General features: G+C 30.1%; 3 protein-coding genes and 2 pseudogenes across 3 annotated transcripts; 2 read left to right on the top strand and 3 right to left on the bottom strand.

Moving 5' to 3' along the window:
- Positions 1–9,130: 9,130 nt before the first annotated feature.
- LOC117922142 lies at positions 9,131–24,653 on the top strand. The gene is made up of 8 exons (XM_034840174.1): positions 9,131–9,397; positions 18,876–18,953; positions 19,807–19,874; positions 19,973–20,113; positions 20,801–20,842; positions 22,808–22,944; positions 23,807–23,917; positions 24,033–24,653. Exons 2-8 carry the CDS (start codon positions 18,877–18,879, stop codon positions 24,123–24,125), a joined length of 669 nt encoding a protein of 222 aa, XP_034696065.1. The 5' UTR covers positions 9,131–9,397; position 18,876; the 3' UTR covers positions 24,126–24,653.
- A 3,417-nt stretch (positions 24,654–28,070) lies between these two features.
- On the top strand, positions 28,071–31,078 carry LOC117922141 (glycerol kinase-like). The gene is made up of 4 exons (XM_034840173.1): positions 28,071–28,288; positions 28,384–28,605; positions 29,080–30,046; positions 30,695–31,078. Exons 1-4 carry the CDS (start codon positions 28,155–28,157, stop codon positions 30,938–30,940), a joined length of 1,569 nt encoding a protein of 522 aa, XP_034696064.1. The 5' UTR covers positions 28,071–28,154; the 3' UTR covers positions 30,941–31,078.
- A 1,759-nt stretch (positions 31,079–32,837) lies between these two features.
- LOC117921759 lies at positions 32,838–36,324 on the bottom strand (annotated as a pseudogene).
- Positions 36,325–37,827: 1,503 nt separating this feature from the next.
- Positions 37,828–133,023, bottom strand: LOC117921758 (receptor like protein 21-like). Its single transcript, XM_034839719.1, has 11 exons — positions 132,614–133,023; positions 131,428–131,583; positions 131,251–131,325; positions 128,054–128,209; positions 127,900–127,965; positions 122,209–122,364; positions 122,046–122,120; positions 108,271–108,417; positions 41,367–41,513; positions 38,808–40,145; positions 37,828–38,775 (listed from the first exon to the last, which is right to left on the bottom strand). The coding sequence occupies exons 1-11, from the start codon at positions 133,020–133,022 to the stop codon at positions 37,937–37,939; spliced, it is 3,564 nt and encodes a 1,187-aa protein (XP_034695610.1). The 5' UTR covers position 133,023; the 3' UTR covers positions 37,828–37,936.
- LOC117922456 lies at positions 101,248–104,796 on the bottom strand (annotated as a pseudogene).
- Positions 133,024–137,666: the final 4,643 nt, after the last annotated feature.

Here is a 137,666-nt window from a genome sequence, read left to right as displayed (position 1 = left end):
AGTTTAGTAATAATTTTAAAAAATATTTTTAATCTTTTTAATATTTTCAAATATTAAAAATATTAATAGTATTTTTTTAAAATCATTACCAAATAAGTTCTTATTTTATTACATCATTAATCAAATATAGAATATGATATAACATTCGAGTTCCTTATCTTATTCCATATTCGATGTCATAACCAATCATGACCTTAATATTTAATATTAATATGATTTAAATAAAATTAAAATCACAAAAATAAGGATAAAAGTAAAACTCCTCGTTAAAAAAAAATGGTCAAAACTTTCCACGGACGTGATGAGGGGCAAAGATGATCCATTAGATAATTGATAGTGTACGAGCGGGGGGGAGTAGAGAAGAAATACCCAAAAATTGGTCACACAGATTGGCTAGTAGTTAGAGGATATTTTGGAGGTTTTTCGAACGGCTTCTGAGGCTCCTGACGTCGCTGCCTTGTATTGGATGGTGTGCAGAGTCGTCTCTATGGATAATACCCTTCTTTTTTTATTTATTCATTTATTAAAAAAACTTGTGGTTTTTACTTACTTTTCGGTAACCACTCGCGCGGTCGCACCTCACGAGCCAACATCTCGACTCAAAACAGACCAAGATTTGTGGACATATCTCATAAAAATGGTCAATTTTAAACCGCAGAAGACAGTGTCATATAACCAAGGCTTAGTGGTATGGGGAAGCTCCAATACATGTGATATAGGGGGGCAAAAGTTTGTTGCTTCTTCATGAAGAGTGGATATGAGAGTGAGTGGAGGGAGGGGAGAAGAAGACAGGTGGGCATGAGCAGGGCAGTGGGCAGTGGGTATTTTGTTTGCTTTATACTGAAGAAGAAAGCAACATGGTGGTCCATGGAGGTGGAGGTTGAGACTCGCCTCTCAAGGCTCTGCGCCATACAGGACCCCACTTTTCCTCAATATATTCCAAGGATCCAGTTGTCCAATCCTCTTTCATATCTTCCCGAGAAATGTCCACCAAACACTATGTGATAAACTGATAATGCGTTGCTTCTACCAAAATGTATGTGTCTGTTTTTTTTTTGGTTTAAAATTAATGATAGGGTTTCTTTGTTTATTTTTATGGGTCTGGTTTGGGTCATTTATTTGATTTTCACTCTACCCACAATAGTAAAAATTTAATTTTTACCAAAAAGATATTTCTTTATTATTTTTGTAAAGTATTTTTAATGAAAGCGTTTTCTTCAAATATGTTTTTTTGAAAAGTTACCCATAAAATATTTCCTCAAAAAACATTATTAGTATTTTCCAATTCAGATGAAATAACCAGAAGAAAACATGATATAGACTAAAAAAAAAATAGAATTTCTAAAATAACCAAATTAAAATCATAAAATTCTAATGTAAAATCGTTCCATTAGACTTTTAAAAGGGAAAAGTTGGATTTGATTCATTGATATGAAAATATATAAAAAAAAATAATCCAAAAATTTTTACATTATTATTTATTATATTTATTTATTTAAAAATAGTTTAAAATATATCGTATTTTTTAATAAATCATCCAATTATTCTTAAAAATATATTTTTACTTGTTATGTCATTGTATAAATTTTTTTCTAGAAAAATCAAACAAGAAGTTTGAATTTCTGGATTTTTTTTTTAAGGATAAAATCAAACAAAAAAAAAAGGTTTTAAATGAAGGGTTAAATGATTGATTTTAAATAATTTGAAAAACAATATTGTACCATCCCTGGTGAAAGTTGGCCTTCTCCTTTATGCCAGACAGCTTTGCATATGAAAAGGAAAGGTCACACCATTTCAGTCCTTTATATGCTAAACAACTACTCAACAAGCATGCCCTGTTAGAGATGGGTATCCTTTTCACATACATAAGAGCCCCTTACATTCATGAACTAAATGACAATGTTTCAAAGGTCCTTCCATATCTACTAGGTTAGGGTTTCTAAGTTGGGAAATTTTAAATTCTTTTTCAACTCTCTAGTCTAAGGTTTGGTGGAGGGGTCCTTATAACTTTTCTAAAATCTTTCCAAGCATGGTTGGATCCACATAGTCGGTTTATACTTGAATCAAAACAAAACTGATTTTTTATCGATGAAAAAATTAAAATAAATCAAATTAATTTAAGGTTGGTTCAAATTGAGTTAGATTATCAAGTTGATATTAATTTGTTTGTCTAAAAGTCAATTTGTTAGAAAAAAAAATTAAATTGAGTTTGCATTTCAAAAAATATTTAAAGATTTTACTCATGAATATATTTAAAAATTAATTTTATTATAGTCTAATAATGATGAATTACTTTTAATAAAGAATACATAAAATATATAATAATAATGGAATTTATTACATATTTTACGCATTGTCCCCTCATATTCAAAATCGAACACATTGCTTTCCAAACTTCTTAAATAACAACATTTTTCACACTTTTTGTTGGATGGAAATATCACGTATTATGGCACTTAACCGAATAAGTAATGATAGATTTGTAAATTCAATCACCCAAAAATCCTAAATAAAGCCATCAGTAAAGCCCTCCCTTGTTCTTCATTTGAAACCCTAACCCTACAAACCCTACAAGCCCTAAAAGGCCTAAAAGCCTCAAATACCTAATGCAAACATTGAAGGGCTAAGGGTTTGATTTAAATGGTAAATTTCTTTTTTCTTACAATGTTTTGCTTCAGTTTTTTCTTATATGACTAAGAAAATATAAAGGAAAACGATGTTTTTCCCTCTATATTTCCTCCTCGTTTAATTGATTTCCTTTTCTCCCCGCATTTTGACAATGGCAATTGTATTTTCTTTTTCATTTTCACATGGGTATTGATTCTTAGGAGTGTTGGAAATTTTAGGTCCGTTTCTAAGTTGAAACCAATGAAGTAGTAAAAAAATGAATGAAGTAGCGAAGAACGAAGAATAGGGAGAGCTTTGGACTTGTCAGTGATTAAATTTACAAATATCATTACTATTGAAGCACACAGCACATGATATTTCCGTCTATTGAAATTAACATTGTCCCACAAGAAATGTAGAGTGCTAATAAGTTTAGAATGCAATATGTTTGATTTTGAATTTAAGGACAATGTGCAAAATATGCGATAGATTATGTTGAGAGGTAAGGTATATTAAACCCTAATAATAAATGTTGAAACCTAATTAAACATTTAACCATTATAAATCATAATAAATAAAATTTTAAAAATATTATATTGATTCGATCTTTATTGATTACGAAATAAGAAAATTCAAAATTCAAAATTAAATTGATAAAGTTGGTTTTCAAAATTCTTATACTGAATTGACTTTTATAATTGTTGAAAATCGGATTAATTTAATTAGTTTTAGTTGGATTGGTTTAATAAAAAATATATAAATTTAAAATTTTAAGAGTTCTTTTCAACCAAAAAATAAATAACCTTTTGATATGGTTGGATAGAATTTTCAAATTGAAATATTACACTTTTTCTGAAAAAATATATAAGGAAAAAAAAAATTATTCACTTAAATTTTTTAAAAATTAAAATAAAAATAATTATAGAATATAGTCTTCATACACAAAATCAACCCACGTGGTAAAAATTTCTTTCTACCAAGGCAGAAAATTTCAAACATCTTCTAGAGACCGAGAATCTTATAAAGACCTCAAAATTTTTAAATACGCACCCGTAAAGCTCCACGTGTCCCACAACTCTCTGTGTCAATTGAATGGAGGATCGATTCTGTGAGGCATCTAATTATCAGTTTCTGCCACGTGTGACTAGGTTTCTGCTACGTGTACCTTAATCATCACGATATGGCATCATGAAATAATTCAGCAGTGTAGATGTCGTTTTAGTATTAATGCGTGAACATTAAAATATCAAATCCTAGTAATCAACATCATGTCTTGTCAAGATTCTAATCTCAGCCAACTACCCATACCATGATAGTGAAATTTAGTGGCAAAAATCAATTAGTTTAGAAAGCTATGGTGCTTTCTTGTCAATCATCCCATCTAGGGTTGGAATTGTCTCCTAACGCTTTGGGGTATTTCTGTATTTGGTACGCAATGACATAAATAGAAATGGAGAAGTTGATTTATTGGTCTCCTTCCCTTCTATTTCAAATATGATTTTTGAAAAATCATTTTTATTATAAAACAATTTTATTTTTATTTTTTTTATATCCATATATTAATTAATTTTGGTAATATTATTTCTAATTACCTAAAAATATTTTTATAAATATTATCTATGGGCATACCTTAATCATAAATATAAAAAAGAGTATCATCCGTATTACTTATTTGAAATATACAAACTCTTGGTATAATTTGAATGCGTTAAACTGACCTAATCCAATTCCAACCTAATATATGAGTGAGTTTGAACGATTATTTCCAATACTCGGGTTTGTGTTAAGTTTTTTCAATTTGAACTCAAATTGGGTTAAATTTGAATCATTCGAGTTTAACTCAAACTTGATTTAATGTTTTATAATATTTATAATATATATTATTATATAATAATATTTTATTTTATTTTATATATATTTTTTAAAATATCAAATTATATTATATCATATACTTTTTCAAAATTTTAGAAAATATATAAAATTTATGTTTTTTTAGTTATCTTGAACTTTTGAGTGATTTACTATTTAAATTTTATATAAAAATATAGAAAAAAGTTTTTTTTTAAATATTATAAATGAATTTTAAATTATGTGACCTTCGATTAATTCAAATTCAACCTGATTAACCTAGATATAACTCAACTAACCTGAACTTAAAGAAATGAGTTTGGTTTTGCCTTGAGTTGAGTGCCTCGAATTATAAGTCGAGTTAAATTGAATTCAAGTTGATTGTTTCTTAGAGTGCGTTTGACAATAATTTTAGGAAATATTTATATTATTTATAATACTTGAAAATTTTTATTTTTTAAGTATTAGAATTATTATAAATACTTTCTAAAATTACTGTCAAACACATTCTTAGTTTTGGTGAGGTTAAGATTAATGATTATCTCAATCATTATTGAAAGTGTTTTTAGTAGAATACATTGCAACTTATTTTTCTACATTGTAATTTTCCTACACAATTGATTTTCTAACACTACAAATAATTTTTTAGATTTTTAAAAATGTTTTCTAAATGTTATTAAACACTTAAAAGTACATTTGATAATGATTTATTAAGCGTTTTTAATTAAAAAATGTTATTAAAAATATATTAGATATTTGATAAAATTTAAGAAGCGCTTTCAAAAATTTTTTTTAAATATTTTTAGAATAAAAAATACTCTTTAAAATCACTATCTAATGAACTCTAAATTACCTTCTGTCCCTCCTAAATTTTCTTTCAATACTTTTTCCTCGGGTAAGAAAATATGATAAATTAATTTTTTTTTTTTTTTTTTTTTTGTGAACATTAAGGAGATTGCAATGAGACAAGGTTATAATTAGACGCAATTATAGTGGCAAATATGCATTATTGTTATGTAATCATTCCCTACAAAAATAATGGAAAATTAGACATTATACCAGAGATTATTGAAGACAAGTTCTTTGTTTTTCTTCTCAACGAGAATGATTGTAACTCAGAAAAATGGAGCATCACGAAAAATGGATTTTTGTTTGGATACTATACCTGATACTTTTCCTGCGGCCTACATTTTGCAGCTACGGAAATCAGCCCCCAGCTGGAAATTCACTTTCAAGGATTTTGGACCGAACACGACCCTATCATTGTTGATTTTTTCCTTATCATAAATATATGTCCACCTCTTCATCATCAATCATCCATTAAAAAAAACCGAAAAATCTGGATAAAATAATAATAATTGAACAATCATGAAAAGACACAGCATGAAGGTTCACAACTGACTTAATTTTTTTTCTTTTTTCGTACCATAATATTAGTGCTTTTAAGTTCAATTATTTTATTATTTGTCTTTAGCATGTAAATTTTCAGTCCGTTGAAATTAAAATAAACAAATAAATAATTGAATGATTTTTAAGTTCAATTATTTTATTATTTGTCTTTAGCATGTAAATTTTTAGTCCGTTGAAATTAAAATAAACAAATAAATAATTAAATGAGAAAAGGGATCCATGGGATCCTCACGATTTTAAAGCGCATTAATATAATTATGGAAAATCCATACTTATATAACGTTATAAACTTTCTCTCTTATCCGATGTGGGACATCACAAACACTCTTTCTAATAAGATATAATATTATGATATCTCACATTATATATAAGAGAAAGTTATTAAAGTTACGTATGTATGAATTCCTTTTAATCTTATAGATACATTTTAAAACAGTAAGAACTCTTTTGGATTTAAAGTGGATAATATTTATATGATACGACATTAATTATTTTCGGCCGAATGCAAGTATTAAAATCCGAGATGGTAATATTTTTTGTTTTTTAAGAGGTAAAGAAGTATATATTTTTTTGGGAGAATTATGTTTTAGGGGTAGATGGCCTCCCAAATTAACAAAAGATCCATATAACTCTTCAAATTGAGTTGAAGGATATGAAATAGTAATGGATAAATATACCATTTAAGAATACATATAAAATATTTTATAAAATTAAGTTAAATAATTTTTTTTCAATAATTTTTTTTTCAAAAATACTAAATTAAATAAAAGTGGTTTTCAAAAATATTAAATTAAATAAAACTATTTTAAGAAAATATTAAATTAAATTATTTTTTAAATATTAAATTAAATAAATTTATTTTAAAAAAATATTAAATTAAATAAAAGTATTTTTAAAAAATATTAAATTACATAAAAGTATTTTTTAAAAATATTAAATTAAATCAAAAATATTTTTAAAAATATTAAATTAAATAAAAGCATTTTTCAAAAATATTAATTTTTTTTCTCAAAATCAACAAATGGCGTTTTTGAAAATACTGAAGGATAATATCCTTCAACTCAATTTCCATACTTTCATTGAGTCTTGGGCTTAATTTAAAGAGTTACATGAACCTTTTGTTAATTTGGGGGTCCATCTACCCCTAAAACATAATTCTCCCTTATTTTTTTTTCTCTAAGTTATGGTTAGATCGGGTGATTGGACATAGCAACTAAGCAAGGATGGTGCCCAATTTTGAAAGAGAACCACTCATTAAGCATCAACCACTCAGCATCTGCCTAAAATCCGGGTATCCGATGGGCATTTGGGTATATTCCAAAAGATTATGCCGGGAATGTTGTGATATCCCATAAGTGGAAAAACCTTTTCTTCTAGAATATAATATTATATGCGTATCAGCTTTTCTTCCCCAAATGTTTTGACATTAGAGAAGCATTACAAATAATATTAGAATTACTATTTATATGAAATTATTATATTCGTATGAGAGAACGTGTTGTTACAATTCAAATATTAAAGTTTAAAGTTGTTTTTTTTAAATAATTTTAAAATTGAAAATTTTTATAAAAATTGTTTTAAAGAAAATAATTTTAATATAATTTAGATATACTCTAGAAAAAAATAATTTGTATACAAATCTTAAAATTAAAATTTATTTTTTTAAAAGATAATTTCATAATTTAGTTATTACGACCTTCTCCTAACTGTGTAGATATTGTTCGCTTTAAACCCAAATGGACCGTCATAGTTTTAAAACGCTACAGAGTTATGAAGAGTTCATACTTATATAGCGTTAGGAACTTTATTCTCTATCTGATGTGGGATGTCACAAACACCCCTCCATGCAGATACAACATCCTTGTTGTGACACAATGTCCTTATTGTGTTCCACAGGATTGCGAGACTAAATAGACAAACACCCTTATGGGGCCAAACAAACCCCATACCAACCATATAGATATTATATGCTTTTGGCTTAAGGAGACCCTCACGGTTTTAGAATGCGTCTACAAGGTTACGAGGAGTCCATACTTATATTGTATTTTGAAATGTGTAAAAATATTATTTTTATCTTTACATATGAATCAAATATATGTTTTGTATGGAAAATATATTTGAGTCTTTTATTTATTTATAAAAAATGAAAAATTGAGGAGATATAATGTTTTGTTTTGTAGGTTTGAATTAATGAAATAAAGTGTTTGACTCTAGATTATATAACCCTAGTCAACATGTTATAATTGTTGATATTTTCTGGTAAACAAATTTGAAACTAATTACTTAATTGTGAAATCTCACCTAATTGAGTACCATTTGTTATATGATAATAAGAGTAAAGATATTTTGAATGTATTCGATTTGGTTTTAATGAAAAATTATTTTGAAATAGATATGATAAAGTTTTGTTGAAAATTTTGAATGTATTAATATTTTGAACTCAAAAGTTTTTATGAAAATAAATATATATTATATTTCCTATTTGTAAGCATAATTAAAAATATTTGATCCATGAAACTATATTAATGTTTCTTATTGGGCTTTGAGCTCATTTCCCTTTGTTGATAATATTTCAGGTAACCTCAGTTTGAACAAGAAGTGACCGTTATAAGGGAAATTTGGCTTTATTAAGACATTTGTTTAAACTTTCTTTATTTTGAACATTATTTAGATGTTAAAACTTAATTCTCATTTGAATTATTTTGAGTTTGAAGTTATTTGGACAATAACACTTTGATTGATGTATTAGTTTTTTTTTTTTTTTTTTAATTGATACTTGGAGATTTTAGAATTTTATCATACTACTCTGAATAAGAATTTGGTAATTGGTAAATTTTCAGTTACAATATAAATGTTTGTATCATTTCCATTTTAAGCCTTTGGGCTTGATGTGTGAAATAACTGTCATGCCTTTGGAATGGGTTTTGGGCCGTGACATTAGTACTCCAATTGAAGTTGGATTTGATTCCTCCTCATTATAATTATTATAATAGATTCGAAAAATTCAAAAATATTTTTTCACAAATACCCTTATTCAATTAACTAATCACAAATCTATCCTTACTCAACTAAACAATCCAATGCAGTGTGGCTCAATTCAAATGACTCTGTAACCTAACAATTCATCAGACCATCTAGGCCTAAGAATTAAAACCCAACAACCAATCAAAAGGTACTCATCTGGCCCAAAAATATCCTAAGCCCAATAAACCCAAAATAAGTATACTATCATCTTCATATCAGAGGTACCATCGTCGGGGAGAAGCTGGGCAAAACTTGCGTCTCTCTGTTTTACAGGCTGGCCACACCAGTCCAGTCATGGCGGCAGCTCTCATGAACACGAGTTCCTTCCACCTCTTGACAAGGTTTCTCAATTCACGAGTTCAGACTTCCTTGCTAAGCAGAGATGGGTAAAAACCCTAGGTTACATAGAGGTCCAAGTTTCCCATCTGCTCTCTCAAACAAGCAAGTTCCATCTACCGATTCAGTCTACTTCGATTTCAGATACGTTCCAATCAATCTTCGACTTCAGGTACATCTGCCGATTCAGTCTTTTTTTTTTTTTTTGGGCAAAAAAGAAAGAAATTTGGGAGAATTGTTGATTGTTTTCCATTTGAGATCTAAATTGTTGTGGAATTTCCTAAATTGTTGTGACTATGTTGCTTATGTTGTGGAATTTTCTAAATTATTGTAGCTTCCAGCAAAAGAAATCGATATATTTTGTTTTTTCTTAATATTTCTCAAATCGTAATGACATCTTTATTGTTTGATTTTTGGATATATCAATTTGCAATTTCCATGTTATTGATTGTTTCATATTGCAATTTACCTAAAATGTTGATTTTTTTTTTTTTTTGAATGATTTCTCCATTATTCTTCTCTGTCACTTCCTTCATGTTACCATAAAATTTCTTTCCATTTATCATGAGCAAACATTTTTTGCCACGAAGTATGTATTTGGACGGATTCAGAACTTGGGAAATGGCGAAAAACAAATGCTTGTTAAATCCGACACGAAGGTTTTAAGATGGAGGAATTCTATGAGTAGGAAATTAGGAGTAACATTGAGGAATACCCGCATTTGAAAAAACATGGAACAGCTCCAGTGAATATTAATAAAGGAATTACTTTTGGGTGGGTGTTCATTGGTATAAAAGGTGAAAATGAGTTTAGATCATCATAGTGAGAAGTTGCTGTACATGTGTTAACAAATTCTATGTAGCCTATATACACTGTACTAATAGAATGGTATGCAGTCCTTAGCCCCAATTAAATGCAACAAACTCTTCTTGTGATAGTTTTGATTAATGTTTATTTTCCTCCGCTCAAACGTAAATTCCTGAACAAATTAGATAGTGCCATTGAGTGAATGAACATAGTAAAACTAAATTGATCATCGAATTGAAATGGTGACTGGTCCATTCTTTTTTGGTCATTCTGTTGGTTGAGTCTTTGGTTCTGAATATAAAATTTTAACTTGAGTTTGAAAGTTAGTTGGGCCATCCATGCAAATCCGTTTGTTGATTTTGGATTTAATTTCCCATATTTCTTTCACCTATCTAATGCATCTCAAGACCAAAGGTATCATCATTATGTTGTTAGTTAGCAACAATACATATTTCTGCTCATGGCCTTGTTTTTTTTGTCATTTTTGGTAAAAAATAACTTAATTTTGTCCTTCACCTAATTATTGATACCTATTAGAAAAGGTCACCATTTTAACATATACTTAATCAATTTGAATTAAACAGATGGTTGAAAAGTAAGAAAATGTTAACAAACCGATATTCTTTAAGTATTTTCAGTTGGGTTCCTTTAACAATCATGGAGGTTGAGAAAAGGTCATCATTAGAAAGCTAAGACTCTTAAAGGAACCCAACTTCCCATGATTGTCTTTTTCTCAACCTCCAATAATTGTACTGAAATATAAATATCTAAAATAGTAGAACTTTGTTCAATCAGTTGCGACAGGGATAGGAAAACCATTAAGGAAAGTAGAGGGACATGCTTTTAGCCAACTTTATCAAACTAATTTACAAAAAAGAAAAAAATTGAATAAATAAATCCTAATTGACAAATAGGTAGATATATTGTAAGACATCTAGCAAAAGAAGTGCAATTATGATACGTGACTTTCTGATAGTAAAAGAGAATGAGCACCATTTACAGCATGGATGGCATCCCTTTGAATGTCCTTTACCTCTTTCCACTATCTTTATTGCAATACACCTGTATATATTGCTGGAGGTTATGCAAAAGATTTTGAATCCACATAGACCAACTTTGGTCCATCCCCTATTTTTCCCATTATACCAAGCAATTTTGAGTGTTGTCCATAGTCAGCTGGAAATTGCTAAAATTCATCCACTGCAGTTTAGGTATATGAAAATAATTTATCAATTTGCTCATGTTTGATAAAATGTACAAGTGTCATAAGTGAAACTGAATCCCAAGGGAGGGAAAAAGGGTCTTTGAAAATGTTGTGCTTCTTTTGCATTAGTGTCCAGAAGTTGGATTCGACCTTCATGATTTGTGGAAATTAGAATATATTGGTTCATATTTGTTCTTTTCCTGCAAGGTTATATATATATATATACACCATACCTCTGACTCTGCAAAGAGTGATCTGCAGCATACCTTAAATATCTCCTAGACTCAAGATATGACCTTTGGAGCCAATAGGAGCACCCTCCAGTCTCTACTGGAGCTTATTGATGGCTATATCTATATAATGATGGATAATATTACTATTCGAATCTTCAAGCATGTACTTTTGTAGCCATTTGATGTGAGAAGTTATAGGTCAATTGATAGTTTTTATATGAATTTTTATTATTATTATCCCCCTCTTCTTACTAACGCCCACTCCAATCACTTTTCATTAAACCTGATTTCTCAAAAGAATTTGTGGCATTAGTTGATTCTAGTGCTGATATAAACTACGTACAAGAAGGATTAATTCCTACTGTATACTTTGAAAAGACTTTTCAAGGTGCTGTAAGTGCAAATACTAAACCTTTACAAATAGATTATAAAATTTCAAATGTTCATATTTGCAATAAAAATGTTTGTTTCAAGACTTCTCTTTACTCGTCAATGAGATGAATAAGGAGATAATCTTAGGAACCCCCTTTCTTGCTCGACTCTATCCTTTTAGAGTAGATGAAGAAGGTCTCAAAACTGTTTACAAAGACCAAGAGATTTGTTTCAAATTTATTAGTTCTTTAAGAATGAAAGAATTGAATGTACTTGAGAATGAGGTAAACTTAATTCAAAAGAAAAAACAACAAATCAAATTTATAAGTAAAGAAATTCATTATAAAAGAATTGAAGAAAATCTTTTACAAAAAGATATACAAACAAGAATTGAAAAGATTAAAAGGCAAATTGAAACAAATTTACGTTCTTCTGTTCCCAATGCTTTTTGGAATAGAATGCAACATAAAGTTTCCTTGCCCTATGTTGATGGATTTGATGAAATTCAAATTCCTACTAAGGTAAGACCAATTCAAATGAATGCTCAATTACTTGAGTATTGTAAACAAGAGATAAAAGATTTACTTGATAAAAATCTTATTAGAAAGAGTCACTCTCCTTGGAGTTGTGCCGTTTTCTATGTCCAAAACCCTCGAAAATTGAAAGAGGTGCCCCGAGACTTGTTATTAATCACAAGACTTTAAATATGGTTCTCAAATGGGTAAGGTATCCTATACCTAACAAGAGAAACCTTATAGGACACCTTCATAAGGCTTCAATTTTCTCAAAATTTGACTTGAAGTCTGGATTTTGACAAATTCAACTTCATGAACATGATAAGTATAAAACTGCTTTCATTGTTCCATCTGGGCATTATGAATGAAATGTGATGCCTTTTGGTTTGAAAAATGCTCCTTCAGAATTTCAAAATATAATGAATGATATCTTTAATCCCTATACTAACTTCTCCTTAGTATATATTGATGATATTCTTATATTTTTAAATTATATTGAACAACACTTCAAACACTTGGAAACTTTTCAAAAAATTGTTAGGGAAAACGGTTTAGTGGTCTTTGCCCCTAAAATAAAACTTTTTCAAACCAGGATTAGATTTCTAGGATTTGAAATCTACCAGGGTACAATCAAGCCAATCCAAAGGTCAATAGAATTTTCTAGCAAATTTCTTGATGAAATTAATGACAAAACTCAACTTCAAAGGTTCTTAGGAAGTCTAAAATATGTGTTAAGACTTTTATCCAATCCTTAAAACTATAATCAAACCTTTGTTTGCTAGGCTTAAACAAAATCCAAAGCCTTGGACACAAGAATATACAAATATAGTCAAACTTGTCAAAGAATAGGTTAAGAGTCTTCCTTGCTTAGGAATCCTTAACCCTTCAACCTTCCCTATTATAGAGACAGACGCCTTTAATATAGGATATGGTGGTATACTCAAACAAGATTTTCAAAATCAAATCTCCATTGTCCGCTTTCATTCCGGAATATGGGGTGGCCCCCAGGAAAATTATTCAACCATCAAAAAAGAAATTTTAGCAGTTGCTTTATGCATTCAAAAATTTCAAGAAGATGTTTTTAATAAAAAATTTCTTCTTCGTGTTGAATGCAAAAGTGCAAAAGAAATTCTTCAAAAAGATGTTCAAAATATTGTTTCAAAACAGATCTTTGCTATATGACAAGCGATCTTGTCAGTTTTTGATTTTGAAATTGAATTTATCAAAGGTGATTCGAACTCTTTTCCTGATTTTTTATCACGTGAGTTTTTACAGGGAAAACGAGCTCTCAAAAGCCCAAATCTAGTCCAAAAACCACAAAAGCGTCTTATGCAATGCCTCCAGTTAAACAGGAAAAGTCCAACACTCAAACCCAAAATAGATTCCAAGTTCTTGGAACTACTCCTTCAAACCAGCCCAAACCAACTTTTTCCCAAATGACCTCTTCAAGTCAAAATCAACAATATGTGGCTAAGGCCCATGTAATGAAGGTACAAGTTCTTGAACCTTTTCATCTTTCAAACTTTGGAAAACCAGAAATTTCAAAAATCTTTCCTCAAGGAAAATATTTTCTTCAAAACAACTTAGAGAAAACTCGAAAATTTTATGAGTTTATCCTGGTTGATACAGATTCTGTAGAAATTTCTGATATTCAAAATCAAACTTCTACATATATTTGTTATTCAAAAATGCAAGATTTGCAAAGTTCTTTCTCAAAAAATCGTAGGGTCAGTCTCTTGATACTCACAAAATGTTTTCTCAAAACTTTAGGTCAAAGGTGTATGATTATAATTCAGAGATTGAAACACTCTTTTATTCTTACCTTATGGGCTGAGGCTAAGTTGTTCATAGACGATTGCCCTCTAACTATAGCTAATTTTATTGATTGGTTAGGGTCTAAGTAGGCTTGTGGCAATTGGTTTTCTTTTTTGTCTTTTGGCCTTTGATGGCGGGTGTATAGGTTTGTATACTTAGAGTCGCTATATTAGCGGTTTTGAAGCCCATCGTTTAAGGCCACCGAATTGAAGAGTGGTTTGATGAGTCAACAGACAGTAACACATGTCTTCATTAACATCCCATAAAAAGGCAGAGGATGCAGTATCATCGTTAGAACCAGAATTAGAGAATTGAGACAAAGTCTCCGAAGCTTTCTTCTTAAGTAATTTGAGATGGTTTTTGAACTCTTTATCAGAAGAAAAAGAAGTTCGAGAAAGAAGAATAACATTAGGAGGAATTGGGATTGAAACCTTTGAAGATGAAGGTTTTGAAGGAGAATTTTTTGAAGATATCCATTGACGGATATGTGGAATTTCCTGAGTGGTCGAATGAGAGAAATTTGACCACTATTTGACTTTGAATTCTCTTGCCAAATGCGTGGGAAATGGTGCAGGAATCATATGTGAGAGAACGAAGTCCCAATAGAGAATCTAGGGAATTTGAAATTTTAAAAGGAAATATAATACTTGGGAATAGGAAGTCAGAACCAAATGATTACCATGTTCAGAAAAGTATTTGTATCCTTCAAGAATCTGAGGACATAAAATATCTTTAATGACGCCAAAAAATAGCCACCATTCTTGAAACCAATTTGGAAAATCAGTTTTATTTTTTATTTCATCACTTCAATGAAAAAACCAAGAGTGATCAAATGGGCGAAAGAAAAAGGTATAGTACCAAGCGTCAATATAATCATTATAATACGGTATTATAATCTTTTATTAAAAAAAATTATATTCTATTATTTATACCTACTTTGTACATTTGGTTGTAAAGTTTTAGAGTGTTTTTAAAAGTATTTATATCTAAAGTGTTTTTAATGGAAGTGTGTTGTTTGAAAGTGTTTTCATACAAATTAATTATTAAGTGTTTCACCATGAAATACTATAAGTGATTTTAAAATTTTTTAAGTGTTTCTTAAAATTTATCAAACACTTAAGTTTTTTTAAAAAATATTTTTTAGGTTAAAAATGCTTTTAAAATTATTGTCAAACAGAATCTTAATTTCTTAAAATACGATATCAATAAATAATTATTTATTTATTTTCTTATAACTAGATCCAACTTGTGTAAAATATTCCTTAACCAATTATTTATTTATTTTTGCCTATCCACTTTTTCTATTTTTTCATATTAAATAAAATTTAATTGAATTCAAGCCCATCCTCTCCTTGAAAAGAATGGTAAAGGAAGATCAGAAAAAAAGAAAATATCAATAACAAATTTATAATCCCTTTTCACAAATATTTGGGCCCAATGGTATCTAACACAGATTCAAGCCCATAATTCTAAACATTACTGGGCCCATTAGATTGGATGAGCCCATGTATATATGATGCAATAAAAATAGTATTTTCTCATATTTAACAAGGTAATATAAATAATAATGCAAAGGACATTTTCTACACATTGTAAGTCCCATTAAAAACTCCTAGCATTGGATTCCATTCCATGCAACCATCTAACACCCATATCTTATTAATACTTTTTAAGAAATATTTGGTCAAAATGATATTTTTGGATCAAAATATAATAAAGACCGAGAAGATTGACTCGAGAACAAGAACATCATTATATAATTTAAATCTAACCATTAATCAAGAAGTGGTAGAAATGAATACAAAAGATTTTATTAAAAATGAATCCTAATGATTAATTGAATGAGATTCCAATCAAAAAAAAAAAAAAAAGATTAATTGAATGAGATGACGAAATTTTATCAATTTTACAATGTCTACCCTTTAAAAAAATATATGCATAAAAAACATTATCTATCTTTTAAAAAAATGTATACATAAAAAACAATGAAATGGGAAAGGAAAAATAGAAAAAATAAAAAATAAAAGCCTTGAAAAAGTGGAGGTTACATTCTGAATTTGGAATTATTTTATTTTATTTTAATATTTTTTAACCAAATATTCCTGGAGAAAAGAAATTAGTTTGCAGTGGACTGCTACGTTAGCTCTCCTCCTTGCACTCCGTTATAAGTTATAATACAGCTCCTTAACATAGACCCAACGTTATGGGATCATCACCACGAGTTGCCCTGTTTGGGAACTAGAATCTGGTGAACCCTGTACGAATACCGATTAACAAACCCTAGTTTCCTAATGTTTGGATACACGTAAAGGTAATCATTGTTACCATTTGCGAGCACCCGAGCTAAACTCAATGGATTCCCAACCCCTCACTCCCCCGCGTCGGTCCATCAACTGCACGCTTTCTCACCTTCTCCTGCTTCTGCGCTTAACTCGCATTGACAGTGTATGTGCCTCTGTATAATCTTTTTTCTCTCCGCCATTCCATTATGCATATATGTAGGTAATTTGTTTTTGAGGAAAATCGGTGATTGTTTGCATTAGTCAAGGAGATTTCATTGTTGAAGAGTTTATTTTGCTGTTTCTGTACTGGGATATTCTGGGTATTTGGTATTTTCTTCGCATTTTGATTCTTTTTTTTGGCTCTTAATGTTGTAATATGGTGTAAATTTGTAGTTCTTTTAGTTGCTCCTTTGTTTGGTTGCTGAGAACAGGGAAGAAAATTGGATTTTGAATTTTGGGTATTTCATATGATGGGTGCTGAGAGAACTTGAAGTTGAGCTAACTGGGTCTGGTGCAAGTATTTGGCTTAGGTGAGTTGAGTTGGATTTTCTGTTTGTGGAAATAGATGACAATGGTTGTAGGCAATATTTTATGGTATCACTTAACTGTCAAGTTACCCTTGGGAAATGGGCATCTGGTTGCTTATTAAAGTTTGTTCAATCGGTTTTCATGAAGTTCCTGTTTGAGAAACCAAAAACTAGGAAGCTGATTCCACATCTGGTTGTGATCAGCATTGTACTGTTCATGAGAAATTTGAACTCTAGCAAGGTTTTATTCTGCATTATACTTGGTTCATGCTGGCAAGAACAGCTGATTTAAATTATGCTTGCGAATGTCAACTCATAAAAGGGCAATGCTAGTTAGTTTCACTGCTCATTCTGTTTCATCCTCGAGAGATTACTGTGGTTTTGAGGGTAATTGGTTACATTCCTAATTGTTGACTTGTAAATCATATGGTTTTATCATATTTTATCTCATTCATTTTTTTCCCATAGATTGGGAAATAGATGTAAAAGATGTGTGTAAATATATGAAACACCTAAATGTTGCAAGAATGAAGTATAAAATAATATAAAACTAATTTCATCAAAGTTGCATGTGGTAAAAGAGGCAAATATATGGCCTGTTTTAGCATATGCATCAAAACACTACAATCTTGAGGAGATCAACTTAATAGGATATGATATTTTCATATTTGAATTAATCAAGAAATCAAAATAATAAGTCTATTAATACATACTATTGTTCCGAATGTTCCAAGTTTCAACAATCCCAAGACCAAAATACTATGAACATCAAAAAGAAACTATAGGCATGCGCATTTGCAACTACATATTTGTATGACCATATAGATATATTGGTCAAAAGGGGGAAGATCAACTATTATTACAAACATTCTCTCAACTCTTCTAGTATACTTCATGCTCTTATTTGTCATTCAAGAGAGATTTTCTACAAGAAGATCACCTAGAAGGGAAGAAGATTCATTTGGTGAGTTGGTTGACAGTGTGCTTGAATAAAAAGGTTGGAGGACTAGGCATTATAAAGCTTGCTACTTTAAATAAAGTCTTGTTAGGTAAACGGTTGTGGAGATTTGTTAATGAGAAAGACAGGTTGTGGAGGAAGGTCGTCAAAAGAAAGTTTGGAGAGATAGAAGGGGGCTGGGTTGCTCAAGAGGTAAGGGGGTGGAATTAAATGCGTTGCGAGGAGATCAATCTTCAAACCACCATTTTTGTTGGAAATAGTCAGAGGACAAAGTTTTAGTTGGATAGGTGGGTCAAAAAGCATTCCTTGGAAAGAGCATTTCTTCTTTCTATAGTCTTGCTTCAGCCAAATTTGCAAGAGTGGAGGAATTTTGCTGATTAAGGGGGGTCAGAGTCACTGGAATCTTTATTTTAAAAAGCATTTTTAGGAATAGGGGCCTGGAGGCAGTTGATAGGCTTTTGAGGAGTACCATTCTGTAAATTTGATTGAGGGAAGTGAACATACCTTCTTGTGAAGGAAGGGGAAGAAGAGAGATTTCAAGTGAAACGTCCTGTGTACTTTGGTGTGCCTTTTTGGCGCTTTATTAGTATTGTTTGCATTTACCTATCAAAAAAAGAAAAAAAGAAGAGATTCCAAGCGAACTCTTCCTACAATTTAATGTGCTTAGGAAATCATTCTCTTTTTCCCTGAAAGAGGAGGTGTGGGGTTTATGTGCCCCTTTGAGAGCTTGTTTCTTTGCTTGGGAAGTAGGGTGGAAGAAAATTTTAACAATAGACCAAATAATGACAAGGGGACTTTTGTCCTGGAAGCCTTTTATAGAGGGTAAATATGGGGAAGTTGAAAGGAGGTGGTGTTCTAGGGAAGCTATTGATAGATATGGGGTTAGGCTTTAGATGCTTCATCTCAATGTTGCTTTTTTCATTCAAATGTTTTGCAGAATGGAAGATGAAGAATGCAATTTGCTAATAGAACCAAGGCAGAGGATTGGGCAGAAATTTTCAGATTTTATGACAAGGTAATATATTTTTTTGAATCTAAAAACATGTGTAGAGCTCTGCTACTATTTGATAATTGTTTGAGGTTGCCTTTGATTTATGATTATTGATATAAGATATTGGGTTGGCAATTTTGTCTTCTAAAGAAGGGTTTGTCCAAAAATATTTATTGTTTCTGCTTAGAAGATCCATATAGGAGGATAATTGAACATATATCAAATCTACTCTGCCAACTTGCTTTATGCACTGCCACACCTCTAAACAACCACCTGATGGGTTTAAATGCTACCCTTAAAGAAAAAATTGCTCCATGCTTGAAGCTATGTGGCATGGTAATAGCCATGATTGTAACATTTGTTGCAAATATCAGGAATTGGAGAAAGCAAATAATTGCTCATGCTTGAGCCTTTGGCATGATATAGCATGATTGAACACTTCTTTTTTTGATAGACAATACTATGATTGAACACATTATTGTGAATATGAAAAATAAAAATATAAATAAAAAATGAAATGCATCTGAGTTTGCATCTAAATGAACCCCCAGTATGCACAATGTTGGCTCATATGAGGTAACTGACACGGGTTCATTTCAACATGCCATGTAAAAGTTATAGAAGATGTTCCTTTTTTTTTTCCTTTTAAAAATTTCATTTAAAAAGCCTAGTTTCATGTCTTTATACCCTATTTCAAGTTTCAATTTGTAATATGGCTTATACAACAACAATTATAGCTAACATACTTGGTAACCATAAAAAAGAAAAAGAAAAAAAAAACGAAAAAAAAAAAAAAACAAATAAGCTTACTTGGTATTTTCATTGAAATAGATGTTCAACTTTATTGTTATTTGCTATAATGGTGCTACCATTGCAGGGTTGCAGAGTTTGAGGAGTTGGCGGCTATGGGAAGTAGGCTACTTATTGGCTTTCAGCAAGGGCTGGGTGAGTGTTTGAACATATTTTATCATTTGCTTTAAGTGTTGGCATGTGGTTCTTTGCCTTATTCTTATTAACACAGCTTTTCCAATTTTCTTGTGCAGAGTTTCTTCGACGTCCTCCATTAAACAAGACATCAGAATTGGTTGAGAAAATCATTAAATCCAATGAAACTAAAAGGGTTAAATCATATGTTGAAGCGGGATGTATCAACTCTCATGACGGAACACAAAACATAAGCAAGTGTAAGTGCAGTTTGTCAATCTATTATTCTGAATTCTTGATCAAATAGTTTCTAAGCATTAGAGATCTGCCATTTGTGGGAGTTTTTCTTAAGTTCCTAGAAATATTTGGATCAAAGAATAATCTCCCTCTCTCTCTCTCTTTATATATATATATATTACCAAATTCCTTTCCACATGTGTGCTAGATGCGACAGCTTCTTCTTTTGTTTTCTAGAAATACTTCCATCACATTAAGCATTTATTCTTCTTGTGATACAGTACAGGGTTGATGTTCTTAGTCCCCTGTTAAACTGTTTTAACTGTGATACTGGTAATAATAACTTCTAGTCAGTATATCACCTGCTTTAACCAACATTCTTCTATGCTTTTATTCTAAATATAAGGCAATTGACAACTAAAATGATATTTCCCTTTTGATTATTCCATAGGGTTTGTTGGTTTTGAACTTTCTCTCCCACAAGTTACCACTATAAATTTTATGCTGCACATGGTCTATATTTAATCAGTATAGTATCCAAGAAAACACATGGATTCTTTTCTTGCTTGCTGTGTTATTTTTTTTTAATGGATTTTAGTTATGCATTATTTTGCACCCAAACTTTTCCATTTTGCTTTCCCTACAAGTTGTTGGTTTGACTTCAATGTGTGTGTGTGTATTTGTTTTTTTTTCTTAATGTGTCTACACAGTACATACATGCCAACTTGGACTGCAGGACCATTTAAGTAAAGGTGACATCCTTCTCCACTTTTCCTGTTATTTGCTGATAGTTTTCTTGATAAATCAAATTGGAACTTATCAGAAGGGTAATGAAACAGTGGAACTTAAGTAAAGGTGCCTGTAATGCATTTAGTGTTATATCAGGAATTTCATATTTTCTGAAACAATGGGCATCCTCCTTGAGTGGCATTTGTATATTTACAAACACTTTTGGCACTGTATGGTCTGTCATGCATATTTTGATAATTTATGTGCTAAGATTTCGTTCTTATTTTTTTTTTTTTTTAAAAAAAAAGTGCTAAGATTTCATGCTTCATATATTCTTGCCAACTAGTACATGATTTTCCCCCTTATTTTCAGGAATGTTCAAAAGTATATATATAAAAAAAGAATTCCGATACTCTGCTATTAAGCATTCAGTCAGTCAACAGGGCATTGGAAAAGGAAGGGTCTCTCAGACACATGCACACCTTTACAATATGGGGGATGAAATGCAAGTTTAATCTTTGGTGTGTTGGAAAACTAGGGTTCTCAAAACCTTGGTACTACCTACGGGAGAGCAACCAATTCCGATCACCAATTCAAAATAAGAAGCAATTAAGCAAATCAAACACAAGGCCTTTCTGGAAAACCCCCTTTGGAAACTGGTTGGGGGTAAAACCATGGCTTAAAGGGCCACAGGGAATCTTCACCTAATTGAAATATAAGTTACTTGATCAGTGAGCCTCACAATCTACCCAAGGAACTTACTCTTATTTGCACTAGTATCCTTTACGCATTCTCTGTGGCATGATTGTTGATCTAGGAAGATCCACTTCTAATCTTTCTCTAAACATTAGCGTTTTCGCCCCCTTGATCATTTGAGAAGTTCAACTTTCTCAGAAAAGATGAGGACAGACACTTGTGAATGAAATCAGGTGAAAGATTAGGTTTATTTAACGTAAGATGTGATCTTGAGAAATGTTTTAAAAACTGAGGAGTGAAGAGTAAAAAGATCTCACAGTGAAAAATATGGCTCTCTTTACCAGGGTATTCTCTATGACTAATCTAAAAAAAATCTTAGAACCTCAGTTAGGGTAAAGGTTTTAAAAAGATCTTGGGCTTGCCTAATAAAAACTAAATTTTTAAATAAAATTGCTTAAGGACTGACCAGTTGACGTCAAATCCAAGTGCACATCTGCTTAAGGACCATGGGTGGCTCTTAGGAACTGATTGATTGTCCTGAGAAACAAAATGTAGTGATTGATTGTCTGAAATCTACTCTTTCCCATTTTTCAAATTAAAAAACATGTTCAAATGCAGTTTTTGCAGACCAAAAATTGTTTGATGTTGAAATATATCATTGAGTGAAAATCCCAATCTCGCTCCACTTAACATTACCATGAAAGCTACATAAACAAGAATGTAAAATATTGTGTTCACGTATCCAACTTAATCTTTGGGAAGTATGTGAGAATTGAACTTAATGACACAGACTGGAAGCCAACAAACTGTGAACTCTGACAGGGTATGTATCTCATATAGCAATAGCTAAGTATTGGAGCAATTTCTTGGTGTAGGTTGCATATATTACCCATTGACACAGGATACGTGAATTGCACTTCATATTCTGTTTTACATAACATTTTATGAGAAAATAAAATATATAAAGCATGCTAGTGATAAAAAGGGCAATGTTGTAGGTTATGTTAATTCTTGATTAAATCTGGTTGGGTAGAACAGTTCGTAGTTTTCCTTTTGGGGAAGATAATGATTGGATGCAACTGTTGGTTTCTTTATGCAAGTTTCTTACCTCTTTGTGTTTGGGCTTTGGGTTGTGCATGAAAATCTTCTGGGCATGTCTATTAATACAATGTAATATCTAAATCTACCTTGTTATATTTATGTTGTTGGAGGATATTTTGCTTGGCAACTTTCTGGAACTGCTTCTTTCTCATCATTGAAAGTGTTTATTTGATTTACTTTCTGTTTTCCAGCCAAATGCATACTCAGTGAAATAGAATGCCTGATAGATGATGTAGTTGGAGGAATGCAAACTACAAATGAAAATCTATCAGACTTGCAGGATAGGTATTTTGACAAGTGGGATCAACAAGAACCTGCTTATGACAAGGTGGTGGCTCCTTTATGTTATCTGAATTTTCTGTGTGGATACATGCACATCTGTTTTCCCTTAGTAACTTAGATATAATGGCATTTGTGTCAAAAATTTCAAAGCATTTTGATTTTGACCTTTTCTCAAAATTTATGTACTTAGTTGTTTGTTTTTCAGAATTGATTGTTATTCTAACTCAAGGGAAAAGTTAAATGCAGTGTTTGATGTAATTGGGTCTAGTTTCAACAATGATTCTTCAACATACATACATACATACATATATAATATATATATATATATATATATATATGGGAAAACTCTGAATTACCTTCAACAAATTAAAGGCTCAATAGTTTTCTTTCCTTTGCTTCCCCTGCTTGTTTCAAGTTACCTTGGTTTCATCTCATGATTCTTATATATTTACATATATATGATATGGGGAAACTCTAGATTACCCACAACAAATTAAAGGCTCAATAGTTTCCTTTCGTCTGCTTCCCCTGCTTTTTTCAAGTTACCTTGGTTTCATCTCATGATTCTTAAGTTTCCAATTTCAAGTCAAGATTCAACTCAGCTTCTATTGGAATTGTTTTTGGTTAGAGTCCCAAATTCTTGGCTGAATCTCCATACACAACTTTTATCCTTTATCTCCTATTTGGCCATCTGAATTAGTTGTTAAATTCTGTATTCCCTGCTGGGTTTGAAGTAATGGCTAAGATATTTTTGTCTGAATGCTCAACTAATTCCACCCAGGATCTCATCCCACATTCAAATTTGTTCAAGATAGGTAATTTTAACCATGCTTGGTTCTTGGTTTCTATTTGTGTATGCAATGATAGTTTAAACTCCAGACTGCTTATGAAAATTCTTCTTTCTTCAGGGAGAAATAGCATCAACTCATGCTTCTCATCTTAAAAAGCATGAAGCAACTGATTATGCTGCCATGATGGGTATAATTTTCAGTATGGTGAAGCAAGATTATGTAATGCAGGTAATGAGCTTCCCGCCGTTTCATATTTCTGATCGGAAATAACATTACGTTATGTTCATTGACTATGATGTTAGTTCTCATATGATCCTTGAATATTGTCATGACTTTGTTGCAGGAAAGGATTGTTTCTTCTCTGAATCTTAAATCATCAACAGGTGAATTGGAGAGCTATTGCCTGAGTGGTCTTTGCGCCTTTCATAAACGATGAAATCATGCACCAAGCCTGGAAGCTTCTTCCCTGATTGTCACAGGTTTTTATTCAATTGTTAACACATCTTTAACAGTTAAAGTTTTAGTTTATGAATAGTTATTTATATTAAATTAGTAAATAATAATTTATTTCATAACTTTAAAATATATAACTTTTGAAATTTTATTTTAAAACATGAGTTATGTTCTATAGACTATAAACTAATAGAAATTGATAGTAACTTATGGGAACTTGAATTGTCTGTGGGCTTGGCGTGGGTTAGGAATTTATCAACCCAATGTTGGGTTAAGTTCTCTATGGGTTGAACATATAGAGAGGTAGGTTTCATATAGATTGACCTTCTAATATGTCTCACTCATCCAAATTGTACCCACTAGGGTAGCCCAATTGGTTTGGACAACAATTGAGATGTGTGGGCCTAGTAAACATTAAGATGTGTTGTCCTAGTAATGATACATAGTTCTGAATTTGAATCCTGTCATTGATGGTACCTTGAATTTACCCCGGTTGTTGCAGAGGGTCAGTTTTAAAATCTCACCCAAATTGTATCCCTAATTTCATAATGATTTTTTTTTTTTTTTTAAATCATTTAGTATGAGAGATCTTTTGTCATTGTATTATATGATAAGAGGTGATTGAATATAATAAAAGATGATCCCTGTTTATCAAATACAAAATTATTTTAGTATCCGCTCATCACTACAACAAGCATTTAAAAAAAAGGTGAACATATTTAACTTTAAATCATTTTTAAGTGTTGATCCACTCACATATTTTAAAATTATAAAAAAATATTTTAGAGTTATCTATAATTTATAAAACCTACTTTGTTTTTAAAATCTTGATATTTCATATCTTTTTATGTGGAGAAAGGGATGACAATGGAGTGAACTTTTTTAAGTATTCGTCTTGCCTCTAATGGCTTGGGTTTGAAATTTAAATAAATGGGCTTAGGATGGGTTTGAGAATTTTTTTTTTTTTAAATTTGGGTGAGTTTTGATGGGTTCGGGTATTGTTTTGTCTACTTTCGATTCAATTATATATAAATTTATTTTAAAAATAAATTAAATTAAATTTTATTTTTCTATTTTTAATAATAATTAAAAAAAATATTTTTCAATAAATAAGTTATAAAAATTGTAATATTTTAGTTATTTATATAATATATTTATTTTAATATAATTTGCATGTCCCACCCGCTTAATTTATTTAATGGTGGATATGAGAATTATTTTTAATAAACGGGATGGAATCCGCCCCATTGTCATCCTTATGATACATAAGCATTTTTGGATCTTTTCAAAAGAGTTCCTTGTTTTAGGTAATCAACCAAGGACAAAATGTTTGTTCCATATTTTTGAACATACACAAGACCGATACCAAAAAGAGTTGACGTTTTAAATTTTAAGACAATGAGTCCAACCAAACTCCACGTCATACACGTGAAGCACTTAAATAAAACAAGAAGCAGATTTGAATTCTCCTTTCTCCCCACATTCGGGATTTGGAATCATAGGTACATGGGGTTGTTGACCACCCTCCTACCTATATTTTTTTTCTTCAACTATTTTGAATATAATTTATCATCAAGAGCTACTTTTCCGGTGAAGATACCATTAAATCAATTGGTGTCACCAAAAGGGTACCATTAATAAAAAAATATCATTAATCATATATAACTCGGGTTTTATTAAATTGTACATACAATCAATTGATTAACACGTATGTCATGTATTGCTCGAATTTTATTATTTTATACTAAAGTTTATTTTTATATTTGATGTCGGCTTTTATACTTTAATATCATTTATTTGTATAAATCAATTTTTATTTTATTTTAATTTCATTTATTTGTATAAATCAATTCGAACCGTTTTTTTCCTTTTAAATATGATTTTTAATCTAACTTATCTTAATTTATCCTCATTTTTCATATCCATGACACGTGTTTAAAACAAAATTTTAATACTAATATGTATTAAATTTTAAAGGAAACTTTTGTAGACATTTAGGGATTAAGAATTTTTTCTTTCCATATATTTATGAGATTTGGATTAAGTGATGATTGGATAAAGATGTCTAAAAACGACACTATAAATTAACATTTATGAATCAATTGCATTTAAATCATGATAAAAGTCAGCACGTGTCTCTTTCCCAATACATAATGATTAAGGTGTGTTTGGTCGACTATCATCTACACATATTATTATAATAATCTAATGGATATAGAATTTTGGGTTCCTATTTGATTCGAATTTTAGGCTCTATTTTTTAAAACCATTCTTAAAAAATAATTTTTTAAAATTCTTATCATGTTATAAAATGAAAGTTTCTTCAAGAACCTAAAATTTTCTTAACATATATTTTTTTTATATTTAAAAAAGATATTTGTATATATAATGTTTTATTTGTAATTATTCTTTATATTTATATAATTATTATTTTTAAATAACCCTAATAAAATAAGTAAAAACAATGGAAACACTCTATTTTCTAGTTGTAGGACCTTATTATCATTTAATTTTATTTTTATTATAAGGTTCAATTATTTTAGGAATTGCTCTCAAATTAAGTAAGATGATGTGTAATATATATTTCCTTTTTTATTTTTTATTTTTAAATATATATAAAAAATTGAGGTAACCTAGTTGGCAAGGGAGAACGTTGGAAAGTATGATTCAGTAATTGACATATGGTCTGAAATTTGAATCCTGCTATTAATAATATCCTGAATTTACCTTATAAAATTCCTATAACTTGATATTATAAATTTTTTTATTTTTTAAATAAACTATAAATAAAGGAAACTGTTTTAGGGATATTCATTTATAATCTTTTTTTTGCCCTTTAGGGATATTATAATTTTTTTTATTTTTTAAATAAACTATAAATAAAGGAAACTGTTTTAGGGGATATTCATTTATAATCTTTTTTTGCCCTTTATGAAAAAGATCGATTATGAGTCAGCACATCATCTCCTATCCAATGAAATAAAATTGCTAACCTGCACTAGCATCTACCTGATCACTACTCCAAAACTTTGCAAACCTCCCATAGTGTAGTCGCGATGTTGACTTTTAGTTTAAAACGAAAAGGCGTCAGTGTAAAACCAGCTACTCGCTTTTCCTAATTGACACGTTAGACTAACGCTTTTTAAGTTAAGCGCCGCGCTATCGGATACGGGAATTGTACTTTATAGACAGCGAGTATAAATATATTTGTACTCTATAGATTGTAGCTGTCCTCTCACTTTAGCTCCCGAAACTCTCGTGCTATTTAACGCCGCTGAGTCAGAGTCAATCCTCAACTACCGCTGAGTTAGCAAATTGGAAGCCTCCGCGTGGCAAATGTCCAGATTTTACCACGTGGCAGGATATAGGCAAGGGACAAATGATAGGAATGGGCCGCCATTTAAAAATATGTAGAACACCCATCTGATTCTTGTATGTTTTGTACAATTTTCTTGAGATTGATCATAGGCAGTCAAAAAATAAGATACATCATCAACCATGAAAATGATCCAATCAAACTACTAATCTACTAAAAACTATTTTCTTCTATGATCCCTACAATATGTTGGTCTTGATCATCAAAATAGTAAACAAATTTGTTTTCATTCGAATCTGTTGTAGCAAGGCCGGAGAACTCGACCGCAGAGGAACTTTTCTCCGGCGATATTCACAAGATCTTGGGGTTAGCAGCAAGCCAAGATGTCCGGAAAACGATAGCGACATCTTCTATAGAAAGACGAATATGCCCTTGAACGTCGTGCCCCGATCACTTGATCATGAGCCGTCCATCAGAAAAGGGACCCACTCGGTGCTGACGTGGACGGCCCATAGTCAATTTCAAACCAAGGTTTTTGGATTACGCCAATTTCCTAATCAGATAAACGATAAACCCTGTTTACATTCCCAAGAAGGAAACAAAATTTCAACCTTCGATATATCTTTCCATCGCTTGACAAAAGAGCTCTGTTTGTGCTTGTTTCCTGGGAGATTGCGAGCAAATTGAAGGAGAAAAATGGCGAAAGAGGATGTCTTCGTTGGATCCATAGATCAAGGCACCACCAGTACACGGTTCATAATCTATGACCGGTCTGCTCAGCCGGTTGGATCTCACCAGGTGGAGTTCACTCAGTTCTACCCAGAAGCAGGGTATGAATTACTTAATTTTTACATGTACAGAATGGAATCTTTCTCTTTCTTGTTCTCTCTGAAAAAATCTTTGTTTCTATGGATGTTTGCGGTAGATGGGTGGAGCATGATCCAATGGAGATTTTGGAGAGTGTGAGAGTGTGCATAGAGAAGGCCATTGATAAGGCGACTGCAGATGGGCACAACGTGGATAGTGGATTGAAAGCGATTGGGCTGACCAATCAGAGAGAGACTACTCTCATCTGGAGCAAATCTACTGGTCTTCCTCTCTACCACGCCATTGTTTGGATGGATGCTAGAACCAGTTCTATTTGCAGGTTTTTATTTATTTTGTTCTTGATTGTTGTTAGGTTGTTTTGAGGATTGAAGATTTGGGTCATCTTATTTTTTGATTTTGATTACTACCCGTTGCTTGATGCTTGGATTCTGAACTGGGTTTTTGTTACGTTTGAATTTTCTGGTCATGAAATAGTCACAGCAGGGAGTTATTTGGCACTGGAAAATGCTGGAGAAATAGTTCTCTGAGAAATCTAAGAGTGGTTCTTTGATTAAAGAAAAAAAAATGATACATTTTTTATTCATAATTATGAAGATTAATTTGTGATTTATTTCTAACATTGAGAATGTTGAAAAATTTGGGATTTTGCCAAAATATGTGTGCAATTTTTGGTTTCAATTAATTTTCCTGATGAAAGAGTTGTGAGTTTAGTGTATGAATAGTTTAGGAATTTTATTCTGGTGCTCACAACCCAAGTTTGGAATCATTTGGATGGTGCATTTTGTTTTTGCAGGAAATTGGAGAAAGAATTACCTGGGGGAAGAACACATTTTGTGGAGACATGTGGTTTGCCCATAAGCACTTATTTCAGCGCATTGAAGCTTCTCTGGTTGTTGGAAAATGTGGATGCTGTGAAAAAAGCAGTTGAAGCAGGGGATGCTCTGTTTGGAACAATAGACACTTGGTTGATTTGGAATATGACTGGAGGCTTGAATGGTGGGGTTCATGTCACTGATGTCTCAAATGCATCCAGAACAATGCTCATGAATCTCAAAACCCTTGATTGGGATAAACCCACATTAGATACCCTAGGCATTTCTGCTGAAATTTTGCCCAAGATTGTCAGTAATGCTGAGATTATTGGAACAGTTGCAAAGGGATGGCCCATTCCTGGGCTCCCAATTTCTGGATGCCTTGGTGACCAGCATGCTGCAATGCTGGGCCAAGCTTGCCGAAAAGGTGAGGCCAAAAGCACATATGGGACTGGGGCTTTCATACTTCTCAATACAGGTGAGGAGGTAATCGAGTCCAAACATGGGCTTTTAACCACTTTGGCATTTAAGCTTGGACGAGAAGCTCCAACCAACTATGCTCTAGAGGGCTCTATTGCAATTGCAGGAGCTGCAGTTCAGTGGCTCAGAGACAGCCTTGGTATAATAAGCACTGCAAGTGAGATTGAGGAATTAGCAGCAAAGGTTGATTCTTCAGGTGGGGTTTATTTTGTGCCAGCATTCAATGGATTGTTTGCTCCATGGTGGCGTGATGATGCTCGTGGGGTTTGCATTGGGATCACAAGATTTACAAACAAGTCTCACATTGCTCGAGCTGTGCTTGAGAGTATGTGTTTTCAGGTAAAGGATGTCCTAGATTCAATGCACAAGGATGCAGGGGAGAAGGGTGAGGTCAAGAATGAGAAGGGGGAGTTCTTGCTTAGAGTTGATGGTGGTGCAACCATTAACAATCTTTTGATGCAAATTCAGGTTCGTATTTTCTGCTATTCTTTGATCCAATATCTGCTTCGTTGCTGTAACACGTAACAGTAATGGTTTCTGTTTTCTGCATTGCTAAACTTCTCTTGCTTCAATTCTCCCCTTTTTGATGGGAATTACAAAACTTGAACCTATACATTACCTGTAAGCCTTCTATACTGCAACCATGATAATAATGTAAGGTGTTGGTTCTGGATTTGGTATCGTCTAATCATGAAATGCACTAATTTCCTCGAATTGTTCCACTCCGTTCCAATCTTTTGTTCTATAATTTTGTGTACATCTAGCAAAAGCTGCAACAAGAATTATGTTTTTGAAGGTGTGATCACTTTTTTTGCATTCCTATTTTTTCCTCCACATTTTTTTTTTTCATTTGTTTGAACTGATGTTAGCCATTTTCCCAAATGAAAGTAAACAACAATTTTGTCATCACTTCAGGCCCATATGAAGTTTTAACAAATTGATATGAGTTTGAACTTATCTTCTTTTTATTTTTGTTCATGTCAATGGCTGGTGATCATGTGGTACAATCCTATTCTGTCTTCATGCTTGTGGTATCTTATATCAGACTGCCCATAATCCCATACTGTCCTTGTTTGAACTGTTTAATTTGACAATTTGTTGTCTAATGATTTGCAGGCTGATCTGTTGGGGAACCCGGTGGTTAGACCAGCTGATATAGAGACAACAGCTCTTGGAGCCGCTTATGCAGCTGGATTAGCAGTGGGGATTTGGACAGAAGACGAGATTTTTGATTCTGGAGAAAAGGTGAAGCTTGCTACCACATTTTATCCAGCATTAGACGAGGAACGGAGGAATAAGAAGGTGGAGTCTTGGTGCAAAGCTGTTTCAAGGACTTTCGACTTGGCGGATCTTTCTCTTTAACCAACTCCTATTTCATCCCTTTAAAGTTCATGTTTATATACTTCTATTATTTCAAATAATGAAATCATCCCTTGTGTAGATTTTGTGTATGACACACTATTTCATGATTATATTGGAGAGAATTCGCATTCTACAGAATTATAGAGAGAGCAGAAGAAGCCATTCAAGCTTTTCTGCAGGATGGCAAAGTTGGTTGAAGTAAATGTTGGTTAAAGAGGAGTTGATATATGATGCTTCTTCCAACCATAAAAGTCCCAAGGGATTTTGAAATAAATATTGCAGTTTAAAAAAATATTTCTTAAAATATGGCACTTTTCAAACTTTCAAAAAATTCAATTGAAAGTTCTTATATATATATATATATATATATATGAGATTTTTTTAAAATTTTTTTTATATTACTTATTTTGAAAAATAAAATGATTAAAAAATTAAATTTGTTGTTAAAAAAACTAAAAAATAACTGCAAAATATATGATAAAATAATACTAATATTTATATTACTTAATAAATATTTATTGAAAGAAATAATCACTTTTTTTGTGTAAATGTTACACATTTCAATTATGAATATTATTGACAAAAAGAAAAATTACTTATTAAATATGAGAGAGATTTCATTTATTTTTTTAAATTCCAAATATTGAAATAGAATATATTTTTATTTTAAATAAATATCAAACATTAAGAATGCAGAAGAAAATGTAACTATGAGCAAATTGGTCATAACCTTTTATTATTTTTATTAATACATGATTTTTACAACTTTATTTACCTAAACAAATAAATAAACAATAAAAAGTTTTCAATTTTATTTTTTTTAGAAAAGAAGTTTTAATATTTGATTAAAAAAATGCATTCTAGATTTTAGTTATTTTAAAAAAAATGAATTTTCACAATTTTACAATAATAAAAAATATTTACAACTTTAAGAACATTATGTTTTTCACTTGAAATTTTTTACTCTTTTTATCTAAAAATTGATTTCATGGTTTTCTTTTCTTTCTTTTTTGAAAATGATTCTACAATTTTTATTTTAAAAGAAAAAGACTTGCAATTTTATTTAAAAAAACAAAAAAAATAAAATCTTGCAGTTTTATTAAAAAAAAAAATTCACTTTTTTGGAGAAAAAAAAAACATTCAGTTTAAAAAAAAAAAGGATTTTTTCAGTTTGTTTAAAAAGAAAAAAGAAAAAAGAAAAAATTGTTCGCAATAATTTTTTTTTTTTTGCAATTTATTAAAATTGCAATAACACCAACTGGCCAAGAGGTGTGTGCACACGTGTCAAAGCTGATCCTCCACCTGGATATTCTTGCCAACCAAACTTGGGGGTTCATGTCCCAACCACCTGGAGACACTTTTCCTGGAGTGCTAAAAAGCTTGGTAATTGAAGCTCTTTGCAGTTACTGAAATTCCCATCCTTGCTTGCCCAAATGGAGGAAAGGAGTATCGTGGTTTTGTTTAGAATGTTGAATTAGTAAATAAGGTATTTTCTCATGCAGTTCTACTTCTAACTTACCATTTTGTACATTTATTCAGACTTCAAATAAGCAATATATGCATTTTTCTTTTTTTAAATCAAGCCATTTAATGGGAACTTCTTCATGGACAAATTCAGTGAAGGGCCTCTCCATTCATCCACCCATGCTGGTTTCAATCTATGCGGGTTTTTCATTAACCTTCAATCCCAGTGCCAGGGGAGAGGGGAAGACTCGAATAAAAGAAAATACTACGTGACTACATACAAGGCTGAACTTTGGTGGAATGGAAATCTTGTCCTGACCTTAGGGCCGCTGGTTTCTCACACAGCCAAGCTCTGGTTTCTACCTAACCGTTTTATACATTTTTGTTCAACTTCAGATGAGGAAGGGTAAGCTCATTTGTGGAGGTTGGAGAGTTATGATCTGTTTCCACCATCTCGAAGCTTTAGATTCCAGTAGTCTAAATGTTTGGAGGGGAAGGTTGGTTTCTTCTCAAATAACAGGGCTACACAAGAAACTAAGCATTGACCATCTACACCTGCCCATCACACATCAGATGCTTATTAAGAGTTTGAAAATCATGTCATCCCGATGAGGCACAAGATCATTCATATAACCATAACATAATGGAATGAGCGGTATCTTCCCAACATGCTTGTTGCTTTCCATGAGCTGGTGAGCCTCTGCTGCTTCCGTCAATGGAAAATACTTGTACGCCTGTGATTGCAGGCCAAACATTTTTCTCCACCTCACTCACAATTACAGCTTTGTTTTCCAGACTTCGGTTTCGCAAACCAGCCACTGCAGAAACAATTGCCATTTAGTACAAACTTATCCACTCTATTTACAAATTATTTAATACAATCAAATAACCACTGTTACTGACACATGGAGTTTTGTGCATAAATTTACTAGTTTGGGTAGTGATAACAGGGCTGACAAAGCAAGGTGCATCATCCAAAACCAATAAAGAAAGTATGATATAAAAGCAACTTGTCAAGAGATCTATCAAAAAGCAAGACAGACCCGATTAAAAGCTGTGTCAAGAGAGAACAAACACCTAAAACATATTTTGGGATGATACAAGGAAAACAAATGTTGTAATTAGAAAGCCATTGCTATTTCAGAGGAAAATCTTAAATTCCTGAGTGTTTACAATTATGGCAAATGTAAAACATATTTTCCTCGGAATTTCCATATACCTGACCAGATTGAGAAACAAGATTTCCAAGAAGTAAAACAATCCAGAAAAAAAAAAAAAAGAAATTATGGTAATATGATTTTTCCTCAGCTTGACAGAATCCACCTCAGTTCTTTACTTGGATGGGATTAATCAAATTGATTCAACCCCAAAACTAAGAAAAATCTTCTATGAAAGTGGTACCTTGCACTGTAAGGCGCCTTGCAAGTAAACCTGAAAGATTCACTTCTGCAACTGTTCCACCCTGAAAACCAATAATAAAAAGCCTTCCATCAACATTTAAACCATCGATGTTTCACTAGAAGTAGGCCCCTCCAATATTATCCAGTATAACATCAACACCTGTCATTCAACATTTTTGGGGTTAGATCTTCACATTCGAAATCAAGCAGAAGATGATTATTATCTTTTCAAACATTACAGACTAGTGGATTTGGTGCGCTAAAAAATAAAAAGCAATTCCACCTTCAATTGAAATTATCGTTAAGATACAATAGAATATACCTTTCCCTCCTGTTTCCTCCTTCACCCATGCAACAAAGTTTTCAGTCTTGTAATTGATGCACACATCTGCTCAATGATCCTTACAAACAGCTAATTTTTCCTCGTTTCGGGGTGGAAAAAATGGTTGAAAACATGTGAAGAAAAGGAATTGGTGCCATGAGATAAGCATTCTGTGAGATGAGGTAGAACAGTGATGGCAAACCTGCTGTAACAAATACCCTTGCTCCTCAGTATTTCACTATTTGAATAGATGGTACCAATTCCAATTGAACCCCCATGAACCTGAAATATTATCAGTCCTCATTTCACTATTCAATCATACATAAAAATTCCATCTGGATAAAGGGGGGAAAAAATTTACCATTTGGATTGTGCATCCATCACCCATTTGATGATAGGATCAACCAAAAGTAACTCTTTGTGCTACTCATCTTACTTCAACATAAAATTTCTTCTTTTGGGGTAATTAATAGCAGCCATCCAACATAATTTTCCAGAGAAGGGTTGAGAAATTACCATGACAAACCGTGCAATAAAAAACAACATGGCCTTGGATGCAATGAAATTGTGGGGTACGATGTATCTATATCAGGCATCAGAAAATAAAAAAGACAAAAAATTCACCAGGAATGTTTCTCCTGCAGACAGTCGGCTCATCATTAAAACAGTTGACCAAATGGTACATGCAACCTCAGGAATTCCAGCAGCATCCTTCAGAGAAACACCAGATGGGACAGGAAGAACTTGCCCAGCTGGAACAGCCACTTTTTCAGCATGCCCTCCACCAGAAAGAAGAGCACACACCTGTATACCATGAACTGTCATACAGATTCACCATGTGCCATGTATATTATGAACTTGTACTCAGGAGGAAGCAAAATCACATAAAGGATAGCATTAAAATCGGTGTTTTCTCTCCTAACCACTAACAGATGGTAATGGAGTGGATTCCAGTGTTGCCGTGATTCACAAAACATGACAAAGGAAATGGCCAATTGATCCGTTACAATATAGCGCCTGTTTGTTTAGTAGAAGGGAAAATGGTTTTTTCATAAAAGCTTTAATTTTAAAAAATGAAGACCATGAACATGTCCATTTCAGAACCTTTTAAATTGATTAAGTGTTTGCATTTTTTAAAAACAAGTTCTGAAATAATTCATTTTCAGGAAATATTTTCGGAAACAGGTTCTGAAAGTAGGCTACCAAACATGTTTTCTGCATCCATTTCTGTTTTGGAAAAGAAAACACGGTTCTTATTTCTGCTATCAAACCGTTCCACAATATCTGGAAAAATTTTCAGTAAGCAAATTGGTAATGAACCCATAACCTTACACTGACCAATTTTCTTACAACCATAAATTTGAAAAACCAATAAGCTCAATAATCTAACCTATATTGATACACAAAATTAATCAAAAAATCACAAACTTATCATAAATTTCCCCACAATTCTCAACAAAGACTCCTTAACACAAACACGAACAAAAAATTCCCGTTTTCGCAATCAACTAACCTCCTTATTTACACGTTCCTAGTGTTTGATAGCCGAGAAAAATACAGGAACAGAAACGGAATCAAAATATTAGGCAATTGAAATACCTGATCGCCAACCTTCCATCGAACGACGACCTTTCCAACAGCTTCGATGATTCCAGCGGGGTAGGGACTGCCGCCTTTGAGGGAGGGTGCAAGCCCTTCCTCTGAAGCGTATCCGCTCGATTTATGGCAGCGGCGTCCACTCTAATTAGAACTTCATCATCTCCAATTTCAGGGTTTTCGACTTCTTGCACTTGGAGAACTTGGGGATCGCCGGAAGTGGCGATCACTACGGCTTTCATGGCCGCAGGCCTGACAGTTGAAGCTACTTTTGGGATATGAATGAGAGGAAGATGAGGCAGTTAGGGTTTGGCTTCGAGGTGAAAATTAATTCTGAAGAATTAATTCGATCACTTGAATCTTCCGATTCTGGAGGGTTTTCGGAAAGAGAAGGGGTTAGGGTCACGGGATTTGGGTTTCCGGGATAAGAGGAAGACGAGGCAGAGGCTAGGGTTTTTCGGATAGCTATGTTTGAGAAGAAAGCGAGGCAGTCGTTAGGGTTTGGGTTGGAGGTGAAAATTAATTTGGAGGATTAATTTTGATTTGGGTTCAGTGTCTCAGATTGTGAAGACTCAAGAAAGAGATCACACACTTTCGTTTTTTTTCCTTTTTTATTCTTTTTTTTTAAAATTTATTTTTAGCCATGTCGGATGCTTAAGTGGTAGATTGGAGAGCATACTGGGTATTTAAAAAACCCAATCAGCACATAAAAACCTAATAATTTTTTTTTTAGATTAGCATATTTACCTGGAATTTGGAAAAATTAGGTTATTATATTCTTATTATTTTGAAATGGGCAGCCCATGACTAAATTTAAATATTTTTAAATTTAATTATTTTTCAATATATATAAAAAAACTTATTGACAATATTATAACGATGTTTTTTATATTTTTAATAATACGTTAAATATAATTCCAAAAAGAAAATAATTAAAACTAATTTTATTCAAACTAAAGTTTAAAGGAACAAATAAGCTACAGGGGAAATGATGTAACCATTCATCATTTAAAAGAAAATTGTATTTTTCTAAAACTTTGATTTTTAATTTTCAAAGAACAAATAAGCCAACTACCATCTTTTTTTTTTAATTTACTTTGATAAGACAAATGAGTTCATCATTACTATTATTATTTTTTAAAGAAAATAACTTTGACGGGACAATTTTCATACCACATGATTTTTCTTTTATCTATCTTTTTTTAGATTTTTTTTTTTTAAAAAATATGTTAGCTTGATGAAATCTTTTTAATTTAATTTTTTAATATTTTATTTTTATATCTATTAATTTTAATTATTTATGAACATTTTTAAACATAAAATAATAATATAAATAAATAATTAATAATAATAAATTTAATATAAAAATAAATACGTGATAAACAAATTTAGAGATTTAGGACATAAAATAATAATATATTCAATTTTTTATATATTGGTTTCCTAAGGAATTAAAGAAATTCATGATTTTTTTTTTAATATTTCATGCTTTATTATTAAGAATATAAATTAAAATAAGAAACTCATGATGTTTTAATCTCCCTTAATTTCACAAAATAGTTCAAAATATGATGCAAATAAAAATAAGTAAATTCATGTAAATTAAAATGAATAATATTGCATCCTAATTAGATGGCTAATTTCCCATTACAGATTTAGAAATATTTCACATTTGTCATCCCTCCCTTTTTTTAAAGTTTAAACAAATAATTATGTAATATATTTATCAATTATTACTATCAAAGAAAAAGTGTTAGTGCCCTACAAAAGAAAAGAAAACATTACTTTGTGATTGATATTTCAATCATTGCTATGATAAATAAATAAACGCTTCTAATAGATTGAAAGATTATTTTTGAATTCCCTTACTATGCCAAACAATTCTAAGATGATAATTTAATACTCCCTTGAATTGTTTTTCCAATTATTTAGTATTTTCTTTCTTCTTTATTTTTTAAAATCTGATTATGAAATTATTTTAATGCTAAAAGTTCCTAAAAATTTGAATTTGTTTTTATAAGAGTAACATAATATGGTTAAATCTTGAATTAAACAATACATAATAAATAATGGAACTTGAAAATAAAATCAAAAGATGTTAGAATTTGAGCAAAGTATGTAAGTTTCAGCTCATAGCATTATACATCCCATTTCTTTCTATCCCATGGAAACAAATAGTAGTTAATTATGCAAATATCATCCAATTAAAAGTATCTAATTATACAAATATGCCGATAACTTGGAAAGACTATCAAAAACAAAATAATAGCAGGAATATATACATTCCTCGATAAAATTGAACCATCTATGACGCCAATAAGGATTGATGTAAAGGATGGTAACAAATCCTAACAAGATCATGATATATGAAGTAGTAAAACTTGCAAAGAAAACAACATGATTGATATCATACCATTTTGCCTCACTTTCCAAAGACTGTGATGGTGCGCATGGTGACTCAATACTTGTGTTGCATTTCCTCTTTAATAGTTCCCCACAAAGGAAAGGATTACCTTCATAGCTCCTTTCATCAAATGTCCCAAATTGTGCTTTGGTATCTGGAACTTTACCAGAGAAGTTGTTGTAAGCCACACTAAACACCTCTAAAAAATTGAGTTCAACTAGCTCTAGAGGAATTTCTCCACCCAATTTATTATAAGAAAGGTCTAAGCTCTCTATTTGAGAAAGATTGGAGAAACTCTTTGGAATGGAGCCATTCAATTGATTGTGAGACAAGTTCAATGCACGAATCCAACTTAGCATTCCAAGCTCATGAGGTATTTCACTTGTCAAGTTGTTACATGATAAGTCCAATCCAGACATGAATTCAAGGATGCCACCTTTGTAGGAGTCACGCCTGTTCTTGGTGACAAACTCAACTTCATCTTTTTCATTATATACTGGACTTGTGAACCACCAATATTTCACCAAGTAACCTGCATATACAATATGAGAATTCAATCCATACGCATTTTCAATGAAATTTCCAAACACGTTGTCCTCCTTTTTCATCTCCCCAAATCGGATATGGACAAAGCATCTGGGAATTGGCCCTGAAAAGAGTTGTTTGAAAGATCCATCAAGCTTATTTCAGTCAAATGACAAAGATCATTTGGAATAAAACCACTTAAAAGGTTTCCTCCCAGCAAAAGAATCCTTAGCTTCAAAAGTGTAGAGATTGAATTGGGAATACTTCCAAATAACCCGTTTTCTCTAATATCCAAAGTCAATAGATTTGAGGAATTGAGAAAATCTCTGGGTATTAATCCTGTAAACATGTTCCCTTGCAAATGTAGATGCTCTAAATACTCCATGCTCTTCAAAGAAGGAAGAGATCCTGAAAGAGCATTTTGAGAAACGTCAAGAAACACCATCTGTTGCAATTGAGAAATCTCAGGTGGCAATTTGCCTTTAAAATTATTGTTGCCCATGACCAATGTTCCCAATAATGTCATGTTACCTATCCAACTTGGAATTTCACCTGACATGTAGTTGTTGCTCACATCCAACACGCTCAACCCAGAGCTTCTGCAGATTACATTTGACAGAGTTCCCGTGAACTGATTATTGCCCAAATACAAATACTCCAACCAAGTCAAGTTAAAGTCCCTTGAAAATATTTCACCATGAAATTTATTATTTGATAATTTCAAAAACCTCAAATCTTTTGCTGCAAGCAATTGCTTTGGTACTTCTCCAGAGAAATTATTGGTAGACAAATCCAAAATCCATAAGGCTCTTAGTTCAGCTATTGAGGATGGGAGAATACCCTCAAAACCATTGTTGGATAAATTTAGATATTCCATATTTGGAATCATATGGGCCACATTTTCTTGAAGTTGTCCATCCAACTGATTGTGTGAGATATCCAATGACTTAATACGGGTATTACGTCCCAAGGGAAGTAATTGACCCATTAAAGAGTTATTCCTCAGAACTAGAGATTTTAGTCTCGTATTGTTTTCAAGCAGCCAATTGGGAAAACTTCCTGTCAAGTTATTATGTGAGAGATCAACCCCCACTAACCTGAATTGGTATTGAAGAAAACCAGGAAGGTCACCGGTGAGCTTACAGTTGGATAGAAAGAGAGCCTTCAACTGAAACAGGGGAACCCAACCAACTGGATATTCAGTTTCTACCTCAAATTTGTTGTTATCACTTCCAAGTATGACCACTTGAAGCTTGGAGTGATTAGCAAAAGAGCTGAAAGAGAATGAACCCTCAAACTGATTGTGATTGAGATCGATGTACTCTAGGGATGTGAGATTAGGTAATAAAGGGGAAGAAAGATTTCCGGAGAATAGGTTGGCAGAGAGATCCAATAACCTCAGAGATGTCAAATTATTCAAACATGGAGGAAGGATCCCTTGGAATAAGTTGTAAGAAAGATCTAACTCTTGAAGCTTATTCAATTGGCAGAAACCTACAAAAGAGAATAAGACATGTAACTAATCATCTCCTTGACATGTCTTTGACTCCAAACTTACAGCCAACTATTACTCACCATTACATTAATGAGGTCTTCATGAATTAAGAACTCTAGATGATTAAAATAATGTTTTTCATTAAATATTAAAAATTACAAGACATCAATTAACTACCATAAAAAACAGCATATTAAAAAAATTGTTGAATATGATCTTCTTAGACATCAACAATGATGGTAATATTTATGATCTTCTTAAATAATAATCTTTAAATCTAAAAATTATTCTTCATTGAATAAGTTATTTCCAAATTGTTGAATTTTTTCAAATCTATAAAAAGAAATATGAATATAAATGATGTTAGGAGATTTTTTACATGATTTAATATTATAATCTAGAGATAAAAATGTTTTTTCCTTTCCTTGAATTTTCATTGAAAGAATTTTTATTCAAATTTTGTATCAAATGAAGCAATTTGATTAAACTTACTTTCAAAAATTCAATTTCCTTAATTTTTTGTTATTTGTGATTCATTGTTTCTCCTTAAATTTATCTTAACTCCTAATTAAAAATTAATTTTCTTTTAAAGTGTGATTCATGTCTAAAAATGAGCAAGAAAAAAAAAGAAATTTTTTTTTCTTATATTTGCATAAAATACTAAAAAGTAAGAAAACATTCTAAAAAAATAAAAAAAAATACTAAAAATTTTCTTCCCCATTTATCTTAGGTTGTGTTTACTATCAAGAAAGTTTGAGGGAAAAGAAATAGAGTAGGGAAAAAAAAAAAGAGAGAATGAAAAAAAAAAGAATTATTAAATAATTTTCTTGTTTGGTTGTCCATAGCAAAATTAATGGAAAGAGAAATAAATTTTTGAAAAATACACTTTTTTTGAACTTTCTTTTACTTTTTTCTTCCTTAGCATTTTTTAATGGGAACAAAATAATTTCCTAATTCCTTGCTTTTCCCTCATTTTGTTTTCCTTACTTTTTCCACAATTACTTACAATTAGTTGTTACTCACTGTTAATGAGGTCTTTATGAATTATAAACATTGGTAACTCTAAATGTTGTAAAGATTCATTCAGAACTAACACATGCTTATATAATTTATAAGGCAAGATACTTATTTCTAGCTTACATTAACTACAACTTTTTTTTTTTTTTACAATATTCATCTTCTCTAATCTATATGAAACAAACAAATCATAACATATGTACCTTGATTTTGTAAAGAACCATTGAGGTGATTTCCGGCCAGGGATAAAGACTTGAGATGAGACATCAATCTTATAGATGATGGAATAATCTCACTTAAGGAATTAGAACTCAAATCTAGTATCTCCAAATTGCTTAAGCTTGCAAAAACTGTCAAAAGAAAATTAAAATAACTAGTATAAGAAAAGACATCTTTCTTAAATACAAATAAAATAAAACGTTTGTTGCTTTAAAAAAAATTACCAATACTTATCATTTCATTTTTTTTATACCAAACTAAAGAAATGCATTGTTTTTATAAATTAGAATACTTGTCTACTTTTCTATAAAAATATCTAAATTCCCAACAAATATTTTTATCTACTCTGTAGGAGCTATACCTATTCTTGGTAACAAACTCAACTTCATCTACTTCATCAGGGAGTTCAATAGAGAAAAATAAATATTTTATTAAGTAACCCGTATATATAGAAGGATTGCTTTCTGAATACGAATCCAACATCTCTATATACACATTGTGCTCAGTTTTGAAATCTCCAAATCCGATATGACCAAAGCATCCGGGAATTGACCCAGAAAAATTGTTGTTTGAAAGATCCATGAAGCTTATTTTAGTTAAATGACAAAGCCGATATGGAATGAAACCACTTAAAAGGTTTCCTCTTAGCTCTAAAAGTCTAGAGATTGAATTGGGAATACTTCCAAATAACTTGTTGTCTCTGATATCCAAAGTCAATAGATATGAGGAATTGAAAAAATCTCTGGGTATCAATCTTGTAAACATGTTCCCTTGCAAATGTAGATGCTCTAAATACTCCATGCTCTTGAGCGTTTTGAGAAACTTCAAGAAATATCATCCCCGACAATTAAGAAATCTCAGGTGGTAATTTGTCTTTAAAACTATTATTGCCCAACACCAGTGTAGTCAAATCGGTCATGTTACCTATCCAGCTTGGAATTTCACCTGACATGTTGTTGTTGCTCACATCCAACACCCACAACCTAGAGATTCTGGAGATTACATTTTACAGTGTTCCCCTGAACTGATTATTGTCCAAATGCAAAAACCCTAACTGAGTCAAGTTAAAGTCACTTGAAAATATTTCACCTTGAAATTTATTATTTGATAATTTCAGAAGCCACAAATATTTTGCCGCAAGCAATTGCTTTGGTACTTTCCCTGAGAAACTATTAGCAGACAAATCCAACGTCTCTAAGGAACTCATTTCGGCTATTGAGGATGGGATAATACCTTTAAAACCATTGTTGGATAAATTTAGAAACATAATATTTGGAATCATATGGAGCACATTTTCTTGAAGTTGTCCATCCAACTAATTGTGTGAGATATCCAATGAACTGATACGAGTATTAGGTCTCAGGGGAAGTAGTTGACCCATTAAAGAGTTATTCATCAGGACTAGAAATTCTAGTCTTGTGTTGTTTTCAAGCAACCAATTGGTGAACCTTCCCGTCAAGTTATTATGGGATAGATCAACCACCACTAAGTTGGATAGCACAAGAGCTTTCAATTAGGGGAACCCAACCAACTGGATATTCAGTTTTTACCCCAAATTTGTTGTTATTCTTTCCAAGTTTGACCACTTGAAGCTTGGAGTGATTAGCAAAAGAGCTGAAAGAGAATGAACCCTTAAAATGATTGTAACTGAGATCGATGTACTCCAGGGATGTGAGATTAGGTAATAGAGGGGAAGAAAGATTTTCGGAGAATAGGTTGGAAGAGAGATCCAATAACCTCAAAGATGTCAAATTATTCAAATATGGAGGAAGGATCCCTTGGAATAAGTTGTAAGAAAGATCTAATTCTTGAAGCTTATTCAATTGGCAGAAGCCTACAAAAGAGAATAAGGCATGTAACCAATCATCTCCTCGTCTTGTCAATGCCCCCAAACTTACAACTAGCTATTACTTACAGTTGATGAGGTCTTTATGAATTAAGAATAATGTTTTTCATTAAATACCAAAAATTAATAGACATGCATGACTTAATTGGAATAAAGAACAAAGAAGATATTAAAAAAGAAAACAGAAAAACCTGTAATCACAATATATGTAACTTGATTTGGTAAGGAACCATTGAGGTAATTTCTAGCTAGAGATAAAGACTTGAGAGAAGACATCAATCTTATAGATGATGGAACGCTCCCACTAAATGAATTATAACTCAAATCCAATACCTCCAAATTACTAAAGCTTGCAAAATCTATCAAAAGAAAATCAAAATAACTAGTGTAATAAAAGTTATTGTTCTTAAATCAAAATAAATTAAAATGATTTAAACAAACTAATTTAAAAAATGATCAAAGCCTATCATTTTACCTTTTTTCATACCAGACTAGAAAAATGCATTTGTCTTATAAAAGTATCTAAATTTCCAACTACCTTTTTTTTTTTAATCATTTATCATTTTCAACAATGACTATAATATTTATGATCCTCTTAAATAATAATCTTTTATTCTAAAAATTATTCTTCCTTGAATCAGTTTTCTCCAAATTATTGGGTTTTTCAAATCCATAAAAAGAAAGATGAACATAAACGATGTTAGGAGATTTTTTAAGTGATTTAGTATTATAGTCTAGAGATCAAGTTTTTTTTTTTTTTTTTTCCTTTCCTTGAATTTTCATTGAAATAATTTTTATTCAAATTTTCTATCAAACAAACCAATCTTATTATACTTACTCTCAAAAATTAAAAAAAATTAAATTTCCTTAATTTTTTGTTACCAGTTGCATTGTTTCTCTGTAAATCTATGTAACTCTTAATTAGAGTTTAAAGTATGCTTGATTCTTGAAAAGCAACAAGGAAAAGAAAAAATAAAAAAAAGTAGTTTTCTTATATTTGGATAAAATACAAAAAAAAGGTAAGAAAAATACCAAATAAATAAATGATAAAATATTTTCTTCCCTATTTATCTTAGGTAATGTTTACTACCTAGAAAGTTTGAGGGAAAGGAAATAGAGTAGAGGAAAAAAAAGAATGATAGAAAAAGGTCAAAAAAGAATTTAAAAATCATTTTCTTGTTTGGTTGTCCATACCAACTTTAAGGAAAAGAAAATTCAATTTTTGAAAAATATACTTTCTTTAAACTTTCTTCACCTTTTTCTTCCTTAGCATTTTTTATGGGGATGAAAAAATTTGCCACTTTCCTTGATTTTCCTTTATTTTTCTCCTTATTTTTTTTCATGGTTACTTGCAATTAGTTGTTACTTGTTGTTAATGAGGTCTTTGTGAATTATAAACATTAGTAACTCTGAATGTTGTAAATATTCATCAAGAACAAAACATGCTTACACAATTGAAAAAGCAAGTTTTTTAGTTTTAGCTTACATTAACTATGACAACTTTTTTTTTTTTTACAATGTTTATCCTCTCTAATCTCTATGAAACAAAGAAAGCATAACATATGTACCTTGATTTTGTAGTGAACCATTAGGGGAATGGGACACATGGTTGTTGATTGTCCTTGCCTTAAAAACATTAGGTATGAAGGCTATGTAGGTGACTTAGAGTAATTCCATGTTTGATGATTGTAGGGCTAAGAACTCAAATGAAAGTAAAGATGTACAAAATGATAATCTCATTGCTTTTGTTCATATGCAGCTAATTTTGATTATGATCCATTGGGTTAATTGAATCCTAATGAAAAAAATGAGTTTTATTTTAATGATGTACATGGCGTCTATGATGCATTATTATAAGAAAACTAAAACAAAGGTTGAAAGCATAAAAGTGAATAAAAAGAAATTAAAATTAATAAGCTCTATGATTCTTTGAAAATTAAAAATATCAACATATTAAATGAACATATTGTTTATAAGGTGAAGTTTCTAAGGACTAAACATAAAACTATCAATGATAAAGATAAAGATTTAACTCTAAAAGTTGAAAAGTTGAGGAACGAAATGACCAATAATAATGAAATATTTAATTTTAGGTCTAAGATCATTAAAGAAATATTTAGTAAAGAAAAATTTGTATATGATAAACATGGCATATAATATATTAGCAGGGTTAGCATTCCCACAAGTGGGAAAATAACCTTTGTAACAGTTAAGTAGGGTCTTTCTTATGTGGAAGCATCCTCGAGCACTACCCCTTTTTGCACCATGTGCAATAAGTTTGGACATGACCAAAGTAAGTGCTATTGCAAATTCTTCAATAGGTTTTAGTCATATGTTAAACTGCTAGTAAATGAGTTCAACTTTCTTATATTTCTTTTTTTACAAGGCCATTGCATGAAGTACCCAAAACATATGTTAAATTGTTCCTTAGTACTTTTATTGCTATTAGATGACATAGATTCTAGTATTATATTGAGCATTGTGGGTCTCACTGCATATACCACCCATATTGGCTCATATTATACACCTTGTCATTTTTCATATTATTTTAGGAAGTTGTAAATGAGAAATTAAAAGTAATTACTAGAGGTATATAATTTTCATAGGTAAAAGGAATTTCCTCAAGGATTATAAATGGATAACGAATAATTAGTTCTAGAATGTTAATTAAATTATGCTTTCAAAATATATAAAATGTTGGTCTTAATGTGAAATTCCACATCACCTAAGGAGAAAAGTTTCTACGACTTTATATTTAGTAGACTTCTCATAAACGTTAGAGATATTTTAAAGTAGGACTCGACCCAAAGTGAATAACATCTATATAGGAGCAAGCGAGCCCTTACACTTAGGCTAAATTTATATATGATAAACATGGCATAAAATATATTAACAAGATTGAGACTTCCATAAGTGGGAAAACAAAGCATTCTCTAGCACCACCCCTTTTTGCACCATGTGCAATAAATTTAGACATGACCAAAGTAAGTGCTATTGCAAATGATTCAATAGGTTCTAGTCATATGTTAAATTACTAGTAAATGAGTCCAACTACTTTAGATTTCTTTTTTTACAAGGCCAATTGCATAAAGTGCCCAAAACAATTGTTTTTATTACTTAGTACTTTCATTGCTATTAAATGACATAGATACTAGTACTATATTGAGCATTATGGGTCTCACTGCATATTCCACCCATATTGGTAGATATTGTACAATTTGTCATTTTTCATATTATTTTAGGAAGTTGTAAATGAGAAATTAAAGGTAATTACTAGAGGTATATAATTTGCATAGGTAAAAGGAATTTCCTCTAGGATTATAAATGGATAACTAATAATTAATTCTAAAATGTTAATTAAATTATGTTTTCAAAATATATAAAATGTTGGTCCTAATGTGAAATTCCACATCACCTAAGAAGAAAAGTTTCTACGACTTTATATTTAGTAGACTTCTCATAAATGTATAGAGATATTTTAAAGTAGGCCTTCACTCAAAGTGAATAACATCTATATAGGAGCAAGTGAGCCCTTACACTTAGGCCAAAACTTTTACTTGACACGTGTTGACCAACATTGAATATAGTACGAATTTAATTAATTATGACCTACCATTCATTTTGTAGTTTCGTATATTGCATAGTTATTTGAAGTCTAATTTCAAAATTTGATTATCTGTGTGTGTGGGATTATAATACTAGTCTATGAACATCTATTAATAAAAGAGTTTAATTATGCTAGTCACAACTTTATGTAGTTATGGTAATTTAAATTGAAGTTCTTTTGATCAAATTTAGGAAACCCTATCTTCCAAAAATATTGACCATTAAATCCAAAAGTAGTCTAACCTCTTCAATCAATATAAGGTATAAGTTAAATTATGTTATTTATAACTTTTCTATTTGATTAAATTGGGAAGACAAATATACTTCTAGCCCAATGCTTAAACACTAAGCATGAGTTGATTTTTTCCATTTCATTTTTCTATGTAAAATGCTAAACAATATCAAGAAAATCCAAATAACCAAGTAATGATAATAGATAAAATAATTTAATTAATTTATTATATGCCCTAAATATAATGATAATTCTGATTAGAATTTACCTTGGATTGATAGGGAGCCATTGAATCTATTCCCGCTTAAATCCAGTGTCATCAAGTTTCCAAAAATAGATAATTCTGTAAGATGGTTCAAGAAAGAAAATAAAATTGAAAAAAAAAAATCATGGTAGAGTGGTTACTAAGGATATTAAAAGAATAAGCAATACCTTGGGAAGGAAAAAATCCCTCAATATAGTTGTTGCTTACAACTAGTGTTTTAAGGGATGTGAGTCCACTCAACTGTTTTATAATGGTCTTGTTGAACCGATTATAACCAAGGTTTAAGATTTCCAGCTTTTTCAGCTTAGGCAAACTTTTAAAACCTACAAGAAGATCAAAGAAAGTAAAGATATTAATATTTCATATTTTTAAAAATAAAAAGCTCGTAGTTAATTATAACCTTAGTAGTTGCTAAACCTTTAAAAACATTTTCAATATATATTGTTTAAACTCTCAAGAAATAATATAATTACCATTAGTACAACTATTGTCTCAATGTTAAGTAGATATAATTATCACTACACGTTTGATTACTTTTGTTTGTTTCTTCTCTAATTTAGTAGAAGACCTAAACAAGATCATTAACTTAATGCTATTACAATCCTATAACTTCTACTTAGCCTATTTATTCTCTTTCCCAATTAATTAATATAAATTCATAGGTTCATCTAAGCCTTAAACTTGATTGAATAGAGGAACGGCCAACTAGTCTTAATCATAATATAAATGGTTAATTAGCTTTCTAGCAACCTTTTCCATAATTCCAAAAGTATGAGTTTTGCCCTGTTAGCTCTATGAAATATAATTCATTCCCCCGATGCATATAGAAGTGATGCAAAATGGGTATTTGTTGCCAATTTCTAACAATTAATAATGGTAGCAATCAAATAAAATCAAAAGCAATCACTTCAAATCATCAAGTATTTTCATTAGAATAGTTTAATTTATTTTTCTTTCTAGTGAATCAGATAAAAGACTTCTATGACTATTTTAAAATATTTATGAAACTACATCAATATCATGTATGAAAGTATTCATTGATAATCAAGTTAATTGATTTATAGAAAAAAAAATTCAATTACTTATAAAAATATTAGTTGTATCAAATATGTTGCACATGCTTGATGCATCTAATTGGAACCTAAAAGTTGAAATGATGACCAATACTACTTTACATCAAATTTTATGACATTACAAAAGAAAAATAAGTAATGAGAAGAATTTGTTGGTTAATTTGATAATTAAGAGTAAAATAATGTTACAAATAAAATGGTCCATAGAGCTTGAAGGAGCTTTCATGATATTTGTGAATTTAAACATGAAAATTCATGCTTTGTGCCTTTTTAATATGAATCCTAACTAAATAAGGAAAATTATCTTTTGAACTTAAAATTTTGTATACAGTTATAATAGGTTTAATTGACCAAAGTTTGCCCATGCCAGTAGGTTGTGGATGGATGGAAATGCACAGATGCTCATAAGTTAGGCTTTACTCAATCTAGTGTCAAACCAGTTGGACTACATCTTAAAATAATAAGGCATGGGTCCTACCTAAGGCCGGGTTATTTAGACTCCAACATACAGATGTGTTTTTATTAGTTAGGTCTAACATTTAGTCTTGGGTCAACCTAATTACATTTAATAGGGATTGGTCCTTATTAGGGTCAAAATTTATGATATTTCATTAATCGAACACTATCAATCAAAAATATTGGAAACCAAGATAGAAACAACCACTAGAATCCCACTAACTGGATTAAGTATTACATGATTGTATAAATAATAAAGGTGTGTGTATATGTTAGGGCAATGTGTTTTCGGTCAATAGGCTATTTAAGAAGGTATTTCCTTTTTCAATTTTAGCAAGAATATTTTCCTTCACCTTGAAAAGTCATTGCAAAGCTTGAATAACACAAACTTCTCTACAATTTCCATTATTATTTATTAGAAATGAGTTAAAATAATTTAAAATAAGTGAAATAAGTTTAAAGTAGCATATAAAAATAATTTATTAAATTTAAATTTATTTTATTTTACTTCTTTCCTTCTAATTTTCTTTTCTATTTTCTATTCCTCATATTTTCTGCAAACCAAACATAACTTAAGGGTTCGTGAAAAGTATTAAGAAAAGAAAAAAAAATTAAAGAAAATGATTTTATTATGTTTGGTTGTATTGTAAAAACTATAAAATAAAATAAAATATAATAAAAAAATAATTAGAAACTTCTGCATTTTCAAATCTTTCATCTTTACATTGAAGAATTAAAATAAGTGAAACAAGTTTAAAGTAACATATACAAATAATGTATTTACTTTAATCAATTTTATATTTTTCTTCACTTTTTTTCTTTTCTTTTATTTTCCCTCTCTACTTTTTTCTCCTTTCATTTTCCCTCAATTTTTTTGGGAACCAAACATAGCATAAAGGTATCACATACCTTTCATTTTCCCTGTGTGTGTGTGTGTGTTGTAAGACAATTTTAAAATACTTATGAAACTATATTAATCTTATACATGTAAGTATTTATTGATAATCAAGTTAATTAATTCATAAAAAAAATTCAATTACTTATGAAAATATTAGTTATATTAAACATCTTGTGCATGCTTGATGCGTTTTAATTAAAACTTATAAATTGAAAGGATGATTTAGACTACTTTATATCAAATTTAATGATATTACAAAGAAAAGTAACTAATGAGAAGAAATTGTTTGTTAATCTTACCTTTAATTTAATAACAAAATATCACAAGTTTTTTAGCAAGTTAATGAAGTACCTTGCAATAGTTGAAAGCTTTCCAAATCATTATAGCTTAGATCCAACACTTCCAAATTTCTCAAACTAGCTAATTCTGCAACAAACATGAATCAAAAGAGAGATTAACTAAGGAACATTAAAAGTTAGAAATATATTTTACTTAATTTCAAAGAAACAATGTGGACATATAACATGCCTCGAATGGAAAAAGATCCATTCAGTCCCATGCTGCAAATAGCCAATGTCTTGAGTGATGTTATTGTGCCCAAAGATTTTAAGGCACTTTTGTCAAACTCATTACCACTTATGTCCAAGATCTCCAATTTCTTTAAACTTGATAACCCTTTAAATCCTGTAAAATAGAGTAATATAATTTTAATTAGAAGCATGTAATTACAAGTTGAGATCTTCATATTTATATATGTAAGCTTACATGTCTTTAATATAAGAATATGCATCCAAGTTTCTAATTCAATTTGGTGATTTTTGTGTTTAAATGTTAGAAATAAAAAACTCCATAGAGCTTCAAAGAGCTTTTGTGATCTTTGTGAATTTTAAACATGAAAATTTTCATGTTTTGTGCCCCTATAATTTGAATCCTAACTAAATGAAGGAAATTATTTTTTGAATAAAAGTGTTTATATTCATTTTAACATTGTATGGAGAATCCATCTAATAGGTTTAATTGATTAAATTTTGTCCTTGAAAATGTCATATTAATGGGTTGTGGATGGGTGGAATTTGGAAATGCCTAGATGGTCATGGGTTGGGATTTACTCTGTTCATTATTAAACCAACCCGACATCAGCTTAAAACAATAAGGCTTGGACCTTACCCGAGGCTAGTTTTGTTTTGTTTTGTTTTTTTTTTTTTTTTTTTTTTTTTTTGTAAATGTGAAAATTTGAAGATGGTGATTCCTCATTTGAAAGCAATAGTCAAATTTTCTGATCACCTTTCTTTAACCAATCTCTATCAATTTGGAATATAAAAATCAAGCTTTTTAGGAATGGAAGATAAGGAAAGACAATTCAGCAAAAAGGATAAGGATATGGGAGCCTAAGTGTTCCTGTTAATTAATAATTGTGAAATTGCTCACTCTTAGTTGAATCCCACTTATTGGGTTAACTGTGAAATGATGGCATAAATAACAAGTATGCTTTTTATATATAAGGCTAATGTAATCTATAGTTTTCTAAAATAATAATTTTTTATTGCTCTATTTAAATGTTAATTTACATTATAAATTTTAATAATTAGTAATTGTTCTTATATTAAATTCAATAGTTACTAGTGACCATTTGGTCTCCACCTGAACACTTTTAAGAACATATGCTAGTAGTTCCTTTAGAATGTTTGGAGTATAAGTGAAAATAAATTTTAAAGGTGAGAGGTAACATACCTTCATTCTCAATAAACCCATCAAATGAGTTTGCAGACAAGTTTAGATGGTGAAGTTCTTCAAAATGAAGGAATAGGGAGACATTTAGCAACCAGAATTTGGCATTTTCATAATAGCGCCAATCGTCTTCCAACAAATTTTGTTGTTGCCTTATATCATTGAGGAAAAGCTTCTTAACTCGACCTGTGGTGGGATTGCAAATAACCCGCTCCCAATTACAACATTCACTAGTGTTGTTATCTATCCATGAAGGGAGAAGAAAATCTGCATGCTCATCATTCAATTTAAGAAAAGCCTTGAATTCAAGCAAACCCATCTTCTCTTCTTCGATGCAACCTTTGCATCCACATATTTGAACCAAGAGTAATATAAAAACCCGCATCAAATATTTAGATGACAAACTCTCCATTGAAAGTTCAAACATGAAGTACAAAAGAAAGACAGTATTAAGTTGCTCTTGATATGCAAATAGATGAAGAGTATTTAATATAGTTGGTCCATCGTTCTTACCTACAAATTATCTTGACTAATAGTTTGACAGGGCCCACCATGCATGCTAAAGTCTATATTAATTCTATTCAAAAAGGCTATTTATGAGGAAAGAAATTGTGATAGATACAAATTATAGGGAAGACTTGGTCTCACTTTAATATGTGCCACATGTTTAAAGGATGAAGTCTTTCAAACTAAAATTTCCTTGTGAGAGATTCAATGAAGTCATGATGTACATGTTAGTATCAAATCTAAGAGTCTTCATTTACCAATTTAACAATGGTAAAGTTCACCTAACTTTATATTCAACTAACTTCAATGGTAAACGTTTTAAGAAAATGATCAACTTCCAATACCACAACTACAAATATACTAGTTATAAATATTTGTAAAAGGGCTAATTTTAGTCCACACTCCCTAAGATTTAGTACAAATACATTAAATCATCATTGGTTTTAAATTTCATTAGGTGGAACTTCCATGAACGTATTTCATCTATATAAATTGTTTTTAGAGAATTGTTGAACATATATAGCTAAAATATTTTTACCTACAATTCTTCTAAAAAATAAAATTTAAAAACAAACTACATCTATAAGAGTGCTACAAATTGGAAACCATTGGTGGTTAAGTATATTTACTGAGTGAAATTAACTTATTTGTAAAATGATTGGTAATATGAAATACCAATGAATAGGGAATTGTAGGACCACTAGACATAAAGGATTTGAAAGTTCTTTGAATAAAAAAAAAACTATCCTATCAAAAAAGACATCATGATTTTTTCAATCAATTAATATCTTGTACAATTGTCGCAACGGAGAAGGCTAGATAGAAATAATTGTAAATGACTTGACTTTAAGAAAATGATATAAAGCTTATGAGTAGCTAATGAATTGTGGGACCACTAATATATATATTCTTTTTAAATTTTTTATTTTGTTTATTTATATATATAAAGTATTTAGTTGCTTGGTAAAATATTAGTTATATCAAATATGTTGCACATGTTTGATGCATCTAATTTGAACTTGAAAATTTGTAAGATGACTTAGCCTACTTCTCTTCTTCGATGCAACCTTTGCTTTCATATATCTGAACCAAGACTAGTATGAAAACCCACGTCAAATTTTAAGATAAATAACTCTCCATTGAAAGTCTAGAAATGAGGTACACAAGAAAGATACTACTAAATTACTCTTGATATGCAAATAGATGGAGAATACTTAATCTAGTTGGTACATCATTCTTGCCCATGAGTTGTTTTGACTAGTAGTTTGATAGCTAGGCCCCACCATGCATGCTAAAGTCTATATTCTATTCAAAAAGGCTATTCATTAGGAAAGAAATTGTGATAGATACAAATTATAGGGAAGACTTGGTCTCACTTTAATATGTGCCACATGATTAAAGGATAAAATCTTTCAAACTAAAATTTTCTTGTGAGATTCAAGAAGTCATGATGTTCATGTTAATATCAAATATAAGAGTCTTCATTTACCTAACGGTGGCAAAATTAAACTAACTTAATTCAATTGTTTAATTTGTTGATTTTATTTCTATTTCTTTTACAAAATAAAAATATTGAAGTGAAAAATAAACAAAAAATTTTTTTTAATGGATGTAAAAATTTATTTAAATAGAAAAAATAAATTAATTGATTTCATATCAAATACTCTCTTGATTTTGAATGTATTTTTTAAATATGTTAACTTCTTTTAATATTAAAAGATCTTACAAATATCAATTATTAATTCAAATAAAATACCAAATTAAATAAAGAAATTAAATTTTTTTCAACTGCATATATTTTATAATTTTCTTTTAACAAATAAGTTCTTATTTATTGAAATGATAATTTAGTAAAAAAATAAAACTCCATTAATAATTTTGCATCTATAATAATATATTTTACAGAATTTTATCATATAATAAATATATTATTTATATTTTGTAGTAAACCAAAAAAATTTCACCTAATATTGTCACCTAGCTGCAACTTCATACAATATGAAGAAACTATACTTTCAAGCGAAGAGTATATATATTAAATTAATGATATTTTTTTTAGGTGAAACAAAAAGTTCAAAACTTTGGCGATATTTCCAATATCATAGAGGCCTTTAAGAAAATGATCAACTTCCAACACTATAACTACAAATATACTAGCTACAAATATTTGTAAAAGGGCTAGTTTTAGTACACCTCCCCTAAGATTTAGTGCAAATACATTAAATCGTCATTGGTTTTAAATTTCATTAGTTGGAACTTCCATGAATGTATTCCATCTATATAAATTGTTTTTAGAGAATTATTGAACACATATTCCTAAAATATTTTTACCTACAATTCTTCTAAAAAAATAAAATTTAAAAATAAATTACATCTATAAGTGTGTTAATCAATTAAATTTGAAACCATTAGTAGTTAAGTATATTTACTGAGTGAAATAAACTTATTTGTAAAATGATTGGTAATATGAAATACCAATGAATAGGGAATTGTAGGACCACTAGACATAAAGGATTTGAAAGTTTCAATAATAAAAGCAAATTCTTTGAATAATAATAATAATAATAATAAAACTATCTTATAAAAAAAGACATGAAGATTTTTCCAACCAATCAATATCTTATACAGTTGTCGTAATGGAGAAGGCTAGATAGAAATAATTACAAAATAACTTGACTTTGAGAAAGTGATATAAAGCTTATGAGTAGCTAATGAGTTGTGAGACCATGCACACACACACACACAAAATATATATATATATATATATTCTTTTTTAATTTTTAATTTTATTTAATTTTATATATATATAGACGTATTTTTATTTTTATTTTTACTTTTTTTTAGCAAAGTTATTCTAATACTATTTTAAAAGATTTATCAAGTTGTGTCAATACCATACATGTAGTTATTCATTGATAATCAAGTAAATTTATAAAAAAAAAATTGTATTCAATTACTTAAGAAAATATTAGTTATATCAAATATATTGCATATGTTTGGTGCATCTATTTTGAACTTGAAAAATTGTACGATGATTTAGCCTACTTCTCTTCTTTGATGCAACCTTTGCATCCACATGTCTAAACCAAAACTAGTATGAAAACCTAAGTCAAATTTTTAGATGAAGAACTCTCCATTGAAAGTCTAGATATGAGGTACATAAGAAAGACACTACTAAATTACTCTTAATATGCAAATAGATGAAGAGTATTTAATGTAGTTGGTACATCGTTGTTGCCCATGAGTTGTCTTGACTAGTAGTTTGATCGGCCCCACCATACATGTTGAAGTCTATATAATATTCAAAAAAGGCTATTTATGAGGAAAGAAACTATGATAGGTACAAATTATAGAGAAGACTTAGTTTTACTTTAATATGTGCCACACGTTTAATGAATGAAGTCTTTCAAACTAAAATTTTCTTGTAAGATTCATTGAAGTCATGATGTTCATATTAATATCAAATCTAAGAGTCTTTATTTACCCATTTAGCGATGCAAAAATTAAACTAACTTAATTCAATTGTTTAATTTGTTGATTTTATTTCCATTTATTTTTCTGTTTTGTTTTTTTTAAAATATCATTAAAAGTCCTAGATCAAAATCACAAGGATAATGTAACTTTTTTTATATTTCCTTTTAATGCTCTTAAATTAATAACTAGAATGTGCTAAGTGACTTTTAAGTTTCAAACTGATGTTAAAATGATAAGGTTTTCATGGTGCATTCTACGACACAAGAGAGGTATCATACCATTGCCTTATATAGAGTAGAATATGAGAAAGCTTATATTGATTTTTGAAATCTAGTCATTGAATTTGATCTTTAAACATTATGTAGTCTAGATGAATGGAGCTAAGGTACCTCTATGGTACCTTCTAGGATGACTTTGCTCCTCATCATGTCTCTTAAGATGTTAATGGAAAGTTCGTATATTTGTTGTTACATAAAGTCTAGTCCATCGTACCCAAAACTCCAAAAGAACTATTGTTTCAAAAATATTATCTTTTTATATTATTGTTACCTAAATTACAATTTTAGAAGTATTTCTACTTTAATTGGTCTATTTTAAGTATATAGCACTTGCTAATAGTCCTACAGTGTAAACTTTAATTTTATTACAATATTTCTTTTTTAGGAGTGTTCAATTTTTTTTTTAACATGTAGGAAAAAATCTTTTCAAATGTCTATTACAAAATAAAAATATTGAAGTGAAAAATAAACAACAAAAATTTTGTAATGAACGTGAAAATTTATTAAAATAGAGAAAATAAGGAAATTAATCCAATATCAAACACTCCCAATCTTGAATATCTTTCTTAAGTATGCTAACTTTTTTAAATATTAAAAAATCTTACAAATATCAATTATTAATCCAAATAAAATTCTAGATTAAAAAAAAAACTAAATGTTTTTCAATTTCATATAGTTTATAATTGTCTTTTTACAAATAAGTTTTATATATTGAAATGACAATTTAATAAAAATAAAATAAAACCCAATTAATAATTTTACATCTATAAAAATATATTACATAAAATTTTATCATACAATAATAAATTATTTATATTTTTTAATAAACGAAAGAAAAACTTTACCTAATATTGTCACCTAAGGGCTCATACAAGATGGAGAGACTTTACTTTTAAGTCAAAAATATATATGTTAAATTAATAATATTTTTTATTAGGTGTAATAAAAAAAAGTCTAAAACTATGGCAATATTTCCAATATCTTAGAGGCCTTCAAGAAAATGATCAATTTCCAACACTACAACTTCAAACATATAAGCTACAAGTGCTTGTAAAAGAGTTAATTTCAATCATACCCCATAAGGTTTAATGTAAATACACTAAACAACCATTGATTTTAAATTTCATTAGTTAGGACTTCTATAGATGTAGTTTGTCTATATAAACTTTTAGATAAGAAAATTTATTTTTTTGGAAAATTGTTGAACACATATACCTAAGATATTTTTACCTGAATAAAAAATAAAATTTAAACACAAATTACATCTATAGGGGTATGGCTAAGTATATCTACCCTAAGTGAAATTAACTCAATTGTAAAATGATTGGTAATATATATAAAAGATTTGAAAGTTTCAATGATAGAAGCAAATTTTTGGAATAAAAAAAATAAAAATAATAAAAATAATAAAAACAACTATCCTATCAAAAAAGACATGTAGATTCTTCCAATCAACGACTATCATATAAAAGTTGTCATAATGGAGAAGGCTAGATAGAAATAATTGTAAACGACTTGACTTTGAGAAAATGATATAAAGTTTATAAGTAACTTTATATTATTTTCTAATATAATTGAGAAAAAACAAAGTCATTCTAATATTATTTTAAAATATTTATCAAACTATGTAAATATATGTAAGTATTCATCGATAATCAAGTAAATTTATAGAAAAAGAAGTGTTTAGTTACTTAAGAAACTATTAGTTATATCAAATATGTTGCTCATGTTTGATGCATCTAAGTTACAATTTCTAGATGCATGCTTGCTTTAATTGGCCTTTCTAAACATAAACACTCGTTAAAAGTCTGATAATGTAACTTCAATTTTACTACAAGATTTCATTTTTATAGGTGTTCAAATTTCTTTTTGTTAACATATGGAAAAACAATTCCTTTTCAATGTTTATTGAAAAATGCAAACATTAAATGAAAAATAAACAATAAAAATTTTGTTAAATATATATACCTAGAGGGTTAATTTCAGTCACCCTTCCTAATGTTTAGTTTAAATACACTAAACCACCATTAGTTTTAAATTTCGTTAGTTAGAACTCCAATAGATGTATTCTATCTATATAAGTTATTTTTTAGCAAGTAAAATTTATTTTAGAGAATTGTTAAAGACATATACCTAAAATATTTTTACCTAAATTCTTTTAAAAAATAAATTTTGTACACAAATTACATCTATAGGGGTACTAATTAATGAAATTTGAAATCACTGGTAACTAAGCGAATTTACATCAAATCTCAGAGGACGTGAATGAAATTAACTCATTTGCAAAATGATTGGTAATATGAAAGACCAATGAATAGGGAATTATAAGACCACTAGACATAAAGGATTTGAAAGTTTCAATAACAAAAGCAAGATTCTTTGAATACAAAAAAAAAGAAAAACAATTATCCTATCAAGAAAGTCATGTAGATTCTTCCAATCGATCACTATCTTATAAAGTTGTCATAATGGAGAAGGCTAGATATAAATAATTGTAAATGACTTGACTTTAAGAAGGTGAAATAAAGTTTATGAGTAACTAAGGAGTTAAATGGCTACTAAATTCAAATAAACAAATATAGTTTTTTCATAAAATACATACTAATGAGTATTGTGTGTGTGTGTGTGTGTGTGTGTATATATATATTTGATAAATTTGTTAATTGGGAAAAAGAAAAGCCATTCTAATACTATTTTAAAATATTTATCAAACTATGTCAATACCGTATATGTATAGAAAAAAGTGTTCAATTACTTAAGAAAATATAAGTTATATCAAATATGTTGCACATTGTTACGTTGGTAGAAGCTTTGATGCAAGCATCGTTAATCAAGAACACAAAGATAAAAAGCAACCAACACAAATGGTATTCGAGGTTTTAACGTGGTTTAGCAACTTGCCTACACAGATGAGAGAGAATAATTCCACTATACAATAAAGAACATTACAGAGGACAAAATTAGAACATTATAGATCACAGAACCAGAACATTATAGATGACAGAACTAGATACAACTATTGGGTTGCCAAAACATCCCATGTTTCCCCACTCTTCATATTCATACCCTACCATGAGTCCTCTCGCTCCACTGGGTACCTTCGATTCTTCCTCACATCTCTATCCATCTCGTATGGTCTTTATAGGCCCATCTTCATCTCATAACTTTTTCCCCTCATGACTTAAAATATTTATAAAAATATTTCCAACAACCTTCTTTATTCTATAAGGAAGTTTAATATTACAATAATATATCAACCTAGAAATATTCTATACAATATTCTTTACAAAAAGGAATTTATATTAATTAGGAATTTGGGACACTTCCTAACAATCTCTACCTTAGACCAAATTCCACTGAGTCAATCATTAAACCCTCCATGACACAAACTTTTTGTATCATATCACCACGAGAGAACAATTGACTCCACATTCACTAAAAATTCCTTTTGTTTTCATTGTGTGTGCTTTGTGATCTTTTACTATTCCAAATATCTTCAACCCAAGCTCTAATACCATTTTGTTACGTAGGTGGAAGCTTTGATGCACACATCATTAATCAAGAAACAAAGATTAAAAAATTTTAAAAAAATAACACAAATAGTACATGAGGTTTTAACGTGGTTCGACAATCATGCTTACGTCACGGATGAAAGAGAATCATTCCACTATACAATAGAGAACATTATAGAGGACGTAACCAGAACTTTATAGATGACAGAACCAGATACAACTATTAGGTTCCCAAAACATCCCATATTTCCCCACTCTTTATATCCATACCCTACCACGAGCCCTCTCATTCCATTGAGTACCTCCCGTTCTTCCTCACATCTCTATCCACCTTATATAGTTTTTACAGGCCCATCTTCATCTCATAACTTTTTTCCCTCATGACCTAGAATATTTATAAAGATATTTTCAACAACCTTCCTTATTCTATAAGGAAGTCTAATATTACAATAATATATCAACCTAGAAATATTCTATACAATATTCTTTACAAAAAAAAAAAAAAAATCTATACTAATTAGGAATTTGGGACACTTATTAACAATCTCCATTTTGGACCAAATTCCATGAAGTCAATCTTCAAACTTTCCATGACACAAACTTTTTATATCATATCACCACGAGAGAGTAATCGACTCCATTTTCACTAAAAATTCCTTTTGGTTTCATCTTGTGTGCTCTGTGATCTTTTACTCTTCCAGAAATCTTTAACCCAAGCTTTGATACAAGTTTGTTCCGTTGATGGAAGCTTTGATGCAAACTTCATTAATCAAGAAAATAAAGATAAAAAAAAATCAAAACAAACGGTACATAAGGTTTTAACGTGGTTCGAAAATCATGCCTACGTCCACAGATAAGAGAGAATCATTCCACTATAAAATAGAGAACAATGTAGAGGATAGAACTAGAACTTATAGATGACATAACCAGATACAACTATTGGATTCCCAAAACATCCCATGTTTCCTCACTCTTTGTACCTATACCCTACCACGAGCCCTCTCGCTCCACCGGGTACCTCCCGTTCTTCCTCACATCTCTATCCACCTTGTATAGTCTTTATGGGTTCATCTTCATCTCATAACTTTTTCCCCTTATGAACTAATATATTTATAGGGATATTTTCAACAACATTCCTTATTCTATAAGGAAGTCTAATATTACAATAATATATCAACCTAGAAATATTCAATACAATATTCTTTTAAAAAAAAAAGAAATCTATACTAATTAGTAATTTGCAACACTTCCTAACACACATGTTTGATGCATGTAATTGGAACTAGAAAATTATTAGATGACTTAGACTACTTCAAACCAAATTTTATGATATAATCGAGGAGAGCAACTATTTAAGTACAACATCTAAATTATAATTTCAGATGCATGTTTACTTTAATTAGCCTTTCTTCAACATAAAACACTCACTAAAAGTCCCATAATGTAACTTTTAATTTACTATAATATTTCAAAATTTTCATCAACACTATTAGTAGAATTTGAAGTCTCTTGGGATTTAAAAATTTTCATTTCTTCTAGGTCCTTCATCAATTCTTTACAATATCTCCTGATATGTTTTTTTTTTTTCACAGTAATAATACTTCATATTCCTGCATAAGTGTGAATGGAATGATCATCCTCCTATCAGATACTTTTCTTTCAATTTACTCCTATGATGATGTGGTTTAGAATTCATCATAACAGTTTGTCCAATATGAGATGAACTACTTGATTGCTTAATATTTTTGGTCTCTAAAAGAGCAATTGACACCCCTAAAAGAATATTTTTCATTCAAAACAATGTATTTCATTTTTAAGACTTAAACAAATAGTACTTACAACTCTTGCTTCTAATTCTTTCATTTCTTTATTTGTCATGCTCTCTAGTTTTTTTGCCTTGTAATGCTTTGAGAAGTCTTTGTTGTATCAAAACATCTTTAATAATACTCTATCAAATATTAAAATTATTATTTCCATCAAAGGACTCAATTTCATATTTTATGTTCGACTCCATCCTTAAAATAATTTTTCCCACAATCTTCTCACCATGACTCTTGAAAATTGCAACACCTAAACTTAATAGAAAAAATAAAGCAAATGAAGTATATAAAATATTTACTTGGTTTGGTGTAATCACTTCAAAAATGGGGATCAAATTTATTAATAAAATTCAAGAATACACAATGCAAACTTGATCGATTGATTTTTTTGTTGTTTATTGGATAAAAAAATTATAACCTAATTCAACTATGCTAAGGTAACTCTTGCCCGATCAAAAAGGTTTTTTAGCAAAAGCTACGGTAGTATAGTGGTCTTAGGTGTCTTCCATTGGGATGGATTATTCTCGGTAATTAAGGTTTAAATGGGAGGAAAAGAAATGATTGTGGTCAAATGAAATTGATTTGACAATTCATGAAAAATCAAAATAACAATGATTTCTAATCGAAAAGAGCAATATAATGTAGAATATAAGAAAATTGATAAGGAAAAGGAATTCTCAGAGTTAATATTTTTTAGAAAACAATTTCCATGGTGAATAGATGTTGAGATTTATTTTTCATCAAGTTAGATTGAAAACCTAAATTCTTATCTAAACCAATTTTAGATTTACCTTTAAGTCTAAACCTAATTTCTCTTCAAATTAGGTTATTTAATCCAAGAGATCAATTTAAATTATATGTTCAATTCATCTTAAATCATCTTCCAATGATTCATACAATGCAACTATTTAGTCTCATTAAATCTAGCTTTAAGAATTTAATGAATCTACCTAGTTTGCAATGTAATAGTCATTCAGGACAATTTGAAGAGAAAAATCCTCAAATTTCAATTAATCAATCAATTAGATCAAATTACATTTGCAATTAAAACTCATTTCTATAATTCACCATAGATCTTGCCTCTAGATCCTCATTCCTTTGAGAAAAACGAGATTTAGCCACTCATACTTGGAGATTTGGTCTCACTAGGCATGTTTGGCTAATGAGAAAATGAGGGAAAATTAAAGAAAATATAGAATTCTATTTAGAGAAATAGTTTCTAGAAAAATCTAAAATCAAAAGTATCACAAAGCTCTTTACATGGGAAATTCAAGTTTCTATTTATAGACGAAGGTTAAGTGGACACTTGACAACCTCTCATTGGTATTCTAAAACCTTCCAAATTCACAAATCTGGAGTTTAGCATCAAAATCATGATTTCACATGAGCTTCAGCCATTTTGCATGAAAATATCGATTTCGCATGGTGGTGCGAAATTAGTGGAGCAACAACAACATTAGAGAGCTTTCTGGACCATTTCGCATGATTGTGCAAAATTTTCGCATGTTCATGCAAAATTTTCTCATGTTCATGCGAAATCAACTTAAGCATCCTCCTTATACTACAGTCAATTTTCCTTCTCTAATCCATTTCGCATAGTCATGTAAAATTTTTGCATGATCATACAAATCTGCAATATTTGGTTTTTAAGCTCCTCTTTGTCATTTCTTCCATTTTCTTCTTTTGACTCCACCTTAACTACCTCCAAATTAGCATAAAATCCTGATCAAACTAATTATGTTGCTTCTTTCATTATGCATTTGGATCATCATCAATATTATTTGCCTTCTTCAAATCAATTCATCTCTTTCGTCACCAATTTATTAAAATCATAACTTGAAATGACTCCAAAACTTTATAAAACTTGTTAGTAACTCTTGCAAGGGCAACAACATGTTAATTGAGCATTTTTAGGCATAATTAATACTCAAAAGATGTGAAACTCATGAGAATTACTATATAAAATATGTTCTTTTTGAGTAGTAATCAAAACTCTCTCAACCTTTCTCTATCTAAAACCCAATGCACTCTTTGCCTATCTCTCTTCACTTTTTCTCACTTTTTCTTTCTTTTTTTAAATCCTATATAAAACTGCAAATTTATAGAGCCTTATGGATTAATCTTAAATTAATAGTTTCCTAATCCTAGTCAAACTTAAAAAGATAATTTACCAAAATATAATTAAACTCTATAAATAAGGGTTTTCCTATAATTTTAAAAATAATAACAATTTGAGTCAAATACCAGTAAATTCAAATAAACAAATATATATAAGTTAATTTGGTAAATTTGTTAATTGGGAAAGAGCAAAGCCATTCTAATACTATTTTAAAATATTTATCGAATTATATCAATACCCTACATAAAAGTATTAATTGATAATCAAGTAAATTTATAGAAAAAAGTATCCAATTACTTAAGAAAATATTAGTTATATCAAGTATGTTGCACATACTTGATGCATATCATTGGAACTTGAAAATCTACAAGATGACTTAAAGTAATTCAAACCAAATTTTATGATATAGTCGAAGAGAACTATTGTTTCAGTATGACATCTAAATTACAATTGTAGGTGCATGCTTACTTTAATTGGCACTTCTTAAGTATAAAACATTCGCTTAAAGTTTCACAATGTAATTTTGATTTTACTGCAATATTTTATTTTTAAAGACATTGAAATATTTTTTTAACATATAGGAAAAAAATTCGTTTTAATATCTATTACAAAATGCAAACATTGAATGAAAAATAAACAATAAAAAATTTGTAATGGATATAAAAATTTACTAAAACATAAACAATAAAGAAATTAATTCAATCTCAAAAATTCTCTTGATCTTGAATATCATAATTGAGTATGTTAACTTCTATAATATTAAAAAATATTACAAATATTAATTGATACTAAATCAAATAAAAATTAAATATTTTTCAAATGCATATATTTTATAGTTTTCTTTTTACAAATAAGTTATTTATTGAAAATAATTATTTAAAAAAATAAAACTCAATTAATATTTTTTTCATCTATAAAAAATATATTATAATAATCTTTATTATACAATAAATAATATTATTTATATTTCGTAATAAATAAATTAAAAAAAAAAACCCTCACCTAGTATTATCACCTAAGGCCTCGTATAATGTGGCCTCTACTTTCTGGTTAAAAAAACCACATATGTTCAATTAATGAAATTCTTTATTAAATGGAATGAAAAAAATTTCTATTTTAGAGGTCTTCATGAAAACGATCAACTTTCCACTCTACAATCACCAAATATACTATATACAAGTATTTGTAAATGATTATACTTTGAAAATGTGATATGAAATTACCAATGGATAGGGAATTGTTGGACTACAATAATTTGAAAGTTTCAACATTAAAATCAAGTGAACAACTTCCCACAATGCAATTGCAATATATTAACTACAAGTGTTTTTAAATGATTAGACTTTGGAAATGTAATATGAAATTACCAATGGATAGGAAATTGTTGGACTGCAATGATTTGAAAATTTCAATAATAAAAGCAAGTTTCATTGAGTAAAAAAATCAACTATCCTATGAAATAAGACATGTAGATTCTTTCAATTAATCACTATGTAATAAAGTTGTCATAGTAGAGAAAATTAGCTAGATAATAGTTGTAAAACAACTTAACTTTGAGAAGGTGATATAAAGTTATGAATAATTAAGGAGTTCGGGGACCATTAAATTCAAATAAACAATATACCCACTCCAAGGGCATAATGGTCATTTCACACCCCAAGCCTGAACTTGTAACTGGATGATCTCCAATTACTAAATTTCTGTTCAAAGTAGTAAGATAAATAAATTCTATAATTTTCAATTCTCAACTTTAAAACTAACACATCAATCAAAATGTTATCGTCCAAATAACTCCAAACTCAAATAATTTAAATGGGAATTAAATTTTAACATCTAAACAATGTCCAAAATAAAGATTGAACCAAAATCATAACAAAGAAAATTCCCCAACCCAGTCATCACTCCTTGCCCAAACTGAGAATACCAAAAAAATTCTCAACAAAGGGGAATGAGCTCAAAGTCCAATAAGGAATATTAATACAGTTTCATTGATCAAACTTACAAATAGGAGATATAACATATAATCATTTTCATAAAAACTTTTGAGTTCAACATGCATTAAACATTTGAACTTTTCAACCAAACATTTTCATATTTATATCAAAACAATTTCATATCAAATACATTCAAAATATTTTTACTCTGGTTATTAAATAACAAATGGTACTTAGTTAGGTGAGACTTTACAAATAAATGGCTAGCCTTAAATTTGTTCTTTTTAAGATGGGCAAAACCAAAACCAAAGGTTAACAATTATATCTGTTGACTAAGGCTATAAGGTCAACTATTATAACCCGTTGGCTAGGGTTGAAAATCTCAACAATTGTAATCATTGATTGGAGCCGAAAATGTCAACAATTATAATCGTTGATTGGAGCTGAAAATGTCAACAATTAACCCATTAACAAAGGTTATATAAACCAGAGTCAAAAACTTTATTTCATTATTTTAAACTTACAAAACAAAACATTATATTTCCAAGGTTCTCATTATTTATTTATTTATTTATAAACAAAGAAATTGCCCAAACATGTTTCTCATGAAAAAAATATATATATTTGATCCATGCATAAATAAAAATAAAATTTTTCATAATTTAAAATAACTTATAAAAAGAAATATTTTCATTTACAAAATCAGTATTAATATCCCTTACCTTAAAGAAGCACTTAGAAACCTCAGAGAATTAATGAAAGAATCCATTATTCACTTAACATAACATAAAAAATAAAAAATAAAAAAATAAAAAATCATCTATTACTATTAACTATTTATCTAAAATTGTAGGTTTGAGAATCTTAATCATTTCCTATATTAATAATATTATCACCTATATTATATTCAACTTCCAAAACAATAATAATCTAAATTAGTAAATTTTGAAATTTTTATGAATTCATATTCCTTCCAAATCTTATTCTAATCATCTATTTCTTTTATATACTTAAACTAAATTAAAACTTTTACTAGAAGCAATTATTATTATTTCAAGTCCTAATGTTTCCGAACAATTAATCTCATACCCTACTACTACCTAACAATTACCCCTACGAGCTTTTACAACAACTCCACCAACTCTACAAATGCTACCTATTTCTCTCCTGCATTACCCAATCTTTTTTTCCCCACAAAAATCAACATTTAAGCATTTATCTCTCGCTCTCTCTCTCATATCATTCTAACCCAAATCAAATTTTAAAGAATAATTAAATATTTCAAGTCTCATTTTGTCTCAATATCACCTTTGCTAATCAACCTATCCAATCTTAGATCAAACTCAAATTGCAATCAAATTTTGACAAGAAAAAATCTACTTAAGACTGAATAAGAAAACTTGTGGAAAGAATCTCATCAAGAAGGTGCATGAAACCCTTAGTTCAAAAACTTCTTCTAAAATAAAATTAAAAAAAAAAAAAAAAAGATATTCAATGTTAAAGGGACTTTTAAGATAAATCAAAATTTGAAAATGAATGTTAATACTTGCGATAGATTCCACATTCATGAACAAATTACCATTGCACCACTTATTTTCAATTCACACTTTAATTTACTATCCATAGAAACTTTCATTAAATTTTCCATAAAACAAACAAAGAGCCTTAACCCCCAAATATTTTAATTCTTAAAAATACATCATTTCATCAATTTTTGAAACCCTGATTTTAACACAAATTAATTTTTTTACAAATTATTAAAAGAATAAAAAGAAAATTAAGAAGAGGTTGTCATTATTATTCTTGCAAAGTCACCAAAAAATAAATTATAACAAATATAGAAACTAAAATAATATGACGATGAAGATGATGCTTAGAAAGTTAGAATGAGGAAGATAATATCATTTAGATGATTTAGGTTAAGATGAGGACTAGATAAGGAAAGTGACATCAATTGCCTAATTATTTGGGGTTTTAGAGATACAAAATGAGGGAGATGACTAAAATTATGGTTTAATTATTTTTGGTTAAGGATTATTAAGTTATTTTAAGGAATTAATTAATTGATTTATAATAAATTTAGAAATTAATTAAAAGTTAATTATAATAATTATTGATTCATAGTTTAATTTAAAGCTAATTTGAATAAAAGATGAAAAACTAAAAGTCCATTAGGGTTCCACCTGGAGAGGGGAGAGGAGGTGGATGATTTAAAAATTTTCAATAAAGATCTATATGTTATATCCAATTTTATTTTACCCTGTGAGATGTTAGGGATAACATTTTCTATCAATCTTAGGCAATTCAAACACAATATCAAATATAAAAGATAAGAACAATAAGGCATGCGATTTTTATATGGAAAATCCTCACACTAACTATGACGATAAAAACCACGAGGTCTAAGACCTATTAATCTAAATGCACTAGATGAAATCAAGTTACATAGATTTACTTGACTGCTTTACCTTAAATATTTACTCTCCGGTAGGTACAACTTGATTCATATCCACAACATAGCAACCCTTGATTGCTCCAGTGGATCACTTCAGCTTCCTTGAAGGGATGAAGGTCTTCAAAATAATATTTAAAGAATAAATCCTTGAATGAGAAATTGAGAATGGTGTGGCAATCTAGGTTTTGTCTCTATGAGACCCTTTTCAGAGAATAAAGTCTCTCAACAATCTATCTCCAATCTCTTCAAGATCTCTAACCTTCAAGGGGTTATAAGGAAGGTATTTATAGGCAAAAGTTTGAAGAGTTTTGATTTTGGAAGGTTTCTTAATTGAAATTTCGTGAAAAACTTGGTAGAATCAACATGATTGCTCGAGCCAACTCACTCATCCGCTTGAGCGCCTCAAGCACTTGAGTGGTATGGCTCACTTGAGCGGTCCTAAGCGCTTGAGTAGTCTTTAGTGCTTGAGCGCTCTAGGCCACTTGAGCAGTCTTGCTCTCTTTCAAAAATCAATTTTAAAATCTTTTTAAGTTCAAAACAAAATTGATCATCTTTAATACCTCAACATAGCCTAATTAACATAAGTCAAACCTCTTTAAACATGTGACTTCTCAATTGGACAAACAACAACCCTTGATCTTCAATGAAGAGTAAGTCACTAACTAGAAAGACTTCTATGACCAAACATTACAAAGAACAAAATTGCCAACATATAGGCAAGACTTACTGTCTTAACAATCTCTCCCTTTGACAATTTTGTGATAAAAAATCGTTACATAAACCCACTTGAACTCTCATAACGGAGTTTACATAACACACTTTAATGCTCAATTAAAACTAAATTAAAGGAAAGCTTTGTATCAATTTATAGTACTTATATTTCAACCTTGTAACCTACACACATACAAAAAACTATACTAAAGGTAAAGTAGTGTGAGGGATAAAGTAATGTTGAGAAAGCAAAACAGGATAGTTGGAGGTTTTGCTTGATGACTTGTGAAAACATGAAAATGGAACAGATTTTTGTAGAGACACTAGGGCACAAAACAAAGCTTGAGAGGAATATAGATACACATAAATTAGGAAAACATAATAGAAGCTTGATAAGACACAATAGATCAATAATAATGCTTAGAAGTCTATCTCCAACCAAAAAATGGGTAGTGAAAACCATGGAAATAAGCTTCTATGACTCAAAATAGTTCTAGAGTGATAAATAGTTTAAACATAAATATCTTATAAGAAACATTTGTGTCAGGTATCTCTTTAAACCATCTAAGTTATGCTTTCATCAGTTGATATGGTTTTCTCCAATTTCTCAAGTTTAATTTCCTCTAATATTTCAATAATTTCCCTTAATGGATGAATGAATGAATGAATTGAATTAAAGAATTCAAAATTTTTAACTCATAGTAACTCCCCTTAAATTACAATCAATACAATAATTCAAATCAAGTATACAAAACATAAATAATAGAACATTTATTAATTAGGTGGCGGTAGAAGGATAGAGCTCGAAGCACCCTGAGAATGGATACAGGAAAAGATGTAGTTAAGTTATCCCTAAATCTCTCGAAATTGGAGATCCTAAGAGTCCATCTTCTGATGAAGTCGGGCCATGGAATTTAGAGCCTCATGGGCGTTGGGTCTACAAAAATAAAAGCCTTGTGTGTAGCTCGGGAAGAACTAACACAACCTCAACTCTAGAATGAGTCCTCGGAGCAGACTCTAAATAGTCTGTCTCCAGAATTCCACCCTACTCCATAGCTCGAAGCTCGTCCTCCTGGACAACTGCCTCTACATGCTGGCCTACATCATGTGGTTCATAAGTTGGAAGAGCCATCAAACTGTATACATGAATGTAGTGCTTGGCCCAGGAACTCCCATCCAAAAAGGCATGGGTAGCCTAGACCCCTAGTGTAGGATCAATCTTAAATCCCACATCCTCGAGTATCCGCGTGATGAAGAGGGTAAAGGGGAGAGTGCCTCCTCTAAAAAATAAACCACGAAGGGGAATGATTGTATCCAAGATGACCTAGCCAATGTCAAATTGTTGGCTTGAGAGAATGGCGTGAATAAAGTGAGCAGATGGTCAATGGATTTGGGTACAGTGTGTAAATGGGTAGAAAGAGTAAGTGAAGAATGTGGCAAACAACCATGTTAGCTAGGAGAAGCCAACAATCGGGATATAAGAAGGAAAGAAGCAAAGACCGCTATAAAGAGAAGTCAAAATGGTGTCAAGTTTCTCTCGGGTGAGAGCCTGAACCTCTGGGGAAAACAAAGGAATGAGAGCCTCAATTTGCGACATGCTAAGGACACATTGAATGGAATGGGAGGAAATAAGGAAAAATTGACCATGCATGGTCACCTGAAAGGTGACTCCGACCACAATATAATGCATGTGAACAAGATGGGGATAGGAAGTCCCCTAGAGAGAAAACAGAGTCTCCTAACCTTACTCTTGAATGATGATAGGGAAGACAGTGTCCTGAAAAGCTTAGAGGTTAATGGCATGCTCAGGCTCGACACACCAATATGTGAAAGAAGCGTAATAATGGTCTCGTGCCACCTGGCAGTGAAAGCGCTCAACTGAAAGATCATTTAGGTTAAAAAGACCCTGGAATGGGATGCCCTAGACGGTTTCAGTGACCTAGGAAAGGTCACCTCCCTATGACATCTATGACTAGCCATATCTAAGGTATATAATATGAAAAAACAAAAGCTAAAGAAAATCCAGAGAAAATCTAAACCACTAAAAATGTTAAACTCAATGCGTCGAACAATACTAGACAAATGGAAATGAAAGATATGAAGCGAACTGACCTCAGAAGACAAAAGAACAGTAACCCAGAGGGCTCGAAGAGGAATAGGAAAGTTTGAAATGAATATGGCGTGCTGGATGACCTTTATATAGCCTATAGGAGTGCTTGATGCAGATTAGCACTTGAGCGTCATGACTAACTTAAATCAAATTATTTATTACTATGGAAATATTTTAAAAGTTTCAAAGGAAGTATTCAATTTAGAATTTTTTTAGAATTTTTTTGAAAGAAACAAAAATAAAGCGTGAAATATTATGTGTTAAAGGTATTAGAAGACAATATTGTCTAATCCAAAACCTTACACATTCCCAAAAAAAAAAGAAAAAAGAGAGATATTATATAAGATTTTGATCACATCTAATAGAAACTAATATTTAGCAACATATCACCAAGCACTATCTTATCAGAAAGCTCTAACATGTTGGAAATTTATGTAAGGTTCCATAACAACTAACAACTTTTTCTGACGACTTGGTAATGGACCATTTGCACTTTAACTACATTCTTGAATTTAAATCATATTAGAATAGTAATTGACTTCTCTTTTGTGAGGCTACATATCTTGTAGGATGGGATAGGTGATTCATTTCATATATGAAATTTACTTAATTTAGTAATGCATCCAAGTTCATTATGAATCTAATGGTACCACAACTCCTTGAATATTTGTAATCTGTAATCTTTGTTTCAACTTCTCAAGTCTAGTCATTTTATCGGCATAACTAGTTTGCTTCAATTATCTCTCAACTTTATTATAAAACTAAGGGAAAGGATTATCACGCATTTTATATTAACTTAACCAAACATCTTTATATATCTTACATATATATATATATGTAAATTTAGGAAAACTTCATCCATTAGCCATAGTAAGTAAGAATCAAATATGGGATATGTAAGCTAATGGTGATATTGATGGCATCAAATCAATGACATAGTAGAAAAGTGGATTGTCTATTTTCAAACCTTTATATTTCATCCAATAGTAAAAAGGTTTAGGCATCACTTGAAAAGTAGTTCGTTTTTTACCTTGGACTATGATTTATGAATAAAGTTCTTCTGTTGTATACCTTTTGTGATGCCCCAAACCTAATTTAGGGGTTAAAAAAATAATTTAGAAAAAAATAAATAAAAAGTTAAATAAATTTAATTAAGGTAAAAATGTATTTTCGTATTTAAAATTCCTAGGTATCAATTATATATTTTTTGTCTTCTCTATTCAAAAAACCCTATTACACAAAAATCAAAGATTAGAGACCATAGGACAACGTAGGGTTGAAGATTTGGAGGTTTAAGGTTGAAGATTAGTTTTTCAGGTAAGATTCTAACCCTTAAATTAGTATTTTAGATTCGTTAATTAGTTTGAACACTTTAGATTTTCTTTAAAAAATCTGAATCTATGTTAGGCTTTGTTAATTTAATTTTTAAATAAAAAAGATTGAAAATTTATGAACATAAGTAGAGTTATTATTAAAGATTGAAATTTTTTGAATATTTGAATTAAAAATCTAGAAAAAAAGAAGAAAATAAATTATAGCTTTGGATGTGGAAAAAAAATAATATTAATAAATAAAAAAACCTATGAGTATGAAGGTAGAAAAATATGAAAGTTGAAAGCAAAGAAAAAAAAAAGAGAATAAGATTTTGTGGTTGTACATGCCTCCTTAGTGGAAAAAAAAATACAAGGTTGTTGACAAGTTTTTTTTTTATCTAATTTATTTCAAAATATTTTATTTAAATTAGGTTTCTATAATATCAAATAAGGAAGATTTTAATTTATTTCAAAAAATTTCATTTAAATAATGGGTATAAATTTTTGCAAATTAGCACGTATGGAGGAAGAAGAAGAAAATTAGAGAAAGAAGACGAAAATGTTGTCATTATGATTTGATTTAACTAAGAGTAGTTATATCATTTTGCATTATTGTTAATAAGCATTATTCTTAGTAATCGTAAAAACCAATATCTAACAAGGGAGGTCAATATAATATTTCAAAATAGAAAAGAAGTCTATGTAACAAGGCCAACCTTAGGAGAAGTTTGTTTAATTTTCTATAACAACTCGCCTAGAAAAGGCTTACTAAGAGGACAATAAGCCTAATTTGAATTAAAATTTGAAGTGAAATCACCATCCAAAACAGAATATAGAGAAACTAAATAAAATTGTAACACAAAATGAAAATACTAATAAAACCAAATATGACTAAAACCAAAAGTAGTAAGTGTAACAAAAATTAAGTCATAAGGCAAAGTACCACTAGAATGTATTCAAAAAGAAGAAAAAAAATTGAAAAAAGGGAATACATGTCTAACTACTAAAGATAATTAAGTACATGTGTTAGGATGGTCAATGCATTATAAAACAAACTTTCATTTCTACTAACATAACTATTATTTACTAACATAGTCTGGCATTTCATATAACAATATTTTAAAGACAATAAAATATTCTCACCAAAATCATACCGCGACCAAATCACATGCAAGTCCATTGTTGTAGTGCCCTTCTACTCTAAACACAAATACATATACATTATCTGCTATGGATGCTCTTCATTTTCAACATATTACTAGTGAGGTGTTTGATAAATCAACTTAATAACTTAATTTAAGTCGTTAAGTAAATTAAGCATGTTTGATAAAATAACTTAATATTGCAACTTAAAGTTATTTTTAACTTGAAGTCTTAAGTCAAAATAATTAACTTTACTCTTAATCTCAAATCATTTTTGCCTTATTTACCCACACTCATAAGTGTATATTTTAGAATTATAATTCTACATCCATGACTCATTTTTTATAGTAAATATTTTATGGTTATTATGTATCTACAAAAATATAGATGTTTTATGAATAAATTTATTGTTTAAAATTAATGAAAATAAATATAAGTTAAAATTAATAAGGGTAAATGTGTTAATTTGATGATTTAGAATAAATTTTAAGTTGATTTTTTCAAATAACCTTAATACTTAAATACAGAATAAGTAATAAATTTTAAATTAATAACTTAAGAACAATTTAACTTAAAGTTAATCATTAAATAATAAGTATTAAGTTTTACCAAACACCCACTAAGTCAATCGACTACCAATTTCTCTCTAATTGAAATATTAGAGGAAATTAAACCTGAGACATTGGAGAAAAACCAAATCAACTGATGAAAGCATAACTTAGAAGGTTTAGAGAGATACATAACATAGATGTTTCCAACAAGATATTTATGTTTGAATTGACTATCTCTCTAGAACCTTTCTAAGCCATAGAAGGTTCTTCCTATGATCTTTACTCCCTATTTTCTAGTTGGAGATAAACCTCTAGGCATTATTTTTGATCTATTGCATCTTATCTAGCTTTTGTTATGTTTGGTTGATTTGCATACATATATATTCTTCTCGAGTTTTGCTTTGTCCCTTGGTATTACTATATGAATTTGTTCTTTTTTCATGCTTTCACAAGGCATGAAGCAAAATTTTCAATTATCCTATTTTGCTTTCTTGATCATATCTTATCCTGCACATTGCTTTACCTTTGGTATAGTTTTCTATATGTGTGTAGGTTACAAGGTTGGAAGACAAATACTACAAAGTGATACAAAGTATTCCCTTAGTTTATTTTTAATTGAACATTAAATGTGTATTATTAAACTCCATTATGAGAGTTCAGGTGGGTTTATGTAACGTTGTTTTTGTCATAAAATTGCCAAAGGGGGAGATTGTTAGGACATTGAGTCTTGTTGTTATGTTGGCAATTTTTTTGTTTTTTTTATGTTTGACCATATAAATCTTTTTAGATAGTGACTTGCTCTCCATTGAAGATTAAGAGTTGTTGTTCGTCCAACCAAGAAGTCACAAGTATATCTAAAAAGGTTTGGTTTGTGGCAAGTTAGGCTCATTTGAGGTATAAAGGGAATCAATTTTGTTTTGAACTTAAAATGATTTAAAATTATCTTTTGAAATAGAGCAAGATTGCTCAAGTAGCCTGGAATGCTCAAGCACTTAGGACAACTCAAGCGAGCCTTACCGCTCAAATGCCCGAAACGCTCAAGTGGGAAGTGTGTTGGCTCAAGCGGTCATGTTGATTCTCCCGAGTTTTTCACACAAATTCAATTGAGAAACCTTCCAAAACTGAAACTCTTCAACTTAGTTGCTTATAAATATCTCATTATAACCCCTTGAGGGTTAGAGATTGTGGAGAAATATCTGATTTTGTTTAAGAGGTTTTCATTGAGGAGATCATTTTAGAGATCTTAGAAAGAAAGCCTAAAGTGGCACACCATTCCTGATCTCTCATTCAAGGAATTGATTTTTGAATCTTGGTTTGAAGGTCTTCATCCTTTCAGTAAGCTTGAAGTGATCCATTAGAGTAATCGAGGGTTGCTACGTCATGGACGTGAATCAAGTTATCAGTACCGAAGAGTAAGTCTTTAAGGTAAAGCTGCCAAATAAATTTGTGTAACTTGATTTTGTACAGTGAATTTAGATTAATAGGTCTTAGACTCCATGGCTTTTTATCTCCATGGTTAGTGTGGGGGGTTTTCCACGTAAAAATCTTTATGTCTCATTATTTATATCTTTTTATTATTTGATATATTGTTTGAATTGCCAAAAGGAAAGAATTGATAGTCCCTAACAACTCGCAGGGTAAAAGAATTGGGTATAACTTATAAATCATTATTGAAAAAATTTTAAATCACCCATTCACTCCCCTTCTAGGTGTTCCATTTGGTTTTGCAACAAGAAATTAGGATAAAAATTACTTTATATTTTGTAATTTAGTTTATATTGTGTTTTTAATTCGAAAATTTGTTTTTGTTAAATTTTAATATTGTGTTTATCTCTAAAATTGTTATTTGATTCTAAAAATGATTTTTGAAATGTTTTTAAAACTAAGAAACTTTCTACAATTAAATAAATAAATACTGGTTTTAGACGTATAAATAGATAAGTTTTATTTATCAAAAGGTGTGAATTTTCATGAACCCTAAGAGAACATGGTCGTTCATAAAAGACTTGAACCTCCATCTCTCAAATCTTTCAAGATTTTTCTTGAAAGCACATTTAGGTTAAACAAAAGTCAATGGTTTCATCATGAAACTTTGATAAGGGCTCCAAAGGATCCACTAAGGAACACATGAGACTGGTGATTTTTCCACATTATACCCTATGATATGGAATCAATTTTATTTATCCATTAATGAAATGTTTACTCTCACCAAGGTATTCATGTAAAGGAATAAACCAAAAGTAGGCAATAAAGAATTTAATTTGGGGATTGAGGGACTACCTATTAACCCCTTTCTTTCAATAATAACAATAATAATAATAAAGGATTTATATGTATAATTGGTAATCCAAACAAATAAAAGCTTAAATCTAATTAAAATTTTAAAATATACCAATAAGTTAATAATATTTTTATTTTTTTTTATGTTTATAAGAAAAGAAAAATGCTAAAAATTATTTATTAGTTAAGCATATAGAAGAATCTAGCATTAATGAAATTTTGAAGGATAAAAATGTAAATCTAATATTATAAAATTTTAAACACTACTTAACCTATTTTGCTATAAGTGATAAGCCAAGGTTAGTTTATTTAATAGAGTAAATAATTTTTTAAGAAAGGAAAAAATAATAAGTGGTAGGAAATTTGTGCTACCAAGTACACTTATTACACTTAAGGGAGTAGTTGTCTTTTTTTAAAATTTTTTTTTTTTTATCAAATACCCTTTTAGGATTCATCCTTTGATTCTTCAAAACCATCAAGCTATGGTTATTCAACAAGAAAGTTTGATTTTGCAAATTTTGCAATTTTGTACATGTTTTTTTCAAAAACATTGGTTGATTAAAAGACATTTATGTTCACACATTCTCACATTACCTAAAATTGAACAATGAGAAGAGTAGTGCTAGAGATTCCAATTTCCATATTGAAAAAGATTGAATAGTAGTTATCAATGACTTGACTTTTAATAGCAAATTGATATAGTAGCTATCAATGACTGCACTTCATCACAAAAAATTAATGGTGGGAATTATTAGAGAGACCACTAGACCCACAAGGATTTGGAAGTTTCAACAATTCAAATGGAAATGGACTCCACCTACAAAAATCAACTAACAAGTCAAAGAAGGCATGTAGCTTTATGAGACATCAATGAATCACTATTCTAGCTTATTATATTTAATTATGTGGTGAAAAGTATTAGCATTAGTAGGTTTTTCACAATTTTCATTTACCAATAAAAATATTCAAAGTTGAAACCAATATTTGAAAAATGCGAGCTTTTTTATCATTTTTTCTTAAATATGTTAATGTTATATGACTATTCTAATTCATCATATAACCATCAAAGAAAACAAAATTAAAAAGATTTTGGTCAAATCAATCTAAATGTTGAGGAATATCAATAAGTGCAAAAACTAGATTAGTTGTTATCCCTCAAGGATAAAAATATCGATAATCACGGATATATTGGTATTTCGATTTTACGAATATATCTAATATATCGGAGATATATTGGTGGATATTTTGATAAAAAAATATCGGTTAGCTTACAATTGATCAAAACTTATAAAAATGTAAAAAAAAAAAAAAAAAAAAAAAATCCTCTTAGAAATGAAATTAGAAGTATAATAGATATTTTAAAGTTGTTTTGTTAAATATATATATAAATATATATATATATAATTTATCATCTTTGATAATAATATTATATGCATTAACAAAAAATATAAATTTTATGAGTATAAGTTGATTATTAAATTACATTAAATATTATTCGATAATAATATAATGATATTTGATTATGATATGTCTAATTTTAAAATATTTTGATATTATTGTTTGAATGAAAATAATTAATCATAGAAAATATATTGGAGTAAAGCTAAAATGGTGCATAGAGATGGTAGGAAAATTAACTTTTGGGTTTATATGTTGCCTCTTATTTCATTTGTAAACAAAAAAAAGTTTAAATTGCATTAATTAGGATGCCAAAGTTCATGATTTTATAAATGAGAATACTAGTGAGTGGAATCTCCCAAAATGGTAATTTAACTATCATCAAATTAGAGTCAAATTTCCATTGGACTTGGAATTTAAAAATTTTAAAAATTAATTGTTAAATTTTTTTTTACCATTTAACAAAAGAATTGTCATTATCATGTGGAACATTTGGAGTGATAAAGGAATAGGAGAGGATAGAAGAAGGCTTTAAATTAATTAGTTTTTCACCTGCAACAGCCTATCATGCGTGTAAGGCTGAGGCAGCCCATAAATCCAAACTCGAACCGGTTAACCGGCCGGTCCACCGGCCAGTCCATCTTTCCATTTTCATGAGACTGGAGCTTTTTAGAGAATGCACTCCATGAATATCTATTTATGTAGTAAGTAGTAACATGCTTCTCCAAATGCAAGAATACTTAATGCAACAACAAATTATTTTTTCTATTTTTTTTTAAAATAAGGTAATTATTATAAAAATAATAATATTTGATTTCCATTGAAAAAAATAATTTATCATTTAATAAAGGTTTTTTCTCTCTCGCCCATTTTTCTATGGTATCACAAAACCTTCTTTCAATACTCAGTATCCTTCCATACTCTAAGTCTAAAGGCCAAATCTAAAGGTTATATTTGGTTATTGGAAAGTAATAAGAAAAGAAAAAAAGATGCTAAAAAAAAGGATTTTTTCATGTGTCGGATCCCATCTAAAAAATATAAAAGAAAAATTAAATATAATTAAAATTAGTTAGAAATTTATGCATTTTAAAATTATTTAATATTTATATAATGAAAAAATTAAGTAAAATAAGTTTGAAAAAGCATATAAAAATAATTTATTTACTTTAAAACTATTTTTTATTTTCCTTCATTTTTTCTTTTTTACTACTTTTTTTTTTATTTTCTTTCCCTCAAATTTTTGGGAACCAAACATAGTCAAAGGAGAAACATCAATCCTTTTTGTATATAAATCTTCTAAAGTGGCAACACATATTCTCTTAAACACGAAAATTTTGGAGCTCTTCTACAATAGCAAGATATATATATATATATATTTTTTATATTTTTATACTTTAATTTTTTGAATAAACAATAAATTTTAGCATAAAAACCAAAAATATTTTTTGTAATGAATTGAAAAAGAAAAAATTTCTTCCCTTCTCACTTTTAAATCTTAATTCATAAAAATTGACGATGAAATTAATAGAGAGTTATGGGACCTTAGACCCATGATGACTTGGAAGTTTCAACAATTCAAGCTTAGTCCACCTACAAACCTAATATACTATTCTAGTTTAATTATATTTATATACATTTTCCCAATTTGCATTCACTAGTAAAAAAATCAAAGTTGAACTTGGAAAATGGGTTCAATTTATTTTAGACTTGGGTTGTGATTCATGAACATAACTATCAATGACTTGACTTTTAAGGCCAAATTAATATATGGTTTAGGAATGGCTTGACTTTATTGCAATAAATTGATGGTGAAAATTAATAAAGAGCTATGGGACCACTAGACCCACGATGACTTGGAAGTTTCAAAAATTCAAGCAGACTCCACCTACAAACCTAATCTACATTCTAGTTTAATTTTATTATATACATTTTCCCGATTAAAAGAATTCAAAGTTGAACTTAGAAAATGGGTTCAATTTATTTTTGACTTGGGTTGGGATTCATGAACGTAACTATCAATGACTGGACTTTTAAGGCCAAATTAATATAAGGGTTAGGAATGACTTGACTTTATTGTAGAAAATTAATGTTGGAAATTAATAGAGAGCTATGGGACCACTAGACCCACGACGACTTGGAAGTTTCACAAATTCAAGCAGACTCCACCTACAAACCTAATCTACTATTCTAGTTTAATTGTATTTATATACATTTTTCCAATTAAAAAAAATTCAAAGTTGAACTTAGAAAATGGGTTCAATTTATTTTTGACTTGGGTTGGGATTTATCTATCAATGACTAGACTTTTAAGGCCAAAGTAATATAGGGGTTAGGAATGACTTGACTTTATTGCAAAAAATTGATGGTGGAAATTAATAGAGAGCTATGGGACCACTGGGCCTACGATGACTTGGAAGTTTCAACAATTCAAGCAGACTCCACCTACAAACCTAATCTACTATTTTAGTTTAATTATATTTATATATGTTTTCCCAATTTGCATTCACTAGTAAAAAATTCAAAGTTGAACTTGAAAAATGGGTTCAATTTATTTTCGACTTGGGTTGTGATTCATGAATGTAACTATGATCAATGACTTGACTTTTAAGGCCAACTTAGTATAGGGGTTAGGAATGACTTGACTTTATTGCAGAAAATTGATGGTGGAAATTAATAGAGAGCTATGGGACCACTAGACCCACAACGACTTGGAAGTTCCAACAATTCAAACAAACTCCACCTACAAACCTAACCTACTATTCTAGTTTAATTATATTTTTTATATACATTTTCCCAATTTGCATTCACTAGTAAAAAATTCAAAATTTAACTTAGAAAATGGGTTCAATTTATTTTTGACTTGGGTTATGATTCATGAATAAAGTTCTTTTCTTAGAGCCTTCTAGATATTAAAGTGGAAGCAATATTTGGAAGATCGGTGCTTCTTTCTTTCTTCTTAGTTTTTTTTTCTTAAAATTTTTAATCATGTTATATAAGCATTCTAATTCATCATACAACCATCAAAGAAAATAAAATTAAAGAGATTTTGATCAAGTTACTTTAGATATTCAAGATTACTTACTAGTGTAAAAAACCTAGACTACACTAGTTGAAGTCCCTCAACATGTGTGCCAAATAATATTTACACCTCAAGCAATATTATTTAAAACTTTGTATATGCTTTCAAATGTTTATGAAATTCATCGTTGTTCTTTCTTTATAAATCTTTGATATGGATTGCAATCTAAACATTAGAACTTGTAGAGATGATGATAAAAGAAGTGTTTTCATGTACTCACTTTGCCTTATTCTTAATAAGACAAGTTTAGGATTAAAAATAAATGGATTAGGGATGAGTTTAAGATTTTTATTTTATATTTTAAAAATTCGGATTGGAATTGAAGGGGATTATTTCTTTGTCCCACTCTACCTTACCTGATTATATATATAAAAAATAAAAGATTATATTTATTTTTAACATATATAAAATAAGAAATTTACTTTTCTTAAAATAAAATTGTAAATTTTGTTTATTTTTTATGTAGTTTAATTTTTTTAAAAAGAAATTGATTTTTTTAAAATAAATAAATAAATAAACTAGAGAGAGTTAGTGTGAGAATTTCTCATACATGTCCCACCTTGTTAATTTTTTTTTTATTTTGTTGGGTAGGGATGAAAATATATATAAATAAATATAATTTAATTTCTTTTTAAGAAATTGAAAAAAAAAATGGGATTGTCCTAGTTTTAAAATTATTTATTTATTTTAATTTTGAGTTTATGGAGTATAACATTCAATTAATACAAGATAAAAATAATTATATTTGATTTCCATTGAAGAGAATAATTTATCATCTAGTAAAGGTTTCAACCTCTCTCCATTTTTTTCAATGGTATCATGGGCATGGGCATGGGCATATATAGAACCTTTATTCAATACTCTTATCTTTCCATGCTCCAAATCTAAAAGCTATGTTTGAGTCTTGAAAAGTAATAGGGAAAGAAAAAAATAACCAAAAAAAAATGTTTTTTTTTTTCATATTTGGTTTTGCTTTGAAAAATAATAAAAATCAAACCAAATATAATTAAAATTAGTTAATCTTTATTTAATAGAATAAAGTGGTTGTTGCCTTCACCGCATTTCTTTCCATGTCATGGAAGCCAATAGTAGTTAATTATGTAAATATTATTGAAAACAAAAATCTCTAATTATTCAAAATATGTTAATAACTTGGAAAGAGTATAGGAAACAAAATAATAGCAAAAGTATATATATTTCTCGATAAAATTGAACCATCTTTGACACCAATAAGGGTTAATGTAAAGAATGGTTGAAATTCCTAATGATATCATGATATATGATATAGTAAAACTTGCAAAGAAAACCACAAGATCGATATTATACCATTTTGCATCACTTTTTTCCGAAGACTCTAATGGTGGGTAAGGTGGCTTAACATTTATGCTGCATTTTCTCTTTAATGGTGGTCCACAAAGGAAAGGATTATCTTCATAGTTACTTTCATCAAATATTGCAAATTATGCATTCATATCTTAAACTCTTCCAAAGATGCTACTGTGAGTCACATTGAACACCACTAAAAAAGTTAGTCTAACCAATTTTGGAGGAATTTCTCCACTTAGTTTATTATTAAAAAGATTTAAGCTCTCTATTTGAGAAAGATTGCAAAAACTATTTGAAATGGAGCCCTTTAGTTGATTGCGAGACAAGTTCAATGCATGAATCAAACTTAACATTCCAAGTTCATGAGAGATTTCACCTATTAAGTTGTTACATGACAAGTCCAATCCAAACATGAAATTAAGGATGCCACCTTTATAGGAGTCATGTCTGTTCTTGGTGACAAACTCAACTTCATTTCTTTCCTCATATTGCAGACTTTGGTGGCTCAAATCTACCATTGAGTAACTTGCATATACACGATGAGAATCCCATTCATACATGGAAAAAAAAATCAGAATCCTCATCTTTTTCCTCCAAATTGTGAATTTTAACCTCCATCAAAAGAAATATGAACCTAAATAATGTTAGTAGTAAACATTTTTATTTTAAAATAATTTAAGTGATTAAATAATATGATCTAGAGAGTTTTTTTTTTTTTTTTTTTTCCTTTCCTTGTATTGTCATTGGAAAAATCTTTATTCAAATTTTGTATCAAATGAGGAAATCTATATAATTTATAAAATTGAGGATTTTTATGAGATGGTAGAGTCATTTGAATCTACAAATTTACCTACACTCAAAATTTTTTACTTTCTTCTATATTGATCATTGTAGGTCTAAATCTCTCGATTGGAAATTTTAATATTTTTTTTACCACTTTAAAGTAAAGAATCCTTTCCCTTAGACTGAAATGAGAATTAATAATATTAATGAGTTCAATATAAAATTTCAAATAAGGTTTCATCATCTTTCATCTCTATGTTTTCAAACTTTGTAATTTAAATTTGTAATTTTGACAACTTCACAATGGAAGTACCTTTATGTGTTACTATAGGAAGGTCCCAAGCTTCTTTTAACATATTTACGTGTTACAATCCTGTAAAACTCATCACAACAAATCCCATTGAAAATACATGTTGCTTTGGATTTGAAATGATATGATAGAATAGGATGTCTATGTAGGCCAACTTTTTTTTTTCATCACTTTTTTGCCATATGTAGTACACTATATTTTGCAAGAGAGGTGAGTCGAGCTCCCTTTTGTTTTTTTCATCACTTTTTGCCATGTGTAGTAGTTTTTTTTTTTTTTTTTTATTCGCAGGACAGGTGAGCTGTTAGAGAGGATATTCTCTCTAGTGGAGGTTGGTTAGAGACCACTTTTTCAGAAAGTGGAGTAGTGATTTTCTAAAAGGGGAAACTAGGGGAGGAAATGTAGCAGACGCTATTTAAGGAGCTGCAGAATGTCTTGAGGCTAAAAGAAAAAAACTGTGAGGAGTTGTGGGAGGGACAATGGCCTGGGAACGGTGAAAGCAAGAGTATTCTCGGATTTTTTTTAATGGAGGTTTTGGAGGGCAACAGGACTGTGAGAGAGGGGTAGAGAAAGACACATTAGAGAGCAAAGAAGGAAAGATTATGATATTCTAAGAGAATAGGTTTTGAGAGAGAACAACGGAGGAAAGTTGTTCTGTGGAGAAAGAGACAAGAAAACACTTAAAGTCGAGCAAACTCTGCTTGGAGAGGAGACTTGCATGTATGGTCACCGTGAACTTCGCACTCTATCATTTTCACATTATTCTACTCCATTTTTCTGCAAATTTCTGGAATTGGTGTGGCCATCACTAGTTGTTTGGTCTATTTTGTTGAATCTGTTTATTTGCATACATGCTCTCTTTGATTTTTATCTTGGTTTCCTTGACTCTTCCTGTAAGTAGCTGATGCGCGGCTTCATCCCTAAACTTGATATTTATAAGAATCATGTTTGTGTACTTTGTTAATTCCACTTGTTATTAGCCCATGGATGTCATCTGAAATGAGGCTCTGTACATTCATGTTTTCCTTGATTTCCTATTTGCTCTTTCCTCAATTTTTACTCTGGCTTCTATCCTTGCTTTTTATTCCTCTATTTCTGGTAAGTTCGAGGTGCTGAGCATCTAAGCTAGGTTGATCATCTTGATTGGCATGTTTCTAGGAGAGCCTCATAAGAGCAACTTTTATACAGACCGGTATTTATGGATACTTGTAAGCCATGTGGATCACATTGAAACGCTTAGGAATGTAATGGAAGAGTACAAATGAGGATGAAGATTTTGTAGAGGGTACTCGGGCCCAGAACAATCTAGACAACAAGACTGCTTTGCTAATACCGGTCTATGTGAATTTTTTATTCTCCATTATCACCCAAACAATAGAAATTGAATGTATATATATTTCAATCATGGAAAACATGCCTTGCTTTTGCATTTCTTGGAACATACCTGAGTCCATTATTTCCCAAGATGGATAAGATATGGATCTTCTAAGGCTATGGAGGGCACCACATTTCTCTGTTATTCTCTTTAACGATGGGAACGAGAGAAAGCGGGTTCTGTTCTTATTTCAATAGATGTGATCATGATGAGCAGACATTTAGCCTTTATATTTATACCCTTCTGCCTTAGGGACCACTTCATTTAAAAGATTGGGTCATATGTGTCTCAGGCCCATCATCTGAGACACATATGGTATCAGGCTCTACACATGAGGTGTCCCATACTTTAGAAAACCGATAAAAAACAAATATGCGAAAGACGAATAGCTTAGTCATGAACCATTGATAAATATGTGAGTCCATATCTTTAACACGGTCCTCTCACCTCTTTGTGGTGTTTTTATTGGAAAAGAAACAATTATTTATTGCAGTGCTAGTGCATTCAAAGCAATCCCAATCCAACCTTCAAATACAAAGGCTTATGAGAGGGTTGATGTTGATGGTTCTGGACACTTATTTGGGTCTCAGCAAGGGCAAGGTTGTTGGCTAGTCATCAGATACGAGATACTAGCACTTTGGGAACATAGGTTGGATGTTCAACTAAGACTATTAACGGAGAAGGAGAAGGATGTTATAGAAAAGTTGAACTCACTTGAGGAGAGAGAAATATCTAAACGCAAAATCAATCTCTATAAAGATGTTTATAGGGATGGCCAACATGTCAGCGTTAATGTTATCTCATCAAATTTTGAGGGGTAGTCTGTTGTCAATAGGCAAAGGAGTTTATGAACAAAATGCCAATGGAACCTAATTCGGTAATCTGGAGTGTTTTACTTGGAGGTTGTAGGAAACATGATGAAACCAAGTTGGCCAAGTTGGTTGTAGTGAAACTAAGGAAGCTCCAGAGCATAAATTTGTCGATCAAGAGATATTCAACGCAAGCTGGAGATGAATAATCATAAATCCTTGAAGAAGCTACTCATTTTCTCTCCACGTGCATGAAATAATAGCTCCTTATTAGTATGGCCACCCTTCAGTTGCTGCATAGCCACCCACTCCACTAATTGGTTCACCTAAAGAAAATCCAGATAGCAATTCTGGTCCAAACCCATCATTGGCCACTTTGATCTTCTCGAGGAAACAATGTCCAATTCCTCTGCTCCTTCTCACAAGGTGTTAAGCAAGATCGCCTTCTGGAAAGAACTGGCAGAATGTCAAGTCAATCCTCATGCGGGATTCAAGCATAAAGTCATCAATAATCTACAGAGATGGGTGGTTGAAGTCAATGGAGCTCCACAAACTCTGCACGCCAACGAATTGTACCAGCTTTAGGTGAATTTTGTTGAGATATTAGGAATGTTTAGATATTAGGAATGTTGCGATATTAGGATATTAGTTGTTCTTTCCTTATATCATTCCTTATAGTAGGAATTTTGAGATATTAGAATATTAGTTGTTCTTTTCTTATATCATTCCTTCTTTGTATCATTCTTTCCCATTCTTAGAATGGTGATTACCCTCTATATATACTCTGTACATGAACGAATGAAATAAGAATGAAAAACTACCATTCATCAATTTGAAGATGGTACCAGAGCCATGGAACTGAAATCCTGGATATTTTGTCGGTAAGGCCAGCCATCGCCCCTCTTTCGCGATAAAAAAAAAATGAGTGAAAAAAATACAATTGTTTTTCAATCCTTCTGGTCAACCTTCAAATGCACTCAATGTAATAAGACTTGTCATACCAAAAGTCGTTGCTTTGAAATTGTGGGATATTCAGACTGGTGGGATCATAATCGTGATCAACAGAAGAAGGATTCCAAGAAAACCTTGACTGCAGCTATTACCGAAATAAAAATAAAGGCTAATGTTGCTGAGGAAGCCTCTGCATTGGTAGCCGCTACAGATTATGGTGGTAAGTTTTTAAATACTTCTACACCTGTTATTAATAGTGCATGGATAATTGATTCTGGTACTACAGATCACATGAATTTTGATTCTAGACAGGTCCCACCCCTTAGACCTTTCTCACAAAAAATTGTTTCCACAGCCAATGGTAACACAACCCCAGTCATTGGGGAAGAATCCTTAACTCTTACTGATAGTTTGAATTTGGATTCTGTTTTAGTTGTTCCATCTTTAAATTACAATCTTTTGTCAGTTTCTCAAATCACTGCAGCCTTATCTTGTATTGTCATTTTTTAGCCTGAATTTTGTGTTTTTAAGGACATCCAAACAAGACAGATGATTGGTTGTGGTATTAAGTGGGGAAAACTCTATTACTTGGACTTACGATCAAATGATTCAAATAAGTTGCAACAAGCCTTGATGGCAAATGGATCTGAGGAGGAGAAAAAAAAAGTCTAAAATTTGGTTATAGCATCGATGTCTGGGACATGCTTCCTTTAGTTATTTAAAAAAATTGTTTCTTAGTTTGTTTCCAAAGAGTGGTATTTCTGGTTTCCGTTGTGATATTTGTGAATTGGCTAAAAGCCATTGTGCTTCGTTTCCGTTAATTTTGAATAAAAGTTCGTTTCCTTTTATGGTTATACATTCTGATGTTTGGGGCCCATCCAAAGTCCCAACTTTGAGTGGTTCGCGTTGGTTTGTTACTTTTATTGATGATTGTACCAGAATGACATGGTTATTCTTGATGAAGACTAAAGATGAAGTGAACTTGTTGTTTCAAAATTTTCATAAATGATTGAAACTCAGTACAATGCAAATGTTCGGGTTCTACGTAGCGATAATGGTGGAGAATATCAGAGTTCTAATCATCAAAAGTATTTGGAAGGACATGGCATCATTCATCAAACTACTTGTTCCAATACACCCCAGCAAAATGGAGTCGCTGAACGAAAAAATCGGCACTTGTTGGAGGTTGTTCGTGCTTCCTTGATAGCAGCAAAAATACTGATATCTTATTGGGGAGAAGCAATAACATCTGTCACATACTTTATCAATCAAGTACCTTCTAACTCAATTAACTTCCAAACAGCTCTCCAAGCTCTTATTAATGTCGTAGTAGCCCCAACCGTCCCAAATCTACCTCCTCGTGTTTTTGGTTGTGTGGCATTTGTGCATCTACACAAACACCAACGCACCAAGTTAACTTCTCATGCATTGCAATGTGTGTTTGTTGGATATGCATTGCACAAAAAGGGATATCGATGTTACCATCCTCCAACTCGACGAATGTTTATTACAATGGATGTGGTGTTTCATGAAGATTCGATGTATTCTTCATTTGAGTCTGAACTTCAGGGAGAGTACTAAAAGGAAATTCAGACTCTCGATTATGATTATCATATCTATGAAGAGGATGAATCTGGACAATCTGAACTAGTGAACCAGGAAGCGGGTGAGTTGGATATGAGTGGTACAACTTTGGAACCAAGTAGTAATGGCCACCCAGAAACTAAAGAAGTGATAGAAGAAGGAAGAGACATTTGCACCTGTAGCTAAGATCAACACAGTTCAAGTATTACTGTCTTTAGCTGCAAACTTGGATTGGCCATTACAACAATTCAATGTGAAAAATACCTTTCTGCATGGTGAGTTATCTGAAAAAGTATATATGGATCTTCCACCACGATGCATGGTGTCAGAAAAGCAATGTCAGAAGGTGTGCAAATTGAAGAATTCATTGTATGGGTTGAAGCAATCCTCGAGAGCATGGTTTGAAAGGTTCACAAAGTCAATGAGAGATTTTGGCTATCATCAAAGTAATTCAGATCACACTTTGTTCCTGAAAAAGTAACATGGTAAGATTACGACACTCATCGTATATGTGGATGACATGGTAGTTACAGGAAATGATCCTGAAGAAAGAAAAGCTCTGCAAAATTATCTATCTAGAGAATTCGAAATGAAAGATCTAGGTCATCTGAAATACTTTCTTGGGATTGAAGTTTCTTGATCAAGTGAAGGAATTTTTCTGTCTCAAAGAAAGTATGTCTTAAATCTTTTATAGGAGACTGGAATGTCGGGATGTCAACCTGTTGATACACCAATAGAAGAAGGTCTGAAATTGTGTGTTGAGCCTAATCAAGTATCAACCGATAAGGGAAGATACTAAAGACTTGTGGGGAAATTAATGTACTTAGCTCATACAAGACCATATCTTGCTTATGCATTAAGTGTAGTAAGTCAATACATGCATAATCCTGGAGAGCAACATATGAATGCAATCATGCGTATTTTGAGGTATTTGAAGAATGCTCCTGGGAAGAGAATTTTGTTCACTAAAAATATTGATCATTAGAGTATAGAAGTATATATTGATGTTGATTGAGCCGGTACAGTGGATGATAGGCGATCTACATCTGGTTACTTTACCTTTGTAGGTGGTAATCTTGTGACATGGAAAAGTAAGAAGCAGAATGTCATCGCTCGTTCAAGTGCAGAAACGGAATTTAGGGGTATGGCTCTAGGACTTTGTGAGGCATTATGCCTAAGACTCCTCTTACAGGATTTAGATTACCTATCTAGGCAACCAATCCGATTGTTTTGTAACAATAAAGCCGCATGTGATATTGCTCATAATCCAGTACAACATGATCGTACAAAGCATGTCGAGGTGGACAGATTCTTCATTAAGGAGAAGTTAGATGATAAGATTGTGGAATTGCCTAAGATTCGATTAGAAGATCAATTGGCCGATATCTTCACCAAAGCTGCAGTCTCAAGTTGAGTGTTCTCAAAATTTTTAGGCAAGTTGGGCATGTGTGACATCTATGCACCAACTTGAGGGGGAGTGTTAAGATATTAGGAATGTTTAGATATTAAGAATGTTGAGATATTAGGATATTAGTTGTTCTTTCCTTATATCATTCCTTTCTTGTATCATTCTTCCTCATTCTTAAAATGGTGATTACCCTCTATAAATACTCTGTACATGAACGAATGAAATAAGAATGAAAAACTACCATTCATCAATTTGAAGAGATTTTTCTAAGAATTATCCCGTTGAAGCATTGTAGCATACTTTCCATGTTATCTGTTTCGACTGTGGAACAATTGGCCCTCTACAGAAATGGACCTTAATGCTTCGAAGGGCCGGGCACACTAAGTAGTCTCTATTGTTTAGAATTTTCTTACAAGAAAATGCAAAAAACTCACTTCAATACATGTTCAATTCTATTGTAGACACAAGGTGCCACTTATGGGAAGAGGCCTATGAATATTTTGTGCATCGGTCAGGTTTCAACCCAAGCAAAGGGGTTTATGCAATTCTTAGTCATGAGCCCTACTTACAGAGGCAGTGGTCTCTCATTTGGAAGTATTGGTTCACTAGATGACATTATCGAATCATTTCAATTACATGCTGCAGGCAGTGGTAAGGATCTGTATGGCACAACTAAGCATAAAAGGGTTCAACCTTTGCTAAGGTTAGATGTATACAGACCAAGAATGGCAAATCTACCTGTTGTCGATTTTCTTCAAATGGGAAGTCTCTAATCAGTGCCGGACATGACAAGAGAGTTGTTCTTTGGAACCTGGATAGCCTGCAAAGAGAGAGCACCACGGAAGAACACCAATTTGTAATAACAAATATCCTTTTTAGGCCAAATTCAACTCAATTGGTAACTATTTCGCATGATAAGTCTTTGCGATTGTGGGATGTAGCCAAACCAACCTACCGTTTGATTGCTTTTGTTATGCACAATTCATATGTTATATCCATGGATCTCCACTAGCCAATCATTTGAGATGGATTTGGAATGAGAGCTCTAGAATTTGACAAAATAGTTAATCAGAAAGAAGGCCATATTGTTGCTCGACATTTTCAGGCAAGACGATGGTTCACACCGAGAAGACACTTTATGCAAATGTTTCGAGCAGGGAGCTATGGATAAATATTCTACATAAGTCTCTTAAACATGGCCTTGCATCCAAATCCTGGGCAGATTATCTTCCTTTAACAGAGAGAGTCAGGAAAAGATCCAGAACAAACCTTCACTTGGATTCAAGAGTGCTTCTCCCAAAGTCAGAACTTCTCTCGAGTACATTTACCTTTTCGTTGCTATCAAACTGAAAGCCCTCTGTGATTATTGCTCACAACCTAACTGTGACTATGTTTAGCCAAGATGATGATTTCACCTTTAAGAGGAGTTTTCCAAAGTCGATGTTGTGCTCAATTATTCAAATAGTTGCGATGGGTTTCTCTGCTGGTGATCCAATTTGAAAACCCTCATCTTCGTTGGTGCTTCCCATGCAAAATGCTAATTCCCGTTGACAAAACGGAAGTAAATGATATGTTATTGGATATTGTGAAATTGATAAAGGGGCCCATCCGATCATGATATGTCTTGGTTTAGGGCATTATAATGGGGAATTGTGTAAAAGAAATTTTCCAAATCAAAGGAATGCACAAAGGGTGAAGCTGTGCATGTCTCGGAAGGCCCTCAAAACTTGATTTTATGATTTCCAAGTTGCTTGGGACGAGTACAGATTCTTGTGTGGTGTTGGGGATATGAACCATGGTTTAATATGGTGGTTTATGGATATAACAACCTATCAGATGTATCCCATACATTACCCATGCTATAAAATACCTTTCAAAGAGTGATGCCGCTCAACTTTCTAGATTATCTCAAGCATGACGATAACCTCAAAAATCTTCTCAGAGAAACGAGTGAATTGGCAGTAGGTAGAAAAATGGGAAATATGGAGTTGGTGGTGTAAATAAATCGGGTTTTCCTTGGCAATAAAATGTTGATTTCAATAAAATTTTGAACCCAAATTTCTCTTCCGACATGCATTTCTTATTTTCTTTATAATTAATTAATGTAAATAAATTGGGTTTTGGTGAGGCCCAACATCTATGATTGAATATTGATTGACTTTGATCTATTTTGTGATTTATATGTGATTACTCTACACTTGTGCACTAACCCTATTTCCATGTAAGCGCTCTCGTTTGTCACTCAAGTATGCTCCCATCTCCATCTTGCTTATTTATTCATTCTTGTGCATACTTTGCTTTGTTCTATATCCTGAACTTTGGTATCCACGATTAATCAATCACTTGCTACACTTGCCTTAGCCGATTAATAGAAACCTAATTTTTAGAACTTAGAGGGGTACTACTACAACTTACTACGGTATATTTCCAATAAATAACCTGACCCTTAGACTCTGACTTGATTTTCTCAAACCTACTTTTCCTTTATAGGAGTCACACTTACAGTTTTTTTTTTCATTTAAAAATAAAACAAAAATAAGTGGCGACTCCAAAAATAATTTTTAAAAATCAGTTTTTCAAATAAAAAACGAGTCTTGCCATCGAATGGGAACACATGCAAAAAATGCGGGTCCACAATATATCACATACTATTTTTTCTAAAAGAATGTGATATCTTTGTATATTATATCTAATGGATATGATATTCTAAGGTTGTATACATAATAAGATACGTTATGTTATGTTTATATTTAGTTTGTAAAATGAATAAAAAAAATGAAATGAAATATATATTATTTTTCAATATTTAATATTTGTTTAAAATAAAATTATATTGCATTCCAATATTCACTATTAAAAAAATGGAAATTTTCTTTTGTTTAGCAATATTTATGACTAAAAGATTTAAAATGTATAAATAATTTTTTTTATATTATGTTGTTCAATATATAACAATAATTTAACATATATTAAATTAGGGTTGCAATGGTTAGTTGAGTTAATGGCTAAATGGATCCTAACCCAAACTAAAAAACAATCAACCCAAACTCAATCCAACTTGACCTCTAACTTAGGGTACTCAACCCAACCCGATGTCATTTTTCTAAGCTTGGGTTGTACTTGGGTTAGTCAAGTTAAAGTCAGGTTGATCAAATTAAACTCGGGTTGATTGGGTTAAACAAGTTAAACTCAGGCTAATTGGGTTGATTAGGTTGCATGATTCAAAATCTATCCATATTATTTTCTATTTTAAATTCTATATATTTATACCAAAATTTAAATAGTAAGTAATACAAAATTTCAAAATGACAATAAAAAAATAAAAGTAAACTTATATATCTCTCTAAAAACAAAAAAAAAAAGTATATGATATAATTATAATTGATATTTTTTCTTTAAAATCTAAAATGAAAAGGAATATTATTTTAAAGGATATAAACACTATAAAAACATTAAATCAGGTTCAAGTTAGACTCAAGTTATTCAAACATGGTCCAAACCCAACCCAAATTGAACTCGGATTGAGAAAACTTAACTTAAGCTCAACCCAAGTATTGAAAATGTTTGCCTAAACCCACTCAAACATCGAGTTGGGTTTAGGTTAGGTTGGACCAACCCTTCCAAGTTTCACCTTATATAAAATAATACATATATTGGCATTATTTTACAATATATTTTATAAATGTTTTTTACTTCTTTTATTTTTAACTACGAATTTAATTTTTTAATAATTTTTTATTTTAAAAAATAAATTTACGATACATAATATATGTATACCCTACATACATAGGTGATCCCTATATAAATTTATATATATAATATATATATACACTCCATAGATATCTATATATGATTTTAGGATCGAACCTATCAATGAATAAAATAAATTTACTAATTCACAGTTCAATGATCGAACTGATGGTTGAATTACAGTTGAACTAGTAATATTATAAATATACCATTTATATGTTATTAAAATAAAAAATAATTATACAATTCAAATATATAAAGAAAATAAAAATTATTAATATTTTTAATTTTAATTTATAATAATATCAAATTAAATATATAGATATATTAATATTTTAACATTTTATTAAATAAAAGATATGTAATGTTTAAATGTGAAGATATTTATTAAAATTTAATTAATTTTACATATATATTAAAATTTATATAACCTATTATTTTATCATTTAAAAAATATTACATTATTTTTACTTATATTATTATAAAAATTTTGAAAAGAATCATGTCTATTATTATTTTGGTTTGCAATATTAAATAGAAGGCATAAAGTAGTTGAGTAGAGTTAAAACCCTTTGAGCCTTAGGTCCAAATGTCAAATCCTCATCTCTCCCATTCCCACATCAAAATCAGATGAGGGAAGTTTGTAATGGCCATTCACCCAGAGCAAGTTACAATGCGTGAGATCCAGTAGATAGCCCGCATGGACTTTAGGTTGTTGGGCTTGAGGCCCAATTTGGTTGGGCGCATTCTGCCACAAAATAAAGGGATCCAAACTTGAGCCGGTAGACCAGTTCACCGAGTTAGTGGTTAAACCGTTGATTGCTCGGTTCAGTGGCGGTTTGATAGCCATTCTGAAAGGCTCCGATCAAAGATTGGTCGACCAATCCGGTCTGGGAGAAAAGAAGAGAAGCGTGACAAAATAAAATTTGTCATTTGGTAATGAATCTTTAAATTAAATTGTGAGATATGTCACATGAGCTCTATACAAACAAAAGATATATAATAGCTTTCAAACTAAATAAAGGAAATAAAATATTTTAGTAATTAAGAAATATTACAAAAAATAAATAGAAATAATGAATTTAATAATTAAAAGGTAATTATCAATTATCAATTTTCATTAAAAATAACTTAAGATATTATCCAATTATGTTCTTCCAAATTTTATAAATGTTAATTTAATAAAAGAGTAATATTTCAAGGTTTAAAACTCCAAACATGTCTACAAAATCTCAATATGTCTCTTCAAACCTATAAATATATGAAATTATGTATATGAATTCTATATGTCTGATGAGACAATCTCTATATCTCATTTCTTCTTTACTTAGAATCCGACAAGCATTTTAGAGCCCATTTGACAGTGATTTTCAAAAGTGTTTCTATCCTTAAAAACAATTTTAAGTGTTTTTGGGATGAAAATAAGGTGTTTGGCAAATTTTTAAAAATACTTATGAAAATCTGGAAAAATACTTAAATGATTTTTAGAGAATCACTTGACAGGTGTTTTTTAAAAAAAACACTTCAGAATTTTTGAAATATTCCAAAAATACCCCCAAGTGATTCCCGATACCTCCATTTCCCTTTCACTTACCTTTCTCCTTCGTTCTCCTCCTCCATCGCTCTCCATCTGAAAAGCGCTCCACTTTCATTCAACATCATTTATCTGATCGAAGGTAACCCTCTGTTCTTTGCTTGTTTTTCTTTTCCTTGTTTTTAATGTCTGATTGTCTTGCAATGCTTGTTAGGGTTTTGGGTTTTAGGATTGTTTGGTTAGGAGGAAAGTATGAGAAAATGAAATGGTAAATCAATAGAGCAGTCTAGTCTCATTTCCCGGTACTTCTCTCTCTAAAACTCTCATTCTCTATTCTGGTTCACATATGCAAGTGCTCTGTTTAGGGTTTTAGGTTCACATATCTGTAAACCACATGTCTTTGATGTGATTGAGATCGTCATACATAACCAGGAGTAGAGGAGGATCTAGCTTGTGGACCGCTGATCGATTTCGTTGCTTTCAGGGCTCTGTATCCTCCCAGACCTTCCAACAGTGAGTTTTTATGGTTTGATTCGTTTGAATGCATATAAGCATATTGCATACTACATACACATTATTATTATTATTATTTAACCATTTGGTACAAGTATATAGTAGTTATGGCACTATGGTCCCCTGCATTAGGTCCCCTCCTTATATATTAGACCACTTGTTTCGGATTGGGGCTCATCATATAACTATTTGTGGGTAGGTTTGAAGGCCCCGTTTTCCACTTTGCCTTATAGGTATTTGTCAAGGTTTGCTCAATTCTATGAAATATTGTGAACCCCAATTAAATTTTTGGGTTGATCCGGTTTTGTTTTTTCACTCTTTCTGGTAAGGAGCACCTTCATACATGCATTATTGCATTTCCAGGAGCTGTAATATGGTGCTCGATATCTCTCATTTATAACATTTCAGACCCTTTTTTGAGGTGGGATGATCCCGCTTATGTCGGGTAATGGGTCGCCCAAACAATGACTCCCAAGGGTATGATGTAGATTGTCATTAAAGACACTCATACTGGAAAATAATCGGTTTTTAAATGAGATGATCAAAATTTGGACCTTAGGTTGTCTCTTTGAATCACACCCAACAAACAAATTCATGAGACACAAGTATATTTTTCGAGTGGCTAAACCTTCTCATTCTTTCTTAATTCAATCATCACATACTTCTTCTTTCATTAGGGTCATTTCAATTTCACATTTAGGCCGAGACCCATTTAAGACACAAACATAGAAAAGGGGAAAAACAGCTTTATGTATGAACAAATTGCCCTGCTATATTACCTTTAACATGATTGTATGAAAGCCCAGCTTTAATTCCTGTAAACCCTTAATTTTGCTATATTATTTGATATTGGGATGATCACTTCGAATTTCTTCCTCATGAAAAATACCACTTACCTTCGAAGTTGGTGTGTGTAAGAGTAGTTCTGAAAATCCTAGAGCACATAAATCTTGCTGGAAATCCAATAGAACAAAATGAATGAAAGAGAAAATATCCATGCAGCACGAACAATTCTATAGTGGAGGAATGCCCCTGTTGGAAACAACACTTAATTAGACACTCGTCGGATGTATGAGCCATTTTATAATAATATTTGCTTTCACATTATGTGCAGGCCTATACAAGTTAAATACTTGGTGCACATGTTAAAAAACGACTCAACATACTTCAACAAATCAAAAGGATATAGGTTCAAAGAAAAAACCGTTGTAAGAGCAGAGTAATGTGAGTATTATATATGCTATTTATGCATAGCTTCTTGTTCCAATTTATGCTAATTGAATTAATCTATCTTCTATATTTATCATATGTAATGTAATTATCTACAAAATAAGAATAGAGCAGTGGGATGGGAAAGGAGCCTATTTGTATGGGCTTCCTATTGCTTATCAAGAAAGGAGCAAACTGATAACTTTAAATTTGTGGCCTTGTATTTGTATTTGCATTTCTAATATAAATGTATGGTTAGATGTGTGGTAAACTACATTTAAGATATTATTTGTTGTTGATCATCTGATAGTATCAGTTATAGGCCATGGAACCAAGTTGATTCCTTGAAAAATTATTGGAGAAATGTTTTGAAGTGTTGAGTCCCATGCTTGTGATGAGAGATTAAATTGAGTACTTTGGAAAATTAAAAAGGAAATACAATTTAGGAGAATTACACAAGAACCTTGAGTATTGTAGTATTATATGTTCCTATCATGGTTACTTCTAGCCTGGTTCATATATATAAATAACTTGTTGCTTGAAGCTGTGTTGAGCTATGCTTTTTCTTGCCCAAACAATTAAAGGAAATGTTCCTTCTAGATACTTGAAGGATTTATTGTGAACATTATATTCAGTTGATAATATTCTTCTTTTTCAAAGAGGTAGAAAGGAGAAAAATAGATTTATTAATGTATTTCTTTTTTTATTTGTGTAGATGTCTTCTAATAATAATGATCAAAATTTTGATGATGAAAACGGTGATGAACATGATTTTTATCAGTTGGTGCTTGCGGGTTGTGTGCAGCTGTAAAACTTACTAGTTTCAAAGAAAAAAAACCTTGCAGAACTTCTTCCCACACAGGATACAAGTTTGTAATGGATGTCTTAAATGGCCATGAAATTAGGTGTTTTGAGCAATTTAGAATGGAAAAACATGTGTTTATGAATTTATTAGAAACACTTACTAAAAGGTATGGCCTAAAAGAGGTTTTGATGTGCCCTTAACAGAGGCCTTAGCAATGTTTATCACTACAATAGGTCATGGACTAAGCAATAGGATGATTCAGGACAAATTTCAACACTCTAGTGAATCTGTATCTAGATGGTTTGAGATTGTATTAGATGTTGTTTGTCTTATGGCCATGGATATTATAAAACCAAGTGATCCATAGTTTAAGGAAGTCCCTGATAAAATAAGAAATGATGATTGGTATTGGCCATATTTTCAGGATTGTATTGGGGTAATTGATGGAACTCATATACCTGTTGTGGTTCCTAGAGATAGACAAATACCATATATTGGTAGAAAATGCATGACTACCCAAAATGTTATGGCAGTCTGTGATTTCAATATGTGTTTCACAGTTGCATGGGTCGGATGGGAAGGTGCTGCTCATGATGCACGGGTCTTTTTAGAGGCATTAAGAAGGCCAGAATTGGGTTTTCCTCATCCACCTAGAGGTTTGTGAATGACAATATCAAACTTGTTTTTGTGATCAAATTTTATTATCTAATATATATTTTTTGTTTTTATTTTGTAGGTAAATATTATTTGGTCGATGTTGGTTATCCTCAAATGAGTGAATATTTAGGCCCTTATAAAGGCGAGAGTTACCATCTTCCAGATTTTCGACGAGGTAGTTCACCTAGAGGTAAAAAGGAAATATTTAATCATAGGCATTCTTCCTTGAGGTGCACAATTGAGAGAACATTTGCCGTTTTGAAGAATAGATGGAGAATGCTATGACAAATGCATAGTTTTCCTCTTGAAAAACAAGTAAAGATTGTTATTGCTTCAATGGCTCTTCACAACTTTATAAGGATTAATGCTAGAATGGATATGGAATTTAAACCTTATAATGATGATCAAGGGTTGTTTCCACTTAATGAAGAAGAGAGTAGAGTGGATTCACTTGTTGAGGAAGATGGTTCACATCATGCAAGAGAGATGGAAGAAGAATGTGATCGAATTGCAAATCTTCTTATATCTCATTGATGTTTAATTATGACTCTAATATGTAATAATATAATTTTTCCCCCTTTTTCGTTATGAAAACATTTGTCTTCTTATTTACTTTTAATTAGAAAGTTTTTTTTTTTTTTGAGAAATTAATAGATAATCATATATTGTTTTACCTTGAAAATTATATTTTATTCAATGTTCTTTTTTATTTATTTAGATGTTTTTTATAAATATTTTTTAAAATTTTATTATAGTGATAAAAAAATTATTAATTTTAAACTAATATATAATCAAATAATTTGTTATATCATGATTGATATTATTTATTAATCTAATTCTTCTTGTAAAAAAATTTATTTAAATCATAAAAAAAGATTATTTTTAGTTTTTTTAACTATATAAATGTATATATGTCCTTTTTGGTAATTTATTAATATCAAAAGTGTTTTTATACTTATACAATATATTATAAAAAACACTTGAAAATTATTTTTTCTGATTCTCAAAAAAGTATTTTCCAAGGAAACACTTTTAAGAAAAACGTTTTTATTAGAATCACTGTCAAACGGGCTCTTAATCTCATAATTTCTTCTTTACTTGTACAAATATTTTATACGACTACAATTTATCACTTTAATGATCTTATATTATATTTGAAAATATAGTTGTGTAATATTATTGTATTGTGTATGTTGTAATTATTTATGCATTGTTGAAATTATATATGCAACAAATTTAAAGATTATTTTTCATGGATCTTGGCCTTTATTTTTGTTGATGCTTTTATTTATTTTCTATTTAGTATAGTTTTTTTTTACGTCACACCAATATGCTTCTTCAAAATGATGACACAAAGAGAAGGCCCTGGCCAAGGCCCAAGGGGAACTCAAGGCCTAGTCTTTAAAATCTGGCCCAGGCCTAACACGGGCCAACATGGTGTTCACTCCAATTATTATAATAGAGATTCTATTAGTTTGGTGGAGCTTAAAATTTTAACTATAATTTATACAATATGATTTGTATTACTTGTATAATTAATACACATCTATAATTTGTTTACTTTAATGATCTTATATTTATATTTTGTATTAGACACATATAATTTAATGACATATATCAACACCAGTCAAGGCCTTGACCAAAGGAAACTCAAGGCCCGGTCTCAAAGTCAAGCCCATGCCCCTCTCATGGGTCTGCATGGTGTCCACCAATAACTTATCACAATATAATTTATTTTTACTTACATAAACATATTATATAGCTATTATTTTTACTTACATAAACATATGAGGAACAGAGGAATAAGAAGGTGGAGTCTTGGTCCAAAGCTGTTTCAAGGACTTTCGACTTGGCCGATCTTTAAATGGTAACATGTTAATCGAGCATTTTTAAGCATAACTAATACTCAAAAGATGTGAAACTCATGAGAATTACTATATAAAATATGATCTTTTTGAGTAGTAATCAAAACTCTCTCAACCTTTCTCTATCTAAATTCCAATGCACTCTTTGCCTATTTCTCTTCATTTTTTGTTACTTTTTCTTTCTCTTTTTAAATCCTATATAAAACTACAAATTTATAGAGCCTTATGGGTCAATCTTAAATTAATAGTTTCCTAATCCTAGTCAGACTTAAAAAGATGATTTACCAAAATATAATTAAACTCTATAAATATTGGTTTTCCTAAAATTTTAAAAATAATAACAATTTGAGTCAAATACCAATAAATTCAAATAAACTAATATATATAAGTTAATTTGGTAAATTTGTTAATTGGGAAAGAGCAAAGCTATTCTAATACTATTTTAAAATATTTATCAAATTATATCAATACCCTACATAAAAGTATTCATTGATAATCAAGTAAATTTATAGAAAAAAACGTCCAATTACTTAAGAAAATATTAGTTATATCAAGTATGTTGCACATACTTGATGCATATCATTGGAACTTGAAAATCTACAAGATGACTTAAAAGTAATTCAAACCAAATTTTATGATATAGTCGAAGAGAACTATTGTTTCAGTATGACATCTAAATTACAATTGTAGATGCATGCTTACTTTAATTGGCACTTCTTAAGTATAAAACATTCACTTAAAGTTTCACAATGTAATTTTGATTTTATTGCAATATTTTATTTTTAAAGACATTGAAATATTTTTTTAACATACAAGAAAAAAATTCATTTTAATATCTATTACAAAATGCAAACATTGAATGAAAAATAAACTATAAAAAATTTGTAATGGATATAAAAATTTATTAAAACATAAACAATAAAGAAATTAATTCAATCTCAAGTATTCCCTTGATCTTGAATATCTTTATTGAGAATGTTAACTTCTATAATATTAAAAAATATTACAAATATTAATTGATACTAAATCAAATAAAAATTAAATATTTTTCAAGTGCATATATTTTATAGTTTTCTTTTTATAAATAAGTTATATATTGAAAACAATAATTTTTAAGATTTGATAAAAAAAAAAAAAAAGTGCATTCTAGATTTTAGTTATTTTTATTTAAAAAAAAAAATCATTTTGTTGGAGAAAAAAAAAAGGATTTTTGCAGTTTGTTTAAAAAGAAAAAAGAAAAAATTGTTCACAATATATATATTTTTTTTGCAATTTATTAAAAAGAAAAAAAGACATTTTGCATTTTTTTTATTTAAAATAAATTGGCTAACATATTAATCTTCATTAATTTTGTAGGGTTATTTTACTGATTTAAAAGAAAAAATTAATAGTGGTTAAAATTTTTTGTTTCGTATACCATTTAAGCAGTACGCATGAAGTCAATGACATTCACTCCAATTTGCTTCCTGATTTGAGATTATAGATTCGTATTTGAAATGATGAAGCTTCATTCCTGAACTCACCCTTACTTTTGCCAAATCAAAATACGCTCACTTCAAAAGCTATGAGATATAAGATGAAATTTATTCATTTCTTCGTGGTATATAACTACTTTTTGTGTTAGTTCCAATTTGTTTCGTACTTTAAAATCAGCACTATAAGCATAAACCATTCTGGCAACTTAAGTTATATTCTAACTTCAAATAAGTAATATATGCTTTTTTTCGTTTTTAAAATCAAGCCATTTAATGGAAACCACTTCATGGACAAATTCAGTGAAGAACCTCTCCATTCATCCACCCATGCTGGTTTCAAATTGATAGGCATTCCTCATTTGCTGTTCTGGATCTTCAAATTTTCATGCTCAAACTACAATCAACTCAAGCAGCACACCTTCAATCCATGCAGGTTTTTTATTCGCCTTCAATCCCAGTGCCAGGGTAGAGGGGAAGACTCGAATAAAAGAAAATACTAGGTGACTGCATGCAAGGCTGAACTTTGGTGGAATGGTAATCTTGTCCTGACCTTTAGGGGCGCTGGCTTCTCTCACATCCAAGCTCTGTAAATAAGGTGATCAACCAGCCAAGCTCTGGTTTCTTAGACAGTTCTACCTAACCGTTTTATACATTTTTGTTCAAACTTCAGATAAGGTAAGCTCATTTGTGGAGGTTGGAGAGTTATGATCTGTTTGCACATGAAAATTCAGTTTCAACCATCTTGAAGCTTTAGATTCCAGTTAGTCTAAATGTTTGGACGGGAAGGCTGGTTTTTATTCTCAAATGACAGGGCTACATAAGAAACTAAGCATTGACCACCTAGGCCTGTGCATCACACATAGTATCAGATAGTAGATGCTCAATAAGAGTTTTAAAATCATGTCATCCCTCTGAGGCATAAGATCATTCATAACCATAACATAATCAAATGCGTGGTATCTTCCCAACATGCTTGCTGCTTTACATGAGCTGGTGATCCTCTGCTGCTTCCGACAATGGAAAATACTTGTACGCCTGTGATTGCAGGCCAAACATTCTTCTCCGCCTCACTCACAATTACAGCTTTGTTTTCCAGACTTCTGTTTCACAAACCTGCCGCTGCAGAAACAATTGCCATTTAGTACAAACTTATCCACTGTATTTACAAATTGTCTAATACAAACCTAATAACCACTGTTACTGACACATGGAGTTTTGTGCATAAATTTACTAGTTTGGGTAGTGATAACAGGGCTGACAAAGCAAGGTGCATGATCCAAAACCAATAAAGAAAGTATGATATAAAAGCAACTTGTCAAGAGATCTATCAAAAAGCAAGACAGACCCGATTAAAAGCTGTGTCAAGAGAGAACAAACACCTAAAAAATATTTTGGGATGATACAAGAAAAACAAATGTTGTAATTAGAAAGCCATGGCTATTTCAGAGGAAAATATTAAATTCCTGAGTGTTTCCAATTATGGAAAATGTAAAACATATTTTCCTTGGAATTTCCATATACCTGACCAGATCGAGAAACAGGATTTCCAAGAAGTAAAACAATCCAGAAAAAAAAAGAATTTATGGTAATTTGGTTTTTCCTTGGCTTGCCAGAATCCACCTTAGTTCTGAACTTGGATGAGATTAATCAAATTGATTCAAGTCCAAAACTACAGAAAAATCTTCTATAGAGAAAGTGGTACCTTGCACTGTAAGGCACCTTGCAAGTAAACCTGAAAGATTTACTTCTGCAACTGTTCCACCCTGAAAACCAATAATAAAAAGCCTTCCATCAACATTTAAACTATCGATGTCTCCCTCAAAGTAGGCCCGTCCAATATTATCCAGTATAACAGCAACACCTGTCATTCAACATTTTTGGAGTTAGATCTTCACAATTGGAATCAAGTGGAAGATGACTATTTATCTTTTCAAACATACCAGACTAGTGGATTTGGTGCACTAAAAAATAAAAAGCAATTCCATCTTCAACTGAAATTATTGTTAGGATACAATAGAATATACCTTTTCCTCCTGTTTCCTCCACCCAAGCAACAAAGTCTTCAGTCTTGTAATTGATGCACACATCTGCTCAAAGATCCTTACAAACAGCTAATTTTTCCTCGTTTTCAGTTGTAAAAAATGGTCGAAAACATGTGAAGACAAGGAATTGGTGCCATGAGATGAGGTAGAATAGTGATGGCAAACCTGCTGTAACAAATACCCTTGCTCCTCGGTATTTCGCTATTTGAATAGCAAACATACCAATTCCAATTGAACCCCCATGAACCTGAAATATTATCAGTCCTCATTTCACAATTCATCCATGCATAAAAATTCCATCTGGATAAAGGGGCAAAAAAGTTTACCATTTGGATTGTGCATCAATCGCCCATTTGATGATAGGAACAACCAAAAGTAACTCTTTGCGGTACTCATCTTACTTCAACATAAAGTTTCTTCTTTTGGGGTAATTAATATCAGCCATCCAACATAATTTTCCAGAGAAGGGTTGAGAAATTATCATGACAAACCATGCAATAAAAAATAACATGGCCTTGGATGCAATGAAATTGTGAGACACGATGTATCAAAATAAGAATATGATGATGTAATGTTTTAATTAAAACCATGGCTCTTCTGCCTCCCTAATCCAATATTGACGCACACACATTAAACACCAACAGTGTAAATTTGTGCGCATTGGACATTTTTAAACCATTAGAATATGCACAACCCCATCAGGCTAAGTTATGTACTGGTAAATATATCAGGCATCAGAAAAAAAAAAAAACGAAAATTCACCTGGAATGTTTCTCCTGCCGACAGTCAGCTCATCATTAAAACAGCAACCTCGGGAATACCGGCAGCATCCTTCAGAGAAACACCAGATGGGACAAGAAGAGCTTGCCCAGCTGGAACAGCCACTTTTTCAGCATACCCTCCACCAGAAGGAAGAGCACACACCTGTATACCACAAACTGTCGTACAGACATGTACCATGTACCATGTATATTATGAACTTGTACTCAGGAGGAAGCAAAATCACATACAGGATAGCATTAAAATCGGTGCTTTCTCTCCTAATCACTAATAGAGAGTAATGGAGTGGATTCCAGTGTTGCCATGATTCACAAAACATGAAAAAGGAGATGGCCAATAGATCCGTTACAATATAAAGCATGTTTGCTTAGTAGAATGGAAAATGGTTTTTTCATAAAAGCTTTCATTTTACAAAATGAAGACCATAAACATGTCCATTTCAGAACCTTTTAAATTGATAAAGTGCTTGCAGTTTTTAAAAACAAGTTCTGAAATAATTCATTTTCAGGAAATATTTTCGGACACAAGTTCTGAAAGTAGGCTACCAAACATGTTTTCTGCATCTATTTCCGTTTTGGAAAACAAAACACAGTTCTTATTTCTGCTACCAAACCAGCCCACAATATCTGGAAAAATTTTCAGTAAGCAAATTGGTAATGAACCCATAACCTTACACTGACCAATTTTCTTACAACCATAAATTTGAAAAACCAATAAGCTCAATAATTAACCTATACTGATACACAAAATTAATCATAAAATCACAAACTAATCATAAATTTCCCCAAAATTCTCAACAAAGACTCCTTAACACAAATACGAACAAAAAATTCCCGTTTTCGCAATCAACTAACCTCCTTATTTACACGTTCCTAGTGTTTGGTAGCCGAGAAAAATACAGGAACAGAAACGAAATCAAAATATTAGGTAATTGAAATACCTGATCGCCAACCTTCCATCGAACGACGGCTTTTCCAACAGCTTCGATGATTCCAGAACATTTGAGACCCGGGAAGGGACTGCCGCCTTTGAGGAAGGGTGCAAGCCCTTCCTCTGAAGCGTATCTGCCCGGTTAATGGCAGCGGCGTCCACTCTAATTAGAACTTCATCATCTCCAATTTCAGGGTTTTCGACTTCTTGCACTTGGAGAACTTGGGGATCACCGGAAGTAGTGATCACTACGGCTTTCATGGCTACAGGCCTGACTGTTGAAGCTACTTTTGGGATATGAATGAGAGGAAAATGAGGCAGTTAGGGTTTGGCTTCGAGGTGAAAATTAATTCTGAAGAATTATGAATCTTCCGATTCCGGAGGGTTTTCGGAAAGAGAAGAAGAAAACGGGGGCAGCAGTTAGGGTTTGGGTTGGAGGTGAAAATTAATTTGGAGGATTAATTTTGATTTGGGTTCAGTGTCTCAAAATGTGAAGACTCGAGAAAGAGGATCACACACTTTAGTTTTTTTCCTTTTTTTTTTTTAATTAAAGGAAAAAAAAACCCAATCAGCACATAGAAATTAGGTTATGAGATTCTTATTAATTTCTTTTTAGATGAGCATATTTACCTGGAATTTGGAAAAATTGGGTTATGAGATTCTTATTATTTTGAAATGGGCAGCCCATAATTAAATTTAAATATTTTTAAATTTAATTATTTTACAAAATATTAAAAAGAAAACTCATTAACAATATTATATCTGTGTTTTTTATTTTTTAATAAATGTTAAATATAATTCCAAAAAGAAAATAATTAAAACTAATTTTATTTAAACTAAAGTTTAAATGAACAAATAATCTAGGGGGAATGATGTAATCATGCGTCATTTAAAAAAAATTATATTTTTTTAAAACTTTGATTTTTTATTTTCAAAGAATATGTGTTTCGGAAAAAATAACCTTCAAAATATCTACTTAGTGAAAATAATTAATATTCCTAACTTACCCTCAATTATTAATTGTGTCATCCCTAACTTTTTTTTTAAAACAAATAATTGTGTAATACATTTATCAATTATTACAATAAAAGAAAAAGTGTTATTGCCCTTAAAAAGAAAAGAAAACATTACTTTGTGATTGATATTTCAATCATTGTTACAATAAATAAATAAATAAATGCTTCTAACAAATTTAAAAATTATTTTTGAATTCCCATACTATGCCAAACAATTTTAAAATGACAATTTAATATTTTGTTGAATTGTTTTTCCAATTATTTATTATTTTCTTTCTTCTTTATTTTCTAAAATCTGAATGTGAAATTATTTTAATGCTAAAAGTTCCTAAAAATTTGAATTTGTCTTTATAAGAGTAACATAATATGGTTAAATCTTGAAATAAACAATAAATAAAAAATAACGAAACTTGAAAATAAAAGCAAAGATGCTGAAATTTGAGCAAAGTACGTAAGTTTCAACTCATAGTAATTATACATCCCATTTCTTTCTATCCTCTGGAAACAAATAGTAGTTAATTATGCAAACATCATCCAACTAAAAGCATCTAATTATACAAATATGTTGATAACTTGGAAAGACTATCAGAAGCAAAATAATAGCAGGAATATATACATTCCTCGATAAAATTGAACCATCTATGACGCCAATAAGGATTGATGTAAAGGATGGTAACAAATCCTAACAAGATCATGATATATGAAGTAGTAAAACTTGCAAAGAAAACAACATGATTGATATCATACCATTTTGCCTCACTTTCAAAAGATTGTGATGGTGCGCATGGTGACTCAATACTTGTGTTGCATTTCCTCTTTAATAGTTCCCCACAAAGGAAAGGATTACCTTCATAGCTGCTTTCATCAAATGTCCCAAATTATGCTTTGGTATCTGGAACTCTACCAGAGATGTTGTTGTAAGCCACACTAAACACCTCTAGAAAATTGAGTTCAACTAGCTCTAGAGGAATTTCTCCACCCAGTTTATTATAAGAAAGGTCTAAGCTCTCTATTTGAGAAAGATTGGAGAAACTCTTTGGAATGGAGCCATTCAATTGATTGTGAGACAAGTTCAATGCATGAATCGAACTTAGCATTCCAAGTTCGTGAGGTATTTCGCCTGTCAAGTTGTTACATGATAAATCCAATCCAGACATGAATTCAAGGATGCCACCTTTGTAAGAGTCACGCCTGTTCTTGGTGACAAACTCAACTTCATCAGTTTCATCATTTATTGGACTTGAGAACCCCCAATTTTTCACCAAGTAACCTGCATATACAAGATGAGGATTCATTTCATACCAAGAATCCATGAACTGTCCAAACACGTTGTCCTTCTTTTTCATCTCCCCAAATTGGATATGGCCAAAGCATCTAGGAATTGGCCCTGAAAAAGAGTTGTTTGAAAGATCCATCAAGCTTATTTCAGTCAAATGACAAAGATGATTTGGAATAAAACCACTTAAAAGGTTTCCTCCCAGCAAAAGAATCCTTAGCTTCAAAAGTGCAGAGATTGAATTGGGAATACTTCCAAATAACATGTTTTCTCTAATATCCAAAGTCAATAGATTTGAGGAATTGAGAAAATCTCTGGGTATTAATCTTGTAAACATGTTCCCTTGCAAATGTAGATGCTTTAAATTCAGCAAGTTCTTCAAAGAAGGAAGAGATCCCGAAAGAGCGTTTTGAGAAACGTCAAGAAACTTCAACCCCTGCAATTGAGAAATCTCAGGTGGTAATTTGCCTTTAAAACTATTGTTGCCCAACACCAGTGTAATCAAATCGGTCATGTTACCTATCCAACTTGGAATTTCACCTGACATGTAGTTGTTGCTCACATCCAACACCAATAACCAAGAGTTTTTGGAGATTACATTTGACAGAGTTCCCGTGAACTGATTATTGCCCAAACACAAAACTTCCACCCGAGTCAAGTTAAAGTCCCTCGAAAATATTTCACCATGAAATTTATTATTTGATAATTTTAGAATCTCCAAACCTTTTGTTGCAAGCAACTGCTTTGGTACTTCTCCTGAGAAATTATTGGCAGACAAATCCAACACCTTTAAGGAAATCATTTCAGCTATCGAGGATGGGAGAATACCTTCAAAACCATTGTTGGATAAATTTAGAGACATAATATGTGGAATCATATGGGCCACATTTTCTTGAAGTTGTCCATCCAATTGATTGTGTGAGATATCTAATGAACTGATACGGGTAGTAGGTCTCAGGGAAAGTTGACCCATTAAAGAGTTATTCCTCAGGACTAGAAATTCTAGTCTCGTATTGTTTGAAAGCAGCCAATTGGGGAAACTTCCTGTCAATTTATTATGGGAGAGATCAACCCTCATTAACCTGAATTGGTATTGAAGAAAACCAGGAAGGTCACCGGTGAGCTTACAGCTGGATAGAGAGAGAACCTTCAACTGAAACAGGGGAACCCAACCAACTGGATATTCAATTTCTACCTCAAATTTGTTGTTATCACTTCCAAGTATGACCACTTGAAGCTTGGAGTGATTAGCAAAAGAGCTGAAAGAGAATGAACCCTCAAACTGATTGTAACTGAGATCGATGTACTCCAGAGATGTGAGATTAGGTAACAGAGGGGAAGAAAGATTTCCGGAGAATAGGTTGGAAGAGAGATCCAATAACCTCAGAGATGTCAAATTATTCAAACATGGAGGAAGGATCCCTTGGAATAAGTTGTAAGAAAGATCTAACTCTTGAAGCTTATTCAATTCGCAGAAGCCTACAAAAGAGGATAAGACATGTAACCAATCATCTCCTTGTCTTGTCAATGCCCCCAAACTTACAACTAGTTGTTACTTACGGTTGATGAGGTCTTTATGAATTAAAAATAAAGTTTTTCATTGCATACCAAAAATTAATAGACATGTATGACTTAATTGGCATAAAGAACAAACAAGATATTAAAAAAGATAACAGAAAAACTTGTAATCACAATATATATATACCTTGATTTGGTAAGGAACCGTTGAGGTGATTTCCAGCCAGAGATAAAGACTTGAGAGAAGACAACAATCTTATAGACGATGGAACGATCCCACTAAATGAATTACCACTCAAATCCAATACCTCCAAATTGCTTAAGCTTGCAAAATCTATCAAAAGAAAATCAAAATAACTAGTGTAATAAAAGTTATTGTTCTTAAATCAAAATAAATTAAAATGATTTAAACAAACTACCTTAAAAAATGATCAAAGCCTATCAATTTACCTTTTTTCATACCAAACTAGAAAAATGCATTTGTCTTATAAAAGTATCTAAATTTCCAACTACCTTTTTTTTTTAATCATTTATCATATTCAACAATGACTATAATATTTATGATCTTCTTAAATAATAATCTTTTATTCTAAAAATTATTCTTCCTTGAATCAGTTTTCTCCAAATTATTGGGTTTTTCAAATCCATAAAAAGAAAGATGAATATAAACGATGTTAGGAGTTTTTTAAAGTGATTTAGTATTATAGTCTAGAGATAAATTTGTTTTTCTTCATTTCCTTGAATTTTCATTGAAAGAATTTTTATTCAAATTTTGTATCAAACAAACCAATCTCATTATACTTACTCTCAAAAATTAAATTTCCTTAATTTTTTGTTACCAGTTGCATTGTTTCTCCGTAAATCTATGTAACTCTTAATTAGAGTTTAAAGTATGCTTGATTCTTGAAAAGCAAGAAGGAAAAGAAAAAATAAAGAAAAATAGTTTTCTTATATTTGGATAAAATACAAAAAAGGTAAGAAAAATACTAAATAAATAAATGATAAAATATTTTCTTCCCTATTTATCTTAGGTAATGTTTACTACCTAGAAAGTTTGAGGGAAAGGAAATAGAGTAAGGAAAAAAAAAAGAATGATAGAAAAAGGTCAAAAAAGAATTTAAAAATCATTTTCTTGTTTGGTTGTCCATACCAACTTTAAGGGAAAGAAAATTCAATTTTTGAAAAATATACTTTCTTTAAACTTTCTTCACCTTTTTCTTCCTTATCATTTTTTATTGGGATGAAAAAATTTGCCACTTTCCTTGATTTTCCTTTATTTTTCTCCTTACTTTTTTCATGGTTACTTACAATTAGTTGTTACTTGTTGTTAATGAGGTCTCTATGAATTATTCTTTTTCCAAAATTTTATGACTTCCAAATTATTCTTTTTTGAACTTTTATGATCCTCCATCTTTCTCTACTTCTAGAAATAAATGTTTCAATCTACTTATTATTTATCAGAATCTCCTTTTCTATTAATTTTAAAAACCTTTATATATTTTTTGCATAATTAAAACTTGAATTCTATAGTTAATTACCATTATAGACTTTTTAAGAACAATTGAGATGTAAAATGAGTTAGTAGAAGTAAATAGTATCTTGAGGTCAATTGAGATGTAATTTATTATTTTATATTGTGGATCTTTATTAACACTTATTTTTAAGACTGTTACAGAATCAGAATCATAATCTACCTTATTTATGTAGTTGACTTACCTTAGTTATGTATTGATTATAGGCTTGATTATAGGATGTAAATATAGGAGACTTACCTTAGATAGACTAGCATAGCATGTATAAATAGAGATGTTTCTGTTATGAATAAATATACAGCTTACATATTCTCTACAGTTTACATGGTATCAGAGCCACGTTTGGCTCAAGGGAATTTTCTGGGTTTTGGGTTTTGTTCCTAACAATCTGGAACAGTAACCTGTTATGTTTTTTTTTAGTCTGGATTACGTCACCACCGACCCAGGGAGGAGCGCATTCTTGTTTCCGGAGTGTGGGAGCGCGTGAGGCCGCCGTTTCTTCACCGATTTGACTTTTCGACAGTTCCCATCTCTTGATTTGACTTTCCGACGTTTCTCATCTCTTTCCGACCATTCTCAGGTGGCACTCCAGTGTTCGATCAACTGTTGAGAGGAACATCTCCTTGGCAGGTTCTGTCCCCTTTGATTTGTTCTCTGATTCCTTGTGGAAATTCATTTTGGGTATCAGTTGTTTTTGGTTTGCTGCTAGAATTATATTTATTGTGGCAATTGAATATCAGTTAAAATGACTGACAACAAAGCTTCTATAACCGAAATAGTTCCAGCACTGTCCAAAATAACTGATCATAAATTAAACGGCACTAATTATCTGGAATGGAGCAAGACGATTAGAGTTTATTTGCGTAGTGTTGAAAAAGATGACCACCTGACCATGGAAACCCCTGATAATGAAACTAGAAAGACTTGGATAAGGGATGATGCACGTTTATTCCTACAAATAAGGAATTCTATTGATAGTGAAATTGTTGGACTACTTAATCATTGTGAGTTTGTTAAAGAATTAATGGATTATCTGGAGTTCTTATATTCTGGCAAAGGGAATCTGTCCCGAATGTATGATGTGTGCAAAGCCTTCTATCGTGCTGAAAAGGAGGCCAAATCTCTCACAACTTATTTTATGGATTTTAAGAAGACTTATGAGGAGTTGAATGTACTTTTACCTTTTAGTACTGATATTAAGGTGCAACAAACTCAGAGAGAAAAAATGGCAGTAATGAGTTTTTTAGCTGGTCTTCCATCTGAATTTGAAACTGCTAAATCTCAAATTCTTTCCAGTTCTGAGATTGGTTCACTTCAAGAAGTGTTCAGTAGAATTTTGCGTACTGAAGGTACCTCATCTATCCAGCAGACTAATAATGTTCTTGTTGCCAAAGGAGGAAACAATGATACTGGGAGAAAATCAAACAACAGGGGAGGAAGCAAGACTTCTGATAGCTATAACAATGATTCAAGCAACATTGTTTGCTACTACTGTCATGAGTCGGGCCATACCAAGAAATATTGCAAGAAATTACAAAACCGTAATCAAAGAAATCAGATTGCTAATGTTGCCACTGCCTCTAGTACTTCTTCAAGTTCTTCTGATAAGACGGTCATGGTCTCAGCCGATGAGTTTGCAAAATTCTCTCAGTATCAAGAATCATTGAAGATTTCTACTCCGGTTACTGCTCTTGTTGAGACAGGTAAAACATGTCTTATCTCCTCCTCAAACAAATGGGTAATTGATTCAGGTGCCACTAATCACATGACAGGTAATCCTAAGACATTCTCTAGTTTTCGATCACATTTAGCCCCTTCTCCTGTTACCATTGCTGATGGGTCAACCTCTAATGTTGTGGGTTCTGGGACTGTCAAACCAACATCCTTTATCACTTTGTCATCTGTTCTAAGTTTACCTAAGCTTGCCTTTAACTTGATATCTGTCAGTAAACTTACCAAAGATCTGAACTGTTGTATCTCATTCTTTCCTGACCATTGCCTTTTTCAGGATCTTATGACGAAGCAGATTATTGGTAAAGGACATGTATCTGATGGTCTTTACATTCTTGATGCGTGGGTACCTCGGTCGGTTGCTTGTTCTAGCATCGCTTCTTCAGTTAAAGCTCATTGTCGTTTGGGACATCCCTCTTTACCAGTGTTAAAGAAGTTATGTCCTCAGTTTCATAGTTTACCTTCGTTTAATTGTGAATCATGTCATTTTGCAAAGCATCACCGTAGTTCGTTAAGCCCAAGAGTTAATAAGAGGGCTGAATCTATTTTTGAGTTAGTACACTCTGATGTTTGGGGGCCTTGTCCTGTTACTTCTAAAACTGGATTTCGATATTTTGTTACATTTGTGGATGATTTTTCTCGAACGACTTGGATTTATTTTATGAAGAATCGGTCTGAAGTTTTCTCTCATTTTTGCACATTTTGTGCTGAGATTAAAACACAGTTTAATATCTCTGTACGAACATTGAGAAGTGATAATGGTAAAGAATATATGTCTAACTCATTTCAGAGTTACATGACTCAACACGGGATTCTTCATCAGTCCTCTTGTGTGGATACTCTTTCTCAAAATGGAGTTGCTGAGAGAAAGAACAGACATTTACTAGAAACTGCCCGGGCACTCTTGTTCCAGATGAAGGTTCCTAAACAATTTTGGGCTGATGCGATTTCTACTGCTTGCTTTTTGATTAATCGCATGCCATCTACAGTACTCAATGATCAAATCCCATACAATATATTGTTTCCAAAGAAGTCTCTATTTCCAGTTGAACCACGAATTTTTGGAAGCACTTGCTATGTTCGAGATGTAAGGCCATCTGTGACGAAACTAGATCCCAAAGCCCTGAAGTGTGTGTTCTTAGGGTATTCTCGTCTTCAGAAAGGTTATCGATGCTTTTCTCCTGATCTCAACAAGTATGTGGTATCGACTGATGTGGTATTTTCAGAAGATACACCTTTTAATTCTTCACCCCTAAATTCAGAAAGTGAGGGGGAGAGTGAAAATTGGCTCATATATCAAGAAACCATCCCAAGTACTCCCACTGATTCTTCTGAGCAACCACATGTTATTGTTGACTTACTGCCTGCTCCAACTAAGCCACCAATTGTTCAAGAATACTCCAAGCATCAGGAGACAAAAGATACATGTCCTGCACCAACTTCTTCGTTATCTGATCCTCCCAGTGACCTTGACCTCCCCATTGGTCTTCGTAACGGTAAACGTCAATGCAAATCAGTTTATTCCATTGCTAATTTCGTTTCTTATGATCACTTGTCTCCTTCCTCGAGCGCTTTTGTTGCCTCTTTAGATTCTGTCTCTATTCCCAAAACTGTCAAGGAAGCCTTGAATCACCCTGGATGGTATAATGCAATGCTTGAGGAAATACAAGCTCTAGAAGTCAATCACACATGGAATCTAGTTGATTTACCAATAGGAAAGAACGTTGTGGGATGTAAGTGGGTCTTTGCAATAAAAGTTAATCCTGATGGCTCAGTGGCACGACTGAAAGCCAGACTTGTAGCTAAAGGCTATGCTCAGACTTATGGGGTGGACTATTCTGATACTTTCTCTCCAGTAGCCAGACTTGCTTCAGTCCGCCTAATTATATCAATTGCTGCTTCTCAGCATTGGCCCCTGCACCAGCTGGATATCAAAAATGCATTCCTTCACGGAGATTTCCAGGAAGAAGTATATATGGAGCAACCACCTGGGTTTGTTGCTCAGGGGGAGTATGGGAAAGTGTGTCATCTCAGAAAATCTCTCTATAGATTGAAGCAGAGTCCTCGAGCTTGGTTTGGCAAGTTTAGTGAGGTGATTCAAGAGTTTGGGATGAACAAAAGCAAAGTTGATCATTCAGTCTTCTATAAACAGTCAGCAAATGGTATTATTCTTCTCGTTGTTTATGTTGATGACATTGTCATTACAGGAAGTGATTGTGCAGGAATTTCTTCTCTCAAATTGTTTATGCATTCCAAGTTTCACACAAAGGACTTGGGCGAGCTAAAATATTTCTTGGGAGTAGAAGTATCAAGAAGCAAAAGAGGAATCTTCTTGTCACAGAGGAAATATGTTCTTGACTTACTTGCAGAAACTGGAAAGATGGAAGCCAAGCCATGTAGCACACCGATGATCCCTAATGTACATTTGACGAAAGATGATGGTGATCCATTTGATAATCCAGAAAGATACAAAAGATTGGTTGGGAAATTGAATTACCTTATAGTGACTCGCCCAGACATTGCTTATGCAGTTAGTATTGTCAGTCAGTTTATGTCTGCACCTACAGTGAAGCATTGGGCAGCCTTGGAGCAGATTTTGTGTTATTTGAAAAGAGCTCCTGGTCTGGGCATATTGTACAGCAATCATGGACATGCTCAAATTGAGTGTTTTACAGATGCTGACTGGGCTGGATCCAAAGCTGATAGACGATCCACAACAGGATTTTGTGTCTTTGTTGGTGGGAATCTTGTATCTTGGAAGAGCAAGAAGCAGAATGTGGTATCTCGGTCTAGTGCAGAATCAAAATACAGAGCCATGGCGCAAGCCACGTGTGAAATTATGTGGTTGTATCATCTTCTAATTGAGATTGGAATAAAGACTCCCATGCCAGCAAAACTTGGGTGCGACAACCAAGCAGCTATTCATATCGCCTCAAATCCAGTATATCATGAAAGAACTAAACATATTGAAGTAGATTGTCACTTTATTCGTGAGAAGATTCAAGAAAATCTGATTTCCACAGGTTATGTGAAGACTGGAGAACAACTGGGAGATATTTTCACAAAGGCGTTAAATGGAACTTGGGTTGAATATTTTTGTAACAAGCTAGGCATGATTAACATTTATGCTCCAGCTTGAGGGGGAGTGTTACAGAATCAGAATCATAATCTACCTTATTTATGTAGTTGACTTACCTTAGTTATGTATTGATTATAGGCTTGATTATAGGATGTAAATATAGGAGACTTACCTTAGATAGACTAGCATAGCATGTGTAAATAGAGATGTTTCTGTTATGAATAAATATACAGCTTACATATTCTCTGCAGTTTACAAAGACCAATTAAAAAAATCAAATAAAATCATTTGCAAAAATGTTACCTATTATTGGATAAATATAAGAGTTCTCATCAATCTAGAGGATGAAAGTAAATTAAATTGCTGGCTTTTAAAACCTCTTAGCAAGAAATGAAGGCTAAATTTAGAGGGAATCATATATGGGTTGTATGCAATAGAGATTTAAAGGTAGATCCAAATATGGATGAAATGAAGGGGAGGATTGTTGGATAAATTTAGAAACTCATTATTTGGAATCATATTAGCCACATTTTGTTGAAGTTCCCCATCAAGTCGATTGTCTGAGATATCCAATAAAGTGATACGACTATTAGGTCTCAGGGGAAGTAGTTGACCCATTAAAGAGTTATTCCTCAAAACCAGAGATCCTAGTCTTGTATTGTTTTCAAGCAGCCAAATGGGGAAACTTCCAGTCAAGTTATTATGGGAGAGATCAACCACGGTTAATCTTAATTGGTGTCGAAGAAAACCAGGAAGGTCACCGATGAGCTTACAGTTGGATAGCACAAGAGCTTTCATCTGAAACAGGGGAACCCAACCAATTGGATATTCAGTTTCTACCTCAAATTTGTTGTTATTCCTTCCAAGTTTGACCACTTGAAGGTTGGAGTGATTAACAAAAGAGCTGAAAGAGAATGAACCCTCAAAATGATTGTAATTGAGATCGATGTACTCCAGGGATGTGAGATTAGGTAATAGAGGGGAAGAAAGATTTCCGGAGAATAGGTTGGAAGAGAGATCCAATAACCTCAGAGATGTCAAATTATTCAAACATGGAGGAAGGATCCCTTGGAATAAGTTGTAAGAAAGATCTAACTCTTGAAGCTTATTCAATTGGCAGAAGCTTACAAAAGAGAATAAGACATGTAACCAATCATCTCCTCGTCTTGTCAATGCCCCCAAACTTACAACTAGTTGTTACTTATAGTTGATGAGGTCTTTATGAATTAAGAATAAAGTTTTTTATTAAATACCAAAAATTAATAGACATGCATGACTTCATTGGCATAAAGAACAAACAAGATATTAAAAAAGAAAATAGAAAAACCTGTAATCACAATATATGTACCTTGATTTGGTAAGGAACCATTGAGGAGATTTCCAGCTAGAGATAAAGACTTGAGAGAAGACAACAATCTTATAGATGATGGAACGATCCCACTAAATGAATTATAACTCAAATCCAATACCTCCAAATTGCTTAAGCTTGCAAAATCTATCAAAAGAAAATCAAAATAACTAGTGTAATAAAAGTTATTGTTATTAAATCAAAATAAATTAAAATGATATAAACAAACTACCTTAAAAAATGATCAAAGCCTATCAATTTACCTTTTTTCATACCAAACTAGAAAAATGTTGTCTTATAAAAGTATCTAAATTTCCTACCTTTTTTTTAATCATTTATCATATTCAACAATGACTATAATATTTATGATCTTCTTAAATAATAATCTTTTATTCTAAAAATTATTCTTCCTTGGATCAGTTTTCTCCAAATTATTGGGTTTTTCAAATCCATAAAAAGAAAGATAAACATAAACAATGTTAGGAGATTTTTAAAGTGATTTAGTATTATAGTCTAGAGATAAAGTTGTTTTTTTTTTTTCCTTTCCTTGAATTTTCATTAAAAGAATTTTTATTCAAATTTTGTATCAAACAAACCAATCTCATTATACTTACTCTCAAAAATTAAATTTCCTTAATTTTTTGTTACCAGTTGCATTGTTTCTCTGTAAATCTATGTAACTCTTAATTAGAGTTTAAAGTATGCTTGATTCTTGAAAAGCAACAAGGAAAAGAAAAAATAAAGAAAAATAGTTTTCTTATATTTGGATAAAATATAAAAAAAAAGGTAAGAAAAATACTAAATAAATAAATGATAAAATATTTTCTTCCCTATTTATCTTAGGTATTGTTTACTACCTAGAAAGTTTGAGGGAAAGGAAATAGAGTAAGGAAAAAAAAAAGAATGATAGAAAAAGGTCAAAAAAGAATTTAAAAATCATTTTCTTGTTTGGTTGTCCATACCAACTTTAAGGGAAAGAAAATTCAAGTTTTGAAAAATATACTTTCTTTAAACTTTCTTCACCTTTTTCTTCCTTATCATTTTTTATGGGGATGAAAAAATTTGCCACTTTCCTTGATTTTCCTTTATTTTTCTCCTTACTTTTTTCATGGTTACTTACAATTAGTTGTTACTTGTTGTTAATGAGGTCTCTATGAATTATTCTTTTTCCAAAATTTTATGACTTCCAAATTATTCTTTTTTGAACTTTTATGATCCTCCATCTTTCTCTACTTCTAGAAATAAATGTTTCAATATACTTATTATTTATCAAAATCTCTTTTTCTATTAATTTTAATAGAAAGGAAAAAGTCAAAAAAGACTTTAGAGAATACATCAATCTTATAGATGATGGAACTGAATAAATTATCACTCAAATCCAATATCTCCAAATTGCTTAAGCTTGCAAAATCTATCAAAAGAACATTAAAATAACATTGTATAAGAAAAGACATTGTTCTTAAATACAAATAAAATAAAATGTTTGCTACCTTAAAAATGATCAAATACCATCATTTTACATTTTTTCATACTAAACAAAGGAAATGCATTATTCTTATAAACTAGAGCACTTTGTCTACTTTTCTATAAAAGTATCTAAATTCCCAACAAATATTTTTACCATTATTATATTCTATAATGACAACAATATTTATGATCTTCTTAAATAATAAAATTTTACTCCAAAAATTGTTCTTTCTTGAATATGTTTTCTCTAAATTGTTGAGTTTTTCGAATCCATAAAAAGGAAGATGAATATATATGATGTTAGAATTTTTTTTAAGTAATTTATTTTTATAATCTATAGATAAAGATGTTTTTTCCTTTCCTTGAATTCTCATTGAAAGAATTTTTTTATTCAAATTTTGTATTAAATGAAGCAATCTGATTATATATACTTACTCTCAAAAATTCAATTTCCTTATATCTTTTTTTTTGTTTTTCCTTAAATCTTTGTATCTCCTAATTTAAAATTAATTTTTATTTAAAGTATATTTGGTTCCTAAAAATCAGGAAGGAAAATAAAAAATAAAGAAAATAATTTTTTTATATTTGGAGAAAATACAAAAAGGTAAGAAAAAATACTTAAAAAAAAAAATACTACAAGATTCTTTTTCCTATTTTTCTTAGGCTCCGTTTACTAGTTGGAAAGTTTGAGGAAAAGGAAATAAAGTAGGGAAAAAAAAAAAAGAAAATGAAAGAAAAAATTTAGAAAAAAAAAATTTAAAATCATTCTCTTGTTTGGTGCCCCTAGCAAACTTGAAAGAAAGAAAATTAAATATTTTAAAAATACACTTTCTTTAAAATTTCTTTACCACTCAAATCCAATATCTCCAAATTGGTTGAAGTTGTAAAATTTATCAAAAGAAAATCAAAACAATTAATGTAAGAGAAGACATTGTTCTTAAAAAAATTAAAATGATTTAAGTGAAACACCTTAAATTGGTAAACCTCAATTCAACATCTATCATTTTTTGCTTGCTTCATACCAAAATGAAAAATAATAATTTTATTATTTCTTATAAATAGGAACATTTATCTACTTTTCTTTGAAGTATCTATATTACTAATAGCTATTTTTACCTATATTAATATATTTGACAATGACCCTAATATTTATGACTTCTCATATTATTATCTTTTACTCTAAAAATTGTTCTTACTTGAATCACTTTTTTATTTAATTTTTGCACATATTACTATAATAATAATTACTAGTCACTTTAAAATTTATTTTTACCTTTATACTATTCCACTTTCTTCTCAAATTCTGGTTGCTCTTAAAAATTAATTTTTTAAAAAAATTTCCTAGAATTTCTGTACAATTTTTTTTAAAATTTTTTTATGACTTCCAAATTATTCTTCTTTCAACTTTTATGATCCCTAATCTTTTTCTACTTCTAGAAATAAATGCTTCAAACTACTTATTATTTATTAAAATATGTTTTTCTTTCAATTTTAAAACTTTTTATATATTTTTTGCATAATTGAAACTTAAAGTCTATATTTAATTTCAATTATAGTATTTTTTTTTAACTAGGTGCATCATATGCTATATTTTTAAATATATATGGAGATTAAATACATTTGATTAGGTGCATCATATGATTTTCTTAAATACATTTGAGAAATGACTAAGATGAGTCACCAATAATAAATAGTATCTTGAGGTTAACTGAGATGTAATTTATTGTTTTATATTGTGAATATTCATTAACACTTATTTTTAAGAACAATTTTTTTAAAAATCAAATAAAAGCTTTTGCAAAAATTCTACCTAACATTGGACAATTCTAAGACTTTTCATCCGACTGAGGGATGAAAGATAGTAAAATTATAGACCTTTAAAACCACTTAGCAAGAAAATAAGGCTAAGTCTAGAGAGAATCATATATGGGTTGTATATATGTGATAGAGATTTTAAGGTAAATCCAAATGTCTGTGAAATGAAGGGAAAGATTGAATAATCCAATTGAACTGCTAGATTATATTCTTGATTTACAAACCTATCAATCTAACATTACTTAGTAATCACATGATTTACAATTAAATTGTTGCATAATTCAATGGATTGAAATTCAATCACTCAATAAAATCAAATAATTAATGCCTAAACTATTTCTAAGAAGTTTCCAAAAAAGAGATCATATGATTTTTTTTTTAAATGTTAAAAGAACATGTTTGGAATGTAGTTGAATTTGGATGAGGACCTCCATTAATATTTGATGGAAATAGTAAATCTACTGCTAAACTAAAGGCAAAAAATGAATAGGATAAATTTGATAACAAAGACCATGAGGAAAAGTGAGGGCCTTCTATAGCATCTTTAATGATGCTAGTTCTGATGACTTTCATAGGATTATAACATGCAAAACACGTTAAAAAGGCTTGATATATATGTATATGTTTGCAAAATTTTGTTGAAAATATAAATGTTACATGTCAAGTTTGAGGGTATTACAATGTGTGGAAAGATGAAATATTTTCTAAATTCTATGATGAGTTGAGAATATTTGCAACTCAAGCTTAATGTAGGGGAGAAGATTCTTGAATCTAAGCTAGATAAAAAAAATCCTTAGATCTCTTTCTTCCTTGTAGGTACCTAAGGAAACTACCATAGAGGAAAACAAAGACAAAGACATTGATTCAATTAGAGTTAATGAACTTATGGAATCCCTTCAAACTTATAAGATGCCCTTACCTAATTCTATGAGGCCTAAGGATGAAGCCCTAAAAGCTTCTATGAAAGAAAGTAATGAGTCTAAAGAATATAATGACCAATGTTTAACATATGTTGAGCTTTCATTTTTCTTTAAAAAGTTTTAAAAAGCCATGGAACCTCACAAAAGATCTTTCACTAAATTAGACTCTAAAAAGCGAAAGGGATTTGAATTAAACAAAATGAAAAAAGAAAAGAGTTCATCTAAGAAAAAGAAAATTGAGTGCTTTAATTATGGGGGAATGGGACACATGGTTGTTGATTGTCCTTGCCTTAAAAACATTAGGTATGAAGGCTATGTAGGTGACTTGGAGTAATTCCATGTTTGATGATTGTTAGGCTAAGAACTCAAATGAAAGTAAAGATGTATAAAATGATAATCTTATTGCTGTTGTTCATATGTAGCTAATTTTGATTATGATCCATTGGGTTAATTGAATCCTAATGAAAAAAAATGAGTTTTATTTTAATGATGTACATGGGGTCTATGATGCCTTATTATAGGAAAACTAAAAACAAAGGGTGAAAGTATAAAAGTGAATAAAAAGACATTAAAATTAATGAGCTCTATGATTCTTTGAAAATTAAAATATCAACATATTAAATGAACATATTGTTAATAAGGTGAAGTTTCTAGGGACTGAACATAAAACTATCAATGATAAAGATAAAGATTTAACTCTAAAAATTGAAAAGTTGAGGACCGACATGACCAATACTAATGAAATATTTAATCATAGGTCCAAGATCATTAAAGAAATATTTAGTAAAGAAAAGTTTGTACATGATAAACACAACATGTAATATATTATCAAGGTTAAGACTCCCACAAGTGGGAAAACAACCTTTGTAACAATTAAGTAGGGTCTTTCTTATGTGGAAGCATCCTCGAGCACTACCCTTTTTTGCACAGTGTGCAATAAGTTTGGACATGACCAAAGTATGTGTTATTGCAAATTCTTCAATAGGTTTTAGTCATATGTTAAATTGCTAGTAAATGAGTCCAACTTCCTTATATTTCTTTTTTTACAAGGCCAATTGCATGAAGTACCCAAAACAATTGTTTCTATTACTTAGTACTTTCATTGCTATTAGATGACATAGATTCTAGTATTATATTGAGCATTGTGAGTCTCACTGCATATTCCACCCATATTGGCTCATATTAAACACCTTGTCATTTTTCATATTATTTTAGGAAGTTGTAAATGAGAAATTAAAGGTAATTACTAGAAGTATATAATTTTCATAGGTAAAAAGAATTTCCTCAAGGATTATAAATGGATAACTAATAATTAGTTCTAGAATGTTAATTAAATTATGTTTTCAAAATATATAAAATGTTGGTCCTAATGTGAAATTCCACATCACCTAAGAAGAAAAGTTTCTACGACTTTATATTTAGTAGACTTCTCATAAACGTATAGAGATATTTTAAAGTAGGCCTTGACCCAAAGTGAATAACATCTATATAGGAGCAAGCGAGCCCTTACACTCAGGCCAAAACTTTTACTTCACACGCATTAACCATCATTGAATATAGTACGAATTTAATTGATTATGACCTACCATTCATTTTGTAGTTTCGTATATTGCATAGTTATTTGAAGACTAATTTCAAATTTTGATTATTTGTGTGTGTGGGATTATAATACTAGCCTATGAACATCTATTGATAAAAAAGTTTAATTATGCTAGTCACAACTTTATGTAGTTATGGTAATTTAAATTGAAGTTCTTTTGATCAAATTTAGGAAACCCTATCTTCAACAAATATTGACCATTAAATCCAAAAATAGTCTAACCTCTTCAATCAATATAAGGTATAAATTAAATTATGACTTTTCTCTTTGATTAAATTGGGAAGACAAATATACTTCTAGCCCAATGCTTAAACACTAAGCATGGGTTGATTTTTTCCATTTCATTTTCCTATGTAAAATGCTAAACAATATCAAGAAAATCCAAATAACCAAGTAATGATAATAGATAAAACAATTTAATTGATTTATTATATGTCCTAAATATAATGATAATTCTAATTAGAATTTACCTTGGATTGATAGGGAGCCATTGAATCTATTCCAGCTTAAATCCAGTGTCATCAAGTTTCCAAAAATAGATAATTCTGTAAGATGGTTCAAGAAAGAAAATAAAATTGAAAAAATAAATTATGGTAGAGTGGTTACTAAGGATATTAAAAGAATAAGCAATACCTTGGGAAGGAAAAAGTCCCTCAATATCGTTGTTGCTTACAACTAGTGTTTTAAGGGATGTGAGTCCACTCAACTGTTTTATAATGGTCTTGTTGAACCCATTCAAATCAAGATTTAAGATTTTCAGCTTTTTCAGCTTAGGCAAACTTTTAAAACCTACAAGAAGATCAAAGAAAGTAAAGATATTAATATTTCATATTTTTAAAAATAAAAAGCTCGTAGTTGATTATAACCTTAGCAGTTGCTAAACCTTTAAAACTATTTTCAATATATATTGTTTAAACTCTTAAGAAATAATATAATTACCATTAGTACAACTACTATCTCAATGTTAAGTAGATATAATTATCACTAACACGTTTGATTACTTTTGTTTGTTTCTTCTCTAATTTGGTAGAAGACCTAAACAAGATCAATAACTTAATGCTATTACAATCCTATCACTTCTACTTAGCCTATTTATTCTCTTTCCCAATTAATTAATATAAATTCATAGGTTCATCTAAGCCTTAAACTTGATTGAATAGAGGATCTATGTTGTCTTACATCACTTTTGGTATCAAATGTTTCTTAATAAGAATGTATTTTGTCACTTCTATCTTTATTGTCTAAGATAGGAATTGAATAGATACCTAATGCTAGCTATTTTAACAAACCAATTTATTCTTTTACCTAGATAACAAAATCTAAACTCATGAGTTCTTGACTGTATAAAGTACATGCTCTCTTGCATAAATTTTGGTATCTAAGTATGGTTATTGATAGTCATAAAAAAGAAGCTTTAGAGCAAGACCAACTAATGATGAACAAAACATAATACTCTTGAATAATGGAGGAACATAGGCCCACTTGTTAATGGACAATAAGGTTCTATATTCAAGAACAAGTAATGATAATAGTGACAAGGATGTGAATCAAGAACAAGTACACCGGGTTTTACATTTACTTGAAAGGCATGGATTAAAGGCTAATTGAGTTCAAGAATTTATGCAATATCCCATGCTTTGGACTGATTATAGACTTGTAAGAGAGGGATAAGTACTGCATAGTCTTATCATAAAAATAAAAATTTGTTCTAAACTTTCAAAGAAAGGTAGATCTCACTCTATATTTAGATTGGTTTGCAACTATACTCAAGTGTTTTGATTTTTATTTATTTTTCCAACATGTGATGCCAGTAAATGAGTTTGGATGGAAGTTTATGCCTTCAACCTACTAAGTTCTGAGACTCAGCCAACTTGTTAAGTTAAAAAGTTGTTTTTATTCTAGTGTATATGCAAATTTATTTAGAAATGAAGGAATTGATCAATTTCTTCATTGAGCTAATTTGTTGTACCTAGCAAGCTTTCCAAAGTGCATAAATAGTGACAACAAATGAAAAATTATAATTTCTAGTGATGAGTAATATTATTGATAACACCTATTATATATTTTTTTCTTATTGATATGCCAAATGGTGAGTGAATACAAAAAAATTGCATTTACCATATTTTTTTATATTAGCAATACTATATATATGCATGAATTATCACCTTGATAATCCCTTGTCGTGTAAAAAACTAACATATGAATTTGACCCAAATTGAAAGACAAAAAGACCCACTTGCGACTATGCATATAAAGTTGAATTCAGTTTAAGTTCAACAATGGATTTGGATATGTTTTTTATAATGTCATACACTATTGGTTGATTTTTATGTAATATCTTAAGTTTTAAAACATCAAGGGCACTTTGAAAACAACATGATTTATGTGATTTGATAGTTGTTGTTGTTCATAGAGCTTTTGATAAATGGACTTAGTTGTGCTATTGAAAAGTTTTAGGTTTTTTTTTTTTGTTTGTAGGTGAAGTTGTATTGTATTAATTAAAATTTTTAGCCATTTTAGGTTTGAGGACTAAAATACTTATTTTCCTTTTTAGCAATGTTATTTTTACTTGAATATGCAATTATTGTTTATCCAATCTTTAAAATTAATCAAATCATCCTTTGTATAAGATGAACCCTCCTTCACCTCTTAGTCATACACACCCAATAACCTAGTGTCCAATAATTTTGTTGTCTTACAAATTTTTAGGAATTATAATTACAAAACCTGATGAATTTTAAATCCAAGACTAGTTTGTTCTTGTTTGATGTATAGATTAAATTCAATTACTATGTACTTTTAAGGACTTTTTATAATTTTTGTCTTTGTTTAAGCACAAAAAATAAAAAATAAAAAATAACAACTAAATCCTAATGCTTAAACATTGTTTTGATGATTGATCGACTACATTTCGCTATCTTGTAAAACAAGTTTCAAAGAGAGACTTATTTGTTATCAAGTTAACATTGATTAGTGACTTAAATTCAAGTAACTTTCAACCTACTTGTAATTGGTAAATACTCAATAAGTAGATTAGTATGTGAGTGAAAAGATAATGAGATATGGATGACTACTTAAATATACCCAACAACTAGAAGGTATTTTGAAAAATTTATGTGTTTTTTACTATGTTAAGTTGATTAACTACATCCATTATAAACAAATATCAATAATAACTTTAAATTCAAATCAAGTTATTCTTTAGAATAAATTGGACATTATATTTATTGATCACTTAAAATCTAACAAGTGATTCCTTAGAAAAGTTCTTACTTTCTATCTAGAACTTCTATTGCTCCTCTAATAGGCATTTAAAAAATCAATAAATTTTAATTAAAGTTTTACTTGACAATCTTAACCCTTGGGTTTGTTCTTTTATTTAATTATGATTTCAACTTGCTCAAAAGTAAGTTCATCAATATTTTCTACATCTTCATGAATGCTATACATAACTTGAGTACAATTCTCTTCTTGAATTGGTTTCTCTCCATTTATTAGAAGCAAATTAACATGCAATTTAAAATACTCCATTAAAACAATTTGAACAATTAGAATCATGATACCAAACTCTATTGGTGAAATTTCTTACTAACTATGCCCAAGGTTATGAATTTGTTCTTCTTAAATTTATCAACCTAAGTTATCACGAACATATGTAGAGGTGCATGAATATTTCCACAAATAATGTTCTATGGGCTACCTTATAAGTAAATACTCATTTATTTAGTCAACTCATATTAGCATTATCAAGATCAAGTATGCAATTATTACATCAATCGCTTGATGCAATCACTCGATGTATTTTATTTTCAAACAAAGTTGTTGTTTATAAGCATCAATTGACTCTAAAAAAAGGAGCATTCTATGTTTGTGACCATCATAGTGGTAGTAGCAGATATAGTGTTCACTATTTGGTATTTGACTTTAATATAGTAAGGTTGGTTTAAATACTAATTAATATGAATATAAAAAAATTATGGAGACTCTTGAATTAACATTTATTAGAGAGAAAATTTTCACCTAAAAGTTTATGAACCTACTTTATTTAGTTGGTCAATTTATAGGCTCTATAAAATCCTAATATTAATCAATGAATTGGGAGAAAAATTACAAAGATGGACTCAAGGTTGGTTTAAACGTGGAGCTGAACAAGGCCCAAGGACCTAGGTGCAGCCCAAGCTTGGCCCTAAACTTGAAACCACTTTTTAGACTTGAACAAACCAGAAAATTTCTTTAGCTTGCCTACAAGTAGCCAAGAAAAGGCATAAAAGTCATAAAATAGTTGGGAATAAGTTCTTGGTCAAATTGTATATCACTGATAAGACTTTGTGATTATAATGCTTTGCTACTCATAGAAACTCCATTTATCCTCAAAGGGTTCTTTAACTTAGTAGCCAAAAGTGCATGAGAACATTGAAGCTCATGCTTTAGTAGGTTGAAATGTGAAATATCTTATAATATTCGATTCAAAATTTTGATGGGCAATGGATCCTACGAGTTACATTCTAATTTGAAAAGAAAAAGTTGCAAAATTGAATGAAGGAAACATGGTTCTGATATATATAAGGTTAGAACATTATGGTTATGGTTATGTTATATTTCTCTATTTGCCACTAGATCAAATAAATGCTAGTATTGTCTCTATATTTTTTATCCTATGACTCATATACATGTGAGATCTTATAATCTTCCTAGTGCTTTCTCACCCACATATACATTTGAGAGAGAAAAATTGAAGGTTAGAAATTCAATTTTTGATAATTGAGTAGTTTCAACTATCAACATGCTTGCGGATGAGTAATGATAATCTCCATAAAGATCAAGAACCTCATTTTTTCTAACTGTACAATAAAAGGTATTAAGTGTCGTCACCATTATCGTCACCATTATCATCACCATTATTATTCTTCATAGTATTCTTAACTACATTTTTTTTACCACTACACTGATCAGAATACATTTAATACACAAAATAATAATTCTAGGGAATAAAAAATGTTAAAAATTAATAATTACTCTTTATTCATTTGGTTATTTTAATCCAATATTTAGCATCTAATTAGTTTTTATTTCTTTGAATTTTTTTATTTTTTTTAATATCCATATGGTTCAAGTCTAACTAAGTCTATCTCAAAAAACCTCATTTAGTGTTCATATTAATCTATGTATTTTTTCTTTTAAAATTTAATTTTAATTTATGTATTTTTTTATTTTGTTTACTTCTCTATTTGTATTCTTGACCTTTTTATTATTTTTTTTACTTCTTAATTTTTTTTTCATTTAGTTTTTATTTTTAAAATTTAAGAAGATTAAAATTTTCGATTTTGTTGTATATTGTTTCTTATTGATATTTTTATTTAAATAATTATATGTACATTTATGGGTGTCTACCCTTGTCACCATATAAATTTTTTTTTAATCTTCCTATATATATATGGGTGACCCATAAATGCTTAAATTGTTAAGAAACCCAAAAGGCCATATAACAACCTGAAATTTTTTGTTCTAGCGATAAGATGAAATAATTATTTTAAAATGGAATAGTTATTCCATATAACAAAAGAGATATGAAACTAACTAATACCATGGAATTGTTATTTTGTTTCTTCACCTATTATATATATCAAACATGATTCTAGGTTTTTTCCAATCAAAGTATTACTGGATTTCTTTTATTGATAAATGAGCTTAGTAATGCTCCTAATACATTTTGTATAGCCTTTTGCAGCATAAGTTGTAGCTTTATTGATCATCAAAAAATTGCAAACCTAACCATGGATTCAAAGTCTAAAGTACCTTTATTATCTTTTATTAATAGTTGCAGTTGCAGTTATAGTTATAGAGAACATTATTTCATTAATTTTTATATTTCAAAATTATATTACTAATATTAATCATCTTCACTTTTCAGGTTGTAAACCTTATAGCCCCCAAAAAAAAAAACTCCTTGTTATCTAGAAAATTTTAGGATAAGTTAAGGAACTAATCTTTTTTTTTTTTTGTCTATTGATATATAAAGTCTAACTAATATACATTTTCATGATTTTCTCTTTGATTACTATACACGAACATAAAATTACAAGAAAATTCTTTTTCAACTATTAGAATTTTATTGCATACATTGATTACCATGTTTTTCATTGTGCCATGTAAAATTCTTAAATGTTGTACACCTAGACATTCTTTCAATTATGTTACGAAGAATAACTAAATAATAGTCATGCACAAATTGATAGGCAAAGAATGTTGATTTTAGTTATGTTCTTACATGATATATATATATATATATATATATATATAACCAAAACTTCACTTTGTATTTACCTTGCATGCCAATAAAGAAATTCCCACTTAGGTCCAACATCACCAAGTTTTCTAGAGTGCATAATTCTGCAACACCATTGAGGGGAAAAAAGATAAAAGATGTTGACAATTCTAATATTTTATCATTAAAAATAATAATAATAATTACACATACCTTGGATCGGAAAAAATCCTCTAACATAGTTCCATCTTAGAGAAAGATTTTTAAGGGATGTAAATATATTCAATTGTTGTAGGCTAGTGTTTTTGAACTCGTTGTGATTGAGGTTCAAGGTCTCGAGCTTTTTGAATATGGACAAGCTCTTCGAATCTACAAGAAAATTATTAAAAATTATAAAATTTCAAATTTCACATTTGCATATGTAAACAATTCAAACTTTTAACCTTCATAGAACGATTGAACCTTTAGCAAAAATAATTTGTGTTCAATATAGACTATAGAAAATTATCATAATTAACTTGCTTTTGAACTTCCTCATGTTGAAAACTACATGCACTTCTAAATAGTTTATTTATATTTTTATATTATATTTCAATAAGGGAGCTACAAGATTCTTAATCACATAGGTACAAGAAATAGAGAAAATGTTGATTATCTTATAACCGATATTGATATTTTATTACAAGATTTTCACCTCCTATCATCCACTATTCTTCTCTCCATATCTATTATTAAGGAAGTCTTATTCATATTCTTAATCATTTATTAGTTTCTTACAAACCAGAACCTGCCATTGTATGTTATGTAATAAGGTATTTTCTTTTACCTTCAAAAAGTAATTGCAAAGGTTGATTAATGCACACTGTCTACAACTTTCATTATCTTTTGATTTGAGAAACATTCTTAATTTAACAATTAATTTGTAATTTGGATACACTTCTATTTTTTTGAACAAAAACTTTTATACAAAATATAGGAATTATTATACTAAAAATACAAATTCTTCAAAATACTTCTCGAAATTTTTAAAATTTGAAGAATTTTTTTGTTTAAGTCTTTACTTTTTATACATATAAGATTTCTTATATTTCATTAAAGAGTTTTTTTTTCAAAATAAAAAAATAGAAGAAAGGAAGTGTATTCAAACCATATCTAAACTATCACTTATTAGTTTAACAAAAACTGATACTTAATTTCTTTTGCATTATCACTAAGGAAAAGCTTTCTTCTCATGTAATTACTGTAGTTCAAAGTGGTAACATAAATTTAGCTATACAAGTAGAAAGCACTAGTAAATGTGTTCAAGTTGAAGATCATTAATCATTACAATAGCACCCAAGCTACTAAACTAAATTACATAGTTTTTTTTAATCTCCATATGAATTATTTGTAACCCAACTAGTCTTAATCATAATATAAATGGTTAATTAGCTGTCTAGCAACCTTTTCCATAATTCCAAAAGTATGAGTTTTGTCCTGTTAGCTCTATGAAATATAATTCATTCCCCCGATGCATATAGAAGTGATGCAAAATGGGTATTTGTTGCCAATTTCTAACAATTAATAATGGTAGCAATCAAATAAAATCAAAAGCAATCACTTCAAATCATCAAGTATTTTCATTAGAATAGTTTATTTTTCTTTCTAGTGAATCAGATAAAAGACTTCTATGACTATTTAAAAATATTTATGAAACTACATCAATATCATGTATGAAAGTATTCATTGATAATCAAGTTAATTGATTTATAGAAAAAAAAAATCAATTACTTATAAAAATATTAGTTATATCAAATATGTTGCACATGCTTGATGCATCTAATTGGAACATGAAAGTTGAAATGATGACCAATACTACTTTACATCAAATTTTATGACACTACAAAAGAAAAATAACTAATGAGAAGAATTTGTTGGTTAATTTGATAATTAAGAGTAATATAATGTTACAAATAAAATGGTCCATAGAGCTTGAAGGAGCTTTTGTGATATTTGTGAATTTAAACATGAAAATTCGTGCTTTGTGCCTTTTTAATATGAATCCTAACTAAATAAGGAAAATTATCTTTTGAACTTAAAATTTTGTATACATTTATAATAGGTTTAATTGACCAAAGTTTGTCCATGCCAGTAGGTTGTGGATGGATGGAAATGCACAGATTCTCATAAGTTGGGCTTTACTCAATCCAGTGTCAAACCAGTTGGACTACATCTTAAAATAATAAGGCATGGGCCCTACCTAAGGTCGGGTTATTTAGACTCCAACAAATAGATGGGTTTTTATTAGTAGGGTCTAACATTTAGTCTTAGGTCAACCCAATTACATTTAATAGGGATTGGTCCTTATTGGGGTCAAAATTTATGATATTTCATTAATCGAACACTATCAATCAGAAATATTGGAAACCAAGATAGAAACAACCACTAGAATCCCACTAACTGGATTAAGTATTAAATGATTGTATAAATAATAAAGGGGTGTGTATATGTTAGGGTAATGTGTTTTCGGTCAATAGGCTATTTAAGAAGGTATTTCCTTTTTCAATTTCAGCAAGAATATTTTCCTTCACCTTGAAAAGTCATTGCAAAGCTTGAATAACACAAACTTCTCTACAATTTCCATTATTATTTATTAGAAATGAGTTTAAATAATTTAAAATAAGTGAAATAAGTTTAAAGTAGCATATAAAAATAATTTATTAAATTTAAATTTATTTTTATTTTACTTCACTTTTTCTTTCCTTTTAATTTTCTTTTCTATTTTCTGTTCCTCATATTTTCTGCAAACCAAACATAACTTAAGGGTTCGTGAAAAGTATTAAGAAAAGAAAAAAAAAATTAAAGAAAATGATTTTATTATGTTTGGTTGGATTGTAAAAACTATAAAATAAAATAAAAAAATAATTAGAAACTTATGCATTTTCAAATCTTTCATCTTTACATTGAAGAATTAAAATAAGTGAAACAAGTTAAAGTAACATATAAAAATAATGTATTTACTTTAATCAATTTTATATTTTTCTTCACTTTTTTTCTTTTCTTTTACTTTTCCTCTCTATTTTTTTCTCCTTTCATTTTCCTTGTGTGTGTGTGTGTGTGTTGTAAGACAATTTTAAAATACTTATGAAACTATATTAATCTTATACATGTAAGCATTTATTGATAATCAAGTTAATTAATTCATAAAAAAAATTCAATTACTTATGAAAATATTAGTTATATTAAACATCTTGTGCATGCTTGATGCGTTTTAATTAAAACTTATAAATTGAAAGGATGATTTAGACTACTTTATATCAAATTTAATGATATTACAAAGAAAAGTAACTAATGAGAAGAAATTGTTTGTTAATCTTACCTTAATTTAATAACAAAATATCATAAGTTTTTTTAGCAAGTTAATGAAGTACCTTGCAATAGTTGAAAGCTTTCCAAATGATTATAGCTTAGATCCAACACTTCCAAATTTCTCAAACTAGCTAATTCTGCAACAAACATGAATCAAAAGAGAGATTAACTAAGGAACATTAAAAGTTAGAAATATATTTTACTTAATTTCAAAGAAACAATGTGGACATATAACATGCCTCGAATGGAAAAAGATCCATTCAGTCCCATGCTGCAAATAGCCAATGTCTTGAGTGATGTTATTGTGCCCAAAGATTTTAAGGCACTTTTGTCAAACTCATTACCACTTATGTCCAAGATCTCCAATTTCTTTAAACTTGATAACCCTTTAAATCCTGTAAAATAGAGTAATATAACTTTAATTAGAAGCATGTAATTACAAGTTGAGATCTTCATATTTAAATATGTAAGCTTACATGTCTTTAATATAAGAATATGCATCCAAGTTTCTAATTCAATTTGGTGATTTTTGTGTTTAAATGTTAGAAATAAAAAAGTCCATAGAGCTTTAAAGAGTTTTTGTGATCTTTGTGAATTTTAAACATGAAAATTTTCATGTTTTGTGCCCCTATAATTTGAATCCTAACTAAATAGGGAAATTATTTTTTGAATTAAAGTTTTTATATTCATTTTAACATTGAATGGAGAATCCATCTAATAGTTTTAATTGATTAAATTTTGTCCCTGGAAATGTCATATTAATGGGTTGTGGATGGGTGGAATTTGGAAATGCGTAGATGGTCATGGGTTGGGATTTACTTTGTTCATTATTAAACCAACCTGACATCAGCTTAAAACAATAAGGCTTGGACCTTACCCGAGGCTAGTTTTTTTTTTTTTTTTTTTTTTTTTTGTAAATGTGAAATTTTGAAGATGGTGATTCCTCATTTGAAAGCAATAGTCAAATTTTGTGATCACCTTTCTTTAACCAATCTCTATCAATTTGGAATATAGAAATCAAGCTTTTTAGGAATGGAAGATAAGGAAAGACAATTCAACAAAAAGGATAAGGATATGGGAGCCTAAGTATTCCTATTAATTAATAATTGTGAAATTACTCACTCTTAGTTGAATCCCACTTATTGGGTTAAGTGTGAAATGATGGCATAAATAACAAGTATGCTTATATATATAAGGCTAATGTAATCTATAGTTTTCTAAAATAATAATTTTTTTATTGTTCTGTTTAAATGTTAATTTACATTATAAATTTTAATAATTAGTAATTGTTCTTATATTAAATTCAATAGTTACTAGTGACCATTTGGTCTCCACCTGAACACTTTTAAGAACATATGCTAGTAGTTCCTTTCGAATGTTTGGAGTATAAGTGAAAAGAAATTTTAAAGGTGAGAGGTAACATACCTTCATTCTCAATAAACCCATCAAATGAGTTTGCTGACAAGTTTAGATGGTGAAGTTCTTCAAAAGGAAGGAATAGGGAGACATTTAGTAACCAGAATTTGACATTTTCATAATAGTACCAATCGTCTTCCAAGAAATTTTGTTGTCGCGTTATATCATTGAAGAAAAGCTTCTTAACTCGACCTGTGGTGGGATTGCAAATAACCCGCTCCCAATTACAACATTCACTAGTGTTGTTATCTATCCATGAAGGGAGAAGAAAATCTGCATGCTCATCATTCAATTTAAGAAAAGCCTTGAATTCAAGCAAACCCATCTTCTCTTCTTCGATGCAACCTTTGCATCCACATATTTGAACCAAGAGTAATATAAAAACCCACATCAAATATTTAGATGACAAACTCTCCATTGAAAGTTCAAACATGAAGTACAAAAGAAAGATAGTATTAAGTTGCTCTTGATATGCAAATAGATGAAGAGTACTTAATATAGTTGGTCCATCGTTCTTACCTACAAATTATCTTGACTAATAGTTTGACAGGGCCCACCATCATGCTAAAGTCTATATTAATTCTATTCAAAAAGGCTATTTATGAGGAAAGAAATTGTGATAGATACAAATTATAGGGAAGACTTGGCCTCATTTTAATATGTGCCACATGTTTAAAGGATGAAGTCTTTCAAACTAAAATTTCCTTGTGAGAGATTCAATGAAGTCATGATGTACATGTTAGTATCAAATCTAAGAGTCTTCATTTACCAATTTAACAATGGTAAAGTTCACCTAACTTTATATTCAACTAACTTCAATGGTAAACCTTTTAAGAAAATGATCAACTTCTAATACTACGACTATAAATATACTAGTTATAAATATTTGTAAAAGGGCTAATTTTAGTCCACACTCCCTAAGATTTAGTACAAATACATTAAATCATCATTGGTTTTAAATTTCATTAGTTGGAACTTCCATGAACGTATTCCATCTATATAAATTGTTTTTAGAGAATTGTTGAACATATATAGCTAAAATATTTTTACCTACAATTCTTCTAAAAAATAAAATTTAAAAACAAACTACATCTATAAGAGTGCTACAAATTGGAAACCATTGGTGGTTAAGTATATTTACCGAGTGAAATTAACTTATTTGTAAAATGGTTGGTAATATGAAATACCAATGAATAGGGAATTGTAGGACCACTAGACATAAAGAATTTGAAAGTTCTTTGAAAAAAAAAACTATCCTATCAAAAAAGACATGATGATTTTTTCAATCAATTAATATATTGTACAGTTGTCGCAATGGAGAAGGTTATATAGAAATAATTGTAAATGACTTGACTTTAAGAAAATGATATAAAGCTTATGAGTAGCTAATGAGTTGTGGGACCACTAATATATATATTCTTTTAAAATTTTTTATTTTATATATATATATATATATATATATATATATATATATATATATATATATATATATATATATATATATATATATATATATATGTGTGTGTGTGTGTGTGTGTGTGTGTGTGTGTGTGTGTGTGTATTTTTATTTTTATTTTTACTTTTTTTAGCAAAGTTATTCTAATACTATTTTAAAAGATTTATCAAACTGTGTCAATACCATACATGTAGGTATTCATTGATCATCAATAAATTTATATATATATATATATATAGTATTTGGTTGCTTGGTAAAATATTAGTTATATCAAATATGTTGCACATGTTTGATGCATCTAATTTGAACTTGAAAATTTGTAAGATGACTTAGCCTACTTCTCTTCTTCGATGCAACCTTTGCATTCACATATCTGAACCAAGACTAGTATGAAAACCCACGTCAAATTTTAAGATAAAAAACTCTCCATTGAAAGCCTAGAAATGAGGTACACAAGAAAGATACTACTAAATTACTCTTGATATGTAAATAGATGGAGAATACTTAATCTAGTTGGTACATCATTCTTGCCCATGAGTTGTTTTGACTAGTAGTTTGATAGCTAGGCCCCACCATGCATGCTAAAGTCTATATTCTATTCAAAAAGGCTATTCATTAGGAAAGAAATTGTGATAGATACAAATTATAGGGAAGACTTGGTCTCACTTTAATATGTGCCACATGTTTAAAGCATAAAATCTTTCAAACTAAAATTTTCTTGTGAGATTCAATGAAGTCATGATGTTCATGTTAATAGCAAATATAAGAGTCTTCATTTACCAATTTAAAGGTGGCAAAATTAAACTAACTTAATTCAATTGTTTAATTTGTTGATTTTATTTCTATTTATTTTACAAAATAAAAATATTGAAGTGAAAAATAAACAATAAAATTTTATTAATGGATGTAAAAATTTATTTAAATAGAAAAAATTAATTAATTAATTTCATATTGAATGTCTTTTTTAAGTATGTTAACTTCTTTTAATATTAAAAGATCTTACAAATATCAATTATTAATTCAAATAAAATACCAAATTAAATAAAAAAATTAAATTTTTTTCAATTGCATATATTTTATAATTTTCTTTTAACAAATAAGTTCTTATTTATTGAAATGATAATTTAGTAAAAATAAAACTCCATTAATAATTTTGCATCTACAATAATATATTTTACAAAATTTTATCATATAATAAATATATTATTTATATTTTGTAGTAAACCAAAAAAAAATCACCTAATATTGTCACCTAGTTACAACTTCATACAATATGAAGAAACTATACTTTCAAGCAAAGAGTATATATATTAAATTAATGATATTTTTTTTAGGTGAAACAAAAAGTTCAAAACTTTGGCGATATTTCCAATATCTTAGAGGCCTTTAAGAAAATGATCAACTTCCAACACCATAACTACAAATATACTAGCTACAAATATTTGTAAAAGGGCTAGTTTTAGTACACCTCCCCTAAGATTTAGTGCAAATACATTAAATTGTCATTAGTTTTAAATTTCATTAGTTGGAACTTACATGAATGTATTCCATCTATATAAATTGTTTTTAGAGAATTATTGAACACATATTCCTAAAACATTTTTACCTACAATTCTTCTAAAAAAATAAAATTTAAAAACAAATTACATCTATAAGTGTGTTAATCAATTAAATTTGAAACCATTAGTAGTTAAGTATATTTACCGGGTGAAATAAACTTATTTGTAAAATGATTGGTAATATGAAATACCAATGAATAGGGAATTGTAGGACCACTAGACATAAAGGATTTGAAAGTTTCAATAATAAAAGCAAATTCTTTGAATAATAATAATAATAAAAAACTATCTTATAAAAAAAGACATGAAGATTTTTCCAACCAATCAATATCCTATACAGTTGTCGTAATGGAGAAGGCTAGATAGAAATAATTACAAAATGACTTGACTTTGAGAAAGTGATATAAAGCTTATAAGTAGCTAATGAGTTGTGGGACCATGCACACACACACACACACACACACACAGAATATATATTCTTTTTTAATTTTTAATTTTATTTAATTTTATATATATAGATGTATTTTTATTTTTATTTTTACTTTTTTTTAAGCAAAGTTATTCTAATACTATTTTAAAAGTTTATCATGTTGTGTCAATACCATACATGTAGTTATTCATTAATAATCAAGTAAATTTATAAAAAAAAAATTGTATTCAATTACTTAAGAAAATATTAGTTATATCAAATATGTTGCATATGTTTGGTGCATCTAATTTGAACTATAAAATTTGTAAGATGATTTAGCCTACTTCTCTTATTTGATGCAACCTTTGCATCCACATGTCTAAACCAAAACTAGTATGAAAACCCAAGTCAAATTTTTAGATGAAGAACTCTCCATTGAAAGTCTAGATATGAGGTACATAAATAAGACACTACTAAATTACTCTTGATATGTAAATAGATGAAGAGTATTTAAATGTAGTTGGTACATCGTTGTTGCCCATGAGTTGTCTTGACTAGTAGTTTGATTGGCCCCACCATGCATGTTGAAGTCTATATTATATTCAAAAAAGGCTATTTATGAGGAAAGAAACTATGATAGGTACAAATTATAGAGAAGACTTAGTTTTACTTTAATATGTGCCACACGTTCAATGAATGAAGTCTTTCAAACTAAATTTTCTTGTAAGATTCACTAAAGTCATGATGTTCATATTAATATCAAATCTAAGAGTCTTTATTTACCCATTTAACGATGCGAAAATTAAACTAACTTAATTCAATTGTTCAATTTGTTGATTTTATTTCCATTTATTTTTCTGTTTTGTTTTTTGTTTTTAATGGAAAGTTTGTATATCTATTGTTACATAAAGTCTAGTCCATCGTACCCAAAACTCCAAGAGAACTATTGTTTCAAAAATATTATCTTTTTATATTATTGTTACCTAAATTACAATTTTAGAAGTATTTCTACTTTAATTGGTCTATTTTAAGTATATAGCATTTGCTAATAGTCCTACAATGTAAACTTTAATTTTATTGCAATATTTCTTTTTTAGGAGTGTTCAAATATTTTTTTTTTAACATGTAGGAAAAAATCTTTTCAAATGTCTATTACAAAATAAAAATATTGAAGTGAAAAATAAACAACAAAAATTTTGTAATGGACGTGAAAATTTATTAAAATAGAGAAAATAAGGAAATTAATCCAATATCAAACACTCCCGATCTTGAATATCTTTCTTAAGTATGCTAACTTTTTTTAATATTAAAAAATCTTACAAATATCAATTATTAATCCAAATAAAATTCTAAATTAAATAAAAAAACTAAATGTTTTTCAATTTCATATAGTTTATAATTGTCTTTTTACAAATAAGTTTTATATATTGAAATGACAATTTAGTAAAAAAAAAAAAACCCAATTAATAATTTTACATCTATAAAAATATATTACATAAAATTTTATCATACAATAATAAATTATTTATATTTTGTAATAAAGGAAAGAAAAACTTCACCTAATATTGCCACCTAAGGGCTTATACAATATGGAGAGACTTTACTTTTAAGTCAAGAATATATATGTTAAATTAATAA

The sequence above is a fragment of the Vitis riparia genome, chromosome 9 (genome assembly GCF_004353265.1).
Source record: "Vitis riparia cultivar Riparia Gloire de Montpellier isolate 1030 chromosome 9, EGFV_Vit.rip_1.0, whole genome shotgun sequence".
NCBI classification, from domain to species: domain Eukaryota; kingdom Viridiplantae; phylum Streptophyta; class Magnoliopsida; order Vitales; family Vitaceae; genus Vitis; species Vitis riparia.
This window is presented reverse-complemented; position numbering and strand designations above follow the sequence as displayed.

Bases quoted from the DNA above. Each gene is read 5' to 3' on its own strand.
- LOC117922142 (XM_034840174.1), top strand. From the start codon at position 18,877: ATGGAAGATGAAGAATGCAATTTGCTAATAGAACCAAGGCAGAGGATT. The intron at 19,875-19,972 runs GTGAGTGTTTGA...TTTCTTGTGCAG, and splicing joins TGGCTTTCAGCAAGGGCTGG to AGTTTCTTCGACGTCCTCCA. The intron at 23,918-24,032 runs GTAATGAGCTTC...ACTTTGTTGCAG, and splicing joins AGCAAGATTATGTAATGCAG to GAAAGGATTGTTTCTTCTCT.
- LOC117922141 (XM_034840173.1), top strand. From the start codon at position 28,155: ATGGCGAAAGAGGATGTCTTCGTTGGATCCATAGATCAAGGCACCACC. The intron at 28,289-28,383 runs GTATGAATTACT...TGTTTGCGGTAG, and splicing joins CAGTTCTACCCAGAAGCAGG to ATGGGTGGAGCATGATCCAA. The intron at 30,047-30,694 runs GTTCGTATTTTC...AATGATTTGCAG, and splicing joins ATCTTTTGATGCAAATTCAG to GCTGATCTGTTGGGGAACCC.
- LOC117921758 (XM_034839719.1), bottom strand. From the start codon at position 133,022: ATGGAGAGTTTGTCATCTAAATATTTGATGTGGGTTTTTATATTACTC. The intron at 127,966-128,053 runs GTATGTGTAATT...ATGGTGTTGCAG, and splicing joins AGGATTTTTTCCGATCCAAG to AATTATGCACTCTAGAAAAC. The intron at 108,418-122,045 runs GTAAATTCTAAT...TTCTTTTGATAG, and splicing joins TGGCTCCCTATCAATCCAAG to ATTTTGCAAGCTTAAGCAAT.